The sequence below is a fragment of the Prinia subflava genome, chromosome 11, assembly GCF_021018805.1.
Source record: "Prinia subflava isolate CZ2003 ecotype Zambia chromosome 11, Cam_Psub_1.2, whole genome shotgun sequence".
In the NCBI taxonomy this organism is placed as follows: Eukaryota; Metazoa; Chordata; class Aves; order Passeriformes; family Cisticolidae; genus Prinia; species Prinia subflava.
The window spans coordinates 14,784,658-14,925,540 of record NC_086257.1 but is presented as its reverse complement, the minus strand read 5'-3'; the positions used below and the strand labels follow the sequence as shown (position 1 = coordinate 14,925,540).

The window sequence follows — 140,883 nt, the reverse complement described above, 5'->3', positions numbered from 1 at the left end:
ATAGAAACTTACAATGCCTAAGTTCATGACAAAAAAGCAAGCCTAGGGAAGCTCCACTTTCCCTCACCCCATCCAGTCCCCAGGTATGGAAAAGGGTCCCAGCCTCCTGCTGCCTTCCCTGCCCTCAGCCCCTACCTGGCACCTTGCAGATGGGGCAAGAAATGAACCCCTACTGGGAATTACATCCATCCAGTAATCCAAAAAGATGAAAAGACATCAGTGTTGAGCCTGGCCAGGTTTCTTAAAGAGGGACAGGACCCCAGAGATCCACAGGACTGATGCAAGCCCAGGCGAGGCTGAATAGCCAGGGACACTGCAGGTAAACCACAAATAAATGGCTTTATCAGGTCATGCAAGGAAGTTCTCTGTTCCTAAAGTGGCTAAGCAAAATGAAGAATAATGTGAAACCCTCTGAAATCAGAAAGTATCAGAGCTGAGGGTGCTTTATTTTGTTTCCTGCTCTTCCTTTGAGCTGAGTCCTCTACAGGAGATCTCCAGGGCATATTGTGCATTACTTACTCTTCCTTCCTCCTTCCCCCTCAGCGCTGTGGTTTGCTCACACCACAGAGTAGATGTTCATGTCATATGAAACAAATTCATCCTTTGTTTTCTCCTCTTCAGCTTGTAGCTTCAGTGCAAGTGTTTAGATGCTGCTCTGAGGACACAACTTCACTTTCAGCTTTTCTCTGACTGTTTTGTGCTGTTTCTAAACGCTGCTCTGACATTCATTAATTTCTTTGTGCAAGAAATAAATACTATTAGCTCCATGTTAGCTGTATAAAATGAATCCACACAAAATGAAAATGAAATACAGCAACAAAGTTTGGTGTCCCTACTGGGGCATCAATGTGGTGGTTTTTTAGAGTATGGCATATTTGTTCTATCTAGAACACAATTTCATATTAACATCAGCCACAGCAGCGAGCATCTACAAGCCCCATTGCACTGAACAAGAGCTACAAAAAAAATTTCAGACACCTGTAACTTGTCCAGTTTGGGCAAAACAGAAAACCTCCCCCTCAAAGTGGGCACTCCCTGCCAAACCTCCAGGCTTGGGCAGCACTTTGTTTTCGCAACAAACCAGAGGCAAGAATGCACAAAAGTACATATCTGTCCCAAATCTTGGCCACAGAGAATAGGACAATTATAGCTGAAACATTCCAAAACCACGGAAATGCCTGAGATGGACAGACCACATGGAAACCTTTAGCTCAGGGCACTTAACAGAGTCACAGAAGGTCTGGGAGGTGCTTCCCAGAAGTGCAGGTGGGCCCCAGCCCATGCTTGGTGCCTACAGGGACAACTCTGCAGCAGCCACCAGGGCTGACTCTGCAGGACAGGGTCCTGCATCATGGCCAAGCTCTGGCATCTCTCCCAAGCCAGATGTCCCTTGCTGCTGGCCCTTGCTGGGAATGAGCCTTGAGGAGCATGGCTAAGCCTCATTAAAAGCAGCATGAGTAGGAGATGGCAGTGGAGACCATGTGCAGCCTCTGCACTCTCCCCCTTTGAGGCTGAACAGAAGCCCAGATGGATTATTTTCAATATCAACAATTATTTACTGGTCTGGGAGGGACTCTGCAGGATTGTGGCACAAGCTTTCTTGTCACAGCATCCAGTCCCTGCTCCAGTGAATAATTAAAGAGTAATTGCTGGAAAGAGGTAGAAAAACATGCAGAGTGGCAGAAGGGGGTGTGCAGCCCACTGAGCTGGGGCCAAGCTCCTGGCAGGGGCTGTGTGAGGGTGGCCCTGTGCCCAGACAGTGCTCGATAGGAGATGCACAAACAACTGTGCTGCACTGGGGCCTTGGCATGTGTGTAGGGACTGTAGGGCTGGCCATGCCATTTCCCCCTGAACTGTTAAACCACTTCTGGCCACTCTCACTCATTTGAAATAGCAAGTGTTTGAGTGCTGGGTAAATTCCAGGTCAGATAGCTTCATTATGCCTAGTTAAGTGGTCATGGTGGGTTTTAATTAAGCTCATAATTCTTTTTGATTATCTGCTCTAGGCATTTGTGCAACATCACCAGACACTAATAGACAAGTGTGAGATGGAATAGGGAGCTCTGATACTGTAATTGACATTGTTATGGCACCTTCCACAGCCAGGTAAACCGTTACTAAATCACTTGCACAGCAGATGTTTGCTGTTCTGACTGCAAGCAGGTGCATCTGCCAGGATGGTTGACCTTCTCCAATGAAATCTGAAGGATGATGGCTCCAGAGCAAGCTGTTAGGAATCCTGCTTGGGCTGTCCTTCCTCTGGCTTGCCTAGAAGTAGAGAGAAAAGACAGCAAAAATTAAAGTAGTGGGCAGGTATGTGTTTGACTCTCAGGTCCTTTGGTGGTATTTGAGTCCAGCAAGACAGAGGTTCAGCAGTTTCTTGCACGGTCTGTGTCCTCCTTGCCCAGAGTCAGTGCTGGGCTGGGTGGGCTGATCTCCTGATCTCCTGAGGCATTGATTGATTTTACTGCTGGGGCTGCCTGAAACAGCCACGTTAGGCATTCCCTGGGCAAGGGGAGCTGCTGGGTGGCACCAGACCTCAGGCACCACGCTCACTTCTCAGAGCAAGCATGACTCCTTCCTGATGGTCTTGTTCCCATGGAGATCCTGAGAACATCAACACAACAAGGGCTTGAGATAACCTTTCCTCCTCCCCGTCCTGCACAGATTACAAATAATACAGGTAATGCCCAGCCATTATGGGGTTCACAGCCCCACTTTCTAAAAGAAGCCTGTTTGTTGCATGGTACATGTGGGGTTGTGGAAAAATTTATGAAGTGTGCTTGTACTTGACAGCTTTTTCCAGGAGGGCTTTGAGTTGTTTTTCTTCCAAGAGTCTGCATTCAGTTACAGCCCGGAATATGTGATCTCACAGTGTTTGTATTTATACCTCTCACAAAACCATTTTTACAGCACCAGTATCTATAGGTTACTGTGAGGCACCGAGTGAAGTCATTGCAGGGTCACCTCAGGGTCACCTGCCTCCTACGTGCAGCACATCAGCTTGGCTGCAGGACAGTACAGCTGAGGCTGCTTTCTGTAGCTGTGAACTGAGGAAATACAAGCAGGGCATATTAAACTGATGAAATTGCACAATGTGAAGGGAAAATACACTACAGGGAAAACACTCTTCTGGCTGGGGTCAGTCTTGAGCATTTGATAATGGAAGGGGGCTTTTCCATCACCTGTTCCCACACTAGGAAATGTGCAGTTCCCTGAGCAACAAGCTCAGAGGGCTGTGGCTTTCATGATTTCTTTAAACAGCCTCTGATGCCTCATAATTTAAAATTTCCATAGTGAGACACTTTTGTATCTAGTCCAAGATTCCTCAGCTCCCCCAGGAATATTCTCCCCACTACACAGGTGACACTCCTGTTACCTATCCGTGTAACAGGAGGCTGTGAATTGTCATTACACCATGCAAGGGATTTGGCTCTTGCATAGAGGTCTCTTTTTGCCTCTGCTGAGCCCCTTTTCAGAGGGAAAAATAACCTCCTTACTGGAGGAAGGGAAAACATGGGGTAATAGAACAGAAGAGGTGCAGCAAAGGTTTAAATCTCAGCCTTTGACTCCGACCTTGCAGCCTTCCCTGGGTAGTTGACATGGAGGAGACACAGCCTTTGTGAGCTGAGTGCATGGGACATCCATGATGTGGGAAAAAAAGCAGCCCATGGTCACTGTGGAAATCCTGAAAATCTACATCTCAAAGGTCCTCCTGAAATGAGCTCTGCTGCACACACAGCTGTGTGGGTCTGTGGAGTGGGACTTGAACTTGTTGTGTCATAAAAATGAGACACAGACCTTTTTGATAATTTGGCTCATTTGCCAGATAAGATCTTTGCTCAGAACAGAAATACCAGGCTGTACGTTCCCACAATCAACTAGGGTTAAGAAACACCCTCATTTTCAAACAGATCACCCCACTAAGATGATTCCTAGCCCTCCAAATGCCTGGGAGCTTTTAAGGAAAACGTGTTTCCTTTTTCCCTCATTCAGGGCTTTGTTTCTGTTGTTGGGTTTGATCTGTTTTTATGAGAGACCTAAGTGATAACACAGCCATTTCCAGAGCTCACTGCTGCTGATTGTTTTATCCTGTGGAAAACCTAAGCTCTCTTTTACTCATTAAGGCAATCAAATTTATTCTGCCAAATAGCTCAGAGGCATTCCAGCACCCACTGGAAGTGGTGGTAGCTTTCCCTCTGACTTCAGTGGGCACAAAATATTCCCAAGACTGGAAATCCCAAATTACCTACATCTGTTCTGCACATTTCTGAAGCCTTCCAGCTACTAACAAGACCATCGTGTTGGAAGATAAAGTACAGCTACACAAAACATTAGTGAGAATGTGTGTCTCAGTCTAAGTCGTGGTCTACTCCAGTTGATTGGAAAACTGCCATAAATAAATCAAGATTTGGCCTCACAAGTGTGCTGAAAATCAAGGCCAGCTTCAGCCTGATGCATGTGCAAGGAGCAGCCCTTGGCTTGGGCTTCATGGGAGGGTATTGTCCAATGTTATGGTTTCTATGGCTGCCCAGGAGTCTGGATGTTTGTCCATTGCCCCTTGTCCTCATCTTGGCTAGGATGGGTGCAGGGGGGGAGAAGGAGGATACAGTGCCCTGTAAACTGGAACAGTGAGAGTGGCTTCCCTTCTCTCCTTGGAATGAGAGGCAGGGCAGTAAGGAGAGTACAGGAGTGCTGGAGAGAAAGTACAGGACTGTAAGGCTGTATTTTGGGAGCTGGAGGGTAGCAAGCAAGTCAGGGATCTGTACTGCAGAAGAAATTTGGGATGCAGTGAGATTGTGGGGGGCACGTGAGGAGAATGGACCACTGGAAAGAAGCTATGGCCAGCCTGGTCTTTCTCTAACTCCGACCCCAGCTCTTGTCTCATTCTGCTGCCCTGCCCTCCTCCCAGCTCCTCCTTTGGGGCTGGAATGCAGGGAGGATAGCTGAACACTGAAGAAAAGCAGAGGAGACACAAAGATGGCCAAGAGGAAGGCCTGAGGGTCATGCTTGATGTAGGCAGGCCTGAGGAGACAGAAAACCTGCAGGAGACGACCATGAGTGAGTCATGCCTGCCCCTAGGCAGGGGGATGCTTGCCCAGGCTCTCATCCTGGGAGAGTATATGCTCTAAAATATAAGACTGGAAAATATCAGCCCATGGTGAAAAGTCCCTCTGTTTCCCTTCCCATGTGCTGCCCTGTCCCTCCAGAGGGCTGATAACCTGTCCAGGAGACATGCTGCTCCCCCTCACATCCCCCTGATCTCTGGTATCCCATCCACTCCACCAAAACACAGCAGTGCCCTCAATTCATCTCCTCTTGGAGGAGTGAGTCCTTGCCACCTGAAAAATCTCCCTTTAATTGGGAAAGATAAAAAGGAAATTTAATTTGGCAGAAGTATAAGGATTAAGTTCACATAGTTCTTGCTAAGAGAGTTAAGATGTACAAGGCAAAGAGAAAAGAAGCAATAGCACAGGCAAGGCACAGAGCGGCTCTGCCACCCTGTTTTGATGTCTGAAGTTACAGCTGGCAGCCTCTTGAAAGGGACTCTCAGCTTTTTAGGGACAAAGTCGCCTGGCTGTACTGGGAAGGCAGAAAACACACTTTGGGAACAAAGTCACATATTTTAGTGACAAGTGTGGCCTCGAGGGGATTAGCAGGGCACAATGCCTTCCCTCTGATCCACCCCTCGGCCCTTCATTCCCTGCGAGGCAGGCGAGAGGCCACCCCTGCGTTCAAGTGGGGAAGAAGCACCCAGTGGTAGGAAGGTCAGAACCAGGCAGCTCCTGGGCGAACTCCTGCCTCCATTCTGGGCGAACTCCTGCCTCCATCCTGGGCGAATTCCTGCCTCCATCCTGGGCGAATTCCTGCCTCCATCCTCCGCACGGTGCCTCGGAGCGCGGCTAACAGACACGGGCATCCAGCAGCACAAATGAGCAGCACACCCGGGGCTGGGGGTGATCCGCTGCGGTTTCAGGCTCTGCTCTCGCTGTAGCGGAGGGCGCGGTGCCCTGCAGGGCAGGATTTGGGGCGGAATCCCGCGATCCCGGGACCGGCTCCGCTCCCGCAGCGCTCAGCGCGGCCGGGGCCGCGGCGCCACCTGGCGGCCGCTCCCCGCCACGGCCCGGGATCCCCGCGGGATCGGGATCCCCGCACTGCCCGGGATCCCCGCGGGATCGGGATCCCCGCACTGCCCGGGATCCCCGCGGGATCGGGATCCCCGCGCTGCCCGGGATCCCCGCACGGCCCGGGATCCCCGCATTGCCCGGGATCCCCGCACTGCCCGGGATCCCCGCACGGCCCGGGATCCCCGCACGGCCCGGGATCCCCGCACGGCCCGGGATCCCCACACAGCCCGGGATCCCCGCACTGCCCGGGATTCCCGCGGCGCCGGGATCCCCTGGAGTTGCCCATGGCTTTGTGACCCTGTTCTCCAGAGACTGCTCTCACCCAGCAGTGAGCAGAACAACTGCTGGACAGTTTGAAAATGGGGTTGTCAGCAAACGGGTCACATCACATCAGGAGCCAAGCAGGGATGGGAGATAAAGAGTCCACCCCACACCATTCCTCTCCTCATAGCTAGACAGTGAATTTCTCATCGTTGTACTGGAGAAATCCTCTCAGGGAAGATCTGGAGGAGGATAAGAAGGATCTTCTGGACTGGTTCAAAGAGTTTGGAGGCAAAGCATGAGAACACACCACGTCGAGAGGCAGACAGTGGGGCAGCCGCGAGGAGCGGCACCCCGGTGTCGCAACCCAGGGCAGGAACCCGGTGGGAAGGGACAGACAGCAGCAGACTGTGCAAGCCCGGCATGAGCAATGTGGTCTGGTTGGAAATCTACGTTCTGGGGAGTGGCTCAGTGCAGGCACAGCCTGGGTGAGCACCTGCAGATGGAGCTGCAAGAGCAGGTCCCGAGGAGCAGCAGCAGCATCCCCTGCCTGCAAAGCCCGGTCCGTGGTGGGTGAGGCAGGCGGCCAGGCAGGGCTGGAGAGGGACACAGAGACTCTTACACAGCCACAGACTTTGTCTCAGGAAGGTGGAGGCTCACCAGGCTGGGAAATAATCGGGTTTTGAGGAATCTATGGTGCTCTGCAGTTGATTTCCTGACTAGGGTGAGAAATCTCAGAGATGGGGATTGGACAAAAGTGCCCTGCCAACAGCAGAAGCACCCAAACCTTGTCAGGGCATTTGCTGGGAAAAATAAGCTGAAAATGGTGTTCAGCACAGTTTAAGACAGAGAGTGGGACTACCATACCATGAACCTGTAGAGCCAGCTTTCACCTTGCCAGGCTTTTCAATTAGCATAAATATTCAATATTCACTGACCCGGAAAGATTGACCCTGTCCTCAGGGCCTGGCTGTAGGAAATCCTGCTAGACCTTACTCAGATTTCTGTCTATTCCTGCAAAAACTCCTCTCAGAGGAAAAGCCTACATGTCACCTATTATCACTCAAAACATTCTGTGATCTCATCCAAGTTTTGTGTTCCTATGAGCCCTCCTCGCACACAACCTCGCCTGGAGCAGCGGCCAGAACAATGTCCCCCAGCTCCCCGCAGCTGTGTCTTGCCCAGGGGGGACCCGGGGTTCCGTGCACACCTCCCGTTCGTGCCCCACGCCCCTTCCCTGTGCCAGGCCAGCTGCTGCGGGCACTGCGGGGCGCTCGGCGCCTCTGCCGAGGGTTTCCCGTGCAGTTCTCCGGCAGCTCGGCTGGCTGCACTCTCCGCTCCGCTTTGGAAGTGGCAGTGCTGGAAGTGGAAACTCAGCTGGATCCATCCAGGAGCAGCAGGTTCATGCATTCTTGGTAAAAGAGGAAAGAAACCCCCGACAAATCGGCAAGTGAGCAGAGCTGGGGGAGTTCAGCTGTAGCTAGGTTTGTGTCAGTCCATGGGGCAGGGGGTAGCAGTGGGGTGCTACAGCCCCTGCAGAACGCTCTGCTGGCTGGTAAAGCAGTCTCCCTAAGCCACTGCACTCTGGAAACAGAGTCCATCCCTATGCGTCCCTCCTGGGTCAGGCACTGACCTCATTTTACCCAGGAAATATCTATTTCTTGCTGTTATTTGGTGTGAGGGCAGCACAGAAGGGTGGGGGTGTACCAAGAGATGGTCAGCTGGCAAAAGAGAAATGCTCAGCAATACAGAACAATGTCTGCAGCCCTGTTCATTTCTCCGCCAAGCTCCCTACAGCCCTCCGAGCCCACCTCCTCGTCCCAGCAGCAGGATGCTGCTCCCGGCGAGATAGGAGCCCTACCCATGGGTTCATTTCCCAGGCTCAGCTGCTCCGAAGTGACCCCGCTCCATGGGAAGGGGCTGTTCGATCCAACTATCTGGGAGGCCAAACAAGGAAAGTCTTTCTTGGCAAGGGAGAAGGACCTGGGAGGCCCCCTCGACTCAGGTGACCCACCCGACCCCCATCTCGAACAGCTATAAATCCTCCCACTTCCCCGCCGCAGCATTCCCGGGCACTCCCCCTCTCACTGGAGCTGGCCTGGCTCTGCAAAGCACGTCAGTGCTGGAGTGCTGGCCAGCCCTGGAAGGTAAATATGCAGCTGGCTGACTTACTACTTATCAGAGGGGTTTTCTGGCTGAGAATGGAGCTGCCTTTAACCAGTGCATAGCAGAGCTGGGCACAAGCTGTCAGGTGGGCTTTGCCGGGCTGCCTGCAGGACCGGTTCTCCCAGATCGCTTTATCCAACTTCATCAAAGGCTCAGTGTGGCCCCTGCCGGAGCCCCGGGGGTGTGAGGGTGGCATGGGGCCACTCTCAGCCCCCAGGCATCAGCCGGGGCTCACCCAGGCTCTGCCCGTGCTGCTCTTGCGGTGAGCAGTGCATTTCCATGGGCTCAGGAGGATAAGGATCAGAACCGGCACCGGTATCCCCCATGGATGGACTACCTGCTCAGCAAGTCTTTAAAGAATGCTTAATTTGATAGAGATTAGCTGAATCTCCCTGTCTACCCTCAGAGCCTCTCCCACCTGTGTTCATTTGCAACAGAAAGCTGGAAAACGATCTGCCTCTTGCCCTTCCTCCACTGGTTTTCGCCCAGCTCCATCCCATCACTCCAGCAAGGCTGCTCTGAGTCCCCGCATTCCACTGTCACCTTCTCACGCTACACCTCCACCAGCCTCTCCTCCCCAGCCAGCTCCAAGCACTCCCCCTCTCCAAACCGGCCCTCCCTTCCAGGATCACCCCGCTCTACCTTCTCCCTGCCCCAGCCTCTTTCTTTTAAGCCTGCCAGGGAGCTTTGGGGATGTGCTCCCCATGAGGGGGAAAGCCCTCTGGCAGGGCTGTTGCCTTGGCTCCCTGCCACGCAGCGTCACAATTTTGGCTAGCCTGGGGCAGGGGGAGCCCACGGATGCCCCTGCCAAAGACCGGAAAGGTCCAGAAGCTTCCCGGGCACTCTGCCTCTGGTTTAACACAGTTCCCAGGTGCTCAGCACCCTGGAAGCGCGGTTTATATAAGTGATTGATTATCGCCACCACGGGGCTTGCCCATGGTAATGGCACATGAATCACGGCCAGTGCAGGTTTCAGCTCCTCCTCTGGCACGCGGAGAAATGAAATGCACAGCTGAGATCACGCAGATAAGGGTGACACAAGCTCGTTCCTGTCCCCAAGTGCCAACAGGGGATGACCCGTGCAGGAGGCGGGGTGCTGGTTCGGGGGTGCTGCGGCTTCTGCCCGGTCCCGGCACTCACAGCAGAGATGCTCTGCCGGGGGTGCAGGGGACACGGCGGGGCGGGGGGTGACAGTGCCGGCACAGGCTGGCACAGCCCTTCCCAGGCAGGAGGGCTGCGAGCCTGGGGAGCCGGGCGGAGCGTCGGACAGGTGGGGTGAATCACGCTTTCCTCCCAGTTTCTCCCCATCGATTATGGAAGGAGCCGAGATGGCTGCTACAGATACCGGGGTGTGTGTCCTGTCCCCCTGTCCCTCGGCTGCACGGAGACCCAGGACCCAGCCAATGAGGATTTGTAGCCCCTGACACAGAGAAACAGGATTTCTAAGATGTTTTTAAGATCCTTCTGGTACTTTGGTTAGGAAATGATCACTACCAGCTCACCATAGTTTGCAATGCAAACGCCACAGAGGGACCACTTCCTCTGGAGCTGCTCAAGGGAGCCAGGACCTGCTAAAACTCACCATCCTTTTTTTTTTTTTTTTTTTTTTTCCCATTTCAAATCTTTAAGGCTTGACCACGCATGCCTTTCTGATTCCCACCCAGCTTTCTGAGATTCAACAGAATCTGGGAGTTTAAACTCAAACACATAAAGAGTCACATGCAGTTAACATAAATACCAAGCTTAGAGTTTCCAAGATACTGTCTTTCACCAGCCCAGCACAGCTACCCAAGGTGTGTGTGCCTCTGAGTGATCACACTGGGTACTGTCTGGATATTTGTCACCAGTGCCAAATCTTTCTATTAAACCATTTTCTGAAGCTGCAATGGTTCATCGTGGTTCTTTGTTTCAATTGGATGGAAAGAGGCACAGCTCCTGTACAGGGGAGTATTCCAGCCAGGGACACATCCTTCACCTCTTTACCCTTGTGCAGTGCCTGCTTTGCAGCTGGAGCATCCCTGTGTTCAGGCATCCTCTCTCTTTCTGATTTTATTTTCCTGCTTCAAAAACTATCAGTTTCCAGTGGCAGAATATCCTCCTGGTTTTAGGCAAGACCTGTGCTGAGAGTTACTGCTTAGAGAGTGCCAGCTCTCAGTTGCTCCACACTTCAGTCAGGAATGCTTTTTTTTTTTTTTTCTTTTTCTTTTTCTTTTTCTTTTTCTTTTTCTTTTTCTTTTTCTTTTTCTTTTTCTTTTTCTTTTTCTTTTTCTTTTTCTTTTTCTTTTTCTTTTTCTTTTTCTTTTTCTTTTTCTTTTTCTTTTTCTTTTTCTTTTCTTCTCTTTCTTTCTCTTTCTCTCTTTCTCGCTCTCTTTCTCACTCTCTTTTTTTCTTTCTCTCTTCCATGCTGTAAGTAAATTCACAGCAGAACAACAGTGGGAATGGAAGCCCTCAGAGCTGAGGGCTGCCTACGTTACAGGTACGGTAATTCCAAACTGATCCTCCTTTGTGCTGATAACAGGGCTGGCTATTGTTTTCCTGAAGTCCACATGTCTGAAAACACTGCAGGCGTAGATAATTGCAGTAAGCATGTGCTTTTGAATCTGTTTCTAAAACACGCCTGGGATTTAAGCTTTTTAAAAATCGTGACCCTGATTCTGCTTTTTTCAAACTCAAAAGCAAAAATTCCCTTGGCTCGAAATGAAGAAGAGTCTAGCCCTTAAATACAACTTACAAAAGGGAAAACGTGTCCCTCTTTTCTTTTTCCCCCTTTTTTTTTTTTTTTTTTGTGATGAAAGAACAAAGCCTGAAAGCTTTCAACACTTCCCCAGTTTCTTTCTTGTCCCCCCCCCCCTTTAATTTTATTTCAATTTTTATGTGTAGAAAGTCAGATCTTATCTGAAGTGACAGGACAATTTGAAACCCTCCTGCTTTCATATTTTTCTCTGTTGATGATGGCCATTAGGTTAAGTTTTGTCTTTGGCTATAACTGGTTTCTCTCAGCATCTGGTTGGACACTTGGCTCCCAAGGGCCACCCTTTCATCCTTTCATGTTATGCCACTGGACAACTGAGACTGGAAACCTCATACAGCTAAAGAAAGAAAACAAGCTAGGGATAGCTGAATGAGCAGGATGTTCCTATAGGCTATTTTCTGGTGATAACCTAGATACCTTTTGGCTTCTTTGTTATCTAACAGGGTAATAGAGGTTTGGAGGCCATTTGCTTGGGCTCTGAACTTTCATTTACTGTTGTTGGATGTGAGCTGTTGCTGTGCAGCTTCTCCATAATCAACACACCAGCAAAGCACATGACACACAATAGAAAACAGGGGAAAATCCTGAGTAAATTGTTCTTCAGTTTAATATTTCTAGGATAGGACACAGGAAATGAAAAAAGAAAACTTGGCCTACATACCTGTGTGCCTCTTCCCTATCTCCTCTTACACTCCAAAAATTTTGGCCTGGCCAAGGTATAAGGTGCTCAGTGACATCATTATGGGGCTGGCTCAGTCAGGATGAATGTGAAATTGTAAACAAGTTGTTACTCAGGCCTATTTCCCCCTGGTGCAGCAGGGCTGCATGGCTGATGTTTGTGTCGTGGGTCCTTCGGCTCCTCCTAGTGTCCCAGCTCAGAGGGATTATAATTACATCTCACCTTACCGATCTTTTTGGCTCGCCTGAATTGCTTCCACAGACCTGCTCGACTTGTTTGGCTGCTGCTTATTATTCAGCACAAGCCCCCACCCACTGCCCTTTCATGTACATTCATGTTTGTGTCTACAAGCCACAGAGGGACATTTTTCGAGAGGGAGGGTGATGAGTGCTTGCTGCTGCCTGGACCCCCAACTCCCCAGAATTCTGGGGCCAGTCATGGGGCAGGGATGAGTCCTGTGCTTGCCTCAGTGCACAGAGCAAGGACAAAATAGCAGCTGGTTTGGTGAGAGTGAGTCACTCCATTTCAAAATACAGAAAATTTACTGAAACACTTCCTGAAACCTGACTTTTGCTCCCACGAGGCACAGGAGAAAATGGAAACCAGGATACAGCAAGAAGCTAAGGTGAGGGTGTAAATGCAGACTCAGTTAGGGACAGAGTGGGTCCCTTCCTGCTCCCCCACTTACGAGTTCTGAGTGGGTACCACACAGGCAGATGAAGGCAGTGCTGATGGAGACAGCCTCTCCAGGTGAAACTTTGCTCTTTCCAATGATTCCAGTTCCCAAATTCACACTGGCCCTTCGAGCAACATGGCTTGGACACTACCAGTGAGAATCCCTCACTGAACACAGGGCTGCATTTTCACTCTAGGCTTGATCCTACCAGTTGCAATTGTGTGTAGAGGAACCTGATAAGGGTTAAGGATGAGACAGGAGATTTCAGACTGCTCTGATTCTGTGTGAAGAAATGGCTGCACAGCTGCATGAGCAGCAATGAAGTGGAGGGGGGTTCTTGCAGCACACGTCTCACTGACTTTGCATTTTGATGCTGCCCTTGACACAATGACCTCAGCGTATGGCCACAGTTAAGCTTGCACTCAAATCCATAAATCCTAGAGTGACTCTTGATCAAGTGTCTGATTCACCTGACTCTGAAGTCACACCATGGTTTAGAAGCTGCTCCTCAGTGAGGTCGAACGGGAGAGCTGGGCTGAGTCAGCCCCCAAGACTGCTGATCCACTGGTCTCAGCTGGTGGGACTGGGACGGGCTCCTAGCCTGGGTTCCTCACTCAGGAGTGTCCTTGTGCTCATCAGGATGCCAAGCTTTCACAAAGCTGTGCCAAGATGTCCAAGAGCTGAGTTCCTTAAATGGGGCAGCCCATGTTGGGCTCCCTGAAGAGCTGATGTGCATTTCCTAGACCTGCTCAAAGCCAAAAACAGGGTTATCTTGAACAAGGGCAGCCTGTGCTGGCGCTGGCCTTTGGGATATCCGTGTGAAAGAGGACAGATTGAATTCATGTTTCTGCTCTGGTCAGTTTGGAGGCTGCAAATGTCCTCCCAAGGCAGTGTCCTAACCTTGAGCTGGTGACTTCTCTGGGTGGCTTCCTGTCCTCCTCTCCAGCTGAGGTGTGTCTGGGTGTGAAAACACTCATCAGGGACTCAGGACAAGCCTCACATGCTCCTGGTGAGTCAACCACCACTCTGGACATCTGAGTGACTCAGAACCTGTCCCCAAAGGCTGGGCTCCAGCAGATGCCATCCCTCCATTCCTGCTCCTCATGCACTGCTGTTGGGCCAACACTTGCAGGAAATGGTTCCTGGCTTCTCTTTGGGCAGCTGGACACAAGCACACAGGGGGAGAAGGGATCATTCAGGTTTCATCAGACTTCTGAGACCCTGCTGGCATCGGAGCAAGCCTGAGCATGAATCGAATGAGGTAGTTGGGACAGCAAATTCCAGGGGAGGAGAAACTGCAGCAGAACAAAGGAAGTTTGTTTGGGGACAGAAACACAAAGAAAAGTCCTCATTGTTGCAGCTCTAAGAGAGAGATTAAACTGTTTCTAAAGTTAGGTGACTGCTCCCTGCCCCTAAGCCATTCCTCATTTGTCACCCAAATTATGTTTAGACCTGGGGCAGCACCTACCTGTATTAAACTGAATTATTTGCATCCGAAAAGAGTTGTTAAAAAAGAAGGTTCAGGCAATGCAACTTATCTTGCTTATCTGACCTCCTCTGACATTATGGTCCAAGGTGTTGTGTTTGTGGTGAGGCAGATGCAGAAAATCCTCCTCCACCTGGACTCTGCTGCTGGTGCTGCCAGCCCAGCCTGGAGCTATGACCAGGCACATGTTCCCTGCCAAAGCTGCTGCTGACCTTAATGGAAAAGGAGAGAGCCTTTTTTGGTGACTCACTGCATTGAATACCACGTTGAGATCAGTAAATTAGCTTGCTTTCATTTACAAGAGTGAGTGTTCTGTTGGATGGGGAACAGGGAGACAAAAGGTGGTTTGTTTGTCCAAAAGGAGAAAGGACTTAGAGGATTTAGTTTAAGTTTAGGTGGCTGCTGGAAGTCCAGAGTCAATAGCTGAGGATTGCCTCAGGGCACTTCCAGGTCAGAAAATCTGATGGCATTTTCAAATAGTACCAGTCTGCAGAGATTGTGATAATTTCTGGATTAGAACTGATGTGAGCACCCAGTTGAAGCAGGGGTTCACCACTGCTTTTGTCAGAAGCTTGTCAACCACATTTAGGATGTTCTATTGAAACTCAGGGGCTTCCTATTCAATCAGCTGCAGTCACAAGCTTCTGTGATCAGAATCAAGGGAGACCCTTTCTTAGTGGGGTCCAATCCATCCCTTCCTGCTCTAGCAAAAGGAAAGGTGAGCATGTTACATCTTCCATCTGCTGCCTGCTTCATTCAATCTAGATAAAAGCTGGCTGTAGCTCATTGCTGTTTACTGAATGGTAGCTATGGACAAGCTGTGTTGGTGTGAATAGGGATCTCAACCAGATGAGAAAAGGGATATGATGCCAAAGGTAGCTGTTCTAGCAGGATGAAAGGAAAACCTCTTCCCTTCCTGTGTTGGTACAACAAACAAATGGACTTAACCTTTTTCCCAGTGGGATCCCCACACAAAATAACAGAAATTACCCCACAAATGGCAGCAGTTCCAAGCTTTCATTTACTCTTATGATACTGCTAAAAGTCATTTTCAAGCAGATGCTGGAATCACTTCTAATGTTTTGGCATTGGTCTTTGCAAACAGTTCAGTATGTGTGTGTGCCACCTACAGATGTGCATGCTTGCATAAACACACTTTTTCTGCAGTTGGTCCTAGTCACAACAGACCCACTCTCCACTCTAGTGAACAGTTAAACTTTGCCCTGCTGGAAGGCCTCCTGTGCTGGGCTGGGTTATGTTACACTGACATACACACACACAACGTTTCCAAAAGACAGAATTACCCTGAGAGCCTAACTTCACCAGCCAGCTTAAAATTTGACTGCTCATCTGTAACAGAATCTCACTAGCTGGTTTTCACAAATGAGCAAGAACAGCTACTGCTTTTTTAATTGCTTCCATCAAGCTTAATGGGATGCTGGAGCTGAATGAGTGTAAATATACAGAGGCGGTGTGGGAATGTGTCCCAGGCTGCACCCACCACATTCTTCTGGTCTTCTCTGCAAGAAGATATCATCACTACAGTAACAATCCCGAGCCATCCCACAGGTTTTGGGAGGGATGGAGCCCACATCCTCCCTTCCCCACCTGCCCTAGTCAACCAGAGATAAGTTGTGGGAAGCTGACTCTGCGCCCAGCCCGTTCCTCTGATCTGTGCATGCAGCTGCCTCCACAAACAGAATTAAAGCCACATGAGAAACATCCAGCAGGAAAAAATAAATCTCTGACATGGAAGAGGTTTCACTGCCAACAGGAGCCCCAAGGACCACGGGGATGAAGAGTTACTGGTGTTAGAAGCAGACCCGTGCTTGTGGGGAGGGACACCTCTCCCATCCAGGCTGGGTGTCATGGCACATCCAGCAGCAAGTGTACTGGAGGTCTCCACAAATATGTGCAGCCACCTATCCTGAAAAGAAAAACACTGCTCCTGGCACTGGGCAGAAACAGGCTTTCATAGGAAATCGCCTCAATTGCTCTTGAGAGGAAAAGCTATGAGTCTGAGAGGAAACTTTCCATTTTTTATTAGCTACATTGTAAGTTGTTTTGCAGTTGAATTCCATGGAAAGAAGAAAGAGTGTGTTAAGGTTTCATCAGCTTTTTTTTACTGAACTTCTTTTAATTCTGTGAAAAGGTAAAAACTCAAATGTCCTGAAAGAATCTCCTGTGGGTAGTCATGGATGTTGTAGTCACTGCTTTTAGCTCTCATTTGTCCCAGAGATGTGAATCAAAATTAACCATGTCACAGGGGAGTCCCAAACAAGCCTTTATCTAAATCTCATCATGGAAGAGATTTGCAGATCTACTGCTTTACTTGCACATCTCTGCTCTAGCTGAAGGGAGCAGAGCTTGCCCTGCACTTAATGTGCCATCTGCAGCTCTTCTATAAGAAGAGCTTAAATTAACTAAACAGGGACAGACTATGGTCAATTATGGGAACCCTCTGTGCTGTATTTGTCCAATCATTTCCATAGGTATGCCTTCTTTAGAATCAGTAGGAACAGCCAAGTTACGCCCCAAAAGGGAGTCCAGGTGCTGCAGGTTCAGGGACACTGAGCTCAACACTGGCTGCTTCACTGGAGCTGTTACTACGCTCCAGTCATGCATGAACAAGTTGATTTAAGTGTATATATTTGGTTCTGTCCCACCCTTAATATATTATGTATTTTTCCAAGCTCTGAGCTGCTTGTATGGCAGCTGGCACAGCTGAGCTGAAGCCACTGCTCAGAGGGGCTGAGGGCTGACACCATTTACATAACACTGAAATAATTTGGGCAGAAGTGCACCAATGGAACCTCTGCAAGCTCGTGTGCACTGTTTGTCACTGCTCCTTTGCACAGCACAGATTTCATTATCCAGGTGAATAATAGGAGGAAAGGGAGGGCTAAGTTCTGAACACCAGGACATAGATAAGCAAGTTTGCCCATGTTAGAAGGGGGTAAGTTGGCTTAGAGTAGGTACTTTACAAAACAGTTGAATCTCTTCCAAAGCCCTTGTATTTTTGGGTCCAAGCAGACAAAGCAATGCAATCCTTCAAGAGTTCTTGGTGTTGACACACACTGCTGAGCTCTGTGTACGCCAAGATAAAGGGGCAGCCTCCAGTAGTCCATTATTCAGTGCTAGACAACTAGATTATGATGGAAACAAACTACTCTTTTGCAATATTGACATTGTGACCTATGGCAACAAGTCCTAAAAGGCCTGTCGTATTTTGAACTACTGCTACAGCTGTAATTAATGTTTTTAACTTGTTTCCAAACACCTGATATGTCCTCTTTGGAAAAGGTTCATGCCAAGTGCAATTGTATAAGAGCCATTTTCATCTGCTCCTAACTTTGGTCTTGTCATCATCTTTCAAAGCTGGCCTGAGCCTGACTCTGGGAACAAATTTTAAAGGAAATTCTTATTAAAACATTGTCTTGCAGTGATAAGAGCTGCTCTGCATCAGGACTGACTCTTGCCTTCACTAGAATTAGGTGTGTGCAAGGAAAATTTCGTCATTTCTTTGAACACAGAACTCCAGGCAGACTCTTACCTAATGTTCCTATTTCTGAGGAATTCTGTGGAAATCCTGGGAGCTTTGCTGACCTGCCTTGCTCAGTGAGTCATTGGTGCCAGGAGCATGGTCCTACCCCTCTGCTCTGCTTTTCTCCCTTGCCTCTGAGCTGCAGGGTCTCAGCCCAGCTCCCTGCCTCCTGCTGGCCTGACCACCCACTGGCAAACCCAGCAGAGAACTCTTCACTCAGCTCAGTGTGTTCCAGAGACGGCAAAAAGAAGGACTCAAGAAGGTATGGCTGGCAAGGATGGAACAAGGGAGACTTCTCCCTTTCCAGGGCAGTTTGAGGACTGAGTGGTCCATCTGTATCCTGTGCCTGCAGACAGTTAATCCTTCATGTCTGGGTAGCCCCCCACCAGTGCACACAGAGCTCCCTGAGGGTGCATTTGTGGAGGAGGAGAAGCACCAGCACAGATGACAGAAGACCCAAGTCCAAAGCCTCCTGGATCTGTGGGCACTTCACTGGTTCAGGCATTTAAGGTTCAGGGCTGTAGTCTGCCTACTGTCCCTCTGTAAGCAGAGTGAACACCCTGTCCCAACTCACTTGGCTGCTCTGAGGAGGATGAAGAATTTAGGTGTAGAGAGCCATGTAAGTCTTGTGGAGAGAAATGCTTGCTTTGGAGTTAACTTGAATTCTAAACAAGTGTTTTCTGTATCTGCAGGGCTTATTCCTGCCGTCTTACCCTGAAAGATGCAGCAGACAGCCTGGAGCAGTCCCTTGAGCTCAAGTGCTGCACAAGTGTAAGCAATTACTACTAACAAATCTAGCAGGCAAACACAGAGGCGTGTTTGAGCCTCGACAATGTTGTATCCCAAAGCAGGACCTGATCACAGAGCAGTAATTATTTGTTGTCTATCTGTCTAGTATCACCCTGGCACCCCAATCTGTGTCTTGAGATCATTTGTGGTATTTCTGCTATCACTGTTGGTACTGACAACAGTATTCTCACCTTCATTGCCTGGACTCAAAAAAGCACCAGCTAGAGGAAAAGTCACAGATGGGGGGATGGAGCTATGTTTTCTGACACTGAAATCAGTGATTTGGGGCCAGTTCAAAAGCATTGGGGAAATCCTGCTTGGTCCTGTGCTGACAAAGTCTAATTAACCTTGGCAGTCATTTTTAATGAAGAGTGAGTGTCACTGCAGCAGGTGCTGGGCTGTCACATCCTACCTGGGCCTGGAGGGTTCAAGGGGCTGCTCCCACCCATGACGCCCCCACAGCTCAGCCCCAGCTGAGCTCCTGCCCGTTATTGTCACAAGGAAGACCCAGCCCTGTGTGATGTTGTTTTCCACGTGGATGGAACACACCACAACTCCAATGTGAGTGAACACGTTAACATCAACACAGCCTTCTCCCCAAGCTAAACATATTACGGCATCAGCAAATTACAGGGCACTGTAAATTAGACTCCCTCTTTGCAGACTCTGCTTGCTGGGCCAAGGCCATATCCCTCCCTGGAGGAAGGCAGCAGCTGAGGGTTTCAGTCCTCCTCATCTCCCCTGCTCTGTGCACAGGGCTGCCTGGGCATGGTCACATTTCTGCTCATGCTCCGAGAGCATCCATCCACACATGCTTCCCAAAGGATGCTTTTGTCATGTTACAATGTGACAGTGACCAGTAAATCTCAATAAAAGTCACTGCTCATAGGTCTGGGTCAGTTCTGAGGCATTTTTACTTATTGGGAAAAAAAAATAACACATGGGAAGGGACTGGCTTCCCCTTTCTGTCCCCAGTTTCTGAAGTCAGGAAAGGTTCAGAGAAGACCTTAGAGCACCTATGTTGAAATCCTGGAGTCAGGTAAACAAGCAGACCTGGTTCTCTGACAGATGTGTTTTGACCAATGTGTTTTTACCAGACCTTTTCTAGAGAATGCAGCGTGGAGAAATGTTATCGTGGGCCTGGGAAAACAATAATTAAAAGGAACCGTTGAGCTCTTTTCCCTGGAAAAACAACAAATGCAGCCCACACTGTCCCATCCCCCTTAGCACAGCTGGCAGCCGTGCTCGCAGGAGGAACCCGGGGCTCCCAGCTCCGGCTGATGGGACACAGCTCTGCCAGCCCTGAGCTGAGCTCTGCCGTGCACACCGCAGGCCAGCCGCCCCTCCGGGAGCTGCATTTAACAAAAAAAAAAGCAGCGAAAGAGGAGCAGACACAGGTAAATGGTTATTTACAGCCGCTGCGTGGGGAGTGTTACACAAGGGGAGGGTGGAGCGCGTTCCACCGCCCTTCCACGGCTTGTGGGCAGAAAAGCCGATCACCGCCGTGATGGTTCTACTCCCCCAAGACAGAGTTAATACTGTTTACCTTGTAATGAGAATGCTATTTCTTGCTTTTTTTTCCCTTGGCTGAGCTTGTTTTCAGTCTCCCCGGCTGCTGTCCTGCTGGGGCAGCTGGCTCCGAGGGCAGCCAGGAGTGCTGGGCTGGGAACAGCAGCATCCCATGCCTCCCACCTGCTGGACCTTGCTGTGTGGTTCCCAGACTAAAAGTCAAAGCCCTTGGCTGCAGTGGGAGGTGAATCTGTAGCAGGGGAGAACACTGGTGCTAGCACTGAGCAGCTTTCACATAGCTGGGACTTTTCTAGGAGCTTGGGAGGTAAGAAAGCTTGGCAGTAGCTACTTCATGTTGTTGTTCCCTCACTTCCTCCTATTTTTTTTCCATTAAAACCCACCTGCAAGCTGTGGAACATTGGCAAAGGCTGTCTGTACTCCTCAGTCCTGGAGATCCTCTGCCCTGAAGTAAAAATGCAGGTTTTTTATGTCAGTCACATCCTTCACCTTCCTGGACAAGAGGCAGTGATGTAGCTTTAGCAGGTATGGAAATTTATGATGTGGCAGATGAAGTACAAAAACACCATGGTAAGAATGCAGACTTGTGCAATGTCCCAGAATGTGCCACCCAGCCTGGCTGTACCAGCCAGCAACAGTCTGGTATGGTCAGATGGACCTGCCTGGTGATGAAAACACTTTTCCAAATAGTCCTTCTAGCAGGAGGAAGGATCTGTACAACTGTAGTGAATCAGGACACAATGGAAGCAGAGCCATTCTAGAACAAGGCAAAAATACGGGAAACTTAACATTAAAATTCATGTTTCTGACATGAAACCTGCTTCTGGGCCTGTCTGATGAACCAGATAGGAGTGGAGGGAGGCTTCTGCGCCTCAAGGCAAAGCCAGCAGATGTGTTATCCAGGTGGGTTGCCCAGGGCTTGGACTCACCAGCTGAAGGCTCCTTGTGGCCCCTGTGGCAGCAAAGCAGGAGCACCCACAGGCTCCATAGCTCCAGGGGCTCCTGGTGTCCACAGCAGGTCCCTGTAGGAAATGTAGACCCTAGGAACACCAAGTCCCTGACACAGTATGCTAGGAATCCAGGCAGGGCTTTTCTGGAAAAGCTGTAGGAGTTGGGATGTTTTCCAATCAAGCACATGAGGCTCAACAAAGGAGTGTTTTTTGCTTTCTGCTCAGTGATGCAGACGCCTCAGCACAGGATTTCAGGAGCTGCAGAAAGGGTCAAAAGCAATATGCTATAAAAGAACAAACTCCTTCTCACAGGCTGGACTTCTAGAGGCAGGGAAACAGCACAAGGCAAATTGGAGAAGCAGTGGGAGTGGAGGAATGAGGAGCCTAATGAAGGGGGACACCCTTGCAATATTGTTTGTGTTGCAATCCAAAGGCCAGTTTGGAAAGCTCAGTTCAGCTGGGTGCAAAGCCCTGGCTGAAACACGTGGTTGTTGTGAGCCTGTGGCTGCTCTGCTCCGTGTGACACCAGCCATCTCCTCTGCCAGCTGGTACATGCTAAGGTGGTGGGCAAAGCACATTGTAGGTGGGTAATCCTGATGGGATACACACTGGCTGCCAGGCTTTGGCCACTCAGGAGGTCTGACATTGCAAGATTTATTGAAGATGTGCCCACCCATTGCAGATGCAAGGACGAGGTGACATTTAAAGGTCCCTTCCAACCCAGGCTGTTCTGTGATCTGACTGCAGTGCTGACAATGCAAAGAGCTGACCACAAAATAACTTTTCAGGTGTAGCCTTAGATGTAAGGCAATGGAAGATGCTGCTACCATTGGCAGCTTTTAGCTCTTCTTTGTGGAAACACAGACAATTCTACATCACTGTCACTTCACTGGCTGCCCCAAAGTTCCTCCAAATGTCTCCATGCTCAGGACAAAGGCTTGAGCTCTTTCAGTCTGGTTATTCATCTAGATTTGTAAATCTGCTGCTTTTGAATAACATCAGAAGGTTACTGACTTCATTAACTCCTTTCCTTCAGTAATGCCATTATTTCTGCTTCTGCCTTATATTAAAAAGATTCTGAGCTTGTGTTTCACAATCAGCTGTCAACAGCTGTCACTAGGTGTCTTGGCTATTTCTGTGATCTTAATTGTCAGTTTTCAGTGCTTTAATACTCTTTAGCTATGTGTTCAGAACAATACAGAAAACAAAGCTGAATTTATTACAAGAAGCTCATGTGCAAATCAGAAGCAGAATCTGAAAAAGGCTTTTGGCATGGATGATTTCTTAAAATTATTGAGTTGGAGAAGCCAAGAAATCCAACAGGCTGATGTTATTCCAAAAACATCTTGAGGTCTCTTACTCCTTCAAAATAACTAAGCAATATAAATGAGCATGTAATTCCCACTGACAGTGAAGTTCCCTGCACAGTATACAGAGCTCTGGCACCATGTGAATAATAAATATGATATGGAAGAAGATGCCAAGAAGCAGTCAAAGTTCCCATTGTCTGCAGAGACAAATGCCATCATTTCATGGCAAGATGGCTTTAGCAGCAGGAATGTCAGTCACGTGCAAAGACTGAAATCCAGTGAGAAACTCCCCCAACTTTCAACCCATGCAACTCCTTTTCTATGCAGCCTACAGCAGAGATGGCCAAAGGGTTGTAGCAAACATGGCTGAGTAGAATTGCATGGTCATGGCAAAAAGAGAGAGGAAATGAAAGTTTGGCTTTGAATTTTGTCCAGTTAAAAGTATAGCAAGCAAACAAACAAACAAGGTAGCCTCTGGCTCCTGGCTCTGTGCCAGCCTCACACAAAGATCTGCATCTCCTGCTGTGGTCTAGTTTTGCCAGCTGCTGAGAAGTCTTACTTTATAGGTAGGATTGCTTTCCTCTTTTCTTCTGCCCAGGAAACTTCAGAGTAGAAGTTGCAAAAGTCCTTGGAGAAGGAGTGAGCATGAAAACATGGGAAAAAATTAATCTCAATGGAAATCCTTGACTAATTGACAGGTTGGAATAAGAATGACCATAGACCCCAAACTATGCCAGGCAACCAGCCTGCTCCAGGCACTGCAAGCTCACTCAGCCAGCCACATGCCTGGCTGTTTTGCTCTGCCAGCTTTACATGGCCTAATTAGCTTTGTTCTGATTGTTTGTAATTACAAAAGCAAACAGCCCTTGGAGAGTGAAGGACTAGAGGAGGCAGCTCCTTGACTGAGCTTAAGAAAATGTTTTAAATACGGTTTGTCTCTCATCACAAATACTTAAAAATGTGAAAGGGATGAACTCAAAGCCCCGATGAACAGAGAAAGGTTTCTAGGGCAGGTAGAAGCAGGGGGATAGAGCCTTGCTATCCTGGGGAGGTATCAGTGAAGGTTAGAACACCCCATGGCCAACAGAACCCTTCTCTACCTGGCCTGCAAAAAGTGCTGTCACAATAGGAGAAGCACAGTACAAAAGGGTTTTAGAATGAGATGGAAGGAGTCCCACATGGATCAGCAGGACTGCTTTGAAGGCAGAGCACCTCTCCTGGGAACACCTTGGCTCTGTGCCCCATCCCTTCCCCATTCCTGCAGCTCCCACTCCCCTGCAAGGGGGCCATCTGCCTTCCCCCTGCCCCTTCCTGCTCCACCCAGGGTGCAGCCTGCCTTGCTGAGGAGCAGAGCAGACCTTCTGGTTCCTGGGCTGCAATCGTGATTACTGGGTGAGTTCCTGCCAGAGGCCACAACTGCCTGACTCACTGCAGAAGATCTGTCCCCACCTATGTCTGCTGTAGATACACACAGCTAAACAAGCTCCATCCTGGCAGGCAGGCTTCCAAAAGCCCAAGTCCCACTCTCCACTTCTATGTGCACCGTTCCAAGTTCTGCTCAAAAACAAGAAATGAAGTAATAGTCTGATTTTCCTTAAAAAAGTTCATTTATTGAAATTGTTTAAACACTTTGTACAAGTTCCCAATAAAAGCATCTGCTCCCTGGCTCAGGGTTAATGCAAATACAAAAGCACAGACTTCAGCAGCTCTTTAATGTGACCTGAGCTGCCACCTCCCAAGACAAGAGGTCTCCTGAGGCAGCTGCTGTGCACAGGCGATTCCCCATGGAGACGGGGAAGCCACATGGCCCAGCTCCAAGTACAGGCCAACATCAACTTGAGCCTGAAGCAAATGCTCTGGTTGGTTTCTTTTAGCAACTTTATGCTGTGGGAGTCAGGTAAAACAGAGGTACAAGGCTTGTACAGACCACCAACGTGGTACAGCCAAGAGCTCAGCCAGAGGCTCTCCCTGTCTACAGAAGGAAATCAAGACACTTGATGCCTCTGAACATATACACAATTATAAAGCCTGGTCAGAAGCACCAGTTTCCTTCTATACAAAAAGGCTGAGCTTTGGAGAAGTGGCACCATCCCTCTAGGAATCACAAGACTTAACACCCAGTGTCAGCCAACACCAAGTGACTGACGGGGTGTTTCAGGGGAAGGGGTGGGAACTTTTGATGAACAGCATTATTATTTTTTTAGATATGACTCAATATGCAAGGATGGCTGTATCTTTAAAATGGTTGTTTCTTCCTCTTTGGTGAGCTTGGATCATAAGCAAATGCCATAACCTTTGGGTCAGTTTTCTTGGAATTTGCCTTCATATCATCACTGAAAGTGTTTACAAGAAATAGACAGGATGGAATGGCAGCGTGTGAGGTATCTTTGGGGAAACATCAGGGAGTGGCAGTGCATTCAGTTTGGTTTAACACAGCTAGCTGCATCAGGCAAACAGATTGGGAAACTCAGCCCAAATGAGAAAGCCTCGAGGAAAGAAGAGTGTTAAAAGGTGACCTGTAACACACACAGGGGGATAAAGCTTCAAGCTCGGCTGCCAGGGTGGGAACATGGAGAAACAATCACTGGCAGCACTCAGTGTCTAAGGAACAGCCACAGCCTCACCAGAGATACAGTGAAAACAGAAGGCAATCCTTTTCCTTGAGCTCTTCCCTGGCACCAGGGAAACCTGCAGATGCTTTGGGAGTCTGGTAACTTCTGTGGTCTCTACCTTACACTGCATCTTCCATTAGTCAACAGCATGTGCACAGACAATGTGGATTTCCACTTCAGTCACAGCAATTTGTTTCTGACCCTTTGCATGGAAAGGAGGGTACTGAAGATGATGCCAATAAGACAGTACAAGAGCATTTTACATCTCTTCAAACATTCCTACATGTAAAGCCTTTTCCCCAAAATTATGTTTCCCCTTAAGCTATTGGTTTCATCATTTTGTATATATGTTCCTTTAATTTCTACACACACCACACTGGGTTCTAACTTAATGGGATATGGGACTGAATTTTTACCACCTATTAAAAAAAAAAACAACACAACTAAAAAAAGCACCAACATCCGTCTATAAAAACAGTATCATTTTCCCTTTTGCTCCCAAATACCAAAATTAACCCAAGCTTGGAGGTTTCATCTTTCCAGTGGCAATACCTATGAATCTAGGCTAGCCTTCCTCCACGGGTTGGGAGAGAAAGGAGAAGTTACGTCCAGTAGCAAAGAGGATTACAAAAATATACATATTTTTGGGATAAGAGGAAGGCAGAACCTAGAGCCTGGACTCTGCTCAGGACAGTGGCATTGTAGTGTCCTCTCCAAAATGCTTTCACTACCAATGCTGGTGGCTCCTTTTCTTTGTTTTATTATACATAATCCTTCCCTGTGGAGGAGGCATTTTTTGGGTAGCCTCGGGTGGGTGGATATGAAGTTTCTCTCCGTGGACAGGAGCAGCAGAGGAAGGATCCCCCCAGTATGGCCAGAGATGAAGCTGCCCAGCCAATGAAGAGAGCTGAACCAAACTCAAATCTGCAGAAGAAAGAAGGGAGAAAGTGAGAATCACTGTAACCCAGAGATATTACTTGTAGTAATACATTAACTCAAAGCAGAAGGAAGCAGAAACTGGGATGGATGTGGCTTCCTATAAGGCAGCAGCTTGGAGCAGTCAGGCTTTGCTGACCCACAAAGAGCAGTGCTGGGTTTCTCCAGTATTTTGGGTCACCCTCAACAGCTGCAAGCCAAGCTCTGTGTAAACCAGGTCTTTAGCATGTAGTTGGGTAAAAATCACAGAGGTCCCACCAGTGAGCTCTCTGGCAGTGATGTCACCTTGAAGCCAAGACCCAAGAGCCACAAGGATAATGAGCTCCGGTCCCAGCTCTTTCTGCACAGCCTGAAGCCAATCCAGCTAGGTCAGAAAATTCCTTTCTTTGTTTTGAGTGACTGCTACTCAAAACTAAGCCCTGGGAGTATTTGTCACGCTCAGCTACAGTGTGTTATACGAAATGGGTCAGTACCTGGTGTTGACGGGGGTGAAAGGGTCATAAAAGGCCCGAGCCACTCTGTTGCCATACCATGATGTGGCTACCAGCGCTGCCAGACCTGTACACAGAGAGAACAAAATGTCATTTTGTTAAGAAAAACAATCAGCAAAATCACTGCAAAAATAAGGATGCAGCAGAATCAGCATCTGGAGTAAAGCTGAGCTGCTGCTACCCTGAAAGTTCTGAGCTGTTCCATTTAGTGCTGGTTGGGAGAGAAGAACAGATTTGATGTTTCCCAGTTACACAGCAGCAAAGGCAGGGCTGCTCTGCTGACAGCCTTTTTTCCACTGAAGCAGGGTCAAACTCAGCTCTGCCAACACATATGGAAAGGTATGAAGTCCATGTAGAGATTGTAATGCCAGTGCCAAGGAGCCTCAGGTAGCCTGAATGAAAGTTCTCTAAGGAGTTTTCAGACCAAAATGCCCTTGGAGCAACACATGAAGCCCTCCCACATCCTATATGCCACCTAGGAAACCGTACATTTAACACTCAACACGTCTGCATGTTACCAACCTGAAATGATGAAGATCACCCCACCGAAGACAGCCATCCTCATCTTCTTCACCTGGTCATCTTCCATGCACTTCATGCATTTCATGCCTGTCACAGCAACAAACACTCCAACGAGCCCCAGGAGTATTGAAGCCACCATCAAAGCCCTTGTGGCCTGCAGACTGCCTGGAAGACAATAGGATTTAAGTTACCCACAAAGTTAACTCAAGATACAAATAGAAATTCAAATTACTGGGCTCAGCAATCTTGTATCTAAATATTACTGCTCCTTGATATACAGGATACATCCCAGCAAGCCATTCCTTCTCAACTTTAGTCTCAAGACTCATGCTTAAGGATCAGAGGACTCTCGGCCTCTTCTAACATGCATGGCAAACAAGGGCATGCAGCGGCTTTTTGCAGGAAATGACCTGGGAATTGCCCTCAGACATCTTTTGTTCCTTGATCATTTGAATCCCAATTGGAAGGACATACCTGTTTATCAAAAGAAGTATTCAGATTTAGGCTCTATCTTGACAAAGTACTTAAGCACAAGCTTTAATATGAATAGTGACATACATATGAATAGTGCCACAGCAGACAGCAAGGCCCATTTACTGCTTAACACTTCCAAAACCTGTTTTTTATACAAATAACTCAGTGCTGATTTAGATTTTTTGTGCTACATTCTCCGTTTGAGTCCCAGAGGGTACAAAAATACAATTGCAAAAGAAATAGGACTTTCCCAGCTAATTGAAAATAACTAGTTTTCTTTTCTACTTTATTTTAAGAAGTATTTTGCTTAATTGACTCAAAGATATTGAAATGCTTTAAGAGCCTCTTGTGCTTTTGAGGAGTTGGAGCAGGGGGTGATGCCTCCCGTAGGTAAGCATTGAATTTGGCTGAGTTGTCAGCAGACAGACTTGATGTACCTTGGGATTTGGTTTTTATATGGACTTATCTGAAGGTGTGAACACACACTAACCCCATGAATGTGAGCTACTGAACTTACCAAAGAAAAGTAGTGATGTAAATTAAGTCATTACTAAAAAAACCCTCAGGTGACAAAACACCTGACTAGCAGTGAAATAAGAGCCTGAGCTTTATTGTCTAGCAAATCAGGTTTGTTTGAACAGAATGAATTTTCATATACAGCCCTGTAAAACCCTGAGAACAAACAGGGCTGGTTAATAAAATGAGTAAGCTCCAAGGAGCATGCTGTAACCAAGGCACAGGTGTCCCCTGACACACAATCTCAGGTCTGAAGTTCACCACTCACAACACCCTGGCTGCATCCTGGTAGAGCTCTGCAAAGCATTTTAGGCTTGAACTGCGAGATTTAGGCCTTTAACAGAGCACACTCAGTCAGGGCTGGCATGGTGAACCCATCTGAGTCCCTGCCACATAAATGGGTCCTGTGGCCCAGTCTGAAACTCAGAGCTCAGACTGGCACTGGCCAGGAGAGCAGAGCCACACAGCCATCCTCTCCAGCTTCTTTACTACATTTTGTCCCACAGAACTGCTTGTGCAGGAAAACTCCTGTGACCCACACCAACACCGGGCTCTAATTCTGCTCTGAAACAGATCTCGATCTGCCCCTTGACACACAATATTATTGTTCTGTAAATAGATTATAAAACCAGTCAGAAACAACACAATAAGAATGCAATAATCAGAGCAACAGGAAGGAACACACTTTCGTAAGATGAGTGTTCACCTTCTTGGGAAAAATTCCTCAATCAGCTGGGCTAGTATCTCTCACTTCCTTCAAAGGGGAAGGTGACACACCTCTGCACCACCCATGGGTTAATCAAAACCCATCTGCTGCACAGATGTACAGAAACCCATTAACAAAGCTATTTGTCACTTGAGCATAAATCACACTGCTGTATCCAAACTCGTTTTTAATTGATTTATCTCCGATGTCAGAGATTAAACTCCAAAAGTAATTTCTACCTCACAAAAGCAATGCCAATGTTCAGAAAGACTTCAGCTGACAGGTTACCACCCAGGCAACCAATTCAGGTGCCATACATTTAAGGCTAAATTGTACCCTACAGCAGAAGCTCTGGAGAGGCTCATGGGTAAATACCAGTTATTACTAGGCATGGGAAACCATCTTTTCTGCAGAGATACCAAACTTGTTTTATCAAGACTACAGTAAGTTTGGCTCAGTCTTGCTGCAGAAGAAATTGTTTTATAGGAGAGGGTTTTGAAAGAGTTCTTTCATGAACCTCAAAGTAGGCAATGCTATCTCTAAAAACTAGAAAAACAGTTATAAGGGTGGGAAGAAACATTTCACCTTCACACACAGTGCCAAGGGACAAACACAGGAAAATGCTAAAAAAGCTTCTATGACCTCTAAAAACCCAACTATGAAACAGACTAAAATCTCGAGATGTATAAGTATTAACTGGATGCATGCCATGATGGCTTTGCAGAAGCAGCTGAACAAAATACAGCATTGTGAGCATTCCCCAGGGCTGCCCACTCTCAGCACACCCTGGTGGGACAACTCCTAGTGCCCTCACCCCCTCCCTCATGCCTGCCTCTGTGGCATAAGGGGACAGAAACATATAGTGGGACAGAAACTTGCAGTGGGACAGCAGAACAGGTTGGAGCCTTTGCAGAACATTCTGTTCCTTTGTCCCAAGAAGCTGTAATGTGACATGAGGGTGTTAGCCAACCATCCTCCACCCGCCCTGTGCTCCCAGCACAGCCTGGGAGGCAGAGCTTTTGTCCTCCAACCACTTTTGCAATGTGTGCAGTGCACTGGCCGCAGTTAATCATCATACAAGCTACCAGTTATTAACTACACATTAACAGAGGTGCTGTCAATGGAAGCTGCACATCCAGGGGCTGGGAAAGCTACTTTAATAATAGTTCTGTTGTTCACATGGGCCTTTCCAGATGCTTTAAAAATCCAAAATTATACAAGTACAATATTGTCTCAACCTGCTAAACAGGACAGGCCGCCGACAGCAAGTAGAAGTAATCCACAGCAATTTAACTTTACAACTTCTACCATATTAGAGGGAAAACAGGATTTCCCCCACACTCCTTACTGCTGCAACTGTCTCGCCAACAGGAACAGGAAAGCCCAGGCAGTCTTGGGAGCCCTTGGGGAAAAAAACAGTCCTACACAAGGTAAGACAAACTGGTCTGGCACCAAGCAACAGCTGTCAGATGGCAACAGTATTTTGTCAATACAAACCAGTATTGACTCTGAAGCCAAGCCTTTTTATTGCTGGTTAGCAATGAGAGACATGGCCTGAAAACCCTACAGCAACAAAGCAGAAAGAACTGAAGAACAGAGGCTTAAAACTCCTGATGACAATTAATTACAAATGTGCATTCTGCAAGGCATAAAATACCACCCAAGTCCACGAACATGCAGCTGCAGCTCACACCGGTTTCACACAATAAACCCCACGTTTTTTAAAAAAAATACTAACAAACCATTCAGTTATTGTTAGTTGTTTTGGACACAAACAACCTTATTCAGTTTATCTGAAGCCTAAATAATAAGTTTTCCTTCCCACATTTATCACTAACTGGGACAGAAGTAATTGCTGGTAATTGCTTTGCTATATAAAAAAATACCTCAGTACTTCACCTGCAGATATTTGAGGGTTTTCTCTATCATCCCATTTCCTTATTCAATCTGTTTATGTCATTTATATTACAGAAAAGCTGTTGGGAAAGTGCCACGGGATTTTTGTAATGCCTGTTTGTAAGGCAAAATTGCTGTAATGGCTCTGTGTGCAGATTATTCTCTGATAGGGATGCTCATCAACTGCCTTAATTTAAAATAAGGACTTTTCCTTCCCTTCCCATGGGCCTTCATCCAACTAACTGATGACAGAATACAGATGAAATAGATGCTGTGGATTCCCTCTAATCCTTATGAGGGAAGTTACAAGCATCCCTGCAGTACAGGAACCGTGTTCCACTGTCCACCTCTGAGAGAAGGCAGCAGCCTTCAAAGCCTTCCCACCCTCATGAAAGCTTCCCTGGAAGGAGCCACAGCTGAGATCCTGCTGCCCTGCCCCGCCAGCATGTGAAAGTTACTTTTGTGCAGTAGACAGGAGACTGAAGATCTGAGCAAGCAGTAACAGCTTCAGAGGTGGCCAGCAAACATCTCTCACACTTTGCAGTTGTTCCCACTACACCCAAAAGCTGCTAATGGCTTGGAGGCTTTCAACCCCCTAACCAGAACCTGCAAAGGCCCACCTTGCATACCCATCAGCATCAGATTCCAGTCTGGACACTTTCAAAGCACCTCCCTACAAGTCTAAAAGACTATCGAGCTATTGAGCCAGGACAGGGACTCTGGGTCCTGCTTTTTTACAAAATGGGAAGGCTGGGAACTCCCTACTGCATGTCCAGTGCAAAAGAGGCAAGTTCAGTAGGTAACAGGGCCTTGTACTCTGCATATCTGAGAGCAAGTAAGGTTCAGTGCCCTCCTACCCTTACTGACAAAGATTGGTAGTAAGACAAGCATGATACCACCATTTCCAGATTCCTGGTTAGAGGAGACCTGGGCAGCCTGTTTTCCCACAAAGCCTGGGAACTCCCTTACCAAGAGATTTAGTAACACATAGTAACACCAGCTACTAGAAGCTGCTTGTAGAGCAACAAAGCCAGTGTATTGCAACAGACTCCCATCCATCCCCTCCTGCAGACACTCCAGGGCAGTGCACAGGAACAGCCTCGGTGGCATTCCAAGTAACCCTCTACCTTCTCAAAGCCAGCACAACTGAGACTGTTTTATCACTCAATCATGATTTTTCATCAGGAAGGAACAGGGATTGAGAAACACGGTAGAAAATTAACCCTTAAACCACATGAAAGCACAGATACCAGCAAGTTCCACCTGTTTAATCAAGATCTAAAGATGGAGAATTGGACATATGTCCCTTATGCTTTGTCCCTCCCTGGGCCACCATCCCAACTCCCCTATCACCAGAACGAAGCAGCAATAACCTGAGCATGAACCATTCCTTCCCCCCACCCACTCTCTTGCCCAGCTCCTGGAACAGGCTCAGCCAGGGTAGTAAAGGTGTAGGAGGGAAGATTTCACATTTCAGCCATGTTGCTTGACCCACAGGGCATTCAAAACCTTGTTTATTTTCTGGGCTAGGGCACAAAAGCTCATTGTGGATGTACTAGGTTTGGTGATGAAGTGATAGATGAGTCTCAGCTTGTCTCAAGCACAGAACCTCTCCCAGGAAAACCAAACAGGTCGATGAGTATCTCCAGCTAAAACAGCCTAGACAGGATCCAGAACAACATCTGCTCTGAACAGGAGAATGTGGTTAGGTGGGGCTGGAAACTGTCAGAGACAGGTACCAGGAGCCCTGCTCCTCTCTAGGACCATCCCCCTGAGACCCCGAGGAGCACAAAGCTAGCTAAGCTCCATGGACCATGCTGGAGGGCCACAAGAACAATGCTGAGGCTGTGCAACAAAGCCTTGTTGCAAGGGTGGCATTTGTTGCCTCTATGTCTGCGTGTGGCCACGCACTGCTTTTCACGTAAGCCAGCAAAACGCAGCCTTTCTGTTGCCTGAATAGGAGCAGTGACATAAGCCCTCAGCTGAACACAGCTGCGGGAGAAGTGCCAGCATGGGTGCACTCCAGCAGTGTGCCCACACGGGAAGCTGGAGGCCCCTCGGTTGGCTAATGGTGCTCATCAGCTTGTGCCAACCCCATCTGTGCCTCGCAGCCAAACACTGACACATCCAGAGGAATGGCAACAGCTACCAGATATTCCAAAACCTGCTGGCAAAGCCTTCCAGCATTCCCACAAACACGAGTTACTGCAGGTGCGAGAAGGTTCAGTCCTTTCTACAGGGACAAAGTAATTACAGATCTGAGCCTCTCCCGTCAGGGCATGAGGCTCTGACATGTGGCTCAGAGCACCTGGGGCATGCGAAGCCCTGGCAGGAAAGTGTGGCCAGGCAGAAGTTCTGCCCACACAGCTGTGCCACCTTCACCAGGACACAGATGAATGCAGTAAGGGAGCTCTCCACTGCACCTGTCCCGGGGTGTGGCTGCTGAATTGGGTATAAACGGTTCGGGGTTTTTGTTTGGTTTTTTTTTGCACCTCCACCCAAACCAGCACTGCTGGTCCCTGCCCAGGCCTATGTGGCTGCAAGAGCTTGAAGGGACACCAGGAGGGAAAAGGACAGATAAGCTGTATGTCCCCAGGCATGATCTGCTTGAAAGGGGGAAAGGTACAGCCTAAGTAAGGTGAGGGGCCACAAGAACGAGGAGCCCTTTTGCCAGCCCTCGCTGATTTTCCCTGAGAGGATAACAAACCCTTCGATCTCCCTGATATTTGAGAATTCCCAGGCATACTGTCCCGCAGAGGTCGGTGAGAACAGAAAAGACCACCACGAGGTCAGCCTGTCCCTGTCACCTGCCTCCACTGTAGCCCTGGAAGAGAAGAGCCCGTATTGTTGGCTGGACAAAGGTGGGGGAGCAGCAGGTTTCGGTGCTCAGCCATGAATGGGCCAGCCCTGGAGGGCTCGGGGCAGGTTTTGGGGAGCCAGTTCAAGGCGGGCTCCGCAGGCGAGTCTCATTTACAGCACAATGGGCTGCGCACAGCCCCCGAGGCAAAGTTACCTTTCGCAAGCCATCCAGGGGGTGGATGGAGATTCCTCACCGCTGGCATCCTCGCCCCCCCGCCCTCAGCGAGAGATAAGAGGCTTGAAGCTGAGCTGACACATAATTACCACTCCAAACACTCCGGACTGTGCGCTCAGCCCTGCCCCGATCAGCAGGGCCCCGCACCCTGCGAGTGCCAAGTGGGTGCAATCCGCACCTCTGCCAGCCGCGGGGCCACCGCGGTTTGGGACAGGGAACGGGTGGCACAGCTGTGGGCTGGCCGCCAAGGCGGGTCCGGCTTCACCGGTGACACACAGGATGGGCTGGTGGCAATCGCACTCGGGGACACTCCCCGCAGACCTCGCTTCACGTGAAACTGCCTGCTCATTCCTTTGGGAAAGAGAAGGTGACCAAGGTGGCAATTATTATTTTATTAATTAGGGAGGGATAAGGGTGTTCCAGGACTGGAGATGAGAGAGGGGTATTGAGAAAGTAGTATCTTTTTTTAACCCCTTTGGGTGTCAGCATAAGTTTTCTGTCCCAGCCCTCTAGAAACAGCCCTCTCTGAGGCTCCAGCTCGGCTTGAGCACCCCAGTGACACCCCAGCCAGCCAGGCTGCAGCTCCTGCCTGCATGCAATGCTTTGCCATCCCAGGACAGGATAAGAGACCCAAAGATTATCGTGGCATACTGGCCTGCCTGAAAACTTCAGGCAGTGCTACCTGGGCAGGACGCCAGCTCACCTGCCAGCCCTCTGCCTAAAAGCTCCACGGGAGCAGCAGCGGCTTTCCCAGAGAACAAAAGACCAAACCAGTCAAAGGCACACAGGATTCGTGCTCCAAAAGCCCACTCCGGCCACGCTACTGAGCTCTGCTCCCGCTCAGCCGTGCCCAGCGAGGGCAGCCCAGACCCTGGCTGGACCTACACAGCCAAAAGCTCTTGTTCGCAAACACGGCGTTTTCCGGAAAACACGTAGAGAATCTGGACTTTCCACCCCCCGGGACATATTGGGGAGGGGGGAACGGGCAGGGGGATGCGGGGCAGCTCCGGCTCCTGCCCGGGCACTACCCCTGGAGCGCCCCCGCTGCCCTCCCGGGAGGCGACACTGCCGAGAGTGCCCCAAAGCATAGTCACCGGGGAGTGACCCTCAGCTCCGGCTGGGAGAGCCAGCGGGGGACCCCAAGAGACACGCATGCGACCCCCGACAGGATAAGGAGTCATGAAAGAGATGCGGGACCCCGAGCCCCGCACCTTCAACCCCGAAGGGACAGGCTGAGTAAATCCAACGGGACAGAGGGCGTGAGACAGCAGCGGCACCCCCATCGCGCCAGGCACTCGTGGGGGAGAGGGGTGTGGGGACCACACGGACAACGACGACGACGGAGACAGGACACTGGACGTGCAATAGAACTGGCAAACCCAGTCCAAATATTTCAGCCCGAGCTTCGACGCGACCGACACCGACACGGGGTAATGACCCTGCGGGACCGGCACTCACCGCCCCGAGCGAAGCAAGTGGCGCTGGGGCGGAGGGGATGGCCCCGACGGGACGGGCACCCCGACACCCTCCCCACCTCCCAGCCCCAACTTACTCTCCAGCTTGAGCAGCGAGTCGTACACCTTGCACTGGATCTGCCCCGTGCTCTGCATGGCGCACGACATCCACAGCCCCTCGTAGAGCGCCTGGGCCGTGACGATGTTGTCCCCCGCGTAGGATGCCATCTTCCACTGGGGCATGGCGGTGCTGATGATGATGCCGATCCAGCCGAGGAAGGCCATGACGAAGCCCAGGAGCTGCAGCCCTCCGCTGGCCATGTCTGCGGGCCGGGGTCGCTGGCGGCCGGGGGACGGAGAGCGCGCGCTCCGCTCTGGCCCGCGCGCCGCTCTGCCGCCCGCGCGCCGCCCCGCGCGCTTCTTAAACCCGCGCGCAGCGCGCCCCCTGCCGGCCGCGCGCCGGCCCCTCCCTCAGGGCCTGCTCATGCCTCCGGGGAGGAGGCGGCAATCACTATTTTATTAATTAGCGAGGGGTGAGGGTGTCCAGGACTCGAGATGAGACGAGGGGTATTGAGAAAGTAGTACTCTTCTCTTAACCTCTTTAAGTGTCAGCATAAGTTATTTGCCCCAGTGCTGTAGAAACAGAGCAGCGCCCTCCCTCAGGGCCTGCCCCGGTGCCCCCTCCCTCAGCGCCTGCCCCCGGTGCCCCCTCCCTCAGCGCCTGCCCCGGTGCCCCCTCCCTCAGCGCCTGCCCCCGGTGCCCCCTCCCTCAGGGCCTGTCCCCGGTGCCCCCTCCCTCAGGGCCTGCCCCGGTGCCCCCTCCCTCAGGGCCTGCCCCGGTGTCCCCCGCCCCGCACTGCCCCTGCCTTTGGGCAGAGCCCTCGTGGAACGATCCCCTCTGTGTCCCATGCGGGGCTGCGCTGGCACCGCTGGATGTTTTGGCACCTCGAGAGGGTGTGCGGATCTGCCCCCTCCTCGGGCTGGGCGTGCTGAGAGCGTGAATTCCCGCTGGCCTTCCTTGGGACTGGCAGCCCGCTGCTGTCCTTCCCCTGCTGGAGCTGTAGGCTTGGCTCCCCGGCTCTCCCTGCCTCCCTGCGGGTAGGGCAGTGGGGACGGGCCGTGCCAGTTCCACCTGCCCAGCTGCTGTGGTGTGAGCCCCTTCCCCTTGCCCCAACCTCAGGCAAGGCAGGGGGCACTTCCCCCCTGGCAGATTTGCTGCCTGGCTCCTGGACGTGCAGCACACGTGGGATAACCGGCCACAGGGGAGGCAGTGGGACAATCATGGGAATTATGAGTACTCTGATTTTGAAGGGCTTTCAGAGAGGCAGCTGTGCAAACACTCATCATCCACGTACAAATCCAGACTTTTGAACCTACCGTTTTAATAGGGACAGTGTTCTGTACGCCTCTGCATTACTGGGAGAAATTTCACTTCAGTGATTTGCTAAGGTTTATTGAACCAGGGGATTATAGACCAGGAAGGAGTGTCCTCTCTCTTGGGTGTGTGTTTGTCCAGTTACTGTAGTTTCCCTTTCTCTTGCATGAATATTTGAATATTGACACATCCGGACTCAGAACAAGCCAAGGGAGGAGATGCAGCCTCCTTCAGAGGGCACGGTGTGGGCTGGGTGGTGCTGCCTGCCCTCAACCCAGGCTGGATAGAGGGGTCCTTCAGCCTGGACCTGCTGTAATCCCAAACTTTGAGATAAACAGGTGATAATTCCTGATAAAGATCCTGCTGGAGGTAGGGATGGGGTTGCATTGTTTTGACACCGTGTTTTGCTGCATTCTGATGACTTAGGAGATTTTGCTGGAGCTGCTTCCTGAGATTTGCAAACAGATAAAACAAACAGACCCGTGATTACCTGACCTGTCCTGTGCAATGCCAGGGGGGTCAAAGGGGAGAAAAGCCACTGCAATCTCGCTCCACCAGCCAGAGACAAAGCAAGGCTGGTTTGCTCTGAACACGCTTGTGGCTGCAGGTCTCCAGTGTCCAGGGAGCAGTGCTGGTGTGATGAAATCCACCCCAGTTACCTGGTAGCAAACATTTCCAGTTATGTATTTTTTCACTTTTGAAGGATCAGAGAGCTATGATTCTGCATGTGAAGAAATGGTGTTTTCCTGTGTCTCTGTAGACCACAGTTTTATACTTCTGGGAATGAAGAAGAAAGCAACAAAGTTTTCTTTGGCAATGCAGGGATAACAAAGTAGATGCATTTATCTGTGTATTCATGAGGGACTGATACAGAGAGCAGGGAAACCAGCACGATGCTGGCTGTTGGAGCTGGCTCCTGTGAGAAACAATTCCTTACCTGCTAAAGAGGCAGGGCAGAAACTCATGTGAACCTGAGGAGAGCAGAGTTAGTGTCTAGATTTGAATATTGACATCTGTGTAGTCATTTCAGTCCAATAATGTCCTTCTGCTAAGGAATGTGCAGTATTCCCGGTGCTTCAGAGCACTGAATTGACTCCCCCCTTTCCTGAGCCTCCTGCCAGCCCCCACCTCGACAGACTGGGCAGCTCTTCACTGACTCCTGCAGTGTAAGGTCAGCTCTGGGTTAAAAGTTACCAAGAGACTTTTAGCAGGTTAAATCCTTTGTCTACAAGCCCTGAGCAGCCAGGAAGGGCAAGAGAACCATTCTGTATGGGAAGGTCTTGGACTTTATACTGAACCTTCTAGGAAAGTACAAGGAGGAGTCCTGGGTACCAATGATCCGATTGCACTGGTACTGGGAGGGACAAGAGTGATCTTGGAGAAAAGCATGCACCAGCATGTGATGCATGCTGTAGCACCCTGACCATGCTGCTAGCTCCTGGATGGACTGATATTCATGGCCACTCTGTTCTTGGGAAAATTTGGCTCAGGATTTATCTTAGAGTTTGTCCTGGTGGCACTTTGGGGACAGTTTGTGCCAAAACTGTCTGTAGTGTGAGTCTGACTGCTTGCTCATACAGTAGAACAGCATTTGTGATCAGTTTGTTCCCCTTCCAGGAGGACACGGAACTTGGACTGGAGACAGCAATATTCTGTGAGGGTTACTGTGGGATTTCAGCCTGTGCTTGCCTGGAAATGGATGCTGTGCTCCTGAGGGGCTGTACAACCATCCCATTGCTCCTCTGTCCCTGATGGTGCTGCACTGGGCAGTGCTACTGGGTGACAGAGTGGCCTTGGGTCAAACAGAGCCAATGAAAGGCAATAAGGACACACATCCCTGGGCTCTCAGTCCTCCTGCAGTCCTCACAGGCTGCAGCACACGTTGCCAGTGTTTCTTTGACCAGGGAACATCCCTGGCAGTCTGTACAGAGTTTGCACAGTCCCCTCATGCACAGCCTCATGAACACCCAATTTGTGTTTTTGCTTTCTAGGGACAATTTGAGGTTGATACTTTTTATTCATGGTTCATGAAAGATTTCAAATCCCAGAAACTATTTCTGTGGAATCATCACAAGGAATTTACATGGCAAGATAAACACTGAAACTCTACTTTTCCCCTTCATCACTCATCAATGTTCTCAGTGCTCTGGAATTTGCAGTGGATTTTACAGTATCCCTAAGAGCACCCAGTCTCCTCTTCTGAACTTCCTTCCTTTCTTTGAAACATGAAATACCTTATTTTTTTTTTTTTCTTGGATGACTTTCTGCTCTGCTTCAATGGGCAAAATAAAACCTCTTTTTACCTCATAATCATTGCCTTTCCTCCTCTGTCTGAAGTGGGTGGATTTTTTTTGGTGGTTTTGTGTATTTTTTTTTTCCCATTGGAAGTCCCTAAGAGTTTTCACTCTATTTTCACCTAGTTTTTATACCTGACTTTTTTGAAATACCATTCCTTCAGATCATTAATCTCAGCTGAAAGACTTGGGTTTCTCCAAGATGTTGCAATCTCCTCTGTACTCTTTAGGCTAAAGGTACTCCCCTAGTGACAGTCCTTAGTGATTGGCCTGCTCTTAAGTAAACATGCGAGTTGAATTTTTTGTCCTTTACAATAGCATGAGCAAGTGAGAAGAGGCGTGTGTGCAGACAGTCCCTGAAATCAAACTGGGATGTTTCTGTCTGCAGGTAGAGAGACTCTCTTAATTGTTCAGAGACATTGCCCTGTGTGCCACAGCCCTGGCTGCACCGGCCAAATGCTCAACACCTTGGTCATGTCCCTCCCCTGGGCGGTGTGAGTCAGAGAGCAGCCTCAGCGCTGCACTCAGCAGAGATCCCGGCTCTGTGGGTAGTAAACGATACCTGTTTCCTTTTCTGGCAAAAACAAGCTTTAACACTTGTCAGGACTTGCAGGTGAGCAGCCTGTTTTCCTCGTAGACATTTCTTGGGGAAGGTCTCACTGTGCGTGCCTGTGTTTGGGAAGCACAGGCTCACACGTGGTTCTCTGTCCTTGCATACACTAAAGCTTGCCCCCAGACCCCCTGAATTCATCCTTGAGCTCAAACTCATGTATGAGGGTAACCATCTGATTAAAAGTTATTATAAGTATGGGCAGGTGTACAGAGCAGCAGGTGTGCAGAGCAGGCACAGCTGCGTTATTCTGGTTTCAAAGTGAAGGCACAAGCTTCACAACTGGACCAGAAAATGGGAATGGCCAGACAATAGCACTCCAGTCAATGTTTCTGGTAACAGATGGTTGTAGAGCCAGGAAATAATGCAAGAACAGTGACCATTCCCCAAAATGTGTTACAGCCCACGATCCATGTCTGAATATATCTTGAGCTGGTGCCAGTACTATTAACTTTAATTTTGTTCACATGATTTTCCCTCCATAAATTCAGCTGTTTTTTTCTTTAAACTTCTGGCACTTGCAGCATTCTGCAGGAAGGAGTTTTGCAGATTTATTCTGTGCTTCACAGGAAAGTGCAACACCTTGTTTCTTTTGAACCCTGTGACTTGCTGATTCATCTGAAGCCCCCAAGGTTCTGGAGAAAAAGGGCAGACTGGTAGGACCACATGTGTTTAGCTCAGGTTTACATTGTCTAGAAAAACATTAAAAAGACTTTGTTGTTTATCTGCAGGCTGCTTTTTCTTCTCTCACTTACTCCTCCATCCGTCCAGGAGAAACACCCCTGCTGAACCTTAGCTCCAAGCACTGTTTTGCAGGCAGCGCCCAGATGTCTTTGCCCAGATGTCAGGAGGATCTTAGACTTCTCAAAATCTTTCCTGGGATTAGTCAGAATTGTGTCCAGTCTGGTCTGCAGTGAGGGGCAGAGTGTGTTTCACCATAGAAGCAGCCAAAGATCACAGCTTGCAGGGCTGGAGAGGACAGCAGCACAAGAAAAACTTAACCCTTCATCTGCTGCTCACTCCTGCAGGGCTGCCATTCAGTACAAAGTTTTACCAAAACATTGTTGGAGAAGACTTCCTTCAAATGACTCCCATTGCCCATAAGCCACTGAACAGCACCAAAACCAGGGCTTTTACCTACACAGATGAATTGAAACCATCATTTCCAGGAGCAAAGCTCAGATTTCCTCTTTGGTATTGAAATTTGTGGTTGGTGGAGGCAGCATCTGTTGGAGGGACTGACAGGACTTATTTGATACTGATTACACACAGGGCATATATTCTGAAAATACAATTTAAGATAGGCTGTAGTAATTATTCATTCTCAAATACTGGGGAAAGAAACAGCATAAATCTATCTCTATTTGGTTAGCAGACATGACCTGGAATTCCTAATCAGCTGGAGATAAGCCAAGCTAATAATCAACCTTCTTCTTGCAGTCATTCAAACATTCGTATTTTCCCACCAGTTTTAATAAGGTTGCAGTTTTGGGAGTAGTTTAATTCCACTCTTCACATGATAGATTGCATCTGGCTGTAGCTAAAATGTGCTTATATGTAACACACAGAAGTTGTGTAAGGCTGGCTGAACTCCTGACTTCTCCTCCAAACCTCTCTCTAGTGAGGGCTCTGAAAGGAATCGTGTCTCCTCCCCGGCTTCTCAGTTTTCACCTGTTACCTTTGTTTTTTCTTCTCTTCTGAATCACCAACCAGCAAATGACTACAGGGCCTAAGACTGTGCCTCAGAATGTCCCCAAAACACTGGAATCTTTCTTGTCTGTAAGTAAGCAGTTTTGGCATGTGTGACGTTGTACTTTGTGTGTCATTACCCACAGCTCTCAGATCTCAGGGCTTGCCTGTGCAAGGCAGAGAACTGCTGAGGAATAAAGGTGGTCCTGCACTTGGCTGCTCGTGTGTTGTTTCCCAAAGCAAAACTGGAAGCTCTGACAGAGATTCCATGGCATGAAACCCAACCCTTGAAGGCCAAGAGATTTGACCCCATGGTAGGATTTATTTTGTTTTCAATTTTTCTATTTTAGTATTGTTCTTTCACTGGACATTCTGTACCAGAGGCCAGATAGAAAACAAAAGTCAGACACAATCAAATTCCTGGAAACAATGAGTGTCATAGTACTAAAGAGGTAATGGTGGGAAAAGCAGGGAGTTAAAATGTTGTAGATAGAGGGTAGCTTTACATCATACCAACAATAAATGTCATTTTCAAAATGTATGAAACTAATCGTGGTGTGATGATGGCACAGGTGTGGTGAGGCATCTGGGGAAGAGGTTCAACAGTGATGTGGCAGATGGAAAGTGCTCTCTGTCAGAAGAGTCAACCACAAAGTGTGGCCACTTTCCCCACCATGTGCCACTAGGAACACATGGAGCACAGCAGTTCCTGGTGTCACAGTCCCAGGGCAGGGAACGGGAAGGACAGAGATTGAGACCCAGGCTGGCCTGAGAGGGAGGCAGATCCATGTGTGTGTCAGTGTCATGCTCACTGCATGAGCCATGAGAGATGTGCACTAAGGTCCTGACAAGGTAAAAATCATCCCTGGTACCATCCATGGAAGAGTTTTCTAAGAGCATTTCCAGGAGATAGGCTCTGTAAAGACCCAGTCCTTGCCATCTACCCATCCTGTTTGCTCTCATCATGTTCCTGATGCTTCCAAGGTCTTGGTCATGATCCTCCAAGACCAGTCATAGCAAGAACCACTTTTCTACACAAATCTCTCCAAGTGTCTACCAGAAACTCAATAATGGATGGTGCCCATGCTCATTTATGAACCTAATGCCCTAGTTATGAAATTAACTTCCTGAGACTGGCAAGAATCTGATCGCCTTCAGAATCACCACTGAAAAATTTTCCTCTTTGGAATAACCTCAGGTTGTTCTTCCTGAAATCAGATGAAGGGAGGAAGGGGGCATTGGAATGATATTACAAAGAGATAGGGAGGAGAGAAGGTGCTTGATGACTACCTCTGAGCTACTCCTCAGGAACTGCTGTTCCAACAGTCCTGAAGACAGAGTTACCTCTGTGAAGTCAGAGTTACCACCATTTACATTGCCCAACCACTGACCAAGTGAGCCATCAAGATCAAGTACCTGTGAATCTGGTTTTGGGGGCAACCTTCACACCAAGGAAAAGCCCAGGCTGTACTCAGCACTTTAGAAATTACTCAGAGATTCTCATCTCAGGGTATGGCTATGTCTCACCTTTTTGTGCCTGGACCACAACCTCTGCCCTTTTCTTAGGCCCTTATGACATGTCAGATAATTGGTGTGGGAAGATAAAATGATCCAGTGTCCTTCCTAGAAAGACTCTGCCATAAATTATTACCAGATTTCTAGATCAGACTGTTAGGGGCAATGCAAAGATTAGATGAAGTTTCACAACTTTTTCAGGTTGCTAAGCTTAGTCCCTTTCACATGTTGCTAGGAATTCCTCTGGGGATCAATAAGACCAAATCTATTTGTGCTGTCCTTGGACACTGGAAAAATTCAAGATACACAGATCACTGTGCTGTAGGAAATCTCATGACATGCCAGAAACAGTTAACAACTGCTCAGCATCCTCAGGGGTACACTGGCCTTGTACAACCATCTTCCAACAAGTAGTTGTCTCTGGAAACTGAGAGGAGCAGAAGGATGGGATTTGTAAATATTGACATTCAGTGCGGTCAGTCCTCTTCAAGACACCCAAATCAGAACCAGGTATTTCTGAAGCACTCAGTGGCCCCTGCCATGACACACCTGGCTGGATTTTTCTGAGGGGAGCAGGATTAAACACTTAAAGAGTATGCAAATGTGGCCAGTTATTCTAATGCCTGTAAGCATGAAACTCTTGAAAAGCCTTGGCTAAAGTCAAGACCCATCTGCACTGAAAGTGGAGCCGCGTGTTGGCAGAGGAGGGGGGAAGGAGTTTCTTCCCTGGACTTTCCAACACACCCTTTATCGCTAGGACTGGGAGAGCACACTGGAAACCCAAGGTCATATTTCAATGCCTGGAGGGAGTTTAAAACCCCAGTTATCTGGCTGGAGGTCAGATGCTGGGGGTGTTTCTCTCACAGCTGTGTCTCTGCTCCTGAAACTCTCCCTCTAAGCCCGTGTACACAGAGGCTTTGCCGAGGGCTGTTTCGGGAGCGCTCTGTGAGCCCACGCCCTGCGCTGTTGACAAAGAAGGTGCAAATGAAGCTTTAAGCCCGAAAAAGGGGGAGGGATGATCTCCTTTGGGAGAGCGTGGGTGAGGAACAACACATCTTAATAAAGAGCAGAAACTGGGCCCTACATGAACCAGGACCACCAGGGCAGAACAGGGGTAGGGTAAAAGAAAGAGGGGAAGGACATGCTGTGCTTTCTTAGCGCACAGAGAGACTCCGATGTGGAGGAGAGCACAGGACAGTGAGTGTGTCGGTAGGGACAGATGCCAGGCAGGTGGGCAGACACTGATTTTAAGAGAGTCACAGTCCCAGAGCTCTGCAGGGAAATTCCTTGCAGGACCTGTACCCAAACCTGGCCCCCACTCATCCAACCAGATCTCAAAACTCTCCTGTGTTCATGGTCTGTGAATTACAGCCGCTACTCTTGTCTCCGAGCCTCAGCTCTTGTCTTCCTGGGCCAAATATCAAACATCCTGTTACCAAACTGCGCATTTCTAACCCGGTAGTTACTTTCATCCCTTTCTCGATGAGTCTCCTAGAGAGTCTTTCGTCACTCTGATAAGCAGGTTGGTGAGTATCAGTGAGAGGCACAGAGGTCTGAAGCGGATGTTTCTTGTGCGGTGAGTCACGGGGGGAGCTGGATTCCAGCCAGGAGAGCCCTGCAGGGCGGAGCGCACCTACGGCCGCTCCCACCGCGCTGTGTCCCGAGGAGCGGCTGCCCGGGCACGGACACGGCACAACCCCCTTCCACCGCGGCACCTTCTGCCCGAGCTTTTCTCCGGTCCTCTGGAGAGCGCTAAATGCCCGCGGTGCTCTCCCTCCCCTTCCTGCACCGTTGCTGGTAGTGGCACAGAACTTGTGCTTCACTCGCGTTTTATCCCCAGCGCACGGGAAAGTTGAGGCTCATGCTGGGAAAGGCACGCTTGGATGAGGATGACGCCGCAGGGACGTGGCAGGGCATCAACAGCCCCCGGGGTGCCTGGGGACGAGGGCTGTGGACTGGAACTTGTGACATGCCGGGAAAAGGCGTGTCTGATGCACTGCCCAGCTCCCCTGCCAGCACACACCTGCGTGGGGCTGGTGTGCAGTGACGGGCACCGCGCACTCTCTGGCGGCTCTCAGGAAAGCCGAGGGTCACACACCTTTTCACTGATAAGGATCTTGTCACGCCCAGGCAGAGAGCCCTGCCCCGGTGCTAAAGAGGAGCGGGGCTGTGACTCCTTCCCGTCGATCTAAAGGCACTTAGGGCCTCGTTTTCCCCAGCTCTGAAATGGGGTTAGTAATACATCATTGAGATTATGTGTTTCTCAGGTGTGGGATTTCATAGGCAGCCATAAAACTAAATTTATTGTACTGAGGAGAACATGGTACTTTGGACAACCTGAAAAGACTGTAATGAAATGCTTGTTTTAGCATTTATAGCTTCGGAGTGACTAAAAAAAGCTGTTTTAAAGGAGTGTATGCAAGCATCATACCTGTGTGTATAATATACATAGACACACACGTACAGTTTTTACTTACCAATCCTTTAAGCCCTCATCTACTAGAACATGCCTTTGCTTTCATATTTTCCTTTAATCTTATGTGTTGCCTGCTTGAAAAATCATAGGCTGCTCAGAAGTCTTACTATTTTCCTTGGGGTTACTGAGCTAAAGCCAAGCTAAATCCCGAGGTTTTGTGACTGTGTGAGCATGGCTGAAGGGGTACATTACACACTGCTCTGTAATTTATTTGTGTACACATCTCACATGCAAGGATGTGAGCACTGCTCTGAGGGTGAGCACATTTAGAGGCCATGGATGGTGGAGTATGAAGCAGGAAAATGGAGGGGGTATAACCAGGAGGGAGGAGTGGGAAGGGTTGGGCAGACAAGCCCATGGAGCAGAAGAGCTCTTAGGGAAACCCTTTCCAAAGCTCTCCATCACCTCTGACTCCTGAGCCTTTCCTGCTGGAAAGCCCCTGGCCCTGAACACGTGTCACCTCACAGGCTGCTTGCGTGTTTGCAGAGAGGTCTGTATTTCATGCATGAATGCACAGCATCACCACTTCCTTCTTGCTCCAGGCTCTCTGCTACACTATATATTAGACACTGAGGAAGTAAAGGCAGAACACCACCCTTCTATGCTCATGGGACTGCAACCTCTGTGGGGTGTTGCTGCAAAAATGGTTTTGTCAGTAGACTGGTGACAACCACCTCCCAAGACTGGTAGTACTTTCTCTCTCTCTCTCTAACATAAATAGCTTGGCTTTAACAGAGAGCACAGACCACCCTGTGTTAATGAGTAATAAAAGCAATCGACCCATGGTGCATTTGTCCCTGAGCTGGGACTGAGTGTAGTCAAGGTGATAAAACTCTTACATTTGCAAAGTTTTGCTGCATCGATACCAAGCAGAGTAAGAGCCCGACAAGACCAAGCTCTAACAATCAAATATTAGGATACCCTAATGCTTTTGTTAGTGTCAAAACACAGTTAGCATATGTAGTACAGCCTACAAATTCACTGGAAAGCTACTCTGAGTCATGTCAGCCATACAAAGATGTGTTGGGAGGTTATTTTGGGAGAGCTGTTTTCTGAAGATGAGGGGATATCTGTCATGCAAGTTAGAAAAAAAGACCTTGATGAAAAACTGCTACGGACTTTGCTTCAAGAATATGTTGACTTGTTTTAAATAAAGAGTATTAAACATTTACCTTGCTATTTTCTACTAAATAAATAATCTTTTATTCTTTCTAGTAACTACAGCAGATTCCATGGGACTGTTTGGAGACACAGACCTAAAGGATCAGATACTGGATTGGTCTGTCCACCAGGTGAAAAGTCACAAAGGTCACAAACCATCTTCATTGTGTTGCACACTTTGGAACACTCTTACACCAGGGAAAACTGGAGGATCCTGACCTGCTGTGCTGTCCTGGCCAGGATGCTCCAGAGCCCCAAGCTAGATGCAAATGTCCAGGGAGCCACTTCCTGTCCCCAGTGACTCATGGCCAGGGAAGCACTGGCATCCTGCTCTAGGAAGGGTCACTCACCTGCCATGCCCTGCAGGGAAGGTGAACACAGGGCTGTGGAAGGAGCCGGGACAGCAACACATTGCTGGGCATGTGGAAAATAAACAAGACATCACCTGGACTACAATAACAACTGTGGAGAGATGGAGTGAAGCACTGGTGTCCCACATGCTGCCTCCACCCCTTAGTGGAGTTTGCCTCTTGGTCTGACATCCACGGACATTTCATGGGCTGGGCTGGAAGCACGGAGTATGATGTGCCCATCACAAAAAGCTTAATGGCTATTTCCATGGGAGATTTTCACTTTCCACCTCTGTCATGCTTGTATTGAGACACTTTCGCCATTCACCAAATAAGAGAAAAACTTTCTTTCCACTCTGCTTATCCTCTCTGGAAGCAGCTCGCATTTGGGTACAGGACAGGAGAAGGCAAGGACATTCATGTGGTTATAATACATTTCCTGGTTAATCCAGGCTCTGTTGCTGTTAAACTCTGGTCTTGACCCTGCTGAGGACTTAATGCTGATTGTGGGAAGGCTGTCTCAGATTTTTCAGGCCTTTTCTAGCTCACCACCACTTTTTCTGAGTTGCCACTAATAAGAACTGAGTCGGATGCTTTTTAAAAATGGTAGCAGACAGAGGTTAATGCACAGAGTACAAGACAAGTACAGGAAGATGATGTGTATTTTCAGGACCTGTCTCACACAAATGCAATCTATATACATACATGTGCTAATGAAAGTCATTATCCTTTATGGGACCTGTGTGGCCACTGCCATGTCCCCATGGGTAAGAACTGTTGAAAACACAAAGCTACCCTTGTCACAGAAAGCCATGAAGTGAAAATCATCAAGGTTTCTTTGACTTATCCAGAATATTTGGATACCAGAAAACTCAGCAGAAAGCATCATATCCACATAACCACATCAAGACCTGCATCTGGGAAAGATGGAAGACGAAAAGTCTCTCACTTGTCAGCTTCTACAAAGGAAATTAGGAAGGAGAAAGCAGAAAGCTGAAGCAGCAGAGCCTCTTGCATACCCTGGATTTATGACCTGGGACTTCTGTTCTCCACTTAAGCCTCCCAAAGGATGTGCTGAGGACTTTTTCCACAGAGTCACCTCTGAGGAGCGGAGTGAGCCTGTCATCGAGGGTAAAAGTTGTGATCTCTGTCAGCAAAACCGTTTCATGAGGCTATGACTGGAATTAGGCGGGTTGTGTATTGTAAAATAAACTTCTCATTGCTGCGGTATTTGAAGGGGAATCCCGGGGAAGCGGAAGCTTCGAGCGGTGCTGTAAAGGCGCCGCTTGGCTCCATCTGGAGGCGGCAGCTGAGATGACAGACAGCGCCTGCGGCTGGAAGCGAAGCTGAGCGCAGAGCGAGAGCCTGCTCCTCTGCCCTGGGCCCAATATGTGCCCAGTCAAGGCAGGTCTGTCACTGCTTCTCTTTATATTCAAATATAATGATCATTGAGGATGCGATGGTTTCTGTACATTTGCACCTTTACGGTGGGAGGAATTTCTAGTCCTGCTCCCTGTTGGTTTTCCTGAAAGGAGCTCTGGAGCTTCGATGGCTTTCTCAGCACAGCATGAGAGGAGACATTGAGAAGCCTCTTACTGAGCCTCCAGCCTCCAGCCTCCTGCCCCTGGCAGCCTGTGTGACCCCTGCTCACTACAGAGTCCTGCAGGAAAACAGAAGTTTGCAATCAGAGTAAGCAAGCAGGGAAATTCCTAACAACTGAAATCCTCCTGGCACTAGTCTGAAAACTTCAAGATTTCCACATGGGATTTGTACTCATGCCATGAACAAACTGAGGCATGAGAGGGCATGAGAGGTATTGAGGTTTGACTTAAATTCAGAATATAGAATTCCATATCTGGGATGAGGGTGGATGTTGGCTCTGAAGGCCCATGACTGCTACCTTTTTCTTTTCCTCCCTGGTGACATTTTTGCATTGAACTAGATCATCACAGCACCAGAGACCAACAGGTTAACCACCAAGGGGCCTGGGATCTACACCAAGACACTTTATAATTGCTCCCTGTTAAGGCATAAACCATTGCACAGGAATAATTGTGTGTGTGCACATGGGAGCTCCTCTCTGTGTCCCTCAGCAGTGCTCAAAACTTCTGCCCTGGAGAACAAGTTTTGAGTCGTTTTTCTAATCCCTATTTTGGTGAAACCTGCCATGATACCTGCCTGCCCTGGCAGTCCAGGGCTCCAGTCACCTGCATGTCCCTTGTGCACAGCCCCATTTCTCTGCAGTCAGGCATGACAAGAGCCGTAGCGGTGCGGGGCGGATTGGCTGCAGCGGCTCTCGTGGGCGCTCTCACCCTCCTCCTGACCCCTGGCAGGTGAGCACTGCTCCTGCAGCCACCACTCCCAGATGGCATCTGCACAAGGAGGAGGTCCTGCCCTTCATGGTCACTGCGACAGGGTGCTGGGTATCTGGGACACTGAGACTCTGTCTCTACCCCGGCTTTAGGATCAAGGCTGGGCGCTCTTGTTCACGCTCCCCTGGATGTGCTGAGCGCCTGCTGGCATGAGGTTTTTCCTCCAATATGTGGGTTGCTTTTTTGCTTTTTTCTCTGCTGGGTTTTTGGTAATATCTACCTGGACAGACTGCTGGATGGTGAATGCTGATGACTCCCTGGAGGTAAGACTGGGGTGAGGAGAGCCTGATCACCAAAACCAATGTGTCCTAGAGAGGGTCTGTTCCTGGTTATCACTGCTCCACTCCACTCCACTCTCATGTTTTGCTGGATGAAAGTGGATGAGAATGAAAACAGTTATTGTGACAAGAGCAGGAGAAAAGTGGTATTTTGTGTAATTCTCTTTGTCAGACTTTTAAATCCAGATTGTGCTCTTACTTACTAAGTTCAGGAAAGATCTACAGTCTCTAGTTTTAAAGTGTATGAACTTGAGAGGAGTTATTCTGTACCTCCAGCCTGCATGTATTTTGGAGATGTTTCTAGTTCTGTAGTTCAGGCTTCTTGGTGGAGACATACAGCATGTACAGCTGTGCTTTTCAACTCTTTTCCTGAACAGCCATTGAGCTACAGGGCTACCAGAAATTTAAGGGGAGCATGGGGACTCAGTATCTCCTGGAACTCATGTGGGCAGTAGTGCTCTCATATTAGAGAAAGATATTGGTAAAAGTTAATTGCAAACAAGGGAGCAGATTGCTGATTACTGGCCAGGGATGCCCCAAAGACTCCAGGCCCCAAATCATCACTGTTTCTCCAGCATTCAATACTGCAAATTTGTAATTTTCTTCTCAGCACAACCATTCATTTCTGTACATTTAAGCTGAAGGTCCACAGTGTAGGAATCTGCTCTCTGGCAAATTTGATTGTTTAGGCAGTGAAGGTGAAACACCTTCAAGACAGAAAGTTTGGCTGAATGTATCAGGAGCCAACTTTCTATCTGCTATCCAAGATATGAAACCATGAGCTCCTCTGCACTCAGTGATTGCAATACAGCGTTCAGCTGCAGTACATGAAGAGGTGAATTATCCAAGGAAAGAAGGATAAACGAATTACAAGGAAATTTTTTTCTCTATGCCACAAGAAATCCAGACAATGTGACTGTCAGAAACCCTGAAAGGTGGATGTAAGTGCTGAGGTGATGATCCAATGCAGTGCAATTCCTGGTGGTCAGCATGTCTGCTCAGTATGCCTCTTTACAGGGCAAATAGAGTGCACCCAGTGATGCTGGATGGGATATGACTCTCCATTTGGGAAATAGTTCAGATTCCTTTCAGGAAGTACTCAGATGAAGGTATCAGCATACTCAGAAGAGTCAAGGGAATCCAATTGTGGGGAAAACCTGATGAGAGAAGCCCAGCTCCTGAGCGTAGTGAGTCCAGTAAAGAACTGGTCCTTTACCCTGAGGCTGTGTAACCTTGTCTTCCTAGCGCAAAGGCACCTGCGATGGGCTGTCCGAAGTGCTCCATTAACACCCAGTTTGGTTATTAGCAACCACTATTCTCACATTCCGGCTCTGAGTGTGAATACTAAACAATGCAGCAAAACGCCCCCAGCCTTAATACGTGACCACTGATCTCCTTAATGACCCTAATGACTCACTGCCTCTCTAAACACGCGAATGTCCACAGCCAGAAAGGCGTGGAGTCCGCAATGACTCCTGTTTTCAGCTGGAAAAAGGGTAAGTTAGGCAACTTTGACTCCAGGAGATGGGAACTCCATCCTTCAGCAGCTGCTGGTTCTTGGCTTGGCTTTGACCCTGGTCCTCAGCAGCCGGGGAGGATGAAGCCCTCACTGTGGTCTCACTCTAGAGGGGCATCCCAGCAAGAAGGGCCCAGAGAGTGCCAGGAGCAGCCACCTTCAGAGAGGCTGCAGGGGCCCTGACTCAGCTTTCACAGCCCCTCACCTCCCTTCCAAAACAACAGGTTACAGCCATACAGAAAGATGTTTAAGTTGGTGACTCCCTGTGAAGCTTCAAGGCAGGGCTGGGTCAATTTTTGCTGTAGTTTGTAGTGGAAAAAGCCCATAATCTACTTCTCAACGAGTGCTGTATTGTGTAGACAGGCCCTCCCTCTTGCAGGTGGATTATAAATACCACCACCACTGTTAAATGCTGCCTGTTTTACTCTCGAGCTGAGCTTGTAATCATTGTCTGCTGGCACCTTCTCCGAGTGCGCTAAAACACTGTGACTCACATCGCTAACATGTTTGTCTTCTCCGCTTTCCCCAGAAGGAGAAGTGTGTGCTTATTCTGTAATTTTCTTTTTTTTCTGTATGAGAATTATTTTAATATTAATTATACATTATGAATAGGATATAATTATATGTATTACAGTCATTATGCAGTTCATGTTTTACACGCATACTTGTGTTAGGGAAAGCAGGTCGTGGCAATGTGTTTTGTAATCAGAGTGGGGGATGAGGAGCATGGCTGTGATGTCTGGCTGCTCAGAGAGTCCTCAGCTGGGCCCAGGGAAGCTGGAGGAGATCTGCTGTAGGGGGAGAGAGCTGATGGGGAATCAGTGCTACCAACGTGGTGCAGGGGTCCAGCCATGGGATGGGGAAATCCGTGTCCCCACGTGATGCCCCATGCCCTGACCCCTGTCCCCTTACAGCAGCGAGTTCCCATGTGCCTGAAGGTCTGTGCAAGGCAAGATGCCCAAGGGTGGCTTGGGAGCAGATTAACAACCAGAAGGATCAAGAGGGCACAAAGCAGAGAGGAGCAAGTGTTGGCCCTTGGCAGCAGAAACCAGAATAGCTCAGCAGTGGCTCAGGGCAGCCACAGGTCCCCACAGTGACACCTGTTCCTCTCCCTCCTGCACCAGGCAACAGGACATTTATCCCTGGCTGCACACAGGCTGTGTGGAGATGGGCTGGTTTCTGCTTTGCCCATGCTGGCTCTAGCAGGAGTAATGACAACTGAAACATCCCAAGAAACAAAAAACATTAATCAACTTTTTGTTAGTCTGGGAAGGGGGCTGTTTCACAAGCTAGACCATAACTGTTGTGCTTAAAACCTCTGTTTTGCTTGGAGGGTGACAGAGCCTGGAATCCTGTTAGTCTCTTTATAAATAATTTAGATGCAGATGCTGCTTGTAAGATTTAAAAAACAGTAATAATATCAGCAAGTGAGGAAGTAAGTGACATTATTCGCTGAATGCAGAGTAGTATAAATAAGCCTATGGTGGTTTGGGAGGAAAGAGAAATTACATAAATACAAGTGGAACAAAATGTAATTTAATAAAAATATGCTAATTTCAAGCACAACTTGAACAGTGGTGAGTTAAGAGAGAAGAGGACCTGCAACTGAATTAAGAAGGCTATGGTAAAAATACATTGAATGTAAACATGGCAAATTCTTTTACAAGACTGTTCTCTTGAAAAGCACAGAATCAATTAAATTAGGGGTTTTATTTCCATCAGCACTTCTCATTTTTTATCATTTACCACATTTTTCATTAAATATGTCCTGAAATTCTCAGAAATGTTAAGCACTTTTCACCTTCGTGAAACAAAACACGTATATTGTTTTGTTCAAATATAAATAGTATCTCTTCTGGCAGTCTGAAGGAGCGAGTCATTTTTCCTCCCCTTTGATCCACAGAGCAGTATCACAGAGGAGGTGCACAGTTTGGCTCAGACATTGTGTTGTGGAGAAAATACTGCGGTTGGCTACAGACTTCAATACATCCTGAATAAGACTTTATTACGTGTCTGAGATATGTTATTATCTGCTTTGTGATTTACACAGTGCAAGAAAAATGAATTTGTTGCATCATCCAAGCATGCCTGGTCCCCTTCCCCTGCGTGAAACCCATTTGCTGGAAGAGTTTCTCTTTCCATTAACTGCAGCGGGTGTCGCTGGCAGCAGTGGGCGGGCTGGAGTCCAAAGAGGCACCGACATTAACTCTGCTCCTTGTATGAGCAATTCCAGGAATATTTCAGAGGTGCTTGTTGCCGTATTTGCATTGGTAATGAAAACGCCTCCCATATTAAAGTGATTTACGGAAGGCTGGGCTGGGAATGGTATCTGCAGCTGGAGGACAGCGGAGACGATGAACCACGATGCTGCCCCGGTCTGGATGTCTCAGTGATGACTGTGGCTTGGGCACACGTGGTCCCACGGCTGGTAGCACATCGGGAGCCCCAGGGCCAGGATCAGCACTGGCTGCCTCTCATTTCCCAGCCAGTGTTGGTGACTGAGTCATTTGGGGGCAGCCCTCCCCAGGTATCTGCAGAGGGGCTCACATCCAGACTCCTCTGCACTCTTCTCCCACTCTCTGAGCTGCTCCTCCCCTGTCAGGAGGATGGTGTAAGGAAGGGGAGCACAGGCTGCCAAGTCTCAGGTTGTCTGGTCCTTGGCCCTGCCCAGCTCAGCCTAGACAAGTGTTTGGCAATGACTGAGCAAACCTGTGCTTAGATCTTTCTGGTCAGCCACCCCCAGCTCTTCCCAGAAATTTCCTTCAAAATTTTTATCCTTACCAGTAGGCAAGGGTTTTTTTTTTTTTCCCTGATGTCTAGTCTGATTTTTTTTTCTCTAATGTAATAACATTAGTAGGGATACAGAAAACATTCCTTTTCCTCCATTCTTCTGTTTTTTCTCCTCAAGCTAAACCCTCTGGTTTACCATCATTGTAACTGGACCAGGATTTCTGTTGAAGGGCTAAGATGCCCACCTGCTGTGTTGGTGGATATTTTAACCTATAAAATATCTTGTTTGTCTTCTCAATCCACAGGTGAGTACAAAATGCCGTGGCCTGTGGTGGGAATGTGTCACAAACGTTTTTGATGGGATCCAAACTTGTGATGAGTACGACTCCATCTACGCTGAGCATTCTGGTATGTAAGAGTCAGAGATGTTTCTACAAGTGGTGGAAACACTTGAGTGTAGACTTGGAGTATCTGTTCTACTCAGTGACAGATAATTAGAGACATGTTTCTTTTCTCAGTCAGGTATTACTCCCAGGGGAAGCTGAAAAAAGCTGAACACCAAAAAAAAAATATTCCTATGAGCTCTGACCCCATTACATGCCCACATTTCCATTCCTTGTGCACTAGAACGATCTGCTTTTGTCCTGCAGTGAAGCTGGTGCTGACCCGAGCCATGATGATAGCAGCAGACATCCTGTCAGGACTTGGATTTCTCTTCCTGGTCCTGGGACTAGATTGTGTGAAATTCCTTCCCGATGAGCCTCTCATCAAGCTGCGCATCTGCCTGGCATCTGGGGTTATGTTGCTCCTTGCAGGTATTTCCCCACTGTTTCCCCATTCTCTAGGACACCCTTTAGCAAAGTGGGGAAGCGTTAAAAGCCTTCTTTTATTTTCGTTGGTGATTTTCTGTAGGAGGAAGGATCTTTATTATTTTGTATAATGCAGCTTCTTCTGTTCACCACCTGCCTCAAACAGCACATAATTGATCTTTTTCAGTTCATTTTTTGACCAAGTGACTTGGCTTTGAGTTGACTGACTTCCATTTATTGCTGTTTCACTGTGGGGCAGTTGAGGTTGTTGATATGGCAAAGAAACCTTGCTGCAGGTCTCCAGACCCGTTGCTGAGGACTAGAAAGTCCTGGCATCCTGGTTTGGTTCCTGGCTCTGCCACAGATTGTGTGACATTGGGCAAGTCACTTAACACAAAATCTCTGCAGCTGATCTCTAATAAAAGGATAATAACCTGTCTGTCCCTTCTAGGTGATAAATACCCAACCAGCTGAGGTGCTTTGCTGTTACAGCCAGTGGGAGAATTTTAAATACAAAAATAAATGGCCAACTAGGTACCAAATAGTATCATTTGTTTTTACGCCAATATCAAGCAGCTACCTCTTCTTCAGTCTAAGCAGATTTAATAACTCCAGCCACTGGGAGCACGTGTAAAACACGTCAAGAGGCTCTTTTAAGCATCTTCCATTCACCTCTCAAAGTCTGTCTGAAAAGCATCATCAAAGTTCTGAAAATCAAAACAGATCAGAAAATTAAAATTCTGGAGACAACTTTACAAGCAGCTGAGAGGGGAGGAGCTTTCTGCCTTTTTCTGCAGAAACTGAGTGCTGTCAGTGTGCTGGAGGTGTGCGTGAGTGCCAAGCCATGAGGAGCAGCCTCTGCCTGGCAGCACAGGATATCTGCAGGAGCCAGGGTGAATCCAGCAAAGACTGAGCATGGACAGGGGCCAAAACCTGCCATCCCAGGAAGGTCTTCACTGAAGTCTGACTCAGCAAAGAGCAGCTGTAGCTGTAGATTTGATCCCTCGTGGTTCTGTGTGGCGCCTCTGTCCCACCCTGCAGGTCTCCCTGGCATCACGGGCTCCGTGTGGTACGCTGTGGATGTCTACGTGGAGCGCTCCTCTCTGCTCTTCCACAACATCTTCCTGGGCATCCAGTACAAGTTTGGTTGGTCCTGCTGGCTCGGCATGGCAGGGTCATTTGGCTGCTTCTTGTCTGGCTCCCTGCTCACCTGCTGCATGTATCTCTTCAGAGGTGAGGAAGCACCGCTGAAGCACAGCTCAGGGACAGAGCCATTGCTCAGGGTGTGCTACAGGTGCACAGGGTGGGGAAAGTCCTTTGCCACGGTTGCTCATCTCCAGTGGTGATATTTTCAGCTGTAGAATGGGAATAATCTTAGGCAGCTCTAAAAAGCACATCAAGGTCTTCATGTGGGAGCCAAGGTGTAAGTGTGTTGCTTATAAAGTGTGTTGCTATTATGTCACATCGTGGAGTGCTGCTTCCCCTGAATAACCAAACCTTGCAGCTGAAAGTCACCAAGCTCTCATTAGCAGTTCCTATTTCTCTCCCTGTGCCTCACAGAGAGCAGCTCTGGAAGACTGCATTCTGCCTACCCCTTGAGGAAAGGCTACTCCTCAGCCATGACCGTCGTAACAAACGCGCATTTGCCGTACTCGCAAACAGCCACCTCCAAAATGTACGCCGTGGACACAAGGGTGTGAGGAGGAGGTAAGTACTCCAGAGAGCTGTGGTGGACACAAGGGTGTGAGGAGGAGGTAAGTGCTCCAGAAAGAGCTGTGCTTTTATTTGTAGGGGATTGCACAGAGACTCAAGCTCTTGTGGTTGTGATACAGATGCAGTTGAATTTCAAGGATCTACTGTATGCCACAATGTTCGCATTATGAGAACTTCAGAATACCTTTCCTCCAAGAAAGTAAACTCTGAGAAGATCCTGCTTCCTGCAATCCTCTTGTCTTGGATGCCAAGGCCACTTGCGTAAGCACGGACTGAAATAACCAACACAAACTCTTTTCAGCATTTGTCTCGACACTATTGGTAGAAGTGAGATAAATCAGCCAGTCCTGAATCAGACAGCAGTGTTCTGCATGAAGATCCCCAAACTGCAAGAAGGATCTGTGCCATCCTGGCAACGTGGCAACAGAGTGTACAAAGGAGAAGATCCTGGCAAAAGGAAGGACAGACTGACCTACATCTGGACCCTGTGCACTCAGCAGGGGGGTCTGCCCCTCTTACAGGCAGCTGGGGGGTTTTTAGGAGATAAGAGCTGTGTTAAATGTCTGACCCTGTCTTTGGTCCATGAACCTCCGCACTGAGAAAATACTGTAAATGCAGGTGCATTCTTCCCTGAAAAATACAGTCTTTCTCAATCAGTGTTAAAAGGTACACTACAGATGCTCTAAACTCACTGAAATCTGGAAATTGCCAGCTTCATTCTGCTTAATAAAAACATTGCTTGGACAAAGTGAGTGAAGATCCAAAGTCTGAGCTTGTGCATTACAATATATCTACATTAGCTAGAAACTAGGATAAATGATACTAAAATCTATTGTCCCTTTCTATCAAAAGGTATTTAAACCCAGTTCAGGACTGCTGTCCCCTGCTGCAGTCCAGGCTGCCATAGGCTGGATGAGGTTAGACCATCACTCAGGTCTTCACTAAGGTAGGGGAGGAAAAACCCTGTATGGCTTAACATGTTCCCTAAGGGTGGATGTGAACATTCTTGCACGCCTTTAATGGAGAGAGAAGCTGAGACAGAGTTTTCTTAGGGTTGGTAGGAACTGTCCAAACTCAGTCCTTTCTGACCGTGGGCACCACACCATATCATGGGTGCTGAGGGTTGAGAAAAGTCTCCCAGCACAAAGATTTATCTGCTTAGGGGCAGTGGAGAAACAAAGGTGGGGTCTCAGCTGGGTGTGCACTGCTGGGAATGATGAAGCACTACCAGAGGGAGGCTTCCTCCATGGACTGCTTGATGGGGAGGCTGGATTTCCTTCTCCCAGACAGTATGAAGTGAAACCTTATGTTATGTGGGCTAGAGGGAGATGGGCTGGCTGAGGGTGGAGTGAGCTGTATCCCAAGCAGCACTTCTGACAACCCCTGTGATGGAAAATGAAGGGCCCAGTCCTGTTGGGTTATCTGGAAGCAGCACCTTGTGCTGCAGCACAGAACTGACCAGCAAGGCCAGAACATTACCCAGCCCTGACACGGCTGCAAGTGGAGCACCACGCAGGGCCTGGACCAGCAGGACAACAGCAGGTCTGGATGGCTCTGCTGCAGCCCCAGGCACCTCCACAGGGCTCGGACCACAGCACAGCCATCTCAGCAAGAGCCCTGCCTGGGCACGGGAGGCTCCTGCACGCAGAGTTTGTGCCTGCAGAGCTCGTGCTGCTTGGGCTGGCAGACGTTTATGTCAGCCAAACTGAGAGCAGGTTACTGCCAACAGATGAGCTGTATCAAACAGATGTAAACACAGTAGGGGAGGTGATGGAGGCTTTTTTACAAGGTCCTGAGAGACAATAAGTACAAGAGTTATGAGCGATGTGATGAATTCACAGATTATACCAAGAATGCACAAAGAGATCTGGAGGTGACAGGAATTTTTGTCTGTTATTGCAGGAAACTGCATTCAGAGCTTGGTGGTTGTTTTATTTCTTTTTGAACTTTTTAACAGCCACATCAGAAATGTATTTTCTGTGGGTCTTTGGGGCAGGAGAGCTGACACTGTTGATACTCTCTGCTAGGGCAGGGAAACTCTTGTAACATTTTTGGGTCTGCGTCCTGGGCTGTGTCCCTGCTCCCCTGCTCCTTCAGGGACACACTGGGAAAGAGATGGAGGGTGAACACACCCCAGAGGCAGAGCTGTGCTCAGTGACTGCTCCACTGCCCACATCCCTGCTCCTGCCCAGAGAGACAAATGCTCCCTCAGCCTCCCCGAGGGAGGAGAGATGCTGCAGGCAGCCTCAGCCCGGCTCACCCAGCTCAGAGATGCCCCTGGGGAGGAGGTACCCAGCAAAGACATCATCAACTCTGAACCAAAAACTCCCCAGCCTATGCAGCCAGCACATCATCCCTCCCCACAAACACTCAGGGGTGCCTGCCAGCCTCTTGCTCTTGTTTTCTATAGCTTTTTTCTAGGCACAAAGGTTATTTTTTGCAGTGAAGATTTATTTCTTATTTAGCAGAGAAGAAATGCAGGTGTAATTACAAATCTCAGACCACTGATTTCTCTTGTTCAGCGCTTGAGGAGAATTCTGGGCCTTTGTCCTAATGGTCTTCAGCCTGTTTTAAGGTGGTGGAGCTGTTTTGTGGCTTGCAACATGCAGGTCACACCAAGCAGTGGCTCAGTGGGCACTGAATGTCTGTGCCCTGACAGGGGTGAATATTAAGGGTTAGTTTCTTTAGTCCTTTCAGCCCTATGTTCCTCATTGGGATCCACAAATAGAGCACACACATAGTTCTTTAACTCATCCTCCTCAAATACACTTCACATGCAAAGAATTTATGTACAAATATTCTATGCATATGAAGAGGAATATTGCATTAACACTTGTGAGCCTCTCTTCTTCGGGATCTGTATAGAATAAGAGTTAATTCCTTAATAATACTTCTGTTCTAGCCAAACTCTATGGTAGGTTTTGAGGACCTATCTCCTGCACAAGAGGACCAGGAAAAGGTCACAGCAACTCTTAGTTTTGCTAGGTTAATGTTTTGTAACCAGTCCAGTACTGCATTGCTTCATTATTCAAACTCTGCTGACAGTCTATCTGATGTTTTGGTCAGCTGTTAATATTTCATTGTTAATCCCTGTTTGATTTAATACTGCCACTGGTTTCATGACTGCAGGATTCACTCCTCATTAGCTCATTATGAGGTCACAGTGCAGATCTATTCTACTTTAATTGTATATTCATTAGCAAGAAACCTCCCAGAAAGTAAACAGGACTTATTTTTTCTTTCAAAATCACAACCAGTCCTGAAGGCTAAAGATGTATCAGGTGAGCTCAGTTATCAAGGTATTTCTTTAATAGCTACCTGCATTCCATTCAGCAGCAGCTCACTAGAAATGACAATAGATGATTTTCCCCTGCTGATAGCCATTGATGGCTTACCAAGGCTTTTTGCTCAGTTGCAATTTCCAGCTGAGATGAGGCCCAACATTTAATCCATCAGTTCCAATAGCTTTTTAGGTTTCTCCATATTTTCACTAGCTTACAAGGGGTATTTTTCTATGTTTGGGCACCACAGTCTTCATTTCGCAGGGCACAGGGAGAGTCAGGGATTGAGCTGAGAGCTGGGAGTAGCACCTTTCCTCCCTGTGTGCCTGCCCCTTGAACTGGGGCTCCCCGTTGTCCTCTCCCCTGACAGCTCCGTGCACTCTGCCAGGGATCTGTCTGTTTGCAGGTTGTGGAAAACAATAAAGTGTTTAGGTAAGATCTTTGCTAAGTTGATTCCATGCCTTACAGATAGCTATTGATTTCCCATTTTGATACAGGCAAGTGAGGGAAATAAAAAAATGACACCTGCAATGGCTGTCCTTTTCTGCCTGCAGCATCTCATCCTCTCCCTGCCTCGATCAGCCTTGCTCATGAGGGCTTTTACCATCTCCAGCTGTACTTAGTGCTCACTCTTACTGTGACCTTGTGAACTAGGCTATCTCCTACTGTATCAATGTTTCCCAAGATATGTATTTCCTGCCTTTTCACAGACATTGCTGTGCAATTTTGGTGCGAATTCAGTAGATCTGAAAAATATTTCCAGCAGACAGGAGCAGTAGTGCAGAACTGTGTTTTTCTTACACGCTGTACCATCAGTGGGATGTAATAAACACAGTTACCTCTGAGTGTTGCATCTCACTAACCCGCATCCAGGTTTTGTTCCGAAGGTGTTTTGCCAAGTGCTTTGATTCCTGTGAGGGGACTGCTCTCCTGCAAGGACACACAAAAGGCAGCAGCACAAATAGAACCAGCCCTTGGGCATGGGGGAGTGATTTTGGAGGCTGCCTAGACCTTTGCTGGTAGCTACAAAGCTCAGACTCCAGGGTACACCTGCAGCAATGCATCTTCACTAGCTGAAGACTTTGTCCCAGCTTAGACACATCTACTTAGAGTCATTTCATAAACTTTCCAAGAGACTAAAGTAAAATTCCACCAAGAATGCAAGGTTTTCTCTCTCAGCTGGGGCTGGACTCCCACAGTTTGCTCTTCTGCATCTGTTAAATACTGTGGGCAAGTGATTAATGACTGAAATAGTCTGTCCAGCCACCGTTCCGGCAGCGAGAACTGTTCTCTCCCTGCGGCTGCTGGGTTCTTGCTGTAAAATGCCTTTGAGCGAGGAAGAAAAGAGCCAGAATTGTGCCATCTAGTGACCCAAAGAGAGTGGGCATCTGTCCCCAGCCCTGTCCTCATCCGCCCTGTGCAGAAGTCTTCAGCCCATAATGCAGAATTTTTGATGACAATTAAAAAAAAAATTAATGAGCATGCAAATTATTTTCCCATCTTTCATGTCCAGCTCTCCTGGCATTTCAAACTGATGCCCTGTTATGGCTCAGCTACTTCTGGTTTTGCTCTATTTTGCCTGAGAGCCACATTATGAGTTTATTATTCAGCTCTTAATCTGCAGAGGTGAAAGTCCAGCCACGTGCCTCACCACGTTCCCTTTGTCTTTTTCTTCCAGATGGTCACCAAGCATTTGGCTCCTCTGCACTGCTCCCATTTCCCCCCACAAGTCTTGCCGATGACAAATTCCCCCAAAACCACATCTGCCTTCTAGTGTTTTCTGCCTTTTTCTAGAGCTTTTGCCATTTCTTCTCAAAGTCAGCAGGAAGTGTAAGTCAGAGGAAGAGTGGCAGCCAGAGAGTCACAGCAGGAAAAGTGCTTTTCCAAGGTGAACCCTATTCCTGAGGTGATGAATTGTAAGGAAATGGTTCTTCTTTCCTTGCAAATCTGGAAACATCAGCCAAACTGCATTAACTCCCTTTGTTAAGAGCTGAGTGCTTATAAAAATATCAATTACCCAGAAAAATCTCTGTTTATGTAAGAAAGGGAGCACAGGTCTGCAGAAACCTTGTCCATTCTGCTGGAGAACACAGAAGGGAAGAGGCAAGCCAGGAGAAGCAGCTTCCCTAGGGAATAATAGGTTGGTGGAGCCACCAAAATGCTTTTGCAGAAGGAAGAAACCCGTGCTCTCCATCCCAGTGATCAGGAAGCCAAGCACCAAGGCCCTCAGCCCCTTCTCAAGGTACTTCCCTGCCCCAAGCCAGCAGCAATATTAGTTCATGTCCTTCCCAGAGCAACCCTACACGAGCTCTTTTTTGCAGACACCTCCTGGCTTTCAGCAGTTTTTGGAAGCTCCTGTCATGTTGCACAGGTACCACAGCACACAGGTTCTCCCACACTGGTGGCTCCAGATGGAGCCTGATTTTGTGACAGCCACTAGCTTACTTTACTCTGAGCCACTTGCCACAATTCTGACGGAATAATTTGATTCCTTTTGTGCATAATTAAAGCCCCTCAAATGTGAAACTGAGTGCACACAAGTAGCAGGGGAACAAACCCGTTCCCTCTAATGTTTCTGTGTACTGAAAGTCTTGCTTGCTCTCTGTTGGGTGGCTGGGGAAGGATTTACCACCACGGTAATCACTGGTCCTTGAGAAAGAGGGATGCAGAGGGATTGGAGGCATTGAAACAGAGCAGTCCTCGCTTGTTAGCCTCTTCAGCCACCTGATTAGAAGGTGACATTCAGTGGAATTAAAGGCAGCAATTTATTTAGAGCCAAGCCATTAATAAGCAGGAGGCAGTAATGTTTTATGCAGCACATAATGCAGACAACCTGTGGAGTTCTCTGCCGTGAAGGGGTCACCGAAGCAAACAGTGTGTAGGTGGGAATCAAGTGACAGCTGATTTAATGCCCACTAACAGGCTATGCAAGCTGCAGTGACAAACATAATCAAATCTCATGCTTCAGGGCATAAATTGAAGGGGTTGAGTGGTGGAAGCAGTTATGTACATGAAAGAGCTGATCCTGAGAGATGCTGATTACCTGCAATTCTTACTAAGTTCAGCCAGCAAGAGGACACTCTGAAGTTGCTCGATTTCTCCCCTGGCTGAGTCTATACTTGCTGATTTTCCTTATTAATAAACCCAGTAATATTTTAGCCTGCTGGCACAAACATTCATTTGGCTACAAGTAACATTTATTTCCTTTCACACAAGAGTCAATCATTAAAGTTCCGTCCAAAGTAAGATTTTAGGGAGATAATTTGCAGTGGTGCTGGCAAATAATTCTTTTCCTCAAATATGTTGTAATTCTTTATCTAGAAAATGTACTTACATAGAATCATCATCATCAATGCATTTAGTGTATTTATCTTCCCAGTCTCCTTCCTGAGCACAGGAACTGGTGCTACCCTCACTCCACAGGTGAGGAGGTGCTCCATGAGGCAGGCTGTGGGCTTCCATTAATCTTTTGGGATTCTAATCCCAGATGGACTCCGCTGCCCAAATTGGGCTCCTGGCCCCATGGGAGTACAAAGCATGGGACAGGGGTGACATTACCCTCTGCAGCAAGAGAGGTCTGACTGTGTCCCCAGCCCTTGCCACTGAGAGCAGAGGCAGAGAGGTCAGGCAGGCTGAATTCAGCCTTCAGTGACCTGCCCACGACAAACAAAGGGGAATCTTTGCTTTCATCTGGAATCCAGCCAAGGGGGAAATTCAGCATCTTTCTTCAGTCATTTGAGAAGAGTGAGACTAATACCTCCAAGGAATGACTTTGGTTGAGCTGATCCTGCTTGGGAACCAGGCAGTCTGGATGGCTTCTTAAGGTATTTCTCCATCCTGTCTGCAGTGATCACCTCAAAGAAAATGGCATTCTTTATCCCAATAAATTTCAGTAGCTAAGTACCTAAGCCCCTAATTCATGTCTGTGGGGAACTTCCGTGTGGGTCCTGGGCCATTCAAAGCCTTCTGGTCTGCAATGCTAGGGCAAGAGTAGCTGAGGACAGTCACCGTGAAATTAAGAACAACTCAAATGAACAAACTGACTTTTTTTAATGCTCTGTAACCAGCTCCTGCCATTGTTACTCCTCCATAACCCCTGTCTCTTGTTTTCTCTTCTCTGGCCATAAATTTGCTGCCTTTTGCACGAGACAAATCTGATACGCTGTGCTAAATATTTTAAATGTGGCGAGCAATCCTTCATCACAGAGTGGCATGATTGCATTGCGATGCATTAGAACAACATGACTTTGCCAGAGGGTGTTTCTTGGCACAGCGCCGAGTGAAGGAGGCAGCCCAAGCTCGAGAAGTAACTATCAAGCAATTTATCAACATTTGGTCCTAAAATACAAGGGGTTGCACCAGCTCAAGCAGATAGAGAGATAAATCTAGAGGCTGTGCCAGAAACCCCAAACGCAGGCATGCCTTTGAGGAATCTTCTTGAAATCCAGAGATATCAAAATGTCAAGCTGAACTCCTGTGACAGATTTGACACATACTTTTGCCATTTATTCTGTTGCATTTAGTCTTGTCTTTCAGGTTCAGATGAAATATGTGCTGCTTTTCAGTCTCTCGGCCAGCCTGTGGAAAGGGCTGACTTTATCTCACACTCCTTTAACATGATGGAAGATCTCTGATGAACCAAGTAGAATCACAGAAAGTCAGCATGTGGTGTCTAGAGCTTGTTTTCCTTCATAACATCCTCATAAGAGGGAGGCAATTCAGTTCCCCCAAGGCTGAAGCATGGGGCAGGAGAGGAGGAAATCTCTGCAGTCATGCAGGGGTTCAGGGATCCAGAGAATGGGCATGGAGGTGCTTCAGTAGCTGGGGAAAAAGCAAAGTCACAATGTAGAGCAGACAGGCATGAAGGGCAAGTGTGGGAGTGAGAGGGGTGAGCCCAGGAGGAGCTGCCAAACCACTTGGAAACAAGAAAGGCATGGATGTAATTTTTGAAGGATGGCATCACAAAGTCATTCACCACAAATTCCAGATACAAGAAGTTGGGACAGAGGAATTTGGGTGGGTTTGGGGTAGGTCCTCCCTCTGGAGACACTGTCTGTGACCACCCAGAAAGCAGGTAATATGTCCTCCAGGAAGGGCTTAGCCTAATGACAGGATTAGCTTTATTTTTCTTGGAGGGATGTTGTCTGGCTCAGCCTGCTGATGCTGCTGGCCATAGTCCAGGTCAATTCTGGATGCTACACAGTTATTATAGCCCAGTCCTCAGAATCTGGGTGCTCCTGGGTGAATGTCGAGGGTGGCTGCCACAATGAACAGCACCCACCAGGAGAATCTTTTGACAGACCCCTGGGTGTGTTAGCCAGTTGAGCTGTCTACTGGGGTGGCTCAAGTTAGGCAGCTTTGCCTGAGTGAGAAATGAGGGACACATGCTGGAAAGGTCTGCCTGACCCCAGAGCCTGTGGCTGCTGAGTGGCCTGGCACTGAGGAGAAAGTCCCACACACTTCCAGTGTTATCCTGGCCAAGCCCCAGCCAGGCACCTTTAGGACACACGGACACACAGGGACAGCACCAGGGTATGGCTCAGTGAAAGGTGGATGTGGCTTCAGCCCCCCTGTCCATGGTCTGGACATGTCCCCAGGATGCCAGAGCTGGGCACCCCTCTGTTCCCCACCAACACAGCCCCTGGCTGCCCCCAGCTCCCACTGCTTTCTACTGGGTTATGGATAGACCACAGGAAGGCCAGCAGGGCCAGCAGGACCTTGCAGCAGGGACAGGACTAACCACAAAAGGCATCTGAGCTGCTGAGGGCAAAGACAGCCAGGGTGCGCCGGGGGAGGCAGCCCCGCCGCTTCAGCCAGCACTGCAGGCAGCAGCAGATCCCGCAGGACACGAGCACGGCCAGGAAAAACAGCACCGGCAACCTAAGGAGAGAGCAGGGGAGGAACAGCACCGGCACCATCTGCGGGCAGCACCGACAGATGGCTGCTCGTCTTCAAATTAACATATTCATTAACATCTTCTGCAAATAGCCATTCAATGCTGCGGTTTCCTCACCAGCACGCTGGACACGATCAAAGTCTCCAGAAACCAATGTCTTGCTCCTGAGTGCTCAGCAGCGAGTGCTGGCTGGAAATTCAAACATTTCTCCCTGAACTCATCCATCGTCTTTTCCCAGCTCAGTTGTCAGCGTACAGTGAGAAGGATATGGATAAATGATTTCCATTAGTTTGTAAAGACAGAACACAGGGACAGCCCAGGAGCAATGCTCTCTAGCTATCAGTCTTTCTTAATGCCTTTCTCTCCATATATCCATCAAACAATATTATTTGCCAGTTTTTCCCCTTAAAGCAGATCTGAAACTTACCACACATACCAGCTGCTGAAGTTTTCATCCCTCTGTCCAACGCACCTAAAAAGGGAAGAATAAAAAGGACTTCCAGTCTGGCATGAGGGGCCTGCTGTACCCACCCCAGCACATCTACCAACACAAAGTCAAGCACCATCAGTAAGCAGAAGATTGAGAAGTTTTCTTCCATGAAGGGAGCCCATTAAAAATTTCTCTGTGTGGATGGGAGCAACGCAGATGATGCAAGAAGCAGACTGCCACTTGTTTGCCTTTCAACACTGGCATCTGCCACCAGTGTTTTTGCTGAAAATCCAAAGGGTTGACAGCCTCCATTTCCTCTTTTGAAAAAGCCCCAACCCTAAATGGCCTTTTCCTGGAAGTGCTCATTCCTCTGCTGTGCTGGTGTGCCAGGCAGGAGCTCAGCACCCCTGAAAGAGCCTGGGGTGGGGCAGCCACGGGTGGGAGAATGAAGCCACACTCACCTCTCACCAAGCTCACAGTCCGACCCAGAGTCTGCTGACTGAAAACACACACAAAATCAGAGAGGGCAGGTATGTTTTGCTTTTTACAATTTACCAGTCTAATTACTGTTCCTAGAGTGGGAAGCTGGAGAGGAAGAGCTGTACAAGTGCTGGTCCTGCAGGGTTGAAACCAGACCTCTCCTTAGGGATCTGCCTCTGTGGGTCTCAGCTTTGAGCCAGCTCAAATTGAAACCAGCAGAGAACCTCACCAAGAGCTCACTAAATTCAATAGCTTGCAGATGAAAGCTAGGCCAAGGAGAAAGCATTCCTTTTGATGTGAAAGAGGGAAAGACAAGAGCGGGGAAACATCAGCTTGAGTCTGAGACCTGCTTACTGCACTGGTGTCTGCTGTTCAGAAATAACTGCTGAAAATGCCCCATAACCAAATGCTTGTTCTGTGTTTTGGGGAACTAATTGTGAATGTAGCAGCAAATTGGAGCAGTTTTGACCAGAAGTGTGCTCTACCCAGCATTTTCCTGTTTTCAGATAGTAGTGGTGCATCATTCCCAGAGTCAGGTTTCAGGTATTGCAAATATGTGAACCTGAAACTTGTTTTTCAGGTATATTTTCTACTCTCAGCTCAAGCCAGTTTATTTTTGCAAGCCTTGTTGATCTTAGCCTCAGTTTCATATTATCTGTGCAAAAAGTAACCAGAGCAGTTCATCAGTATAATTGAATCCAATTCAATAGATTTTTTTGGCTGACTGGTGTTAGGTGTGTTATTACAGTTGCCCAATAGTGCTACAAAAAATTCAGATCAGGTACAGGATTGTGATAACAGTGGAAAGCAGAATGAACAAGATAGAGGAATTTAGATTTATTTCTCAGGAAAAACTATTAGAATGTAATTTGTAAATAATTACTTTGGATTTCCCTATGCATATATCCAAAAAACTTAGAGGTTTTTGAGTCAAACTGGAAGGCTCTTTTCCGAATTAGAATTTTTTATCAAATGTGCATAACTGAAAGATCTCATTTTAAATCTCTAATTAACAGGTTCTTTTTGTTATTCAAAGCTCAAGTCACTGTAAACAGCAAGAAATCCTCCCCCAAATCTCTATAATATGTCTGATCCTGTGCACACACTGTCTTTCAGCCCCTAGCTTCACCAGATGTCTTCAGGTATAGTAAGTCTTTCATATAAAGCATTATCTGTGAAATTTCACGAGAGGCTGAAACCCAAATGAGGAAGAATAGAGAAAAAGAGAGAAGCTTCAACTCTTCCAGATGTGTCCTTTAAAAACTGAGCTAAGTTGCCATGTCACACATGCACCCTGGTGCAGAATATTTTAATTCTTTTGGGTTTTTTTTGCACTTCAACCGATTATTAAATAACAAGTCAAAAGCAGATAGCTGATTGCTTTGATTACATGTATCCTGAGTATTCTTCATGGCTGAATGACAACCTCTGGACTCTCTTTTATCATCCTTCAAACCAGCTCAGCAGAGCCACCTTAGAGTAGTTAAACTGCAGCAAAGTGTATCTGCTCTGAGGCAGGAATCTGTCAGAGCAGCCAAACACCCACCCGTGCTGCTGAAGCCCCAAGCTCTTCCATTTCAATAGCCACAGACAGAATAAAGGACAAAGGCACGAATGTTTTCTCTGGATTAATTGGAATTTTTGTGAGCATTAACTATTCCCCAAATTCATTAGGTCCTCAGAAAAAATCTTTCACAAAATAACAACAACAACAACAATAATAATAATAAAGCTGATGACTAAATTCTATAAAAGTTGGACTCTTCCCCCCACAAAATCCCTAAAATCAGCCTGATGCCAGTGAAGGGTTTGGTTACCTGGAAGAAGGTTAAACACAGAACTCCAGTTCCTGCTGTGATCCATGAAGTTAAACACAAAGCTCCAGGTCTCCGCATTGTTAATGGAAGAAACATTGGAAGGGCTTTGTTTGCAGCAGTGTTTTACCCTCTGTGATTTGGTGCTTTTAAAACTTCTCTGCAGCCAGAGAACACATTACCCAATGGCTTCCTGTGCCTCAGAAGTCACCGCTAGCCAGGGACCAAATTTGGGACACAAACAGCTACCAGGAGTTAAAGGAACACTGGTTTAAGGTCAGCACCTTGCAGTTGTTTCAGTATTTTCATAGCTGTTCACAAATTCCTGCTGCTGAAGTTTAGTTCCATATTAACCCACAGGTGCATTTAACAGGACCTGCTACAAATAAAAAGCCACTGGTGTCCGTGCAGTGGGGTCACACTTTCACAGCATGCTGACTTCAGATGGAATATTGGCATTACAGAAAAAGCAGAGGCAGCTCTAAGCATGCCCTGTGCACTGTGCCTACCACCTCAAACCTGCACCAAGGATGAAGGAAATCCTTCCCAGCCTGAGACAGCCACCACCAGTACTGGTGTTATGCAGCTGTCAGCATTTGCCAGGAAAATGCAGCTGAAAAAGCCCCAATGCTTCTTACAAGGGACACAAAATTTCACTGCACATTCAATTCCTATGGAGCTGTCCAGGTGATGTGGTTAAACAGGGGTGGAAGATGGTTTGCACCATAGCTCTGATCCCCTCAGAAGGGACAACCCCAGTTTGTTCAGCAGTCAGTAATAGGTTGTCACTGAAGTTTACAGCCCGTGGCTGAAATGCACCATTAACTGTGGTTCTTCCAGATTTTAACACAAAGGGTGTTGCCATGAATATGTTTAGTCGTCACTCCAGAGTTAAGCATTATGTTGGGATGCCATTACTTCTGTAATGATTGACAAAGCCCAGCTGCTCTTGGGATGTACCTCTGTGGCTTTGCTTCAGCTGAAAGGTCAAGAAGTCTAACCAACTGTGATATAAATGCACAACACAGGTTTGTCATTTAATGTTCAAGTTTTGCATAAGCCCAGGCGGAGCCCTGGTGCTCTCTAATGTTTACTTTCAGCTCAGCACTAATAAAAGGTGAGCCCCTGAAATGATGCCTGCTGAGAAACATCTCTCATGATGGTGCTAAGTGTGTGTGCTACACAATACAAATGGTCTGAACATGCTGTCCTGCTTCAGAACAATCCTTTCCAGTGCTGCCCAACAGTAAATTGCCAAACCAATTTCTTAGCTGTTTTCTTAAAGAAAAAGCTCCTGCAGTTTAAAGTTGTGCACAGCCTTGCTGGAAACTGTGTGACTCTTACAATTTCAGGCTTCAATGAGGTCATCCATCATTGAACTAATTTCAGTTTTCTTCCTCTCACAATTACTTCCCTCATGTCAGCACCCAGGGTACTTTCAATTTAGAGCCACCAAATGGAACAGCCTCAGTATTTCAGGGGGCAGGTACCTCAATGAGCTCCGGGTTCTGAAAAATAGCATGTACCCTCTGTTCTGGATCTATTTCCAGAGGAAAAGTGAAAGGATTGAATTCTGTCACTGCTCAGCTCCTGGCCTTGAGGCCAACTTTGATGTTTTCTGCTGGTTGGATCCTGTGCTCCCTGTAATGATGTCAAGAGGAGAGAGAGTTGGCTTGAAGGGGGTCCCTGGATATCCCTGTCTTTTGCTTCAGGAGTGATTCCAATACTGAGAAGAGCTGCTGTTCAGCAGGAAAACTCTCCCTGCCCATGATCAGCTGAGCAGCTGGAACACATGAATGTCATAAAGAGCCTCAGCACTTGCTCTAAGACAGTCAGGACTGGACACCAATAACCCAGAGGAGTTTTGCACTGAAATTTAGGGTGGGGTGGGACCCTCGTGCTGTGGTACTGCTGCCTTTGGGTTCTGAAAGCTGAGACCCATCTTCTGGACAGCTGTGTCTGAGGGCTAGCTCCAGCCTGAGGGATTTCTCCAGGTTTTTGTCATTCTCCCATGAGCAGATACATGCACACATACTTGCACACACACATGCAGGTAACCTCTGCTCACTCCTCCTCTACTTACTGCTCACTCCTCCTCTACTTACTGCATAAAAAGTTTGGTGTCTCTTTCCTCCTCAATTATATTCACCTCATTGGTGCACTTGGGAGGCTGCTCCCTGATAGATGTTAACTCGTGGCCATTAGATTAACATGCTGTTATTTCCTCATCACCTTATGTCGTTGCTAGGTGACAAATGCATCTCCCAGGCAGCAACGGGAGCTACTGAAACGTACAGCGATTTATGATTGTCCATTACTGCTTTCCTTAAAGTGCCTGGTCCTTTCAGTGGGAAGATGTGCAGTTCTAGGATCACCCAAAGGGTCTTTTAGAGTTGCCACAGAAACCACCTCCACTGGGGGCTGACTATTGCTGGGTTTCATGAAAGGGAAGGCAAGACGGGAAGACAGGAGGAATTTGGGAGCAGCTGATTTACCTTGTCAAGTCTGAGAGGGCCAGGGTTGTGTCAGGGGTCTGAATTTCAGGTAATGGGCTCCAAATTGTATTTGTGTGTACTAGAAGTGATGGCCTATGTTTCACTGGGTGTCATATAATTAATTTCAGGCATGCTTTTAGATTGAGCCAAAATTTCAGGGAACATCCTGGGGACTTCTGGATTTTGGTAAGAGTGGGAGGCAATTCACAGGCAAACAGAAGCCCAGATAAAACACCTGGCAGCCTGTAAGCACAGCTAGCAGCTTAAACTTGTTTCAAGATCTTCCTAGGCTGCCTTCAGAGCATTTGGTGGTTTCTGGGGGTGACTTTTGGGAAAGCAATCACCTTTCTAGGTTCGGACCAGCCTCCCAGAATAGTCCAGAATAAAACTGTTAAAGACTCAGAAAGAGAAAAAGGAGAGTGGCAGCAGAAGAGGTGGGACATGGGACAGAGTGGAGAACAAAGAGATGTGGGAGGGAGACAAGGAACATCAGGGCAGTCCCACTCTCTACATTAAGGTCAACTGCCAAGGGTTAAGCAGGTGTTCACTTTTTAATGCTCCAGTGTTTTCACATCACCACCACAATCAACTCTTGCTCCAGTTCAAGGCCACTGGGATCTCTCCTCTCCTGACTTGACTGCACCACCACGACCACCTCAGTCTTTGCTTTTGCAGCTACATCCTTGGCATCAAGGCTCAGCCAGGCTGCCACCATCCCTCCTGGCCTGACGCAGCAGGCAAATTCAGTTTACAGCCCCAGGGAAGAGCAGAGCAATGGGGAGGACTGAGCATTTCCTCTCTGCAATGGGAGAACTAAAGCAGCTTCAGTCTCATCCTCTGTAAATGGAAGCCACAAGGAGCTGCTCGTTCCCTGCACACACACTGAGATGACTAAATCCAGCACTGGGGAGAGCTTTTAAAGCTAATGGCCAGTGCTGGCACGGGAACAAATGAGAGCAAACCAACCATGAATAAATTGAGGCTGGAAATGCAATGAAGGTTCACCCCATCCAGAGCAGCAAGGTTGAGCAGCAGCTTGTCCGTGGGAGGAGTGTGGGCATGAAACCAAGCAGCTCCTGGGACACAAGTCAGTGAGCTCCCACACAAGATGTAACCACTTCAACAGGACTTTCTGACCCAGGGAGCCCCTTCCCCACCCCATGGAACAACCCTCCAACACCTTTTGAGGTCCTTAGAGCCTCAAACCCCTCCACATGCACAGGAGTCAGCCAAGGTGGCCTTAGGCTCGAGCAAGCGAGGAAGGATGAACATTTTAAAGCAAGCCCTGGCAGAGCTGGCACGTCCTGCTGTCTTTCAGAAGGACTCTAACCAGTTGCTGGTCCCTGATGAATGGGGCTCTTTGTGAGCCCGTGGGGGGAAGTGCTGCTCAGGGGGAGGCAGGGGCTGAGCACAGGGATTGCAGTGAACGCCAACAAGGATGGCATTGTTCTGCTGCATCCTCCCAGGAGCCGGGCTGCAGAGGTCACCCCTCTGACACCAGGCAACTGCAGCCACCTCGTCGTGTTGGAGGGTCCAGGGAGCCTTGTTGTTTGCCTTGGGGTGTCAGTAGGGGAAATCCAGCAGAGAACAGGGACGGTGAAGGCCTCTGCCTGGCAGGAAGATAAAGGAAAAGGAATTTCCTCTAGGTTATGCATAAGAGATTTCTCCTACATGTGCATATCTCATGCTGAGAACTACAGAAAACTGAATTCAATACAGGTGTTCATGTAATCATGGAAGTCAAAACTTTACCCAAAGTCCCAACATAGAAGTCTTGTGAGAAATTGCTGTGATTTGTCCAAACTCAGCTGTTCCAACCTTATAATGAATACCTGAAATAAATACTGTAACAATTGAAATATTAAGCTTATCTGGAAGGACTGAGGCAGGAGATTTCTTGCTCTGGAATCCTTGCACTTTGAGAATTTCCAGCAAACCTTCTGTGTGTGCTGATGACTTTGGTGCTGGCTCCACTCTCCCCATTAAATACAGAAATCGGTGTGCAGTGATTTACTGAGAGATGTGTTGTGGTGGGGCAGGGAGAAGCTGAAAGAATTTATAGAAGTGGCTATTTCCTTTCCTCTTCCAAGCTGAGTTTTGTCTTTGAAACTTTGGCTGGATCCTAAAAAAAAGGTGCCAAAATACCAGGATATGGGTAAGCCTAGCAGTTGCTTTGTTGTATGAGAATTTAGAGCTCAGAATTACATTTTTAAGACCTCCTGCACCTGAGAAACAAATGATAGCTGGGCTTCTCTTATTTCTGACTTGGACATTAGGACATGAGATAATTCTGAGCTTTATGACTTCCCAAATACCCATGAACTTCTGTGTGCTGCAGCTCTCCTCGAAAAAGAGTTTAAGAGATCTTCCATCTCAATCTCTCCAGATACCACCGTACCTCACACACAGCATGGCAGAAATCAGTTCAAAGGGCTGGATAACCCTCGAGAGCTCAGAAACAGAAAAGCAGAATTAAGGCTAAAGCTGATAAAATTAAAAGCACCTTGAAAAAAGAGAAAGATGAAGAATACCAGAAATACAAAGTCATCACCAGCAGAAATTTTTCTCTTTTCATTTCTAATGTGAAATTGAAGCTGATTACAGCTACTTGAACTCTGAAGCCTGCTGCTGTTTCTTTGTGCTCCAACAGGTCCTCTTACTTTTAATTAGTTAAAATCATATGTGATTTTAATCATTAAAAATTATAGTTAGGCTTTAGTACTTTTTCATTATATCTCTTTTTTTTTGTTGTTACTCGGTTGCCAGGGGCTAAGAAACTAGAGTGAAAAAATTAAAAGCCCTTAGTACATTCATGCCTGTAATTTACTTAGCTGCTGGATGTAAAAAGACAAAAGGAGAATAAATTGCTTGAAAGCAAATAGAGGCTTCATTTTCCCCTGCCTTTGAGTTACTGATATCACATTGGACACCACATGGGAGGTTTTGGCTGAGAAACTAGCATGAGACTATCTGGCACATCCTGAAACACATTTTCGAGGCAATTTTCCAGGCAGAACCATTTAGCAGTGAATGCTGAAATACTGTCGTGATGCTGGTCATTATCAGCTGGCACACGTGCTTCTTCAGCAGGAACCCTGTGTCCAGGGGTCTGCTCTGCAAGAGGGGCCACGTGGGCACAGGGACAGGGACAGGGACAGGGACAGGGACAGGGACATGTCTCCTGTACCCCCTGCAACACCCCGGCTCCAGGCACCACAGGAGCACCCTGTGCTGCATCCCTAAGTGTAGGCATCTGCTAACATTTCAGCCTAAGACTTCCTCAGATGATCCAAATACCTACTTTTTCCACACTTGATTGCTTACCAGCCTCCCATGCATCTGAATTCCTTTCTGGTGCCCTTTCTGGGTTTATTTTGAATTGCTGGGGCCTCAGTTGCAGCCTGTCCCCTGCCAAGCACCCCAAGCCCACCCGGGTTCCATGCAGGGAAGGGCAGTGATTTCAGACCCTCATTCCTCACAAGCAGAGTCAGTTCAGAACAGGCTATAGCCACGCTCCTGTGTGCCCAGAATTAGTGAGGGCTGATACCAGCACTTATGCATTCAAGAAACATGGGATCAGCAGGCTGCTCTCCAGCCTTCTTTTTGTGACAGATAACATGCCAAATGTTCTGCCTGGGAACATGGTGAGCTGCTGCTTGGGGTGAGATGCTGTGTGCATACCCACCTGGTGCTTCTCAAGGATGTTGCAGCAACATGTCTGGGATCAGGGTAAGGATGAGGCAGTGAGGCTCCTCTGGGTTTGCTTCCCCTCTCCATGAGCCCCCCAAGCCCTGTACCATGGCCAGGCTGCCCTCTGGCAACCCAATTCAGAGCTCACCTCCTCTCCAGGCTGGTGCCAAGATGAGAAACAACGTCTGGAAGACCAGATGGAGAGCTTGCATCTTCCTCCCCGCTCTGCAGGAGTTTTCTGCATATATAAACAGAGAGAGAGATGGGGGATGCTTCCAGGGCAGACAGGGATTGCAAATAAGACCACGCAATAGGAAGGCTTAGCTTAGCCCTTTCTCCCCCTCAACAGCTTTACTGTTTTACTTAATCTCCCACTTTTACATCTTCCCCAAGAATATATCTGAAAAACACACTCCTGTTTATAATTTCAACACAAACAGCCAGGCTCTTCACACTCCTTTCTTTCAAATCACCCTTTGATTTCCCCACCGACTCCTGCTTCTGCTCTCTCGATTTCCCTCTGGCCAAGCAAAATTGTCCTAGCAACATGAATCTTCCCAAGCTCATTTCCCCTCCTCAGAGACCTGCTCAAATACACCAAACCCCCCTTATCTTACTCTAAAGCAGATTTTTATAACCTCTCCACTCCCCACAGGTCTTTGCAGCTCAGGAAGCCAAAGGTGCAAAGACCTGCCCTTGGAACAGGTGAAGTTAATGCTGTAGGACCCATTCAATAGGGAGGGAAAATGAACCCCCCCTCCTCACTTGCTCTAATGATAATCTGTCTTCTAGAGCAAGCAAACTCCAACTGGCCAACTCCTTCCTTGTATTTGTGGGGTCCTTTCTGTGCTGCAACAGCACTCAGACGTGCAGGGTGCCATGGGCTGTATAAATGTAGGGCTCCTAATACATGTGAGAGTGCAGATGTCAGAGAAGGGACACTTTCCACCTGGATGGCAGTCACAATTAGATGCAGACCTATTTCTTAAATCTCCCCATTCTTACAAGGTATTATTCCTGCATCACCTCTCCACTATGCTACAGATATCAATGAGCTCTAATCCTGTGAGAGAGGAAGAAAATATTTAGCTTCATTCCCAATTGTGGTCCATGGAGACATGGTTTGTGTGACAGAACAGCTTTCCAGGGTCTCAGTGGGAGTGCTGGGGCTGTCCCCAGCAGTGCTGAGGTTCAGCTGTGTTGTGTGAAGTAAAGCAGCTTCTACTCCTAAAAGGTATCCCTGAGGAGGGTTTTCTAGAGGAACATCCTTACAGCAGTGCCAGTACAAACACTGAAAATCGCAGCTCAGACACTCACCTCACCTCCTGTGCACAGACCTCTTCTTCCTTGGTGTTCTCATCCACACTCCCATGCTCTCCTTACTCTTGCAAGTCCTGATGCCAGGGTCAGAGATGGGACATCAGGCTAGAATGGGTCTAATCCCATGAATGCAGAGTTCCCAGAGCCTGCAGGCAGGGTGGATGGTGCTGGGTCATCCCTGGGGTGAAACCTGGGCAGTCTGGTCCTGCCAGGCAGGATGTTGCACCAAGGGCCCAACACTGGTGCACGGTGGGCTCAGAGTGGAGCACGACCATCTGTGAATTTACTATTCCTTCTCAAATGCTAATTAGTTATTTACATAAAACTTTGGAACATTTTAATTAGTTGTGTTAATTTAGAATTCACAGAAGAGAGCTATAAAAGTCTATTATATGGGACGCTTATTCAAATGAAGCTTGAAATGGCACATGGTGATGTACTCACAAATCTCCTGCCAACACAGTGAGAAAAACGAGAGGGTGGCCAGGCTTTGAGTGAGACAGCAGGAGATTGGCATTTCTGATGCACTGGGTAAAGCTGAGAAGCTGGTCCTGGTTAGGAAGATGGTCCTTTCCCACTTGAGGTCTCAGTCTGACAGTTCCAGATTCATATTGTCCCAATGTTGTTGCATTTGATGTGTCCTCCTCCTCCTCAGGGGAGGATTAACAGTTCTCTCTTTTCTATCTTTTCTATTTGTCAAACTATTTTTTTTAACTTGTAGGAAGTCATAATTAGGTTTGAGTTGGTTTGAGATGATTCAAATCAAGCTAAAATTGGCTGACAGTTTATGGAGCCAGAGGAATCAGATAGATAGACATCAGTTCATCAGTCATATGTCCAAACCACACTGTTCCTTTAGGAGCTTATGTGATGCACACAAATGCACTTCAAATACAGAGTTGCCAGGTCTAGAGGCACCTCTTGCTCTGCTTCAGCTCAAGCTCAGGGACAGGCAACACAAGGCAGCAAACCTCCCTCCTGCTCTGCACAGGCTGTGGCAGCACCCCCAGACAGCATCGCTCTGCCACCCCACCCCTGGGTGCTGCACTGGCACTGAAGGAAGAGTGTTCTGGTCCTGCCTCAGCTGGGCCTTTATTCTCAAGGCAGGTGGAAAAGGCTTTCCTTCATCAAGTTCATCTTTTTCACAGCACTAAACTCAATTAAAGCAAAGATGCCTGTAAGTGGCTGGACTGATAACGCTGTAAATCCAGCTATCTCAGGTTGCTAGAGAATCTAAATTACCCCATCACCATTAATCCCAATATAGAAAAATGTCCAAGCAGCTATTTAAAATGAGACACTCTGCCTTAAGATTTCATCTGGCAGGGAAAACCATTTTCTGTTAAAAATACAGCCCACTTTACCTCTTGAGGTTTAAGACTCGATTCAATAAATCTGGAATTACGCTATGGAAAATCATCTTCTTTGATGGAAGGTAAGTGCCAGCATCACATCCAATTGTGACAGAGCTGCGGTCTGCCTGAAGAGCTTGAGGACAGCATGGAGCAAGGGAAACACAGTGGTCTATCCAAAATGTTATGAACAGAATTCATGGGTGGTGACATTAAAAGTGAGAGGAAACAACAAGCTCTTACATGGTCCATGACAAAACACCTGTTTTCTTGGTGCTCACAAGATGTCTAAGAATATTTTATGTCATTTTCTGAAAAACAACAGAACAGTAGGAGCCTTGCACTAAAACAGATCCACTCCACTAAAATCAGTGGGTTAGCTGCACTCCTGTCCTCCTCTGAGGGCCCACAGTCTGGTGTTTTGCAGATTGTTGGGCACATAATGCTAGAAAAGCCACGTTTTCAGAACAGAAAGAGGGTTTGGGCTGCACAGGTTCCACGGATATCTATTATTCTGTGCAAACACTGGAAAATGGGATTTTACATAAATCAGGGAGAGCTCACAGAGGACTGCCATGAGAGGCAGGAAGAGACTGCCAGGAGCAAGAGATCTGTTTGTTGGTCTGCAGGTTACACTTGCAGAATAAGAGGCAGAGATGAGTCTTGCTATAAAAGCTGTTAGGAAGGGGAGTGGGGAACATGTTATGAAGTTCAGCTTTATGTTGTCTGGGAAAGCAGATGGATCAACCTAAGGATGGGCTACTTTGCCTGCAGATGAAATAACTAACCTGGAGGTGTCTGCTTCTATCTCTAATGGCTTCAGGGGAAAGGATGGGGACACACCTCAAGACTGTCTAATCCCATGAAAATAATATGTTGATTTGATGTAGGCCAGCCTAAGATTGTTCAGTCTTTATCAAAGAAGATACTTTGAGAATCATTGCCATCATCAAGGCAAATCGGAAATATTCTCTGGGCAAGAATTAGCTTGATAACAACAACAGAAGGGAGTGAAGCTGGAAGGCACTGTCAGCCAACTGGCAGGTAGTTCATGGGTGTCAAATCTTTTAATCCAACCTTTTAAAGCTCATCAGAAGATTTTACAGCAAGTGTATAAATGCCTTGTGGAATTTATTATTTAGGACAAGAGCCAAACATAATTCAGGAAAAAAATTGGACATCACTATAGAAAATTTGCAGAACAATATTTTTTGGAAAGCTTTTCTGTTATGATGCTTAAACTAGATTCACACTAACAGAGGTGCAGAAGAAACATAACTTATAATTACTCTGTTACTTTCCTCTGGCTGTAGTGGGAGCCAGGACACCAGAATTGTGCTCAGCAAAGCAATCCCTATTTCCAGTTTTGAGCTCTTACTGTTTATTCAGAGCTCGCCCATTGACCCATCTTCCTGTCACAAAGTGATGAAGTGCACATGTCAGAAGGATTGCCAGCAATCGACAGCAATCCCTGGAAAAGGGAGCTGCAGGGTATAAAACAAGCAGCTTTTCACTAGTGACTTCACTGTGAAGGGGCTGGAAGTCACGGCAGGCCAGTGGCACGTGTCAGGATAGTCCAGGGGAAAGATGGAAATGGTGCAGGAGCTCAGTCAAGGAAAGGTGCCTGCAGCCCTGCCCCGACCTGAGCATCACTCCTTTTCTCCACGTTCCTAAAGGGAGGCTCCCAGGGTGGGCTTGGGCTCGTAGGCACAGCATCACCTCTCTGTGCACGAGATGCACCCCAAGCCTCACTCCTACGGCCTGCAGCCCTCAGGTGTGTGTCACACTGCCCAGCATGAAAGCCTGCAGGAGGAGCAGCCTGTAGGAGTCAGGACATGCTGCCTGTCCCTGTGAGGGGACAGAGCAGGCTCTGTGCCATCATCAAGAAATGAATAGTCTTAGTCTCAAAGTCTTCCACCTGCTGGATTAAAACTGTGGTTTTAATTAAACCACGGAGGAAAAGACAGAGGAGGAATGGTAAAGGAGAGTTTGGGGTGTGGAGGTTATGGGGTTTTTTTTTGTTTGTAAGTTCAGTATTTTGTGCATGAGAAGTGGCCCAGTGTGGTAGAAACTGTGCTGCAGTGAGTTTGTCCATAGTATCAGGGCTGGGACGTCAGGGGATGATGTCCCAGCCCTGAGGGCTGAGCTGTGCCTCGAGTGACAGCTTTGACATCTCCAGCCTGGTCAGGACTGCCCAGGGCTGCAGGCAGGGTGAAAAAAAACCAACTTTCACAAAGGGGTAGAGCTTTCCTCATCAGCTGGGAGGGGTGAGTAGATCTACTCTACACTTCAGAAAACAGTTTTGCAAAGCTTGTGTACCCAGCTGATGAAGAACTGCACTTGGCAGATAGAAAATGCACAACACATCCTGTAAACCTTTCCTAAAAGGCAATCACAAATTAATCAGTCTGATTAAGTTCTTATTTTTTTTAGAACATCATTTATCAGTTTAATTTAACATTACTTCAGTTGCTAAGGAGCCATGATTGCAAACCTCCACCAAACAGGAATTATGAACACTAATGTCTGGTCATCTAATTGGAAAATATTACAAAACTCAAGCCGAGGTCTACCCTGTCCAGTCACACTGCTCAGTGAGACAGGGAAATGTTCTGTATTATATACAATAACACTGTTTATTAGTCAAGACTTGTAACTGTAGGAGAGAACAGCAAAATCACAAAAGGCTCAGTAGAAGAGACTTGCAAATTAGTTTCATTACTCTTGAAATTGAACTGCTTTCCATGCTCCTGGCAGAGATACCTCAAGGATACTGAGATTGCCTGTGTATTGCATTTCAGATCATGATCATTCTGCTGTACACAGTAATGTACTAAGTCTCCATCAGGCCAGCGATTGGAAGGGGGATGTTTACTTAGTGATGTGTGAAATGATGAATAAATCTTCAGGAATTATTTTGGGGGAGAGGGCAGTGAGGGAAGAGCTTTATTACATTCCCAGATCACCACCAACTGCAGAAATCCAGAAATTTTGCACATCTTTCAAATAATGAGCATCAAATGGGGAAAAAAAGGAGGAAAAAAAAAGGGAAGGTTCAATGCTGGTTCAAATTTCTGCATTACCAAAAATGTTCCTTCATTTCAATTAAATCTTGACCTATTTTTAATCAAAAGAGCCTGCTGTGTCTTTCTGCCTCAGAAGACTGACATTGCCAGCAGGATGCTGCAGCCTCAGGTCCCAGCTCCCAGGGGTGGTGGGGGCTCTCCTCAGGGCCACGGGGTGTGGGGAGGTTCTGCTCCAGGGCCAGGGACTGCATCCCACTGTTCCAGAGCCCTCTCCCCACTGCCATCCCTGCAGAGGACTCACCTGGTGTCACACAGCAGGGTCAGATCAACCAGCAGCCCCTCAGCTCCCAGCCTGGCACAGGCTGGGTCATTGCTCTGGACCCACTGTGGGATCACAAAAAAGGGACCTGAGCTGGCACTGAGAGGGACAAGGCAGAGAGACAGGTCAGTAATTTTTCTAGATGAATATTTTCAAAATAAAAAAAAAAAGAGCAATGTTTTGAATAAGCTCCTGTGACATAAATAATAAATAAGCAATATAAATTGTATATACAGACATATACACATACATGCATGCATTATGGAGAGCTCTTCTTTACTCATTAATTCCCTCAGGAGTTAGAAAATCACAGCTAAAAACAATCATTTGTATGCAGAGATAGACTGCACAGAGAGACAGAATTTTCTGTTCTTACCAAGACAATACTTTTTGGAAAAACCCCAACAAATTAATGTGAGCCATACTCAACAATTTTGTCTAAACAAACAGCAGAAGAGATATTTTCAAAAAGTAAGGAAATAAAAAACCCTGATTTTTATATCTGTAATTTCATAAGCTTTGATTTTATAGCACTGTTCTCAAGACCTGAGCAATTCAACCCTTGTATGATACTTCTAAAAAACTGTTTATTGCACTTGCAGGAAACAGGGGCAAGTACTACCAGAAAAAAAATGTAGAACTCCACATATTCGGTTTTAAGAGTGTTTAGAACAATCTTTCCACTTTTCTGATTCATTACCAAAGCCAAAAGGTTCCCAGTTCTCCCAGGGAAATTGGGACTTGTCTGACAAGTGGGCAGGTGAGCCATGAGCCAGCAGCTCTGCCTGTCCCTGCTCTCACCACCAGCCAGGGTGGGCACAGGCAGTCCCACTTCTGCCCCAGCTCTTCCACTCCAGGTTGCATCTTTACACCATGAACCATGATTTAAATCACGAATCCTTGAGCAATAATATTCCATCTAATATTGTATAATCTGCTGAGCATATAAAAATTGGGAAGATAATAGTGTCTACCACCAGAATGAATTTGGTGATACTGACTGATCTAAAAAAAAAGTTTTTCTTTAAAAAATTATGCTTTCCCTGGACATTGGGAGGATGAGATGCTGCCTTAACACTTGATGGGACTCTCAGTCAGTACCTCCTGCTTTTTCCTGGCTTTTTGCAGCATCCCCCTGACTTTATTTCTGATCTTGAACACTGAAGGTTTAATCTATCATTACTCCTCATGCTTCTGGAATATAAGTAGTTCAAAGCACTTGTATTTACTGAATGTCATTAGGCCCTGGTGATGAAGTAGCTCTGCTTGGATCTTTAATCCACTCCTTGTTATTAAAAAACTCGTAAGATAGAGCTGTCCTTACCTGGAAGCATTTTATCAGTTGGAGCCCTGGACACTGCTTGGAGGGGGAAAGGACTGATTTTCCACGTTTCTCTTGGCTAACTTTAGGTTAATAGAAAGAGGACAACACATGCTTTGTGAATTACTGCTTTGCAAATTAAACCTCCTTTCTTTGTTGAAGGCAAGGCTGGAATGTTCCTTATTTTGTTACAGAAACCAGCAGTAGTTGATTTGATCCATAGTACCACCAAATTTTATCTACTACACGCTTGGAGAGTTGTTTCAGGAGGAGAGGACAGATGCTACCAGCAATAACAAAAGCACAATCCCTTGGGACATGTAACTGAAATGCAAAAGACTTGTTCAGCTTCTTCCAGAGGTACAAGCACACCTGGCTACAGCGGGAGAGGAAAAATGGAGAGCTGCTCCCTGGGGACTTGAACAGCTCCCTCCTCTGCAGGCAGGCATGCAGGAGCCCAGTGGCATTCCCCAGCTCTGCTACTGGTGTCCATGCTCTGCTTTAGGCAAGTCTCTAGCAATCCCCTCAGCCTGGTTTTTCACTGTATAGAACAAACCCCAGCGAGGACTTGCGCAGTGGTTTTTCAGAAACCCAGTTCCACAGAGCCACAACACTTCACAGTGCCAAACACTCCCATGTTAGGGCTCATCAGGAGTTAACTGATGATAATATCTGTCATAAATACTTCTGGGAATGGCAAAACATCCGCCTGCATTGCAGTTGTGCCTCATTCTTTGTAAATACATGATGAATATTTTGAACAAATAATTATTACACTTCAGACTCTCTCCTTCAAGATATTCCCCAGTGACAATTTTTGTTTCACATCGAAAGAAACTGGTTCTTCATTCAACAAATTAAATGTTTGCCAGAATGGCATATTAAGAATCATAAAATGGTTTGGGTTGGAAGAGACCTTAAAGATCATCCAGTTCCAACCTCTGCCATGGCCAGGGACACCCAGGACAAGACCAGGTTGCTCAGAGCCCCATCCAACCTGGCCTTGAACACTTCCAGGGATGGGGCATCCAAAACATCTCTAGGCAATCTGTGCCAGCTTCTCACCACCCTCACAGTAAAGAATTTCTTCCTAACATTTAATCTAAAAGAAACCAAACTCTCTGCCCCTCTACTGACAGGCAGGGTGTGGCTTTACCAGCTGGTGGGAGGGACCCAACAGTGCATCAGGCAGGAACTGCCCTGAGCCTTCCTTGAATCCCCAGCAAATAATCCCACAGCTGTTCGGCCTTGAACATCTGGAACACTTATTTTGTTTGGGCAAGTCACCAGTAAGTGTTACATTCCCTATATGTACAAGAGCACTTAAACTTTTCCTTAATTTGCAGATCCCTATTTAAGGTTAAACTCATGTTTAAACAACAAGCAATTCTTCTTATTTTAATTAAGATTTATACAGGTTCCCATGTGTAGATGAAGCAATGAAGTCCTAATGAGCAGAGAGTCTAATTGTGATCATTCTGTAATTGAAATAGTGGTGTGCCTCAGAATAAGACTGTTATGTTGCCAAATAATGGACTAATGAACACCAAAGAAGTAGTAAAAAAGCTCTGTAAAAGACTCTTGCAGTTCCTATGAGGACAGACCTGCATGGGAACACCTCCATGTAGTATTCAAACATGTATAATGGCATATATAATGCAATATGTCCAAAGATTTATATCAAGGTGTTGGAAGTGGCTGAAGGTCAAGGGCATACCAAAAGCAATGGAATTAATTATTAATGTGAGACAGAAGAAAATAAGCCAGAGACAGCTGCATGAAGTGATTTAGGAGACAGATTAAAAATATAAAAAGGGAAGTCAGTGGGAGGCAACATTGGGAAAATGATCAACATCCACCACAATATTGGTCCCATCGGCAGAAACCAGCTCCCTCCACATTCTGATTGATGAAATGCACCAGAGTCCGATATTTTTCCTTGTCTAAATGACCAGCTCTAATCATGAGCTCTACACATTGCTGCTTTCTTCATCATTCAGCTGGTCAGGAAAGAAAAGATAATTACAGAATGTTTGTTTAGTAATTGTCTGCTTCTATTTTGGAGTTTGCTTCTGGTGCTAACGAATGCGACTCCATTATGTCATTTATCATGTGAACAGTCAGGTTGAGGAACATTTTAAACCAGGAACTATTTTGGTTTGCATGAGAAATAACCCCACAGAACAACTGACAGCATGTGTGAGCAGAAAAATTCCATGCCTGAAAAGGATAGGTTAGGTGATTTCACCAGATAAAAAGCTTAAGGAAATATCTTTTCACCAGCAGAGCGAGTGTTCATGGAGAAGGGAGGAGTTGCACCCCCATATTTTTCCTCACAAGGAAGTCCAGATTTGAAGTAATTTATCTAGCTTGCTAGGTAACATTTGTTTTCTATTAACTTTCCTCCTATCACCTTTTGCAAAGGAGAACTTTCATTTCATTGGATGTGCTAAAAATTGTACTTTAAGTACAAATTGACTTAAGTACAGGTAACACAGGTAGTAATTATATCTCAGGTGTGGTAAAAGCAGAAAAGTGGAGCTAAAGGAAAGAACCAACCAAGCATTACCCACAGATATATCTGGAAAGTGATGGGGAGTCACAGCTTCTTTATAACCAGCTCCCTCCCCATGACCCTGTGTTAATATCCAAAGCACTGTTTCCTGTGTTATTCTGTAGCACGAGGTACATGATGTTTTCCTGACTTAATCCAGCCCAATCCAATGCACTTGTCCATTAGGGTGGGATCTCAGACGTATTCCCCACCTATGGACAGGTGTAATTCTTGGTGAACCTCAACATGGTGGCTTGGGGTCACTCAAAAGGCTGCTGGGAGCAAACAGCCATGTGAGAACAAACTGGAAATTTCCTCCAAGGGTATTTTTCAACCTCAGTTTGCTAGCTGATTTCACGGCTGTGGGTTGAGAAACCTGTCTGAAGTGACTGGCCAAAGAAAACCCCCCATCCATTTAATAGGGTGTCCCCCCAGTAATAGTGGAACAGAAGTTGTTTGACAATACTTTGGGTAATGTCTTGAAGACTGTAGATGACTAATAATAGCAGCGCCTTTTTTTCCAGAAATATGAAAGTCATAAAAATGATGGTTTAGAAGGACCAAAACTATTTATAAACTGAAGAAGAATTCAGTGAAGAGTTTTGACTAAAAAGGAGTGGAGGGGAGAATTTTAATGTGCTTGAAATAGAAGTCAAAATCTTAAAGAAAAAAAATGCAAATCTGAAGTATTTTAAGTGGTTTAAAAAAACGTCGAGTGGCTCAAACATGAAAGGACACCTTTTGTTTCAGATCAGATGAAGATTTTATGTTTATCAGGATGAACAACCCTGATTTGAAATGTCCTCTAAATTCAGCCTTCTCAGGATGGGCAGAGGACTCCAGTTCACTCAGGATCTTTCATCCATGCCACATACAGAGAAATAGTAATACAGAGAATGTTAACCGAAAAAAATTAAAAGTTCTCAGGAGCATTGACTTCTATCATGGGGTTTATTGTTCGTTTCCTTTTGGCCAATTACTCTCTTCAGAAACGTCTCCGGCATATTATGAAGACTAAGTGTTAAACCTGGGAGGTCGTTTCACTTGCAGCCTGTCGAGAACATCTTTCCATCGCTGGTTAACGACTTGTGAACTTCATTGTGAGATGCTGCTCTGCGACTTTGCATCTCCCAGCTGATGGCTCTGTGCCATCAGCCGAGCAACTGCGGGGCTCCAGGGCGCCTCTCGCCCTTGTGAAATTCGAGTTCATTCTTTTTCTGCTCCCCGCGCTTTCTCCCTGCAAATTTATGACTTGCTAACAAATGCGTTGCTCTTGATTCCCTCCTCTTCAGTGATCTTTAAGATCTCTCATTTCATAAGGAAGAGGCAGGTGGGAGATCTGCTTCCAGAAAAAAAGAAGTTTCCATAAGCATGTCTTGTGGAGTAAGGCTGCCTGTATATCCATCCAATTTCCATTGATTTAATTCAGTCTTTTTTTGTCAAGTTGCACAGCAGTAATTAACTGCCCTAAGCGAGGTGTTTTCCTCAAGATGCCCACATTCCTGTGAGAGCTGGAGGTTTTACCCACACATGCAGGCAGCAGCTTTTCGTCATTCTCCATAGAAATTGAATGCTTCCTCTGCTTGCCTTTACAGCTGTTCTCTGAACACCATCCACAAAACTAATGAAATATTCCCGTGGCTCACCCATTCCTTCAAAAACCTTTGTCCAGGCTTGTTTCATCCTGGGAGGCTAACAATATTTTTTGCACCCTTGCAGTGGCACAGGGCTGCATTGCGCTGATCTGGCACCTGGGAATCAATAGCAGTCAGGGTGGGAGGAATTACAGTTCCTAGTAATTGTGCAAATGTAAATTAATTGCACCAAAATCCTCTCTAATGTAAATCCAGTGAGGTCAATAGAGGTAGCGCAAAACTGGCCATTCTGCTTCATCTGTTATCCTCATTTTTATAAGGATAGATAGCAGCTATTAAGAGAAAGGAACTTTCAAACGCCTGGAAATACACTGACCTGGGAAAAGAGCTGCAAGGATGCCAGAAATCACTCTCTGTGCAGATGGGTATTCCACCCAACCAGAGCAACAGCGTTGCCAAAACCCTCCACCAGTGTGAGCTGCCACATCTCCATTAGCAGCGCTGATTAACAGGAGCAGAGGGTCCTGCCCTTTGGTGAAAACATGCCAGCCAGTTACAGAGGAATTCCCGATTTTGGCAAGTAACAGCATCTCCCTGCATCAAGGTCTTGCTAACCTGCAGCTGCCCTTGCCAGCGATTGTGTAAGGTTTCCTGCAGTTCTTCGAGTTTGCTCCTAAAATCTTCTGTTGCTTGTGACTCTTTTTATGAGCTGCACAAAAGAATTGTTTTCGTTAAGAATTCCTTAACATATGCACAGATAAACTCAGAGTCTAAAGGTTAATGTTGCTTCATCACTGCTGAAGTGAAATCAAAGATTTTAAAAGTCATTGTGCAGAATGATCTTGCACTTTTAGGGGAAAATAAACTGTTATTGACTATAATAATAAGATTTTGGAATATGCTAATGATTTTTTTTCATTTATCACACTTGATGCTCTCTTTTTTCCATAACCATTGCAGTTTATTATCAGACAGTTATCCAGAGAAGCTGGGTTCTGTTTAGAAAAAAAGACTGCTGAAAAATTATTAAAGCATCAAAACAACGGTATAAACCTATGTCAAGACAGGAGGAACTCTTACAAACAGGTAGGATAAAAATACATTGTATTAAGCCTTCTCTTGTTTTTATAAGACCTTTTAATTTGCTCCATTTACCCAGGAAAGACAATGTGTTAATTCAGTGCCTTTTTCCTTCTGCAGTGGTGTCAGCAAACCATCAGCCAGAGAAGCCAGGAGTTTGAAATCATCTCCAGAGACCACCCCCTGTAGAAATACCCACCAGCAGAGAATTGCCTCGATGCCAAGGCTGTATTCAGCCTATCTAGCTTTATTAATCTGCTGACAGCCTGCCACTTCTCACTGGCGTCACTGAGCAAGCAAGGTAAACTGCAGCCTAATTAATAGCCAGGCTAGAGGCTTTCTTCAAAGACAGACTGAGACAGATGCTGGTCTTGCCCAACAGAAATGCCAACCCAGTTTAAGTGTTCCTGCAACCTCCACAGACAGGCAATTTATACAAATTTGTTGTGTTTAAATACGCTGTGCAAAAGGATGTTCAGGCATCCTAAACACAAACGGTGTCCAATGTGTGCGTACTTGTGGGTCAGACACCTGCCAAAAGCCAAAGCCTTCAGCAGGATGAGAGGATATTCCTCTCCATAACTGCTTTGAAATAGCTCTGGTTTGTATGAAACACAGACTCACAGGACCGGAAATATCTCCGGCCTTAGGCTGTATCAAAACACGTGTGACAGAGATTGAAATGGACTTGGATGCAAGTCACGTAAGGTCAAGTTTCCATTTAAGGACCATTTGCATTAGCAGTCCTACCACCGTGGTAACACAGGGGAAGAGACACTAACGATATTTAGCACATTAACATGCACAAAAGCTATTTGCTACATCCTCAGGAATAAACACAGACGAGCTCATAACGAAGCTGTGCTTCCAATCCTTCCTCATTGTGCAGGGCTCTTGCAGAGGCTCACACAAAATGCCTCACTGGGCAGTGAGATCCAAGGTCTGGTTTGGACATGGTCAATACAGCAGAGGACACACAATCTCTGTCAGTCAGGCTCACCTGACACATACAGCTGTGACTCCTGGTGCATTCTGGAGAACAAGCAGTTCATACCTGTCTGAAAGCCATGCCTGCCTGCTCAGCCAGGCACAGGTTCCTTGCTGCAAAATGGTCTCAGCAGAAAATGTTCAGCTCCATGTGTGGGTAACATCAGCTCCCTTGACAGAAGCAGATGGGAGGTCCATGTGCTGCTATGTCAGAAATATCTGTCATTCTCCTGTTTTCCCTATGTCCTGTATCTTAGGTTATCAGGCGTGCTCCTCTCAATGCCAGTTAAAAGGCAGGTGTCAAACACAGAAGGCACGTTCATTTATAACTACACAGACTATAATTATATGTAGTCTAGGGCTTATTTCTTGAACTAGGAAGGAGGAAAAATGGGTTAGGTGGGTGTGAGTAACAAGCAAGAACATGCCTTTTAGAGGTTATGAAACTACCTTGATCTCCCAGTATCAGAAATGCTGGCTAAGAACAAACAAATCAGAAAACCCTGTGCAGCCTGAGATTTGGGACAAAAACAAGGGAATTGGGAACTGACAAGGGAATAGTAACAAGTTTCTGATCAAGGTTGGGAACTTAGTATTGCAAGCAAAAATGGAGGAGAAATATGAGGTCACCATTACAGCTTATTTGCAGAAAGGTAAGAGCAATCTTGGGATTACCAGGTGAGATATTCAGTGAGAAATGGGGACTTTACTGTCAGTGTAAGAAGTATCAGTGAGACCTCCTCCCATTTAATACTTTAACCACTCTTGGTAATCCATATGAACTTTGATATTAATTGAACTACAGCAGATGGAGGCAAGAGGTCTGAGGTGAACTGAGAGTCATTTAGGAAAGAAGATTGAAAAGCCAGTCCTGTGTAGCTCAGCGAGAAAGGGAGACAAGGACCATCTCCATAAAAATACGTGAGTAAGGAGAAGAGAGCAAAACAGCTCCTGAAATGAGAGCCAGTGCTGGTGCCAGAACATCTGGGGAAAGGCTCCTGACCAGCAGGGACAGGGACAGCCTGGGAGAATCTCACAGAGGGGCAACAGGCAAACCCACAAAACTGTTTAAAGTCATAGCATGGTCCTTTCATGGAAGGGACCGTAAACAACATTATTCCTGGCACAGTACAGAACTGGGCTCTGTGATCCAGGATCCTCCTGTGCTTGTAACTTTAAATTGACCAACGGGACTAGAACAGCAGCAAAACAAGACCTTTGGACACTTGTTATTGGAGGTCTGTGGAATATTTTCACAGCAGTTGCAATGCCAGAACTCCAGTGTCCTGGCTCAACACCAACACATTCCTCTGCTATGTAAGTCCCCCCCGTGGCTTCACTTAGTAATGCTACTCTTTGCTCCCTGTCCAAAAATTGTGGAACAATCATGCCTTTTTGAGCTTAAAAATGTTTTCTATTTACTGATTTGTTCTTCAAAACATAGTATAATTCACTCTAGGGTGTAACTGCGTTGTATTTTAACCTGCACAGAAATAGCATGTGCAAGTGTGGAAAGAGGATGGGAGAAAAAATAGCAATACAAAAATATCATTATGATAACACTGAGCCCAAGTGAGAAATATTACCCTTATTTCACAGTGGGAAACTTTTGATTCTTTTAATACATAAACAAAAGGGATTGAATCCCTTCCCGTGAAAACACAATAAGCAGTGTTTGGGGCTTTGCTATCAGCTGTAGCTTTTAACCAGTCTCTGGAAATTTGGTCTTGAATCTTATTTTATGAGCCTTTCAATGAAGTCTAAAGTTGAATTCTGGCTTTTGATCAAGATTAGAGAAAATTAATGACCCTGGCCTAAACACCCTAATTTGCAGTGGCAGCCTTGGAGCTCAGAACAGTCTGAATTTCCCAGGGTGTGTGTCGGTGACTATTAACCTGCATTACCAGTATTGCAACAGTGCCTGGATCCTCCCAAACAAGAATAATGACATGTCCTGTCCCAGATCTGAATCTATGGATGGCAGATATTACATAGAACAAGGAATCATCATTATTATTATTAATATTATTTAATTCTTGTAACAATCACCAGCTGAGCTACTCCCACAGCTGGATTAAGTATCATGACTAAAATATGCAACCCTTTTGTTATTTCATCCTCTATGAGAAAAGTAGACTGTTGTATTTCAACAGACCATTTTAAGCACAAATTTATCAGTAAGTATGTTGGAAAATACAGCTCATAAAATGTCCCTTGCTATTCTAGTTTTGTCTATATGCAGTACTGCAGGCAAGTTATACAGATACCTAAAGTAGCTGCAGACAAGATTGGATCCTGGAGCAGTGCAGGTCATATGGAACAAAAACCACACTAATCTGCCCTCAGAGTGGGGTAAATTAGTCATCACAGAGCTCTGCCTTAACAAGTTGCTTTAATATTTGGATGGAATTGGGTTAGAGATGGCTTGAGTAGAGCTGATTCTAAGCACAAGCCAAGTAGGCAGATTTTCAAGGGCATTCACCACCAGGACACAAAAGCTGCTGAGATAAGAAACTTTCTGCCTAATTTTGCTGTGCCAGAACCCTGGGAAGGGAAGGAGAGAGAGGTACAGGAGGAAAAGTTTTCCTTCTGGAGCTGCAGGAACAGCACTGGCTTCCCACCACAGCTCCTTCCCAGCTAGGGGCACAGCCAGGATGCAGCTCCTCTTCCTCAGGATGGGGGGGGGGGAGCTTTAGGTGTCCCCACCTTGGAGAGCTGGTGGGGCTGCAGAGGGCAGGGACCCCTTTCAGAGCAGCCCTGTGTGCAGCAGTGCTCCTGCAGCCTTGCAGTGGGATGGGGACACGGTGGATATCAATGCCTATGGTGTCAGGACCCCAGGTTTGTTGCAGAGGAGCTTCATGGGATGGAGTGAAATTTGGTCTCCTAGATATCCTGGAATCACCTTCTGAGGATAACGACTGAGGTGTTGAACTCAGTCCAGGTGTTGTAGCCAACAGTGCTAAGAAGTGCTGCAGCACTTTGAGCAGACAGGAGTTTCCTTAGCACTACAGGCTTTGTGTCCAGCCATTTCACTGCTGTCAGCCTGCCAAGATGTGATAAAAGTACCAATAAGGGCAAGTTACTCACTGCCAGGATGGAAGAGACTCCAGGCCAACCTGAGAGGACAACGAGCTTTCCTGGGCAAGGACACTCCTGTAATAGGGGCTGCACTTAAAATCACTGGCCACATTCTCCAGGAGCAGGTGCTGGCCCAAATCTCTGCAGATTTTTATTCCACTCCTCAGACTGCCTGGCACTGCCCTTGCAGTCTATTTCAGGTGCCCACTCCTCACCCATCAGCAATTTCAGCCTCATCAAGGCTGTATCTGTGCCAGCGACAGAGCAAAAACGGTGCCACTTCTCTGGGACCAGGTGGCATCAGAATGTCCAGGGAGACCTGGGAGGGAATTCCTGGGAAAGAATCCCAGCACACCAGAGAGGAGAGCTGGAAACTTCACTTTCCCAGGGGCAGGCGGCCCGCAGAGCACTCGAGGGCTGCGGCAGCGGCAGGGCTGCGTGTGCCAGCCCGCTCCACCCACAAAGTGCCCAGAAAGTCTCCAAGGGCTCCGTGCCGGCTCCCGGGGCTCCGGACATGCCTCGGCCGCCGGCAGCTCCCGCCGGCAGGACGGCTCCGGCCAGAAGAGGGAGCCGTGGCCCCGCGCACCCCGCCTCGCACCCCGCCTCTGCCGGCCCGACCCGGCAGCCGCGGGGGGACGGAGCCGTGCCCGCCCCGGCCCCGCCGCCCCGGGGCCGCGGCCCCGCCGGGCCCGCCCCAGCGCCTGCGGAGCGCGGCCGCGGGAGAGGGGCGGGCGGGGCGGAGCGGAGCCCGGGGGCGCGCATCGGGCACCACGGCGAGGAAGCAGAGGAGGAGGCAGAAGAGGAAGAAGAAGAGGAGGAAGGAGAGGAGAGCGCGGCGCGCCGGGCACGGCTGTGCGCTCCCCGCGTCCTCAGGTGAGCCGCGCTGCGTGGGGGTGCGCGGGGGATGCCCGCGTTCCTGTAGGCGGGGGCAGGGACAAGGGACAGGGAGCCCGTCCCGCCCCGCCCCGGCCGTGAACTTCCCGGCACGGGAAGGGAAAGTTTGTGTCGGAGGAGGCGGATTCCAGCCCCGGCGCGGGGGGAGCCGGGCGGCGGCGGTGCGCGGCCGGCAGCGGCCCCCGCTCCTCGGCTGGCACCGGGGAGATAGGAAAGAGAAAAGAGGAACCGTTCGGGAGAGCCGAGCAGCAGCGCCAGGCGCCCACGGGCGAGGGGGACAGGTGGGCACGGGGAGAGCGAGCGTGCGGGCCGGGATGCGGGAGCCGAGCGGGGCCGGGATGCGGAGCGGAGCGGGGCCGGGATGCCGGAGCGGGGCCGGGATGCCGGAGCGGGGCCGGGCGCGGTGGTGCCGGGGACCCCCGCAGGTCTCGGGGTCCCTCGGCGATGCCTCGGTGTGCGGGCACCCAGGAGAGGTGCGGGACCGCGGGTTTGCCTCCGCCGCTCCTGCAGGCGGGCTGGCCGTGCCCCCGGTCCCCGAGATGCGGAGGGATTTGCTGAAATTCGCTCCCGCGGACCGTGGGGATCTGGGGACTCCTGGCTGGAGCGTTACCCGCGCTGAGAAAGGCAACTTTAATTTTCATCCGGACTGCAAATCCTTGAGCCTCTGATACCTGCTCTCGGCTGTCAAACGGGTCTCTGAGGTGGAAGTGGGGAGAGGAAGGCTTGAGCTGCAGCAGGGAAATAAAGTGGAAGAGACGTGTCCAAGAAAACCGACTGGAAGCGATGAGATGCTGGCAGCAAGATGGCCTTTGCTGTGTGTGTTGGGGGCAGCTGCCCCTTACGTGAAGCAGTTTGGGGGGGAGTAATCTGAAGGGAAACTGGATGGTTTCCTGAGAAAGAAGGGGGAAAAGGAAACCATCAGGGCTTCACTGCTTCAGGTGTCCCTTTTCTGTGCCAATGTCGCTTTCCCCTGTTACAGTGGCAGTGCTTGTTCCTCACTCTGGGCTGGTTTCTCGGAGTGTGTCTGTGCAGTGCTTGGCACAACCGAATCCTGATCTTGGGGCCTTAGGATGTAACAGTAAACTGGATTGTAAATGCCCTCTCACATGCACACTTCTCTTTTCATCCTGACCTCTGCTTTGTGAATAGCTGGTTATAATGCTTGGATAAAATTCTGGTTTGCTTTACAGGTCTTTTTTATCTTATAAAATGATGCATTTTGTTCCATGCATTCAGTTTTTTGTCCTAGGAAAGGCTTTTCACTTCTGGATTTGGGAGATTGCAGAAAGCTCCTTTTATTTTTAAAAAACCCTATCTCCTTTGTAATTAAAAAGTGTAATATTCCTGACATTCCATTTTTAACTGTGCCCCTCTCGGGCAAGCAGAACTGTCACCCAACATACGCTTCCATACCTAGAAGGACTGTGAGGTGTTATTTATTAACTGTACTGTGGAGAGTCCATATCTCATAACTTAGAGGGTCATTTATAACAGGTTGCTTTTGGCAGCTCTGGAAGATTTACTTGCTGTCTTGTATTCCTTGCAGGAAAGGCATTCCTTTTTTTTCATGGAGAGCATCACTCCAGCCCACAGGCTCTGGGTGGGCAGGCTTGGTGCTGGAAAGGGTCCTGCTTTCTGTCTCCATTGCCTGCCTGTGGTGAGCAGGAGAAGGCAAGTGGAGAGGATTAAACTCCAACACCCAGATATTCTTCTTCCCTGGAAGCAGGCATGGTGTCGTTGCTGGGAACACCTTGTCTGGAGGAGCAGTTAAGGATGTAGGGAATGAGGGACATGGAGAGTGAAGACTTGGGGTGGTGGAAGCTTCAGGGCACTGCAGTGGCTGGGAAATGTTAACCTGGGAAGGTGGGAGCTGCCCCATGGAGCTGAAGGAAGGGGCTGTGGGGTGAGAGGTTGTGTTTCTAACCCCATGACTCTGTGCAAGGCAGAGGGCAGGGCTGCCCCCACACAGCCCTGGGACTGCTCTCCATGTCTCTGGTCGTAGCTTGAGTTCAAAGTCTCTGCCTATGATGTGATGCTTGCTGATGTCTGTCCATGCCTCCCCAGAATCCAGAAGGTCCTCTGATCCCTCCAGGGTGTGGAAGAAAAGCTTGTGTATGAACACTTGTGGGCTCTCCCTTTCCAGACTCTGTTGGTCTGTGCAGGTATTCTGCATTTGAGCATGAGCACTGCCCTGTTCTGGCTCCAGCAGCCTCATCCCCAGGGTCAGGCAGTGCTACCCAAAGCACACACAGATAACAGAGACTTAGGAGGGGAGGGAGAGTGGTGTGGCAGCAGGCTGGATGGTGCCTGGATACTTGGAGGTGTGGAAAATGCCTCCCTGCTGGCCTCAGAGCTGTAATTTTAAGGTCTAAAATAAGCATTCAGGAAGAATGAGGCAGAAAGATTTTGTCCCAGCTTTATTCCTTCAAGACCTGCATGAATCAGATGCCAGCTCTAGGGAGGAAGAATTATACTCCTTCAGAATAGAGGCCAAAATTTGAGATTTTATTCCTTCTTCTCACTTAGGTTTGGGTTTCTCTGTTGGTTATTTTGGCAGGCTCATGATTCATATTTCTTTCCCCATCTGTCCTGGGTCCCCTCTCTTGTCAAGCGTCCTCCCATTTCAGCAAGACTCTGACTTGCACAAAACTTGCCACAAAGCCCCTGTGACTGGTGGTGTGGGAAGGAGGTGCCCCAGCCTGGCTGTCAGAGAACAGGTTGCATTACCCAGGTGGACATTTAGGAAGATTATATCAGCATGTGAATGCATTCATGTATTTTTTTATCATCCAGTAACGGGGACTGCTTTGGGAATAAAAATAGAAATAGGGAAAAGCCTATATAAGCTGAAATCTGTGAACAGCGCCACATTATCTGGGAACTAAAACGTTCTACAGTGCAGCTCTGCTCTCCTCCTTCCTCCCCTCTCTTTCTCTTGACACAGCTCATGGATTTCAGTGCCCCCACGAGCAGAGCCTGGATTCTCTGTGCCTGGCAGGTGGGAGCTGGAGCATCTCTGCCTTTTCTGCCGGGGCAAAGCGGGGCAGGTGTGAAGGCAGGAGGAGGCAGAGCTGCCTGCCAGGTGTGCCGTGCTTGAGCTCACCCTGCCCCACACCCTGCGTGAGCCCCGGGGCCCTGGGCAGGTGGGGCTCTGCCATCCACGGTTCGAAGCTGCTTTGTTCTGCTCCTCCATCAGCAAAACGTGCAGCTGAGATTCACTGCTGAACTGGAGTAGAGCAGCTTCTTCTCTGGGGAGGTATTTTAGGATTTCTCCTCCCCACGCCAGTGCTTTTGCCAGGCAGAGGGTTAATCTGACGCTAGCGCTGGCCCGTGTGGGGCTTTCACACACGACAGAGCCAGATGAGCTCAGAGTGCAGGAAGGGAACTGGTTTGGGGAAATTACCTCAAATGGTGCCTAAGCTCTAGGGAATTTCCATCTTGGCCAGTGTGTTTACTGTGTTCAGCCTCAGAGGTCCCAATAAGACACATGCACAGAACGTGATATTCATAAATTCAGGGTCTGATTTTGCAGAAAACAAAATACAGAAAAAATGCAGAAAATGAGTGTATAACTGCATGTATTTTGTTATAGGGGTCTCTAAAAATAGTTGCTTGTAAAACAGTGTCTTCACTACAAGTCAAGAATCATGTCTTTAGTCAGTCCTTTGTTAATTTAACTACTCTTAGTTTCATTAAATGGGAATATATCTCCAGGAATTCCTCTGACACAGGTTTCCCCTGAGTCTGGATGATTATCCAATTACAATTTAAAGAAAATTACGGCAAGGATAATTGGCTAAAGATAGAAGTATCTGAGAGCGTTAGGGAAAGAGAAGGAGAGAGCGTGAGAGAGTGAGAGCTTCACTTTCTCATATGAGTAAATGAGAATTATTTCAGTCCATAACTTTTGCAGTGAGAGGATTCAAGGTCCCTGGTGTTTGGATCTCCCTCCCTCTTCTCTCCCTCCCTCTACTCTGTCTTGTTATGTGTCGACTTGATATTTAGATGAAGAAGTTACACCGATTCTCATGGAGTCTTTTTACATTTACATGTGTTAACAAAAAGAGGCTGTTAAACGCTCTGTTTGCAGCAGGCAATGAGAGATTTCCATGAATCCTGGGCTCAGCCGGGGAAGTGGTAGGTGGCTCCTTCTCCTGGGAGCTCTGGGAAGGTGCCAGAGAGCCTCAGCTCGGAGATGCCACCCGGGCAGGGCCACCGAGAGCCGCAGCTCTGGGTGCCCGCAGAGCATCCCCATCCCCTGGGCAGCGCACGGTCCCCATCGCCGTGCTGGGAGCCCTGAGCTGCGGGGACAGAGCTTCCAGCTGGTTCAGGAGCACCAAACCCCCTCACTCCTCCTTTTTCATTGCTGGCAGCCTGCTGGGGCCGGGCTGGGCTCGCTCGGCCCTTTAACCCTTGCAGCGCCGGCTCCCGGGTGCAGCCGCGCTCCGAGGATGGAGCCGCGCTCCCCGCAGCTCCCGGGCAGCTCCGCTGGGCTGAGCGCGGAGATACAGCGGGAATCACTCACACAAAACACTGGGGAAGCCTCCTCAGCCTTCCTGAGCCAGGGTCTTATCGGAATCAGAAAAGGGCTTTAAAAAAAGAGTAAAAAAAAAAGAGTAAGTTTTAATACATCTCTCTTTTAATACATCTCTTATCTGGAAAAGCTGGGTTTGCTGTTTGTTTGTTTTCCTTACAGTTTTGTTTAATAGCTCGTGTTACTGAAATAAAAGTGTAGTGCAGTATCTTGTCTCTCGTAGGCCTGATGCTGTTTATTTAAAGGGATGTGAGCTTTTTTCCAGTATTCTGAGGAAAATTCTTAGATATTTGATCGATTTCTGTGTAAAATTGCAATACTGTGACTTAAATGTTTATCCTTAGTGCTGACAGGATGTCGTGGAGTTGTTTAACTGTGTATCTGTAACAATTACTCTGCCTGGCAAGAAAGACGTTTTCTTCTCAGAGGGAATTGTTGTTGGTTTTTTCTTTTGGCCTTTTTCTGCCTGTGAGTTGTAGTTATAGCTGCCTTTCCTTATCATTTTACTTTTTGTTTTAGATGTAAATAAAGAGCTAATTACAGTTAATCTCAGTGCAAAGGAATGAAATTTTAAAGAGTGAAAAATAACTCCCATCTGTTGGATTTGGAGTAACATTTTGGGGTTTGCCTTCTACTTGGAAGGATGCCAAAACTTATCTTGCTCAATTTAAAGTTTTCTTTGCACTATTTAAACTGGATTTTTAATAATTTATAAAAACAAACAGAAATGGAAATAGCTTTCTAAATTATGTTTGGTCATGTTCTTTATGTGGTGGTTGCTAAAACGTGAACAGCTCTGACTGAAATGAGTTCTAATCCCACCACCAAATTCTATAGGAACAGGTTGAAGACCTTCTGGAAAAGCAACTATTTTTCATGTAGTGTATTGCATTTCTCTGTTTCCTGCCTGCTGGGGCTCCACGTGCCCAACCAACCAGCTCCTAAATTACTTGTTCCAAGGGGACTGTTCCTTAAGTAGTTACTATTTCAGATAGGCTCAGAACCCCATTTTTTTGTGATGGATATGTGTTACTTTTAGCCCCATCAGCTCTACTGACTGTTGAGCTCAGGGAATTAATCCATACTTTGCACTCATTTGTTATCTTTCATCTCAGCATCTCTAAGCACTTTAGAGATATTAAGATGCATTGCTGTGGTGTGAGATGGGGAGAGGCTGTTCTAAATGTGGCTGGAGGAGCAGAGGCACAGATTTCAGAAGCCTCTGCTAATGCACTCAGTTCAGGGGACAGCCATTTATAAGTTCTCTAATGCCTGATTATCGGGGAGGCACTACAATTTTTCATGCACTGCATTTGATGATTGATGCCTGCATACAGATTTCATGTATATTAGCCAGAAACTCATATTTCTATCCTAAACTAGAGACTGGTTTAGAATCTTCAACCTTAGAGACTTAAAGAAGCCTAGTAAATGGCAGTGTAAGGAGTCCAAATTCCTCGACAATTTTTCTCAGGTTAGTCCTGTTGCAAAAAGTAAAATCTCACCTCCCTCCCACCATAGTAACATCCAGGGCCCCACCTACATAAATTTATTAGCAATCTGTTGAGTCAAAGCTTTGAGATGTGTAAAAAAATGCTTAATTTGTCAGTAAGAGCCCTGCAAATTCACTCTAATACAAATAATTGGATTTGTTCTGTTGAGAAACAGGCCCTCTTCCTTCAAGCACAGATATTCCCAGCCCTTGTTTTTAAGAAGGGATCTGGGTAGTGGGAGGAGGATGCTGCTGCCCAGCTGGCAGGCTGTGGAGGTCTTGAGGGCACCCAGCCTCTCTGAATGAGCACAGATGTGCTGCTGGATCCCAAAATGTGTTGCTCTAGCAAATTGTGCTGGTTGCATTTGAGCTTGGGTGACTGAAGGACAGAGCTCAGACTCCACTGGAATAACATCCCTGTGGACTGCCATGGGATTTCCCCCATATCCATCCTCTTGAAAAAATAGCTGCAGCCTCAGTGCATTTACCTTTCTTCTCCTTCCTTGTCCTCTCTCATGTTGCTATGTGGAATTTTGTGAGCCTGTTTAACTCTGTCTCCTTGGGAGATTTCACACACACAGACTCCCTGACCCCAGGCCATGGAGAGATAGAAATGCTTTTCTCCAGGCTCATCGTGTTTTCCTTTTCTGCTGTTGCATGGGGGAGCTGGGCCTTGCATTTCAGCCCTGTTGAATAGTCCAGGAGGGTAATGTTTCCCCCTTAGAAATTTTTTTTGCCCCCTTATCTGAGAGGTGCAATGGCTCTGTTGTTGCTGGCATGAAGTGTCAAAGAGCAGGAGGGAAATTCAACCCAGCTGTGTTGGTTTTGCATAGCCTGGGTTTTGGTGGTGATGGAGGGCACAGAGGTGGCTTTTGTGGGGAGCTGCTGGAGGCTTCCACCATGCCCAGCAGAGCCAGCCCCTGGTGGCTCTGGAGATGGACCTGCTGCTGGCCAAGGCTGGGCCAGTTGGAGATGGTGGTAATGCCTCTGGGATAACAGATTTGGGAGGAGGATCGAGACAAAGGGGGGCAGGCACAATTTTTCTTCAGTCAGAGAAGAGGAGGAGGTGAGGAAAAAACATGGAGAAACAACATGGAGACACCAAGGTCAGTGCAGAAGGAGGGCAGGAGGTGCTCCAGGTGCTGGAGCCAAGACTCCTCTGCAGCCGTGGTGAGACCGTGGTGGAGAAGCTGAGCCCCTGCAGGGCATGGGGATCCACAGGGATGCAGAGATCCACCCACAGCCCCTGGGGATCCACAGGGATGCAGAGATCCACCCACAGCCTCTGAGGATCCACAGGGATGCAGAGATCCACTCTCAGCCCGTAGGGGAGGTGCCCGTGCCAGAGCCAGTGGGTGCTGGAGGAGGCTGTGATCCATTGGGAGACCCAGTGGACAGAGAGGTCCCTGCTCCCAGGCTGGAGCAGCCTGTCCTTGGAGGACTGCACCCCATGGAAGAGTGACCCACAGCAGCAGTTTTGGGAGGAGTGTCTGTCCATGGGAGGGAGTCACCTCGCAGCAGTTTTGGGAGGAGTGCTCCTGCCGAGATTGGAGCCAGGCTGGGGCAGTTCTTGGAGAGCTGTGTCCCGAGGGAGGGACCCACAGCCTCACAGGGGAAGGACTCCTGTCCCTGAGCAGCAGAAGGAAATCTTGGTGATAAACTGACCCCAAAACCCCCATGCCCTGTCTCCCTGTCCTGTTTGTGTGAAGGAAGGAGGAATTGGGGGAAAAAAGGTATTTTAAAGGCTTACTTTTGCTTCTCATTATCCTCTTCTGACTCTTCTAGTAATAAATTCACTTTGTACCTCTAAGCTGAGCCTGTTTTGCCCTTGGAGTGTTTTTTCTTGGTCCTTATCTAAACTCATGAACCCTTCATTAGTTTTTCTCTCCTCTGCCCAGCTGTGGCAGAGGAGGATGAGTGGCTTTTGTGGGTGCCTGGCATTGGGCCAGTGTCAAACCATGACACCGACTTCCCAAAGACACTCAGTGATTATTTCCCCTCACTGCAAAGATGTGAGCCAGCCCAGGGCTGGGGTCAGCACAGATTTGAGAATATGAAGGCATCTACTTCCTGGCATTGAAGGTGCTCAGAAATGAAAGTTTCTTTCCAGATTTTTGGTCCTTTGCAGCAGGGCTTTAGTGCATAGCAGTATTTCCTTGTGTCTCTGCACCTCGTAGCCTTTGGAAATGTCAGCAGTGCATGTATTGCCTTTTGTTTGTCATTCTGCTGGAGGAATGAATTTCATTGCCCTTGTGAGATCAATCATATTCTCCCCAAATAATTAATATTGATGACAGTCAGAGCATACTGCTGCCTGCAGCTCCATCTCAGCCTTCCCACTGTGTAGGTGCTGTGGGTCAGAGAGCAGACTTTCTCTTAGGAGGCTCCTGGACTTCAAATTTCAGGGTGCTGTTCTTTGAAGGTTGAATTTCAAGCTGCATTGATGGGGCCAGTGCAGGCAGAGCCTGAGCAAGTTCCCTGTGATGGTTCAACCGAATATTTGCAGAGGGAAATGTTAGAGCCATGGGGAGCAAAAGGAATACACATCACAGAGGGGGAAGGATTGTCTCACTCTTGTTTCTCTTTTCCTCCTTATTTCTGTGTGAGCACAGCATTTCTAGTCCCCTTTGCAGAGTGTAACTATGCTGTGCTGACCAGAAAGGGACAGGTATGCTCTGATAGTCACCAGGAGGACCAAGTGTGTGGGTTGGGAATGTGGAGGGCTGGAAGGACCTCCAGAGAGCTGCTTTGAAGTGAGGTGCTGTCCTGGGGGAGGCTGGTAGCTCCTGGGCTTTCTATTTATATATTGCTTTAAATTGATTGATGCGTAAAGCACACTTGGAGCAGCCTGTCTGAGCTGCAGGACAGGGATTGAAGCATCTTGATGTCTTATTCTTTTTTGCTTTTACTTATAAGGTTAAATGGGATTAAATTAACATGATTATTATAAGTACCAGGTGTGGAAATGCTGTGTGGCCCAAACTTGAAAAAGAAAAACTCATCTGATTTGCTATTGCCCTAGAATGTGTTGCTCATCCCAGGATGCCCAGAGTCACTTGAGGAAATCATTCTCTTGTGCCTCAGGAAGAGCTGGGGCTTCCCCACTGGCAGCAGCATGGGGAAACCTGATAGTGGTGCTGGAGACATTGCAGCTGCCTGAGGAATTGGTGGCAGCACAGGAAAGCAGATTCTTGGGAAGGGAAGTCAAAGACAGTGATGATGTGCTCTGGAGTGTGGTGGTGCTTGGAGGATTTTTGCCTGTTGTGCCTCTCTCTGGAGGAACAAGAAGGGAAGGATGTTGTGTGAATGTAGAGCAGCCATCCTGGGAATCTGGTCCTCAAGCTCTTGGTGCTGTGAAGGGAGGAGATGAAGTGAAGGATCAGGATTGTAACTGCCAGCAAGGGCTTGAACTTAAGAAAATAAACTCTGTGGAGTGTTTTTGACACTGAGACCTTATTGCAGATGGTGCTGGGCAGGGCTGGGTGCAGCCCCTGGTGTGACAGGGGAGATGTGGAGTGGGGCTGCAGGGCACTGGTTGAACCAGGCTGGGTTGCAAGGGGACACCTCCTGGGAAAGCTGCTCTGGGGTTTTTGAGAGCCCTGGGCCTGTCCTGAAAAAGGCATTAAGCCCATCTGAAAACCTGCTCAAATCTGCATTGTATTCTCTGGATTTAGAGACTTGTGCTGAGCTAGCTTGGGGCTGCTGCTGTGCAATCTATTGCAATGTGGATGTGCTGCTGTGTCCACTGGGGCAGTGGAACAACCTCCCAGGGAGGGTAGTGGAGCTGCTTACATAGTAAAACCATTAAAAAGGTCAGGAGGCAGAATGGATAAATTAAATGCTTCTTGTCAGATGTCTCCAAGTGTTCTGTGACAATTAATTGGAACTTTTCCAGTGAGGGGGAGATCTAACTTTGGATTCCTTAAGTCTTCTCAGGTCTTTGAGCCATGCTGATTGCAGATTTCTTTTTTTCTGTGCAAAGATTAGTTTCTCAGTTTATTTTGTGGTAGCACAATGTGCGCGTGTTTCTCAGAACTCTCCCTTCACTATAACATACCTGTCCAAAATAGAAGCATTGTGTCTGGCTTCATGGAAGATCTCAGCTCTCTTTGAAGCACAGTTGGAAACTTTTCATTCCCTGGCTATTCACACATGAAAAATAGACTATCATAGCTGGATACCTTTTGCTTGAGCACAGAAGTGCTCTTGTAGCTTAGTGTTTGAACTGCTCGGTGGCCAGCGTGGATCCATTTATAATCTGTGCTGTTTGATTTTATAGCTGTGGCTCTGCTTGCCCCTCTCCAGCCCACTCCACAGATCTCTGGGCAATAGTCCCAGCTGCTTATTTGACTTGTCCAGGTGTGCACATTTTGTAGAGGTGACAGAGAGCTCGTTTATTTTCAATGTATGAAATGCAGTGTGCTCTGCCTGCTAAATTGGTGGCAGAGTATAATCAGTGGTACCCTGGCACACAGCAGAGCAGTGTGCAAGATCTGTAGCATTTCTGCTTTTCCAAGTTTTGAGAGGACCCCAGGAAAACTGCAAAGGGAAGCAGGGGATTCCAAATTTCTTCAGGTACATTTTCAAGACCCCCTCCACTCCTCTCCACATGCCTAGATTGTACTTTTTTCTTTTGAGAGGGAGAAAAAAAGCTTCTTCCTCTGAATTCTCATTGTTAGCATTAAATCTGCTGAGCCAAAAGGATGCCAGGACATGGTGTCTAAATGCCAACAGCAAATCACAGATTCCCTGCCTGGAAATCTCGCCTCCATGTCCCAAACATTGGCACTGGCACAGGCAAATCTTGCACTACCAAGGAAGCTCCCAGGAATGACTCACTGTGAATGAGTCTCCACACTTTTTCCCGAGCCTCTGAGCTTGAGGGGAGGCTGCTGCCAGCTCTGCCCTCGGGAGCTCTTGGTGCTCTTGGAAGGGCAGCCTTGCTTCTGCAATTTGTGCTGCTCCATTGAAGGAGAAATAGCTTGGGATCACCTCCCGTGGTGACTCTGGAGCATCACACTGCTGAGCTTGTTCATGCACATGTTGGAGATTTTGTAAAATGTCATTATTAAAAAGCCATCAGGCAGCAGCCCTTGGCCTGGATGTGCAGGCAGGAAGCCAGGGAGGGGCTGTGATGGGTGACAGGCAAATGAAGCCACCTTGAATGCCTGGTGTCATGTCCTTGGCTGGCAGTGAGCTGGCTGAGTCACTGGTTAAGAAGACTATTTCCAGATTTTCTTGTTGTGTGTTTGGTTTTGGTTTGGTATTTTTTCTCTTCAGGGTACTCAGTAGCCCTGGGTGTAAAGCTGTGTGCCAGTGGCCAGGCCTGGCCAAGCAAGGCAGAAAATCCTTTGTGCTGGTGACAGGAGACACCTCTCACCAGGGCAGCTTTCCATCTGACTCCCACTAGTTTAATTTTTTTTTTCACCTCTGCAAAAGCAGGTGTGTAATATCTGCTGTGATTCTAGCTGGTGAGAAGCTTTCAGGCTGCTCAAATTTCAGCATTTCCTTTGGTTCTGATGACATAAATTACTTTTGTAATAGAAACATTTCAGAACAAATTCCTCTCAGCCCGCTCTGCTGTCAGGCATGCGGTGCCTGGTGAGTGCAGCTGCCCTGGCACAGGTGGGACCCAGCATTGATTTTGCAGGCCCCTGCCTTAGATGTGTCACCAGCAGATGCAGTGGCTGGGTCACACCTATGGCTCCTGTGATACCCCTGATTGCAGGGCAGGCTTTGCCTGATTCCTGCTGAAATGTGCCTGGCTGTTTGGGCGCTGCTGCCACGACAAATCGGGCTCGCTGCCCCCAGGAGAGATGTGAGTGTTTTTTCTGAGGACAGCGTTGGGGGCCCTCTGGTCAATGTGGCTGTGTTTGAAGAGATGAGTGTGGCATAGCATGCACGAGAGCAGGGGAAGTGCTGCGAGCTGCTTTTGGTGCTCATCATCAAACTGCTGCTGCAGTCCTCCCTGCTCTGTTCCTGGGAGCTGTCTGGGGATGAAAATCCTAATGAATGTGGTTATTCCTCCTGGGGAGTAAAGGCTGGGCTTCCAGAACCCCTGGCCTGTCTGTCTGCCTGTGTGTCACATTCTGCTCCTCGGGAGGGCTGTCCCTGGCACTGAGCAGTTCCCTGCAGGAGGGGCTCCCCTTTGGGCAGGACAGAGTGGGACCATGGACACCACAGCCAAGGACATTGCCAGGCAGTGCCCACGTGGCCCCTGGAGGAGACGCAGGGTCAGAGAGACACTGCAACCCCCGGTTGAGTGGCACCAAGATGGTTTATGCTACAGTAATTCCTCCTTTTGTCTGACTTACTCCTGCACATACTGAAAAGCAAAAGTATTTCCTGGAGGGCTGACGGGCCTTTTCCCATTTTCCATTAGTGTTTTTGCTGTTATTTTTCTGCAGCTCCCTTTTCAGGCTTCCCTTTGTCTGCCTTTTGGATTCTTTGAATTGAACTGTGCATCTAATTTTTCCCCATAAGAAAACCCAGCAAACTCATGGAGCAGCCTTCTCCAGTGCTGCTGTGTGCTGATGCAGGGTCCCAGGGCTCGTGGGCATGCTGAGATTGGGGCAGAGAGCTGTGCCCCTTCCAGAGCACCAGCTCTGCTCTGCAGCCCATCAATCAACCTTCCTCTCCGAGTCCATGTGGCACAGAACCAGAGCATTTCCTCAGCTAGCCAACTCTGGATTTTGCCAGCCTTCCTGTGTCTGCATCCTATTTTTTGGGGGGCTCTCAAATGCTTTTAAGTTGAGGCAGAATTACAGAAAGAAAATAGTTTGTAAAACCTGCTTTGGCTGAAATTACTTCTTTCCTCTTTCAGAAACTGCTTTATTTTATATTTCCTTTCAGTCAGAGCACTTAGTGGCAAGGTTCTGAAGGGTGCTTTTGTTCTGCAGGCCGTAGTGTGACTTCTCAGGGAAAAGCAAAAAACCTATCAGCTCTCCCTAGAGGCCTGTGGTTAGGAGGGACAAAGGCATTTTTCTTTGAAAATGCAGCATTGTTCTGTAGAATTGGTACAGTGTCTTTGAGAATAGGTGTGCAGTAGTTACTTTGAGTGCAGTTCTCTTCGTTAATTACTTGACATCTGTCTTTGATTTTATAATTGCTTGGAAAGTGCGTGGGCTTTACGGGGTCCATGCTGCTAAAGGCAGGAGGGAATGATGCCTTGCTGAGGTCTCTTTGGCAAGGGTGTTTTAATAAAGGTGTTTTATATAAAAATATTCAATTTTTTTCTGACATAAAGGCTACTTGTGATCAGTATTGAAAAAATCAAACCTTTCCAGCCCTTTGATCTTAAGAGTATGAGACACTTCCATGACTGTCCTTTCCCCCACCACCTCACTTCTTTGCTCCTCAGTAGACAGAAGGTGAAAGTTGGAAGAAAAAAGTGCTTGGGAAGGAAAAGGGAACAATTTCTGGTTTGAAACAAAGTGAACATTTCAAGTTGAGTTCCTTGAAAAAAAATTCTAGCAAGGGCTGTGATGGATCATTTTCCCTAACTGCTCTATGAATTATTATTAAAATGTTAATTTATGGAGACATTAAGAACACCTCAGAGTATATTGGTCTCGTGAGAAGTTCCTGGAGTGCTGAGGATGTATCAGAGCTCTCCAGCTGCCTTCTGGCTGCTCTGATAGCCTGCTTTCTAGCTGCGGTGTGATTTCTGAGCTGGTAAGCTCTCCTGCTCACTGATCTTATTCCTGGCTCCCTTTAGCATTTCCTTTTATTTTTATTTCCACTGGGTGCATGCTGTTGGGTGTAGCCTTCTGCTGCAGCCTGGGTTTGCACTCCCTGGCCTCTGGCTCATTTGATTGCAGCCACAGAAACTGGAGTTTTGGTGCAGCTCTACAGAATTGCACAAGAAGTGGAATTGCATCACAGGCAGGAAAAATGGCATTGTGCTCTCTCCTGTCACGAACACAGAAGCAGGTTGCTGGGAAAGGTTGAGAAAACTCTTCTGTTCCTGGCAAGACCAGGGTGGGTTGTAGTTCTGTGGTGTCAGGTTCTTAAGGGCATTGCACAACCCACCCCTCTCTGCAGCAGGACTCAATGCCCTTCTCCTGTGTCACCACAGGACTGCTGTGGGACCTTTTTCTTTGGGAGTTATCACAGGTTTGGGGCTGTTTGGTTTATGGGGTTTTTTGGAGTAATTGTGTGCCACAGGAATGGAGCTGGGCTGGCAGATGTTGGCATGGTCAGGGCACCCAGGAAACTGTGATGCCTCCCCTTGACCAGCCCTTGACTCTGTGCCTGTCCCTTCCATGGCCCCTTGCATTTTGTGTGGAGTGGGGGCAGCCAGGGCTGTGGTCAGCTGTGTCCCTTTCTGTAATGGAGAAATTGCTGTAATCTGGCTGGCTCTGTGTCTGTCTCCACTGATAAGATCTCTGGAAAGCCTGGAATGAACCAGAAGTAAATCACTCTGTGTGTAAGGCTTCTGATTTTATAGCTGGGTGGAGCAAGAAAAAAAGGATTTTCCTACTAGTAGGCAGAGCATGGAAATCTTGGATACCTTGCTCATGGGAACAGAGACCTGGTGTCTCTTTGAGACAGTTGAAAGGAGCATGTTCCTGTGAGCATAGCTAATGGATGTAAATATTAGCTCGCTGCAGAGTTCATGTATCACCAAGTGAAATGTAGTAGTTTATTTTGGCCTCAGGCCACGCAAATGGCCTTGCTCAATACAAGGCAAACTCATCCAAAGTCTGTAGTTGTTCCTGCTTGCTTCAGGGCTGAATTCAGTCTGATTTGTGCGAAATGCAGGAGAGAGTCACTGGAAAATAAGGGTGAGTTAGGACACGCTGTGCATTTAGCTAATGACAAATGGAGAGGGAGCCATGAAGGATCTTTATTATGGGAATGATTCCCCACCACTGTGTACACCCCCTCTCTTCAAGCATCTCAATTACCAGAAGTTCCTAAATTCCTTCCAGGAGTGCAGCGTGTTGGATCTCTCTGTCCAATCTGATGGCATAAAGATGTTTTATCTCTCTTTAGCATTTTCAAGGGGTAGGAGTTCTTAATGTTGTTTTTTCCCTATGGAGTCTTAAGTAACATTGGGAGCTGGTTGTAGGTGGCAATAGAGAGGGGTTTGATAAGCAGCTGCATTTCAATGTGGAGGAAGGTGGTAGGGGATGATCAGCCCTCTCAGCTGGACCCCAGGGAAAAAAATAAAAACTCACTTTCTTCCTTGCTTCTTGACCATTTTTGAAATCCTGATGGCTTCAGAGGCAGCGTGCAGCCCTTTGCATGGACTGTGCAGGGAAGAACAGGCATGCTTCAGATTCCCTTTGTCTCTTTGAGATGAGCCCAGCAGAGGGAAGGCATCGCACAAAGGCTTTTCAGATGTAAGCACTGAAAAGGAAGGATTCAATATCCGCTGCTGGGTTTTGAGTAGTGCAGTTCACGTGTCTCATTCTTGTTAATCTCTGCAATCTGGGCAATCTTAGGTGTTCTCTGCTTATGTGCAAAGCCCGTCTGTGTACTGCATATATTCTGGACAGGTTTTTGAGGGACGTGTTTAAGGGAGCTCTGTGGCTTCTCCCCCCACATTTTTAATGCACCCTGATGGAGCAGGTTTCTCTGTCATCTCACGAGCACATTCCTGACAGTATCACCATGCTCATTACTGCATCTGCCTGGCAGAGCTGAGATGCTTTGATGAAGTTCAGCCTTTTAACCATCTCTTCTCCCTTTGTGATCTGACAGCACCTAGGAATATCAAATGTGACCTTAACCCCTTTAATGAGAGCATCTAGTAGATGTCAGTTTTCATGACTACCAGCTTATAAATTGCATCCTGAAAAACCTAGAAACAGAGAGAAATTTAATTCCAGTGAGTGAGCAGCTCTGAGAGCCAAATGCCAGATGCTGGAGTGGGCAGCCAGTGAAACTCTGGCAGTGTACATTTATCTCAAATTACAGGAAATTGTGTTCTGTAGTGGGAATGGACAAGTATGGGATTGTTTTTTGCTTATCACCGCTGCTTAGAAAGTGTAAGCCTTTGTTTAGATCACTTCTGAAAAGTGTACAAGCCTGGTGCTTGTTTACTCCTGCGAGTTCCAAGGAGGGTTTGACTGGGAAGAGCTGGTGAGGCCCTGTCTTGCAGGTGACTGGCAGCAGACCTTGCCAGCTGGGACTGCTGTGGTGTGGCTGTCCTGCAGAGCGTTGAACACGCGGTCAGCGCAGATGTGCCGCAGCCACCGCGAGGGCTCTCTGCACTCGTTCTTGGAGATGACCAGAGGGAGGTCTTGGTAAAGAACCTTCTTTTGGGAGTCAAAGCTTGGGATTTGTAGCCTGCAACCATCCATTTGGCTCCTTGTGCTCCCTGGTGTAGACTATTCTGGTGACTTCAGTCCATGAGCTGGGCTGTCCTCTTCAGAGCCATCACCCCCCAGCTTGGCAAGCTGCCTGTGGGCAGAGTGATGCTGCCTGTGGGTGCTGTTCTTAAGGAATCTGAATGAAATAAAATTCTGGGAAGTGCCAGAATTAAAGGATCACTGAGTGGATGGAGGGATAAGCACATATACTCAGAGTTAAAAAATAGCCTGCAGTGATAAAACAGTGTCAAGTAACCAGGTCTGTGTGCTTTGTCTCCCAGGATGAAGATGGTCAGTGTCCTGCTGGTCTCACTCTGGCTGTCCATGGTCACCCTCGGCAGAGGCTCAGGTAAGGACATGGCATGTGATGGACCTGCCCACTTACTGTGCAGAGAAGAAAACTGTCTGCAGCAAGTTTTGAGTATTTATGTACAGTATTTCTGGATTAAATGGATATGTGTAAAATAGCAAAATGCATGAACACAGTGTTAGTTCTGGAGGGGTGTTGTACAGTGCTCTGTGTAGAGACAACAGGTGCATTAGCAAATAGCAACAGCACCTCAACCTAAGACTCAAACAAACCCAAGCTGCTCCCTTTGTCAGTAGCATTATTGCCCTTCTGTGAGGGTGAATCCAGGGCTTGGCTCATGGAGCTGCCTTGTCACTGAGTTGCAGGAAGGACCCAGGCTTGAACCTGAACTCTGCTATCCCTGGATCCGGAGAGGACTGAGATTCAGCTCTCCAATTCTGACTCATGCCTCAGCAATGCAACGGGAGAGGGGAACTTCTAGAGTAAGAGGAGCTCTGATACTCGTCTCACTGAGTCACTTTCCTGACAGGAAATATGTTGTCATGCTCGCAGCTCCTCTGGCACTCGTTCAGCCCAGCTCTTGTGAAGAGGCAGATTGTGCATGTCTCGGCTCCGGACTTCCTATTTGGGGGTGGAAGGAGACAGCATGATTTGCAGGAGGCAAGTGGAAAGGGGGAGGGAGGAAGGAACAGGAGCTGGTTTTATGGGGGGAAATGTTCAGAAATAAGGGCTGTGCAGGGGTTTGACGAGTCCCCCCATGAACTCTTGTCCCTCTGTAATGCTGGCAAACAAGCAGTTACAATACACGCCGAGCAGATGAACAGCTCCTCTGTCATCCTCTCTTGGACCACACTGAATTATTGTGGGCCAGATTCACAACGTGCACTTCAGCAAGGTTCATCTCAGTGCAGTGTTCATCGCAGAGGCTGAAGCCTGGGAGGTTTTTCTCCTTGGGCTGCCCAAGGGCTGCAGGCACTCACAGCAGTGAGTGATCTTTAGCAGGGGATGTCCCATCCTGTCTAACAGGGCCTGGGTGGAAGTGGTGAGCAAAGGAGGAAGAACACACAGCCTGGGTCTCCTCCACTCAGCCCTAGGCAGGAGGAGTGCATGGGGGAGGAGGGACCCAGCGACATGGAGCTCAGCTGCTCGCTGGGAAAATCCCTGCTTTGCTTGTGCTTCTGGACGAGCTGTTCTGCTCTCCTCCAACGCAACATCCTCCTCCTGCTGAGGCAGCATTACAACACCCCACGTGCAGTCATCTTGGGCTTTTGCAGAAATGGGAGGTAGGTGCAATTGAATCAGGATTGCCCAGGAAATGTTAGAGCAGCTCTAAAAGCTGACGCAGTTGGCTGGGAAGAAGCTGATTTCAGTCAGGTGAAATGAGCACCCTGACATTTGGGTCACACGGGCTTGTGCCAATTGATCTGGCAGAACCAGAACCCTCCATGCATTTCTGCAGGGCATTTAGTACTTTTAAAATATTTCTCCTTTAGCAGAGATTTGCTGTTCAGGGTGGCCAGAACCCTTGTAGAGTGCTGCAATAATCTAAGTCAAGGGGTGACACCTGAGACACGTGATCAGTTAAAATACGCTTCTCCTGCAAATCCACTACATTTAATTTCCTGCAGCTCTGTGAGTGTCAGACACACTCTTCAGTTCAGACCTTCCTTTCTGTGCCATGGACTTCATAAACCGGTTTGGACTGTCAGAGTGTCCTTTGTTATTCATGATGGGCTTGGATGGCTGTTTGTACTTGGATGGAGGGGCAGCAGTCTGTGCAGCCCTCTGTTTCACTGCAGGGTTTCCTGGGACTGGCACCAAAAGGAGACTGGAGCTCGTTTCACCCTTGCAAAGTCATAAATACAGAGCAGTATGGGAGACTGGCCTTGCTGTGGAAGTGTTACAGCATTTGGGCTTGCTTTTCCTTCTTGAAACAGGGCATGTAGGTGGGGGGAAGCAGAGCTTAGCCTATCTGGAGTGAATGCAGAAGGGCTGTGCAGAGTCTACAGCTGCCCTGGTGGTCACCTAACATCAAGCAGGGCCTTGGAGATGGGTAGCTTGCACTGGGATACATTGCCTGGCTCCTGGGATATTTAACATGTGTGACTTGGTAGGGATTTGTCATTTCAGCTGAGCCCTTTTCTGTGCTTTGACTATTAAGTCATGTAATGCTGTACTGTTGAGACCAGCTCTCTCTCCAGCCCAGGCTGGACTAAGGAAGGCTCCAGGCAGAGACAGGAGTCTTGTTCTGGTTTGCTGCCACTTTTCCAGCCTCTGCCTTCCTTCCCAGTGGAGCACTCTGGTCAGCAATACTGACCAGGGACTGCCCAAGCCAGGGGTGGCAGCTCTGCTGAGTCCCAAGCTCTGTGAGCTCACAGAGTAGGTGAAGAACCAACACTTAGTAAATTTGAGCACTAAAATACCAGCACTGCCCTGGCTGCAAGTGGCCTTTCCATCCACTTGAGCCACTATGGCTGTCAGTCTCTCTGGCAGTGTGTCAGAAAGCTTTAGTATTATGCTTCACCCTGCTTCCTACTGGAGAGACAAACCCACAAACTTTATTTCCCCTCCAGATTTTGCCTACAGCACTGTGGCTCTAAACATCTGTTCTCTGGGCTCTGCTGTTTCTGCTGCGTATGGAGGCTGGTGCTGAAACAGAATCAGTTGCTGAAAGGGAGGTGCAAGCTGTATGAGGGAAGAAATGTGATCTGAGTAGTGTAGAGTAAAAGGCGTAGAACCTGAGACTGAATTGGTGCCTGAGTCTTCTATTTGCTCACGCCAAACGCGTGGGCAAATCCTTTCCTAGTGTTGAGAATATCCATGCCTGGCAGTGCATGGGTTTGAGCTCCTCACTTGTGACCTTTTGGGTCAGTGTTTGCAGTGGTGTTCAAGGTTCTCTGCTTTCCTTGCCTAGCTAAGCCCTCCTGAAGATGGAGCTCATGTTGTGGGATGCTTCATCAACCCAGATGTTCTGATAGCCGGGGAAGGATAACAAAACCCCATGGACCCGGGTCTGGTTGTACAATAGTTTCTTTGGCACTACTGAAGTAATATAAATATACACTGGCTTAAAAGAGATGAAAAACCACTTGGACAAAGAACATAACAGCCAGTATGAATACAGAAAAATGCTATCTTGTTTCTGAACAAAGCTGGCCAATGTTAGATACTGACTTATTTATAAGATGTATATGTACTGTAATGTAGCTGTGATTGTGCTTCTTGTTCCATTTTTTTCTCTCTGCTAACCAGGCTGCTCTCTCACCCTCCAAGAGTTCTGAGCTTTTGCAGTGTGAGGGCTGGGGAGATGATCATGGTTTGGGAGTATTGTCTTAGGGAATTGCAAAAGCAGAAGAATATTGCTTCCAGGAGAGGAGGAGCAGCCTCATGCTGATTATCTAACAGACCCATGTAGTGTGAGCAGGTACCTGCTGTGCATAAATAGCCCTTTGGTGGGAGGAATCATCATGTTTGCATAGGAAGTGCCTCTGTAGCTCCCCTGGGGGCTGTCAGACAGGCTGTGTGGTAGGATGAGCCCAGGACTGGGCCAGAATGATACCCCAGCGTGGCAGGTAGTGGCTGGAAGGCAGCCAGGAGCTTCTCTCCTGGGAGCTTTATTTCAGGCTTTGCTGTTATTTCCTGGATTGTGAACATGTCTATTTACACTCCCCCATATCAGAGGCTTCCAGCTACTTTGGTTTTGTCTGCTCTGAAGTTGGCTCCAAAGTGCCAGATGTCACCAATGCTTCTGGGTTCAGGTGGTGTCTGGAGCAGTGGAGTTCTGGCTGCAGTGAGAAAGAAACAGAGGTCTGGCCCTAGAGGTCAGAGCCACTGCCTGCACTGTCTCTCCTGAGTGCTGAACTGCACTGTGTGTCTCTCTCATGCTTAGCAGAGAGGCAGAACAGTTACTTTTGGCCAGGGGAAATTTGCAGATTAATAAATTAGTGTCTGTAAAACACTTTGAAGATGGAAAGCCCTGTGCAGCTCCTCAGGATTATTACTATATGGCTCTTATTCTACTGATAGGGTTCCAGTGGCCATATTTTCCTTATGATTTGTGACAGCCCCAGAAGCTGAGAAGCTTATTTTAGTGTGTAAATTCAAAAGAAAAATAGATTAAACTGCATTATTGTTTTCTAAAGAGACTAAATCCCTCCCCCACCACCATCTCCTGGGATTTCCTGACTTCCTCCTACTCTTCCAATCTCAGCTTCTTGCTGTCCTAATTTAGGACGTGATTTTATAACCATCCATACCCATCTGTGAGCAACTGTGTTTGTAGAAGTTTATGGCACTTGGGAGCATGAAGTCATTTGACACTGAGGGTGTTGAAAGGTGCACAGCCCTGGAGTGGATGGAGATAAAACCCATGGAGCAGAGCTGACCTGGGTGCAGGCTTGTCCCCCAGCTGCCAGCCTCCCTCCACCCCAGCCAGAGCTGTGCCTGCTGAGGAGATAAAACCTCACGTCTGCGTGTTGTCAGCTGAGGAAATGGGTTGTGAGAGGTGAGCTCTGTGCAGGCGTCATCATGGTGTGACCTATCTGCATAGAAGCGCAGGAATGCATGGAGGAAAGCAGCCCTTTTTGGGTGTGTTGCTGATATGATATTGAACAGTCATTTTTGCTCCTCTGTGTGTATCAAAAAGGTCATCAGGGAGCTGTCATGTCCCCCTCCTGCAGCTGCAGGGTTGTGCTCTCACTGTCAGACGTTTTGTGGCATCCAAGTGACTCTGCTGGACTCTTGGACCTTTACAGTGCATTTTACTGCCTGCTGTGTTTGTTTAGTTCTTATCCTTGCATGAGGACAATTGCTGCAGCATCTTTGTAATGCAGACATCCCTGTGGGATGGACAGGGAAGAATTGCTGACTGTATTTGAAAGCAGGCAACAGAGCACCTGGCTAAGTGCAGTAACTGGGCTAATGGCAGAGCCAGGAGTTTAGCCTGGACCTTGCCATGTCCCAGTGTGGTGTCCCAAGCACACAAGAGTCCCTGCCAGCTTAAGCACAGCTCAGCAGTGGTGCTGATCAGATCATGCTGCATCTCCTACAGATGACTTTGCAATGGGGTGTTCCATTTCCTGTACCTCTCCTCTTCCTATGCTGCTCTGCTTTTTCACGCAGAAATTTTCTCAATGAAGTGGGATGGAAAGCAGCTGTTTGCTCTTCTTCTCCTTCAGGGAAGCAGTTCATGCCCCTACCTTTATCGTTTTGATCTCAAATTTAAAGAAAGCCTCCAGAAAAATATGTCAAGCTTGCTAGAGAAATCTGAATATAAATTTTTTGTTGTTGTTTTTTTTTTTGGCCCAGTTGCTGGAGGTAACCAAAATACTCTGCCACATGCAGTAAACAGCTTTATGCACAGATAGAGAGTGAAGTCACAGAGCTCACTGTGGAGGAGTTCTAAGAGACACAAATAACGACTACCCCATGTTACAGGCTGTGCTTGATGAGATCAGGCAATTCAGAGTCAGAAGCTTTGGGCTCCATTACAGATTCATCATTTTTTGGATGTCTTGCTTTGGCTGCTTCCCCTGAAGTCAACAGAAGTTTATGCAGCCAGCTTGTTTTTCATGACTTTGGCAGAGGCAGGTTTTCACACCTGTTTAAATTAGACTTTCAGAGTCTAAAGGTAATCAACCACAATGTAAGAATGCTTTTTGAAACTGAGCCATTCTGCAACAGAAATTCCTTTTCCTTCTTTCTCAACTGTCCTACCTATTCAAATGATAAAAGCACTTGGGGAGAGAGAGAGACTCCATCCTAGTGTGCAGCATCCAGATGAGAGGCTTCTGGGGGGACATCACAGCTCAGTGGCAACACAGGATGAATATGATGAAACCTGGGAGAATGTAAAGCCATGTCACCAATGCCATCACAGCAGAACTACGGGGATGGGGTTGGGCTGTGTAAGAATTTTGTGCCAGGACCGCTTCCACCTCCTTGCTCTACTGGAGAGGCTGTGGGAGGAAGGCAGTGAGGTTATGAGAGGCCTCTTTGGATGTGTTTCCACTGCAAGTAGATTATAAATTTCTGTGATGTTGGCACGGCTTCTAGGCTGAGCCTCCAAGGCAGCATTCAGCTACAACCAGTTTTTAGGTGTTCTGTGGCCACCCTCACTGCTGCAGAAGTAGTGAGAGCAAACGGTGAGAGCTAGCTGATCTTGGCTGGGCCTCACCCAATTTCTGCATCATTCCCACCCATCTCAATTCATCCTGTGATAGTAGAGCCCCATCTGATGCTGCAGCTGAAGTGGTGTGAGGAACAGGGATCATTCAGCTGGCAGCACTGATGGCTTTGTGTCCTGCTGCCACTGCATTTTCCCAGTCTGCATGCAAGGCAGGCCCCCTCAAGGCACATGAAATCAAGGTGGGCATCCTTATCCTCACCCTTCTGCCCTGCCTGCACTTTGTCTTCCAATTCTGGAGGTCCCTTCTACCATGCAGCCTCTCTCTAGCCTGTATGTCCTCACCCCTTTTCTAAGCAGGGCTGTGCAAACAGGACCATTTCTTGCCTTTTTCCTTCATTGTCTGTCCCAGGTAGGTGTGATGGGTCCTAGGCTGCCTCACTGTGTAATTGCAGAGCATTCAGTGGTAAGAGAGGGCAGGGTATCTGCAGTGCTCTTGACTGGTACTGAGAACAAGGTGGCTTCTTTCAAAACCATGTTGCAGAGGCATTTCTAGGAAGGTGCATTTGTGGGATGGTGTGTTTTTAGAGAATTTTACTGTGTCCCTTAGGTGTGTGTGTGTAGTGCTCCATTTGCTGCAGCATAGGAGAGACATGGGGTTGGCTGTAGCTCTATTCCTCACTAGTTTCCATTTGTTAGGGAACCTCTGGAGTCACAGCATGAATGCTGATCCCACTTGATTAATCAGGAGCTGCTCTTAACTCCAGCAGCTGTTTTGTGCAGGAAACATTTCAAGAGAGAAGAAACTCACTTCTGTGGCGTAGCCAGTGAAAACAAGTGTGAGTAACTGCAAATGGGCACAGCACCATAGAAGTTACTGCTGTTTCTCACAATTAGAACTGGATCCTTGCATCTTCTTTCTGTAGTGCTCCATCAAATATTGTTGCTGGAATCAGGATATATCAATGTGTGTATATATATATATTTTTTTTTCATAGTGAGACTGTTTTATGTCAATGAAGGGTCAGTCCTGCCATTTTTTTCAGGCTGTCTCCAGTTTAGATTGATACACAAATAGTTGCATGCTGATGTTAGCAGCAGATAGGCTCTGGATATCCAGTAGAGCTTAAAATAGTAGAAGGAGCACAAAGTGTTGTGGGGAGATGTTGGATGCAAATAAAATTATAGCAATAATAATGTGAGTATCCCTTCTACTTAATGGATGTGTGTGGACATGCTGCCCCATCTGCTGGGCTCTGCTGCAGAAGTGCCTCCACAGCCAAGGTTGCTGTTGTCACAGGGAGAAGAGCACTGTCACAGCTGAGGAGGAGGAGGCTCTCAAAGGTGTGTGTGAGGGGTGCCCTGCAGTTCTCACACACTATATCAGGCAGACCCCAGCTATCTTGGGAGTAAAACACCCCAAAATGTAGAAATAGCAGTGTAATGTCAGCATGGCACAGGGAGGAGGGAAGCTGTGCAAAGCACCACAATTCCTGTCCTCGATGTTTTATGCATTAAGGATGTTTTGCTGCAGCCTGTGGTGTTCCTGCCATCTCTGCTCTGAGTGCTGGGTCATGGCAGTACTTCCTGAGCCCCAGAGCCACCCTGTGCTGGGTGGCTTTGCCCTGGCAGGCAGGAGGAGTCCTTGCCTAGGGAGGAAGGCACAGCCTGGGATCTCACACTGCTCGGCTGCTCCTGTGCTCTGGGTGTAGCTGCTCATTACCAGCAGTTGTGGGCTGTGTCTGGGGTTCAGCTCAGAGCTTGCAGCACCCCAGGGCAGGGCACACGTGGGGAGCCTTAGCACCAGCTGTTTGCTGTGACAGTGTCCCTGAAGCCAGGCCAACAATGAGACAAAATCTCCAGGTACAGCTCTTACAGTAAAACAATAACAGTGTTCTCTTCCCAAGCCAAGAAGGCAAGGCTTGGGCATTATTTTAGAGAAATGTAGGAAGAAAAGAAAGAAAATAGTTGTATTTATTTTCAATAACTCATTCAGGTTGAACGGGTAAGTAGTTTTACAGTGCTGATTTATGGGCTGTTGCAAAATGCAAGAGCTGCTCATGATTGCAGATTTCATTGATCTTGACTCCAAGAATTTCAGTACAGTAATGTTTTATATAGTTTCTTCTCTCCCCAGTCCTGCCATTTGAAGTAATAAGGATGATTTGCCTTTATGCAGCCCAGGAGGAGATGCAAGTCAGGAGCTGGGAAGAGAACCTGGGCATCCTGATTTACACACCCAGGTCTGCCCCTTTCAGAGAAGAAGCCTTTCCTTGCAGAAAAAAATGCCCTGTCTCCATGAGTAACAGTCCATGCTGTATCATGCAGTTAGCAGGCAGTCTGCAGGCTCATTTGTCTCATTACCACTCTAAGGACACTTGACCATGCCTAGCTCATGGCCACACCAGCATAAAGCAGCATGCTGGTTCCAGTTTGCCCTGATCATGGTGCTGATTGTTCATTATGCTCCTTCCCACGGTGTAAGGCTTCCAACAGTGGTTTGGTCTTTGAAAATGAGCCTCAGCACTGCCTGTGGTAGCAGCGTAGTGTGTGATGCTGTGCACTTTTGAAAGGTCTGTATGTTTTTAGATGATGAGCGCTCTCCAGATATTTGGGTTTGGGGTTCCTCTGAACAAATGCTTGTGTTCTGGGTAGCTTCAGTGCCTTTTCCTAGCACAATTCATTCTCTTCCTCCAGAAGTAGCACTCTGTCATATGGGTGTTTGGCATACTGCAGGAGGAGCAGTGCAGCTTACATTTACATTTATGTGTAAACCCGCCAGAAAACATTTCTATTCTTACTGGCCCAGATTTCTCCTGCCCATGACTAACCATTGCTGAGCCATAGGAGTTAGCATCACTGCCTTTAAGTGCTGCAGGCCTGTCTTCTCAAAGGTTTATCTCTGCTTTTTTTTTTTTTTAATTAAGGATGAATTTGGGGGCAAGCTACATCCTACTGTCTATTTAGGGAAGAATAAATGCCAGAAATTCTGCTTTGGGCCTGTGAAGTCAGTTCAGAAGAATTCAGCAGAATTGGGCTCAAAGAGCATATTGTATTCTGTTTTTCCTCTCAGTCTGAGTTCTTCTAATATCTGCAAATGGGAGAGGCTTTGCAGTGTCGTCTCTGGTGAGCCTGTGTGTGATGTGCTGAGACACTGCTCCCAAGGATGCTGCAGGCAGCACACCCCTCTCCTGTTTGACTCATTTTGGGTTCTCAGACGTCAGGCTGCCCTAGCAAATGCCTCCCAGCAGCTCCAAGAGAGGCACTGGGAAGTGTGCCATGCTGTGCTCTGCCTCGCCAGCGTGGGGACAGGAGGTGCAGTGACAGCAGCTTCTCCGTGTGTCTCAGTTGGCTCTGACAGGGCAGGTTGCTCTCGGGTTTGCTGACACCCTGGTGCTGTGCTTTGCTTGCACCGAGTCCCTGCCTGCCTGGACATCCTCATGGGTAGGAGGAATGGAGTGGAGAAGAGTCCTCGGAAGAAAAATGGGTTTGGACTGTGCTTTTTGTCATGAAATTGGATGTGTTTTTAAAAAAAGTAATTAAAGAAGAAAGCTGTATACAACTTTTTCTCACACTGGTTGGTTTCTATGTCAGTCCAAGTCTGCTGTGAGCCACACTGAGCCATTGCCTGTTGTTGAACTGTGCTTGGGGTTTGCACCTGGGCACTGCCTGGGGATACAGAGGAACCTGCTGCCACCTCCTTCATACTGTCACTTCTGCCCCCCAGCCTCCAGTTCTAAACTTCTTTATCAACAGTCTTTCTGTGTCACTTATTACTGCTTCCACTCATTGTATTATCCTGGTGTGCACAGGTGTCACATGAATCCATCACAGGAAAGACAGTCCTCACTTCTGGAACCCACAGTCCAGCTTCTTCTGGCAGGGAAAATCATTTTCCCTGCCAGAGTCTCAAGCTCTAAGGGAGTCTCAAGCTCTAAGGGAGACTTGATGTTTGATTTATTTTTTTTTTCCTCCTATTTCAGCACATCTTTTTATCTTCCTGATCATTGTATACGGATGCACACACACCTCTGGCATTGTTGTCATCCAAATTTCATCCTCCCACGTAAGACTTCTGTGGTAAATTTTCTTGGAGCTCTCTAGGAAGCCTAGGTTTATGCAGGAATATCCTATTCTATTGTCTTGATGAGAGATAAATAGCTTGGCAGAAACGTAGGAGGTGTACAAATGAAAACAGAAGTTTCCAGGTTCTCTAGAAATGAACACAGTGTTCTTGCTCTGGTTTATAAAAGCCCAGTTTGCTTTCATTGAAAACACTATGGTTTTGCCTCTGGTTTTATTTGGGGCAGGACCAAGAGCTGTGGGGAGCATGGGCAGAACTGTTTTCCCCCTGCAGAGTTGCAAGCCTAAGGCACCTTGTTCTTCCTGGCTGCAGAGCGCTGCGATGACTGGGGCGTGGACACCATGAAGCAGATCCAGATTTATGATGGGGAGCCTGCCAAGATCAAATGCCCACTTTTTGAGACCTTCTTGAAGTACAACTATAGCACAGCCCATTCTGCTGGCTTAACCCTGATCTGGTACAGGATCGCGCAGGACCGGGATCTGGAGGAGCCCATTAATTATCGTCTCCCGGACAATCACATCAGTAAGGATAAGGACACCCTTTGGTTCTGGCCTGCTCTTCTCAATGACACGGGGAATTACACCTGCATGCTCAGGTAGGTTGTGTGGTGCTTTTCTGTACTTCAGTGCAATCAAAGGGCTTCCGTGGAGGTGGGGAAATGATGTGTTAGCACCAGATCTTTCTGTGGGGAGACAACCACGTACAAAATGCTTACATTAATGGGAAAAGAATGTTACAATTACAAGACCGCTCAGTGCTGAGCCAATTTACATGGCAATAATGCTTGGAGCCTTGCAGACACTAATGAGCATGCCTCTCCTTGCTGCAAGTGTCCATGAAAATATTATTGCTGAGCCCATGGCAAAATCCACAGGCGCTCACCATTAAGAAGTGATCTGCATGTCTAGAGTAAAAATAGCTTCAGATGCAGGGGTAATGTTTTGACTGCACGCTAATTTGGCAAAGATTCATGAGATTCAGACTTCTAGGAAATTAAGTGTCTCTAACTGTGGTGCAAAATGAGCGTAGCATCTGCTGTGCACAAGAGCTCTTTTTGATCTTCCTCACGTTGTCTTTTGTCTGTGTCTTTGACCTTACGATCTGCTTTAGCAGCAGGGGAGTGGAGGTTGCTTGTTAGTCATCTTTATAGGCTTTTGTGAGCTTATGTGGCCACCTCTGGTGGGGTTTTCTTTCCCATTTATAAATGAGTCAACCAAGGCTGTACATACCTCATCAGTGCTATGATGCTCGTTATTGCAGATGTAATTTTTATTTCATTTCACTCCACTGCTGTACGAGTAAACAAGTTTCAGCTAATCAGTCCTGTTCTTGTCCACCCTTAGGAACACAACCTACTGCAGCAAAGTTGCTTTTCCCTTGGAGGTTGTTCCGAAAGACCAGCACTCTTGTGTGAGCCATTCCATAAAACCCACTGAGGAGATGTTCTACTTGGAGCACGCCAATCAGAAGATCACATGTCCAGATATTGATGGGTTTTACCCTGCCAGTGTGACACCAACTGTCAAGTGGTACCTGGTAAGAAGGACTTGGGCAGCAGGGGATGCAGTGGTGTGTGTGAAAAAGCAGTGGTTGGCATTTCAGTCATGGAATGGTGTTTCAGAGTCTCTCCAGTGATGATGCTGTCAATGAAGCTTTACTAATTTTAAGAGCTCTGCTTCCCTTGAGTTCAAGGGTATAAAACTGCTCATGGGAAAGAATTGAGAGCTAACACTGAAGCTTTTTTGACCAGTGCACACTAGTGAAAAATAATCCTCGGAGGGATTTAGGTGACTCAGTTCAGTTATGGGCAGTGTGCCTGACCTGCTGTGTGTGAGCCTCTCACTTCCCTATGAAGCAAATTGTCATTCATATTCTCTCTTCTTTAATAAACCCCACCTGTTAATGAAAATTGCATCCTTTCCAAAATCCTCTGGGGTCAGGAAGTGAAGTTGTACATCAGGCTCTGCAAGGACAATGGGTGTCCTGTTTGACACAATTCAACAAACCTTTCTTTTGAAGACTGAGACCTCTCTACCCCACCTTCCATACTTTTCTGATTATTAGACTGTCTCCAGCCATCCTCAGGCTCTTGCCTACAGAATTACTGCTCAATTTTTTTAAAAATTTGATTTCACTCTTTCTCTCTAGGTGAATGCCATTAGTCAGGAGAGAATAAGAAGTCTCAGGGGACGTAAAGTCTGAGAGTTATGGGAATAAATTCTTCAATAACATGCTATGAAGTGCTTTTTTGTTTCTAGATAGAAGATTTTGTATAAGTGAATTAATTAATAAGGGAAGTTGTAAACAAATGTATCTGCTGATTAAAAAATAAAAGGACCCAAAAGGAAAACTCCACCTCTAAAACCCTTCAGGAAAAAGTTCCTCTTGTATCCAGAGGAGCCGTTTCACCCCAGTAGTTTAAATGCTTTACTTGTATCGTTCATTGAAATTCACATCTCGGCAATCAATTAGCAGAATGAAACAAAAAGCCCCTTGGAAGTAATTTTTCAGGCAGCAAGTCATCCCATGCCTAATAAAAATCATTAAAAATGGTATATGACCCCTGTCTTAAACTACCCCATTAGGATGTATCTGATTTGGAAATGTACCATTCAAAAATAATCTCTTAGAAAATGTGCACATCTTTGGGTTTTATGATAATCAAGATGTTATCTGCATAACTTCTTTCTGAAAAGGGATCTCCAGCTTGGTGTTTTGGCAGTTTTCCTGCCTCGCCTGACAGAAAGAGAGGAGTTATTAGGGTTTATGTACTACAGATTTTCATTTGCTATTTGCAAATTCTGGGGCCTCATCCTCAGCTGAAGTCAGCCAGGAGAGCTTGATTAGTCCCGAAAGATGGACATCAATGGGGTACATGTCCTTTAGTCTTAGTATCCATTTGTGAATACGTCATCATTTTCTTCTTATCACTTTTTAGTTTTATTCTTCACTCTGCTGAGGTGCTCACTGTGATTGCCAAGGTACTTCTGGATCAGAGAGCTCTCCTTTATAAAATTGTCTGTGTTTAAAGTGGGATGAAGCTGTTAGGGTGATCTGCTTCATCACTTCATTTTCAAGGTGAACATAACAGTCTATACTCCAACATACTCAAAGTTCATGGTATTTAGGTCTGACCTACTTCGTGATCCCAAGTGTCATATTAATAGTTTAAAATCAGATCTTTGTAGTAGCATTTAAACCAATATCTGTACTTTTGAATCCCAAACTGAAGTATTTTTCTGCCTGACTCCAGGACTGCCACTCTGTGGATGGCTTCTATGAACGATATCCCCAAGGGCCCAGGCTTGTCATTGGCATTGTCCGCAGTGCGTATAAAGGGAATTACACTTGCATTGTGACATTCAAGGACCACGGAAGAACCTATAATCTCACCAGAACCATAAAGATGAAGGTGGTGGGTAAGAATGACTTTAAAATGTGTAAAATGCATGTGGGTAACTGCAGAAGTGGTAAAAGCAGCTGGAAGAGTTTGTTGCAGGATCCATTTGTGATTTTATTCAGTCTATGTTATCCAACTGACCTGGTGTATTTTCTCTTGCTGGGGTCAGAATTCTGTGACTGCCCAGAACATACTGCAGTAGAGGTCTCTCCACCACCATGTTAAACGCCCCAAACACAGAGAGTAGCCAGGCTCAGGCTGGTGAGGTTGAGCCCATGAGATGGCCAGGGGTACCCTCTGCTGGCATGTGAATGCATAACCTTGGCATTCCTGCTGGTGGTCTCCTGTGCCCTTTGTTCGTCACTGTTTGTGGGATTGTCACTTCATAGCCAACTTGTCTTGATCTTCTTGGAATCTCAAAGCCATTTATGCTGGGGTTGAGGCTGCTAATCAGCCAGGCAGAGCTTCAGGTACCCACTGCTTGGACACATCTGTCCCAGGCACAGATGTGCTAAGCTTACCTGCCAGGGAATTGTACAGTTTAAAAACCTAGTGAGCTGTAGGATACATTCTGAGTTCCATGGAAACAGCTTTTTTAGGGGTCAAAAGAAATATTTGTGACACAAAATGATGTTTGTATTTTGTTTTTTAGAAGCAGCAGTAAAAAGAAGCTGGTGCAGGTTATGCCTTGTGGGGGATGAGAAGGTTATGGAGCTCTTCTGATGTGAGAGGCCCAAACTAGCTTTCCTAAACTTTGGGAGATGCTCAAAATCTGGATCTGGCCCTGACTTTGGGGACTAGGATTAGAATTGTGTGTGCATGGAACTCTGCAGCAGGAATGCATTATGAGTTAGACTTGGGGGAACGTGCGGTGCGGCACGAGGGCATTTGGAGTGAGGCTGCAAGGATTCCAGTTTTTCACGAAATGTGGGTCCCCATGGGGGCTCTCTGTTGTCTCCTGCAGGATCTCCAAACAAGGCCTTGCCACCACAGTTCACCTCTCCAAATGAGAAAGTTGTGTATGAACTGGAAGCAGGTAAAGTCTAACACTCGCAGCCTGCCAGTGTAACCGGGAGACCCAGGCAGGCACAAAGCTCTCCCCTTCCACTGCATCCCTGGTGCTTTCCCTCACAGAGCACACGAGCTGCCTTGGGTTGCCTGGTAGATAGTGTGGGAGGCCACTTCTTGATGCCAGAATAGGAGAGCACAGCTTTAAAAGCTGATTTTTTGTAAGCACAACTAAAGACAGTCCGGCATGGAGACACAGAACTGCAGCTGCAGAAGCAGATGAAATGAGGACACTCAGCTGCTTAGGAGAATTCCCATAGGACTTTGTCTCAGCCCTGGCCCTGGCTGTGGTTTGCTCCCATTCTCTCTTATTCACCCCTAGAGTGGCTTCAGCCTTCTAGCCAATTCTTGCTCATCTCCCTTTTTTTGGCTGATGACTTCCTAATTAATGACAGCTCTCCTTCTGCTGACCTCGCAGCACTGGGTAATGGGGTACCACACCCTTTCCCTCACCCCTTCTCTCACACCATCAGTTTTGCCTAATAGCTTTTTGGAGCAATTCCCTATAACAAATGGATTGTGTCCCATTACATTGCTGTAATAAATGTGGTGGCAATGATGATGATTAGCACCAGAGTCTTCACTTTAAAGAACAGCTCTTTTGGCTCAGAAGGTCAGATTTCATCCATAGTCCTCTGTAAGGCAAAAATCACTTGCAGGCTGATTACCAAAATATTCACACTCCCAAGTCTGATCTTGAGCAGAAGTCATATTCCTGAAGAAGTATTTCCAAACCAAAATGCTTTTGTGGATCTTGATCCTTTATGGCAGTGGGATTGGTTAGCCCTGCCCAGCTTTCCAAGGAAGTGGTTGGCATGGAGCATGTCCCTTTTGTTGGGTCACTTGGTGCAGTCAAGGAATTTGTAACACATTTGAGAAGGCAGGATGTTTTTTTCGATTTATCTGTCTGTCACAAATCATCATGTCCAGGGATGTTAAGCTGTTACTACAATTCTTGTCAGAAAGTCAATGTTGGCTTCATTCCTTCCTGAAGGGAGAGAGAGCTCAGGCTGGTAGGATTTTGGAAAGCACGAAAGTAAGGGTGGTGCTGTTCCTGCACTGCAATACCTTTACTCCTAGGAGATGATGGTCCTTTCTTTACAGGTGATGACCTTATCCTGCCCTGTGAGGTTTTCTTCACATTCCTGAAGGACTCCCGGACTGAGGTGTGGTGGACCATAGATGGGAAAAACACAGATGACATCACAGACCCCAAGATAAAAGTCACACAAAGGTAACATGCAACGTGAACCTTCATTTATATCAAATCCCCTGGGTCCTGTGTGGGTACAGGCATGTGACAGTCCTAATGGGGTGTGTAGTCTCCCTGCTAATCAGAAGCCCCTGTGTCTGCACCATGCTGTGATGAGCACCAGGATCTCCAAGGAGGAGGCCTCCACACCTGGACAGGGTCATATTTACAGATGGATTTGAGGAAGCTTTGTTAACCAGTTCACATCATCATTTGTTCAGGTCCTGGTAGAGATGCCAACAGCTGCTGCTGTTCTGGGACTTATAAAACAGGGGTAGAGAATTCTATTTAGAGGAGTGTTCCCAAATAGCACAAGGGATAAAAGTGTTTCAGAAAAAGAGGCTGAAAACAAAAATGTAATATTATACATAGTATTGATTAGGAAGAATAGAGATTCAATCACATAAAGAACCGAGATGAGGATCAAAGTCCCATTTTCTGGATGCTGAATTGCAAGTGGAAGGCAGTCACTGCCCCAGTTGATTTGCAAACCAATGTAGAAAAAGGAAAGGCAAAAGGAAAAACTGTATCCTCATTTTGCAGACGGTCAATTCAGGCAGAGAGAGACAAAGTGACTCATCCAGGACTGCATAAGGAATGTGACGTGAGCTCTGAATCTTGAGTTCATGAGATCTTCTTGTTTATAGGCAAGAACTTCCATTTCCTCTAAAACGCAATGTGGCACAGCTGCAATGAGAAAATTATGAGCAGTAAAATAAATATTAAGGAAAATCAGATAAAGGAATAGCTGCAGCTGTATTACAATCTGAAGTGTATATTGATTTATAAATATCAAGTTATGTGTTTTGGCCTTTTTAAAGGAAGAGGTTATATCAGGGAAAGGAATATCTGCCACTAAAAACTTGCTGCACTTTCACATGTGTAATGCTCTAGTTTTTCTCTTACAGTGAAATTGCTCGAGATTTTGAAGACAAAACTCTGATAAGGACTCTGACGGTCGCAAAGGCCACGGCAGAGGAGCTGAGGCGGAATTACACGTGCTATGCCAGGAACGCCAAAGGCGAGGAGCGCAGCCAGGCCGTGGTGCGCATCAAAGGTGCGGGACCCGCAGGCAGGGCTCTGCAGGGAGGGTGCCCGGGGGGCTCTTGGGCCTTGCTGCCTTGAGCCTTGCCCTGCAAAACAGTAAGGGAGCAAAGAATTCCATCAGGCCTTTCTGCTGACACAGTCTGTTCTGTGGGCGCTGCACCGCTTCTGGGAGGCAGGGAACAAAGGGCCCTTCCACAGGCAAGTTCCTGGGAAGAGAAAGGACAGATCTGTTGTCCTTATCCCATCCATGTACCACAACTGATGCAGAGCTGAGGGGACAGGCTGCTTGAAATTATTTCAGGTTATTTGGTAGTGTGAAGGTTTTGCATGACACAACAGCTGCCAGTTGGCAGAAGAGTCTGCACTCGTTGGCATTGCTCGGGGAGTGAGACAGTCACACCATGGTGCTCTCTGGTTTTACTCCTTGCTGTCATGATGCTGCAGTCTAGATACAGCCACCTCAGCATGGATGGTATAGACTGATTCAGCTCTGTTCTGTGTGGGTTTTTCCTACATCTTTTTTTCATCCAAGATTTTGTTCTAGTTTCCCAGACCCACCTCTCAGTCATAAAAGCTATGTGAGTCTTCCTGATTAAGGTGGATTTTTCTGCCTCTTTATCAGCCTCATCTAGAGCTTCAGCACTTGCTTTTACTGTGAGTCAGACCTCCCCTCTCCCAGAGTGAATGCTGCCATGGCTTGTGTAGCTCACACCAGACACCTTCCCTCTACTCTGCATTATAAGCATGGGAAGGCTCATGGAGTTCTTTACTGGAAGATCTTTTTATTCTTGGTACTTGTCCTCCTTTTTTAGTCTCATTCCATTGAGACAAACCTTTTCTGGATTGTTAAGGAGGAACAATAGACCACACACATAACTGAGAAAGGCTGAAACCATCTGTCACTGTGTTCATATTCCATATATAATTCTTGTGGGGTGATAATATTTGTACATGTAGCAGAAGTGAATCTGAAATACTCAGATTCTTTCTCTATATATCAGTGCCTAAATACTGTTTTCTAGTGGACCGATCTGTACTATCCTCCCTGTTCCTCCCCACGTGTGTTCTTGGTTATTTGACTGGGTTTGCTTTAAGCAGACATGGTTACTCACCACTCCTTCTTCCCTCTGTTCCACAGCAAACTCCAAGAGATATCCCTAGCTGCTACTGGCAGAGCAACCTTATGCTAAGCTCAGTGCAGCCCATCCCACTGTAGGTCCCATAGGAGCATCAGGCATGCCAGAACCTAACCCCTCAGCACCTGGATTACAGTTTTTTAGCAAGTGCCTCTATAGGTTGGCACCAACTCTTTGATTACATTAGGTCATACACATTTCTTGCTTTTTCTGGATGATTTCCCTCTCCTTCTCATGTACTTCTGCTGCTCATCACCTAGTGAACATTGATAAATTCCTTGCAGTTTTGATTTTGTAATTCAGTTTTATTAGAAATTTATTAAATACTGGAATTTGGTGGTTTTTCCTCTCCCTGTTGTTCTTTTATTGTGCAGTTTGCCAATTTGCACATCAACTGCCACCAACAGAGTTGCCCAGGGATACAGTTAGAATTTTTCTGTCCCTAATACAAAGAAGCAGCAGTGGTGTGACAGACAGTGTATGAGTTGGAGGGGGCCTGTGATGTTCTGGCTTGACGCCCACACATTGCCCTGTTTGTTTGCAAGCATTTCAGCTTTTCTGTAAGGAACTCTGATTCTTCTTTCATGTTAGAAAAGAGTCAGGCCATGGCTAGTTATATCCTTGGTGTCAGTCTGGGACAAGCCATGAGACCTGTGTCTGTTTGATAGGGAGGGAGAATGGTAACCATTGCCTTTATTTTGCTGCAGATGCTTTATCTGGATCTCTTAGAAGTCAGAGCAGTTGTGTTTCCCCAAGAGGTTGCTGGTACTGCTGAGAAAGTCACGTTCATGTTCTGGCTTTGGACTGTGCAGGTTTCTATCACCAACAGGTCGTTCTACCACCTGGCTGCTCCCCTGGTCTCACTCAGAGACAGAAGTCCAGTTATGGCCTTGCTCTGCCAGCATAACCAGACCCAATAACCCAGAATGGGGCTCCAGGGTGGCCAGCCATCACGTGTCCTGTCAGAAAAGCCTTGGCTTGGCCACCTTACTCTGAAGGGTCAGCTTGGCTCCTGGCTGTTCCTCTGTGGTGTTTGGCAGCACGTGACAAAAGCTTCTTCCTGCCCAGTGGAAGGTCCAACCTGCTCTTTAACCTTGACCTCCTGTGTATTCTTGTACTCAGTTGTAGCACCCAAGTACACTGTGGAGCTGGCCTGTGGCCTGGGGGCCACCATCCTGCTGGTTGTGGTCCTCATAGTCGTCTATCATGTGTATTGGCTTGAAATGGTCCTCTTCTATCGGGCTCATTTTGGAACAGATGAAACCATTCTAGGTAAGGAGTGAAAAAGCTTTCATTTATTTATCCTGCTGCAGGCCAGACCCTTTGTTTTCATATAGTAATTTTCCTATAAGCTATTTTTAGCCCTCTTGACAGCATAATGATATTTTGACCTTCCATTTCTCTATCTACATGCAGTTGTGTGGGTGACTGCTCATTAGAGCAAGAGCAGTCAGGCTTTTAGCTCAGGGAAAAGGAGAAAGAAGTCCTCTGTATTCTCTACAGAGGTGGAGCATGGGCATGCCAGGCTCCCCAGGGCCCTGCCCTGCTGATCTAGCTGTATCATCCAATCTAGACTGTCAAGATACGTCATCAGGTTTCAGTAAGTCCTTGATTTCCCTGGTGACTCCACGTAAAGGATTCATGATCTGATCCAGAGTGATCTGCTTTAAAATGTGGGAAGGCATCCAAAAGGATGGATGTGGAAATCACCGTTCTGTCCTCAGTTCTTCCACAGCTTCCCTGTGTTACTGAGAGTTCACTGCTAGGGACTCTGAGGTGAGATTTGCTCCTCTGGAGGAGGAGGAGGGTGTTTGAGCCCTTGCAGCTTGTGGTGTGAACCTGCCACGGGGGTGCGGCAGCTCTCGGAGGGTGTAGGCAGGGTGCAAGTCTGTGTCTGGTGGGACTGCTCGTGTGGATAGACAGCAGCCAGAGGGAGCAGAGTCAAAGATGTCAAAAGACAAAAGAGGCCTGGACAGAACGGGTTGAGCTGTGGAAATCTGCAGTGCCTGGGCTCCAAGTGAGCCTTCCTACCTGCTCCTCTTGCGAGACCAAGGCCCAGCATGGGCAGTATTACAGTGTCCCTTGTGCCTTTGTGTGTCCCTGTGCCCCCGCTGCCCAGACGGGAAGGAGTACGATGTGTACGTGTCCTACGCACGCAACGCGGAGGAGGAGGAGTTCGTGCTGCTGACGCTGCGAGGAGTCCTGGAGAATGAGTTTGGGTACAAGCTGTGTATCTTCGACAGAGACAGCCTCCCTGGGGGAAGTGAGTATCTCACAGGAGGCTGTGCTCCATGCACCTCCTCTCTCTATTGTTCTCTGGGGTACTGATCATTGATTGCAACAAGCCTATCCAGATCATCTTTTGGATTTTTTGTTAATGAACCTTTTATGGTGTCTTCTAATGTTTTTTGCTTCCATGACCGTCTTGCAGATGCTCCAAGCCACCAAAATGATACCTGTGGGGATGGTGGCTGGTTGTTTCAGTTGCTCTTTCCAGGAGTGATGTGCAGGAATGTCAGCGTGGGGAATCGGAAAACTGACCTTCATGCAAGCCCTCTGAACTCCCTTAAAAAACAGGATAAAGTCAAGGCTGGAAGAGGCAGGGAAAGTGTTATACTGGACCAACTCACAGAGAGTAATGGTGAATTCTTGTAAAAACCAGGAGTGTCTACTTCAGGAAGGAGTGGAAGGTGCCAAAATTAGTGAGAAGATAACGTGCATCCCATTCATCATTGTTAATTAGGGAGTTTGTGTCTAATAGGGCATACAATTAAGCTACTATTATTGAAAGTACTTTGTTGCAGGTAGTGAGACTCATCTCTTCAGTAAGATGTAGTCCTTTTTTACTGTTTTGACATCATACAAGGTTCTGGACATCGTGTCTGCTTCAGGGAGGCAGGGAATCACCAAGGATGGAAGTTTGTGAAGCTATCCAGATACACATACTTTCACACAAGTTCCATAGCAAGGGCACAAATCTAGACAACACTCTTGATTTTCAATTTTTTGGAGGCTGACTTGGTTGTATGAGCCTGATGATCCATCTCCCTCCTGTTCCCTCTGCTGCTTATTGCCCTGTTCACTTTGGAGGGTGTCATTTTTCTCCCAGCACAGCTGTCCTGGGCTCTCTGTCCTTCACCCTTACCCCCAGACGTTCCCATCCCTGTCCCCCTCAGTTCCCTGCCAGCCTTAAGCCAGCGCCAGCCCTGCGGAGCGCTGCCGGAGTGTTTTGTCACTGCACTGCTGTCTGTGATGCTGCTGGGGCTTCCCTGGAGCTTCTTAGCCAGGATTTGACTAATCTTCTCAGGAAAGCACGGTGGGCCAGGAAATAGCTTTTGGCAGCTGGTGTCATGCCTCCAGAGTGTGCATCTGTGTCATGGGTAGAGAGTTATGTTGTCCTTGATGAAGAAACAGTGGGAGATGGATTATCCTGTGAGTTAGCTGACAAGAACTAATCAAACATGCTTGACAGCTAAATGAAGTTGTCTGTCAGCATTATTTTACTCTCCATTGTAATTTCTGACCAGTCAAGAGCGTTCCCTTATCAAGGAAGTGTGGGAGATCCTGCAGCAGAGAGTACAAGCTCTGGGATTCACACTTACAAGGGATTTTCACATTAATTACAGGAAGGTGGCCAAGGACAGTCTACCTGCAGATGTTAGAAAATTAAAGAGGATCCATAGTTGCCATGGTATTTCTCCAGCTCAAAGGGTGACATTTTTTGGACACTTCACCAGAAGTCCTCAGAGTCAGTTCTAAAAATGCTCTAATCTGCTTTCATAGAAGACAGTTCAGGGACAGATGGATGAGGAACAGGAGTTAGGATGGTAGCATTACCAAAGCAAATTAACACATGAGGACACTTGGGGAGGGGGTACTTATTTTGTGTGGGAAACTGAGGAAAGAGGAGTGAAGGGACTATCCAGAGTAATTCTATCTGCTAGAGAAGAATGTAAGCATAGACGTTCAGGCTTCCTAAAGCCTCTTCAAAGGGAGTCTTTCCCTTGAGTTCCTGTGTTATTCAGCTGGTAGTTTCCTTGCTTGGCTCCAGAGAGCCTCTTTTTTCCCTCTCACTAGAAGGCAGCTAAATCTCAGCCTGAGATCAGCAGCCCTCTTGGCCACAAGGCATCCTCACAGCACTGGGTGGTGTCACTCATGTGTAGTACAGTGACTTTTAGTTGTAGCTCTCTTGGTTACCTCTGTGTAGCATGGAGAGGAGGAAATGCATTGATAGGTAGTCTGGAGCTGATGGAGAAGATGTCACTCTTTGGGGTAGTGGGAACCAGCCCTGGTGTAGGAGGTTCCACCTGGAGTCACTTACAGGGTTGGGAAGCACCAGTGTAGCCTAGCGAGGGCCTCCAAGGGATTTATTGTCCCCTTCAAGAGGCACCTGTTGCCACAGCAGCAGCTCGGCAGCGTGTTCTTGGGCATCACTAACCACCTCAATGTTTCTTTCTCCCAGTTGTCACAGACGAAACCCTGAGCTTCATCCAGAAAAGCCGACGTCTGCTTGTTGTCCTGAGCCCCAACTACGTCTTGCAGGGGACACAGGCCCTGCTGGAGCTCAAGGCTGGCCTAGAGAATATGGCCTCCAAGGGCAACATCAAAGTCATTCTAGTGCAGTACAAAGCCATCAAGAAGAGCAAAGTGAAGGAGCTGAAGCAGGCCAAGGCGGCCTTGAATGTCATTAAATGGAAAGGCGAGAAATCCAAGTTCCCAAAGGGCAGGTTCTGGAAGCAGCTGCAGGTGGAAATGCCAGTGAAAAAAATTAGCAGGAGTTTAAGCCTTGATGGGTTGATGCATATTCCTGAAAAATGTTTGACACAATCAGAAAATAAACCAAAACACACCGCAAAAATCCACATGTTAGGCCAGGGAGTGGGGAGGAACTCAGGGTTTTTTCCATGAAGGACCATGTCCCCAGCATTTCAGAGGATAGTCATGTTTTCTCTGCAGCTTTGATATTACTCTGTCAATAGAGAGACCAAAGATGCAAACACCTGCTCTCTGTAAATGTATGTCCTTGTTGTCAGCCACACAAGCCCTGGGCTTAAGGTCTAAATTTGCTATTCAGCTGGGATGCATCCAGCACCTTGTGATAGCATGGCCAGTACTCCTAGATCTAGCTCCTATGGGACCTTCATTAGCATCCAGGACAGAGCTTCTTTCCACTCCTAAGTGACTTCACTCCTTTCTGGTCCTCAGTCTCTGTTGCAGAGGCTGAGGAACAATTTGCAGGGTGGCTCCAGTGTAGAGCCTTCCCTGCATGCCCCAGGTATGTAGTCCCAGTCACTTGTGGGGTCACAGACTCCTGCTGCACTGCTGGGAGTGTACGCTCTTGAAGCTCCTCATCTTTGCTCCCCAAATTTCCTTTGAAGCAGATGCATCCAATGGGAAATGGCTGTTACAGAAGCACTAAAGAAACCCCACAGCTCTTCTGGGTGCTATTTGTATTGTAGCACCTCTAGTAACAAGTGGTCAGTCTCTGGGATTCTGCAGTCTCACAAGTACCCCAGATCCTTCAGAGCTGCTTGTAATCCAGGGAAATCTCTCATGAATACAGGCTGTGGAGCATGTGAGGGATGTTTCTTGGTAGAGTAAACTCAGGGACTTCACAAGCACTACAAGGAACCCAAATGTACTACTGAACCTGCCTACTGTCTCTGCCATTGGCTGGGAAAAAGCATCATGCAAGGTGCTTCCAAGGTCTTTGGGATGACACTGCATAGAAGTCCAACTCAGAAGGACACCCCACAAACTTACTTGAACTTCCTAAAAACTACTAGTTCTGTCCATGTAGGTAAGACTGTGAGGACAGGCTGAGAAAGCTGGGGATGTTCTCCCTGGAGAAGGCTCCTGGGAGACCTTTTTGTGGCCTTTCAGTGCTTAAGGGGGCTTATAAGAAAAGTGGGGACAGACTTTTTAGTAGGACCTTTTGCAATTACCCCTTTAGGGACAAAGGGTAATGGTTTTAAATAAAAGAGGGTAGACTCAGACTATATTTAAGGAGGACATCTTTTACAATGAGGGTGGTAGAACACTGGCACAAGTTGCCCAGAGAGGTGGTGGATGTCCCATTCCTGGAACCATTCAAGGTCAGGTTGGACAAGGCTGTGAGCAATCTCATCCAGTTGAATATGTCCCTGCTTACTGCAGGGAGAGTGGCCTTTGAAGGTTCTTCCCAACCCAAATTATTCTATGATTTTATGCCAGGTTATGAACAACATCACCATTTCTAATTCAGAGCTTAGGTTTAAAACTAGCTTTGGCTTTACAAAGCAAGTCTCTCCCCATCTTGATTCCAGCCCAGAGCTGCAGAACAGAGGGTGTATCTCAACTTCTGCAACATTTGTACAAAATGGAAGCACAAAACCCTGCTGTGTAGGTGTCCTTGCTTCAGCAGGAGAGGGCATGGTGAGTAACCCCCATCACACAGTTCATGCTGAGCAGGGGAGTTTCCTCTCTCTTGTAGGACAGACCAAAGCACAGTGGGGCCTGGCGTTGACTGGTGCTATGGTTCACAATGTTTTCAAATAAAACTTCAGCCTCTGGGGTGTCTCCATACTCCTGCAGCTCCTACTGTAAGGTCCTTCCCACTTAATTGTGGAGTTCAGTATTACACACACCAAGTGCATGCTTATTTTTATTGGTGATGGTTGCTCCTGAGTCACCTTTGGCTCATGCATTCATTCTCTTGGTGTCCAGTGGGTGAAGCATAAGCATTCATAATGGCACTATAAAAGCACTACAATTAGGAGTCTATGCACTGTTCACCCTACTGAGCTGGGAGCTTTGAGAGCATCCCAGTAAAGAGCCCAGCCTTAAAGGTGTGGGACTGAATCCTGGTATCAGGGAAACCTTTTGCCATTAGCGTTTTACGATTACTAATGTTATTCCAGGGCTGCAGGGAGCTCCAGCCCCCCATGCCCTTATTCAGGTACTGTATGTCGTGTTTAGGAATGGTACTCCACAATTCAGTGCTCCCCCTGAAACCATGTGCCCTTCATCTTCTCCCTCTCCCTCCCTGTGCAGGGGGCAGGAGAGGAGAATAGGAGGCACAAAAGGTAAAGATCCCACTGTGAGATAAGAAAAATTTACTGGAAACAGCAATGAGCTAAGAAAATTAACATTAACAACAATAATACTGGTGATAGAGGGTACAAGAAATGAACGAATCCCATGGAAAAACCCCCTGACATTTGACTATATCCAACCATTCCTTTTGCTGCACTGCACTGGCCCAGCTGTGCCATGCTGGGACCCTTTCTCTCCAAAAGAGATCCCCTTCCCCCCAACCCCTTAAAAATGCAAGGTGGTCTAGAATAACTTCAGTGTCCTGGACATGGCCCCTCCTGACTACTGCAAAAACTAACCCTGTCCTGGCCGGAACCAGGACACTGTACAAATGTGTAACAAATAAAGCTTCTTTCTTACCATCCCCTTCATCTTTCCCACCCTAAGTAAGCTTTGATTTAAGCAGGTAAAATTGCAGTCAGCTTCACTGGAGGCAGTGGAGCTCTTCATCTGCTCAGAGGTGCCTAAAAGTTTTGTTATGAGCTTTTCTACTATGGTTGTCTGTGGAGGGACAGAGCTGCTCTCCACACTCCAGATAACTTCATTTTAAGAGATAGCACCCAAACCCATGCTCAGCCTTGTGAACCCATTGCAACCCTGTCATTGTGCCCAGCTTCACTTTCCTGTTTGTGTTTTAAGCATTTCTCTAATCAGCTGCCAGATCTGCAGGCAGAGGGAAGGCCCTGAGACCAAAGCAAAGCTGTGTTAGATTCCCATATGATTTTAGAAAGATTGACTCCCAAATATTTACAAATTGAGTTGACATCCCAGACCTCACTACATCACATCTCACTTTTGGCTGAGTTACCAAGAGAATTTATGCTGATGTTTTAGTAACTCTGATTATTTTGCTGATTTTATTGAAAGAATTTTCCAAATAATTAATAGACATGGACTTTCTCAGACATAGACGGCAATGGTCTTTGGTTAACATTGCAACCCCAGAGCAGGGTTACTGAGAGACATCAGCAGAGCACCCACAAGGTGAAAGGTGAGATGGTTTGGAAGGGGCCTGAGTGGTCAGAGGGAGCAGTGTGGAAGGCATAGAGCAGATTCCACTCACCCAGGAGCTTTACCACTGGCTTTGCTGGGGTCTTTCAGGCCAGGAGTAAAGCCCAGTGCCAACTGTAAAGCAGATCTGCACCTCAGATACGCCTGTCATTTCATTCTCTGCCCCATGTGGTTTCCATTGTGGGATTCTGTCACAGCATCCGTCTGAATCAGTTGATTCATTTGAGTTTCTGTGCTTTAACCCAACATTTATCAATATGCAGCTCATGCAAAGTTCCTCATTGTTTTTTCATCGGGAAACAGCGTGGCACAAATTGGAAAAAATATCCTCCTTGCCTGTGCTGTTTGATGTTGTACAGCCGTTCCAGTTTTCCCTTTTCTGTATGTTTTTGCCTTTGTGTGATTTGGTCTGTGAAGTGTCAGTATTATTTTATTTTGCTTTTCAATAAAACATTTTCATTTTTGCATTTCAGTCCTTGTGCATTTCTCATAAGTACCATCTTCCCATTATGTCTGCAAAATGCTGTTAAAGAAAGATGATTGTGTGTAGTCCAAGCATCAAGATCATTTGGGGCTCTCCTTGGGACGAGACATTTTCCTGGCTGTTTCTGAGGCACCTGAGCTCCCAGGGCCATCCAAGCAGAAACACAGTGACACACAGCATTCAGATGTCTCACAGCAGTGGACATGCACACACAGAAAGTCTCTGATCGGAAGAGTGCTCACTTGGCAATCACAAGACAGAAAGACGGGAAGGCAACCTAATCTCTCTGTTTTAAAGATCAAATCAGAATTTTAGAAATCTGTCCAAACCACAGAAATCAAACTCACTCTCAGACTACTTTTCCCATCAGCTTCTAGGTCCACTCAGCTTCTTATTTTCTCATCCAAGTCACTTTCTGGCCCATTCCCCATGTTTGCCTGCCCACAGGTAAGTTGAGAGACAGCCCAGCACTTCCAGATCACTAGCAAAATGAGTATCTGTGACAATCTATGGCTTTGAGGTCTGGGTATGGGATCTCTGACCGAAATCCTTATAATCTCTTACATCTTTGGGGTGCATTGGGGAGACACAAGTAAACCAATAAAAATATGTGGTGTCTTTTGCAAACATTTAGTAAAGACGAATGGGTTTTTCTCATAAAAAGCAGGTAACCAAGAATATTGAATCTCCATGCCCCTGCAGTGTTATTGCTGCCTGTCCCATCCAGTGCTGTTTCACTGGGAGGGAAGATCCTACCTGCACACTGTGAAGTGTCTGCTCAGGATTTTTCCTGAGCTGGGTAAACATTGCAAACTGAACATCCCAAGGTATCCTGGTCAGCCAAGTCTAAATGCATCCCATTCTCAAAACCAAAGATATATTTGGAAATCTGAACACCTTCCCTGCCAAAAATGAGTCTCAAAAAAAATGTCAAAAAACTGTAAGTGTCAAAAAAAATAAAGTCTCAAAAAGTGTTGCAAATTCAAAATTGATAAAACCAGCACTGTCACCTCAATCAAAACATTTCATTTCAGCAGCATCAGAGTCATTCATGTTAATTGAACCTGGGCTTTTTGGGCAGGCAAGTAGAATAGGTGACCTCTCAGGGGCTGCTCCTGCTTACATTTTGCTGTGGTTCTGTGATTCCAGTTTCAAAAGGAAAGACCTTTCAAACCAGCAAAAGAGCTTTTTCTTTCACAAACTGTTGAAGCCTAGCTGTTTTCAAAATAGATTTCAATCAGTTGTAGAAAAGTTTGAATGAGATCTGGACTTAGTAAATTGGATATGGCTGCCAATTCTTTATGCCTTTGAAATAGGGTGGTAAAAATGTGTCATGGTGATAAGTGATAATTCTGACAGAACTGACTATCATCTACTTTTGGTTTCAATGAATCAGAGTTTTTCTGTGTGTGTTGGGAGTAAAAATCCCCTCAAAGTTTTTATACAAGAAAAAAAAAACCCTCAAAATAATTTGACTTTAATTCCATTATTTTGTTAACAAAATAGTGCCCTACTTCGTCCATTAGGATATTACTGTATGATCATTTTTCCTATCTTGGTCTCCAAATAATCTAGTGACAGTGGGTTTTACAGCTAGTCATGCTTCTTTGAAAAGTACTGCTCTGTACAATATTAAAATAAGGTGCATCCAAATGCAACACAGTACACCTGCTGCGAGATAAGAGACAGACAGGTGCTGGGAGAATTAAAAGGCATTGCCATTGCAGGGAAGGAACAGTATTTTTATTCATATAAAAGACCAGTGTTCCACTGCCAAGGAGAGGGGAGAGTCTCCAGCCTGAGGAATGAAGCAGGAGGTAGTTCTTCCTTCTAGAACAGCTCTTTGAAAGACATTCCTAGAGGCAGATTTTTCTCTCTGAATGTGCAAGAGCTCTTGCTGTAATGATCCTTGCCCTGCTTGAACACCAACTTGTCCTTGGGTCCCCTCTCATCTCAGGCACTAGCACTTAGCAAGTGTATGAGTTTTTAAATTTTTTTAGTTTTATTACTCAGCTTTTGTTAAATTGTTGAGTGCCACAGACATATAGTTCCCATCCTTTCCAGTGCTCATCTTTTAGCCACTACACCTTCAATATGCTCTCTGCATCCCAAGCCACAGGTAGAAGTTCAAGGACATCCTTCAGGTTTGCTGCTTTTCAAAATTCGTAATAAAAGAGATGTCGCTCTTGCCTGGCACAATTCCAGCTAAGCTTCTTGCTGAGCTTTACAACTTGCAATTAATCCCAAGAAATGCTTTGAAGGACAGTATTTCCATGCCCCATGATGCCTAGGGGAACTGGTGAAGGGGTTTAAGGCTGACATTTTTGCTTTCTAAATTTGGAGGTTTCTACATAAAGATGAGAGAACATGATGGGGGGAGGTGGGCCAGCCCCTGCAGTTCAGGCTGGGGCAGGATGACACGATTGCTTTGATGCCCTGATGCAAAGAGTTGCTCAAGCTGTGGGCAGGTGGTTCCCAAGCAAGACCCACCCTTTATCAAATACCTGCAGTTCCCTGGGCGTGACTGATGCTGTGCAGGGCAGAAGTCAGAGTACAGTCATGGCATGTCCTGGCTTCTCATTTGCCACCTCAGCCTTCTCAAAAACCCACTGTGCAGCAAAAATGCTGCTGGCAGGAGTGTGGGCAAGTCAAAAGTCACAGCACTTGTGCCAGGTTTCCCTCTGTGGGAAGAGGGATCTGTGCCACCAAACAGCTTCCTTAGCTTTTCTCTCCCCACTCCCTTCTCCCTGTGCACCCCAACTCCTCTGCCCTTGTGCTCTTAGATACCACTGAAGCCGTGTTCGACTTCATCCAGAGGAGCCGCAGGATGATCGTGGTCCTGAGTCCCGATTACTTGACAGAGAAGAGCATCAGCCTCCTGGAGTTCAAGCTGGGCATCATGTGCCAGAACGCCATAGCCACCAAGCTGATCGTGGTGGAGTACAGGCCGCTGCAGTGCACCCACCCCAGCATCCTGCAGCTGAAGGAATCCGTCTCCTTCGTCACCTGGAAGGGGGAGAAGTCCAAGCGCTCGGGCTCGCAGTTCTGGAAGGCGCTGCGGCTGGCGCTGCCGCTGCGCAGCCTGAGCGCCAGCGCGGGCTGGAACGAGAGCTGCTCCTCGCAGTCGGACATCAGCCTGGACGCCGTCCAGAGGAGACGGAGCCGCTTGAAAGGGCAGCCCGACCCACGGGGGGCCACCCCTGTGACTCTCACTCGCGGAGGGACGGCCTCGGCCTCCGAGTCGAGGGCCAAACACCGAGCCAAGCACTTCCTGACGTGCCGGTGTTGCGGGACCCGCTGCCCCGGCAGCAGCAGACACAAGCAGCAGGCTGCGGCCGAGCCCCGGTGGGACAGTCACCTCTGCAGCCCGGGCTCGGGCAGGGCCGGGGCTCAGGGCCCTCAGGGCAGGGCCCGCGCCGAGCCCCCGCCGCCACAGGGCCCCGCTCTGGCGCTCTGCCATTACAGTGACCTGTCCAACAACAATGACTTCTACGTGCTCTAACCCACAGGCCGAAGCACTGCTGGTGCTGCGGCACAGAGAGAAACTCACTGCGGCCTCAGGATATTTTTACCATGTCACAGGCTGGCACGGTGCCACTGAGTGTCAGTCCCATGCCTGCATGGAGGACTGCAGCAATGTCACTGCTGGTGACCTGAGCCAGGGACCTGCAGCCATGCACGGAGCAGCGGCTGGGGGCTTCCTGCCCGGGTGCTTCTCCTGAATTTAAATTGCCAAGTGGAGCTGAAAATGTGTTTCTCTGGCGTTGCTTTTTCCACACCGTGGCTGAGTTTGCAGCAGGGCTGCTGCTGGGGTGGGCTGCAGGAGCACAGGTCCTCAGCTGGGCCCTGGCAGGGAGGGAGCGGGGAGAAGCCATCCTGCTGGCAGTGACCTCTGGAGAAAGGGCAGCAAGCCTCCTGCATTTTGCAAAGGCTACAACTTTGCTAATGAGGGTAATGGGAGCCCCTGCCACTGCAGTTATCCACTGTGGTATAAAAGAACTTGCTCAACAGTTTTAAGACGAGCCCTTTCTCTCTAAATAAAATTGTTTTCTTTAACCTGCTGTTGTAAAAAGTTCCATAGGAAATGGTAAATGCTGTAGCATTATTCACCAGGCAGTGCTTGGAGGAATGGTTTACCCAAGCTGACTGAGGTCCCCTCCTGTTCCCAGAGCTTGCAATGGGCTCCTGGGCTTGGTCCCTATGCCTGCTTCACCATGTGATGAATTTGTTGTGTCAGTTGAGTGGCCTTCCACACAGCAGGAAAGAAAACCATTACAGGGAATATGATTAAAAAAATTCTCTGAGTAGTCAATGAGCTCAGGGATAGGAGCAACACCTCAAACACTCACAGAAAACCTCTGGCGCTGAATCTGAGGGGTCAAAACTCAACCACACTTCATTAAATAACCAAAAGAGCCTTTGAACAGTCTCCCTGGGGCTGCTGTTTTATCAGTCTGTTGAGCTGGCTGTCAGCAGTGTTTCCCACTCTTCTCCTGCACTGAAAACTTCATTTGTCTCATTCCACATTGTGTAAGGGCTTATCTCCCCACCAAGGAAGGGTGCTAATCCTGGGAGTTGGTTGCTTGCCTTCAGCTGATGCTCTGGCATTGACAGACCCGCTAATGCACTGCATTTGTTTTCTTTCCCTGAGACCAACAAAGGTCTCCTTCACCACTCTAGTCAGTCTAGTAATTGCATATCAGGTTGACAAGTAATTATTTTTCTTCTGCCTTGAAACTATGATCTGAGCCCTTGGGCTACAGGGTCTAGTGGGATACAGGACCCCTGTCTCAGGTGAACTTGCTGGAGCTGTGAGGAAGGAGGGAGCCATGTCTCCCTCATTTTAGTAGTGCTGAAGTCCAGTTCTAATTCATATACCACTTTCCTTCCCTCAGCAGATCCTCTTCCTCAGTATTGCCCTGACTTTTTTGATCCTTTCCTTCTGAGATCAAACACAGCTGACAGCTCTCCTGTTACAAGCCTCTGTGAGCTGAATCCTAACAGCCTTCTGCAACAGACTGAGAAACAGAAACCAAAAAACCCGGTGCTGAGTCAATCTAAATAAAACAAGGGCAACAAACCCCTACTATAGGAGTTAAAAATTCAGACTCTGAAGAAGTTTCCAGGTGTGGATTTCTCTCTAATTTCCATCAGAAACATTGTAAATTGCTCAGAAAAGCTTTGTCCATATGTGGCTAGTCTCAGTGATCAGAGGAGAAGCAGGAATGAGATATTTGGAAAGCAAGCTGATACATTGCAGGTTGTGTTGTAAGACATAATCAAAATGCTGTGAAATTACTCCAGTTGCTTACAATTAAATGTGGGATGGTACTGTCAGTGAGTCTGGTAGTGCTGAAAAGTGCAGCTACAAAATATAAATACTTTGTAATCAATCAGCCTCCAGAGTCAACATATTTGTTATTTGTTGGCATTTAAACAGCTTTTATTGACAGACTTTGCCCTTATTTGTGTGTGTATTGTCTCGGTTGACTACAACAATGCAGAGATAGAGGAAACAACAGCTGGAGCTCCTCACAGATGCACAAAATGGCCAAATGCAGCTTTTTGGGGCAAATTGTCACCTCTTCATGAAAGAACAAATGCAAATTGGTAATGACCATTGCTTTTCCTGATGCTTTGAAAGAGCCAGTGCAATTTTACCACTTCTTTTCTGACCCATCAAATGAATCCAGGGTCTTGTTTGCTCTCATAACAAATACTGAGACATAGTGGATTCCAGTGTGTGTGGAGACCCTGCCTCCCAAGGCCAAGGTCCCTGGGGCAAAGGCACATCACATTGGAGGGATGTCTGAGCAAGGACATGGGAACAAACCCTAGAACCAATTTCCATTCTGTTTGTCTCTTATGCTAAGGAAGTTGTTAGAAGTACCCAAAGTCCCAGCTTGATGTCCTACTTTAGGACCAGAACAAACTCATTGCAGAGTTGAATTCTGTTCTCTGAAAATGTGTTAAAATCTGTCCATGTCCCATCTGACACCAACTGGTGCAGATGGACTGCAGTCACTGCTCTTTTCTCTGGTACACGTGCATTTGCCAGTTGAACACAAAAATGTAATAATTTCCAAAGTTAACTGGCAGCACAGCATTACAACCTCCTTCATCCCACATAGTTCTT

At 47.4% G+C, this 140,883-nt stretch overlaps 5 protein-coding genes across 9 annotated transcripts; 3 read left to right on the top strand and 2 right to left on the bottom strand.

The window, feature by feature from the left end:
• Nucleotides 1-23,856: 23,856 nt before the first annotated feature.
• CLDN1 (claudin 1) lies at nt 23,857-35,317 on the bottom strand. The gene is made up of 4 exons (XM_063407953.1): nt 35,008-35,317; nt 26,830-26,994; nt 26,290-26,374; nt 23,857-25,804 (listed from the first exon to the last, which is right to left on the bottom strand). Exons 1-4 carry the CDS (start codon nt 35,228-35,230, stop codon nt 25,642-25,644), a joined length of 636 nt encoding a protein of 211 aa, XP_063264023.1. The 5' UTR covers nt 35,231-35,317; the 3' UTR covers nt 23,857-25,641.
• Nucleotides 35,318-46,220: 10,903 nt separating this feature from the next.
• Nucleotides 46,221-56,536, top strand: CLDN16 (claudin 16). Of its 2 annotated transcripts, none has more exons than XM_063408151.1 (6): nt 46,221-49,014; nt 53,581-53,683; nt 53,926-54,090; nt 55,126-55,317; nt 55,645-55,791; nt 55,917-56,536. In XM_063408151.1, exons 1-5 carry the CDS (start codon nt 48,901-48,903, stop codon nt 55,782-55,784), a joined length of 714 nt encoding a protein of 237 aa, XP_063264221.1. In that variant the 5' UTR covers nt 46,221-48,900; the 3' UTR covers nt 55,785-55,791; nt 55,917-56,536. The 2 variants fall into 2 exon arrangements, with proteins under 2 accessions (XP_063264221.1, XP_063264220.1); XM_063408150.1 differs by having other exon boundaries at nt 46,223-49,014; nt 55,876-56,536.
• Nucleotides 56,537-62,272: 5,736 nt separating this feature from the next.
• TMEM207 (transmembrane protein 207) lies at nt 62,273-67,884 on the bottom strand. The gene is made up of 5 exons (XM_063408253.1): nt 67,702-67,884; nt 65,866-65,903; nt 65,402-65,446; nt 64,819-64,958; nt 62,273-63,899 (listed from the first exon to the last, which is right to left on the bottom strand). Exons 1-5 carry the CDS (start codon nt 67,795-67,797, stop codon nt 63,751-63,753), a joined length of 468 nt encoding a protein of 155 aa, XP_063264323.1. The 5' UTR covers nt 67,798-67,884; the 3' UTR covers nt 62,273-63,750.
• Nucleotides 67,885-91,139: 23,255 nt separating this feature from the next.
• Nucleotides 91,140-134,735, top strand: LOC134555950 (interleukin-1 receptor accessory protein-like). 4 transcript variants are annotated; one of them, XM_063408052.1, is made up of 12 exons: nt 91,167-91,388; nt 108,036-108,103; nt 108,594-108,724; nt 118,585-118,870; nt 119,619-119,811; nt 121,529-121,694; nt 122,640-122,711; nt 123,848-123,977; nt 124,904-125,052; nt 127,301-127,450; nt 128,298-128,441; nt 130,641-134,735. In XM_063408052.1, the coding sequence occupies exons 4-12, from the start codon at nt 118,614-118,616 to the stop codon at nt 131,084-131,086; spliced, it is 1,707 nt and encodes a 568-aa protein (XP_063264122.1). In that variant the 5' UTR covers nt 91,167-91,388; nt 108,036-108,103; nt 108,594-108,724; nt 118,585-118,613; the 3' UTR covers nt 131,087-134,735. The 4 variants fall into 4 exon arrangements, with proteins under 4 accessions (XP_063264120.1, XP_063264124.1, XP_063264122.1 ...); XM_063408050.1 differs by lacking the exon at nt 108,594-108,724 and having other exon boundaries at nt 91,140-91,388; XM_063408051.1 differs by lacking the exons at nt 91,167-91,388; nt 108,594-108,724 and adding an exon at nt 91,476-91,690.
• Nucleotides 134,736-136,539: 1,804 nt separating this feature from the next.
• On the top strand, nt 136,540-138,764 carry LOC134555951 (uncharacterized). The gene has a single exon (XM_063408055.1). The coding sequence runs from the start codon at nt 137,575-137,577 to the stop codon at nt 138,247-138,249; it is 675 nt and encodes a 224-aa protein (XP_063264125.1). The 5' UTR covers nt 136,540-137,574; the 3' UTR covers nt 138,250-138,764.
• The last annotated feature ends 2,119 nt before the right edge of the window (nt 138,765-140,883 follow it).

Excerpts from the sequence above, each read along its gene's own strand:
- CLDN1 (XM_063407953.1), bottom strand. The coding sequence starts at position 35,230 with ATGGCCAGCGGAGGGCTGCAGCTCCTGGGCTTCGTCATGGCCTTCCTC. Across the intron at positions 26,375-26,829 it reads GGTGATCTTCATCATTTCAG|GTCTGGCAGCGCTGGTAGCC; the intron begins GTTGGTAACATG and ends CTCTGTGTACAG. Across the intron at positions 25,805-26,289 it reads TTCACCCCCGTCAACACCAG|ATTTGAGTTTGGTTCAGCTC; the intron begins GTACTGACCCAT and ends TTTCTTCTGCAG.
- CLDN16 (XM_063408151.1), top strand. The coding sequence starts at position 48,901 with ATGAGGTTTTTCCTCCAATATGTGGGTTGCTTTTTTGCTTTTTTCTCT. Across the intron at positions 49,015-53,580 it reads ATGCTGATGACTCCCTGGAG|GTGAGTACAAAATGCCGTGG; the intron begins GTAAGACTGGGG and ends CTCAATCCACAG. Across the intron at positions 53,684-53,925 it reads CATCTACGCTGAGCATTCTG|TGAAGCTGGTGCTGACCCGA; the intron begins GTATGTAAGAGT and ends TTTGTCCTGCAG.
- TMEM207 (XM_063408253.1), bottom strand. The coding sequence starts at position 67,797 with ATGTTTCTTCCATTAACAATGCGGAGACCTGGAGCTTTGTGTTTAACT. Across the intron at positions 65,904-67,701 it reads TGTGTTTAACCTTCTTCCAG|TCAGCAGACTCTGGGTCGGA; the intron begins GTAACCAAACCC and ends GTGTGTTTTCAG. Across the intron at positions 65,447-65,865 it reads GACTGTGAGCTTGGTGAGAG|GTGCGTTGGACAGAGGGATG; the intron begins GTGAGTGTGGCT and ends TTCCCTTTTTAG.
- LOC134555950 (XM_063408050.1), top strand. The coding sequence starts at position 108,037 with ATGAAGATGGTCAGTGTCCTGCTGGTCTCACTCTGGCTGTCCATGGTC. Across the intron at positions 118,871-119,618 it reads AATTACACCTGCATGCTCAG|GAACACAACCTACTGCAGCA; the intron begins GTAGGTTGTGTG and ends GTCCACCCTTAG. Across the intron at positions 123,978-124,903 it reads AAGATAAAAGTCACACAAAG|TGAAATTGCTCGAGATTTTG; the intron begins GTAACATGCAAC and ends TTTCTCTTACAG.
- LOC134555951 (XM_063408055.1), top strand. The coding sequence starts at position 137,575 with ATGATCGTGGTCCTGAGTCCCGATTACTTGACAGAGAAGAGCATCAGC.